Genomic DNA, 105,131 nt, shown 5'->3' with positions numbered 1-105,131 from the left:
GTGATTTTTACCATCAGACTCTCCAGCTCAGTAGCAGCATGTCTAGACATGACACATTGTTTAATCACTAAAAGATAATGAGATGGTGAGACATTTTTTTTTTTTTTTTTTTACAGAGGTCTCAAACGTGCGGCCCGGGGGCAATTTACAGCCCGCATAATGATATTATGTGGTCCACTACTGACACTAATGTTCAATGTTACTGTGGCCCCGCATCTTTTTTGCCATGTCGATGCCCTGGGCATTTTGTGTGTGTTTTTTTCTTTTTATATCATGTTAATTTAGATTAACAAGATATGTTCGTTTTAGAACTGGCGTGCTCAGTTTGGAGGTTTGACAGGGAAGGAGTTTGGCTCCCATGTACTGTTATAATTCTCTGACTTGTTTGGGACATGTTTAGCCGTGATGAGATCCGAGAGCTAATTTAAGTTTGTTTTCTGGCTCCAGGTCCCAATGCTTCATCTCTGTATCTGATCTCGTTAGTCAGCTCAGAGGTTATTCATTTTGTGTTCCGCGCTGGTGATTCAACTGTAATTCTATGTCTGAGAAAATGGATGCGAGATGGCTCCCGCTATCATGTCATCAGACAGTGCAGTCAATTCTCTTTATTTCCGATTGGATCATTTCCCTTTTATAGCAATGTAATGAGGACACCGTGCATCACCCCTGGAATATGAACACAGTGAGGGAGTAATTAGCATTCAACCTTTTTTTCTATTAGCACTGCCATGAAGCCCAATTAAAGCACAGAATATTTGATGATTACAATATGGATCAATACATTTGCTGTAGTAGTATCAAATTGTGGTGGTCAATCACTTTTTTTGGCATTCAATCATCTGCAACTTTTGACATCAGTTGTAAGGGTATCAGAAAAAATAATAATCATTTTCCTCATTTGTGTCAAGCGTTTTGGAACCTGTCATTTCAAATGATCCTTTGGACGTGTGGGCTGGACGAACAGGAATGCTAAAAATAGTGTGACACCACCGGCAGCTGACACATGTGCCTCGTGAAAGATGACTACTGGCAAGGCCACACACACAAGGGCCTTTTGAACCATTGGATCCCCCCACCCCTACATGCACATGTTGTAGTCGTGCTCGGATGCTTGCACGGACTCTATAGGTGCATAATCAGTGCTTGCGTCACTTGTGATTGATTCCCCCCAAGTGTTCAGTCCCTCTTTGTGTCTAAGGTATTGACTCTGGAGAAAACCAGAGAGAGGTTTGCTTTTGTGTTTATTATTGATCACATTGCCTCTTTCCAGCAATGTCTATCGACCTACTGTACATTATCACAATAATTTTCTTTTCCTGAGGTAGCCAACACGGTTCTATAGAGTGAAACTCTCTCTGTTGCTTTCACCTCCAGTGGTTAAAACATCTTGTGGAAAGATCAGCTCTTCGTATAATTACAGGCAAGTTACAGTAACAAGACCTTGTTTTATGACAAAAAAAAATCTTGTACTAATAATAATATTGTGTTTATTTAAAAAATCATCAATTAGTGTGTTCCCGGGAGGTCAATGCGTACTAATTCTAGTTTGCACTGGCGTAGCCAAGCCGGGGCGAGCCGGGGCGGCGCCCCGGTTAGGACTCCCTGCGCCCCGGTTGAAAAAAATCGAGCTTTTTCGATTCTTCATTTTCATGCCGTTTTTTTCTTTCGGTCTTGCGCGAATGTGCTTGCGCTATTCTATGTGCTCGATGTTATCCATTCACCGTTTGCCTCCCGGACCCGGATGTTGTTTTAGCGATCAGCGAACGGCGTGGGTGATGTTCGATTTCTTTTCCTGTGGGCGCGCGCCCCGACTGGAAAAATTCCTGGCTACGCCACTGCATGTTCCTGCCTGCGTTCGTGTTAAAAAAGCACCTATAAAAGGGTGTGCACAATTGTGTAACCACTTGGAGAAAATGAAAACAATTTGGCGGATTTTATTGGACTGCCATTTGAACAGGGATGTGCTTCTATTTCATTCTCCAACATATTCAAGAGCACAAAAACTTCCAAATAATCCACACAGTCATGCAGAGGACTCACCAGCTCATAGCGAAATTTTTGTCTTCGTTTTCCACTATTTGTTGTTCATTGAAGAGCAAAAAAAAAAAAAAAGAAGTGAATATCTGACACACTTTACTGCACAGATTTATTTAACTTTTTTTTTAATAATCGGAGATATACCATATTTTCATGGGAAAAAAATCCCGGACCCGGATGTTGTTTTAGCGATCAGCGAACGGCGTGGGTGATGTTCGATTTCTTTTCCTGTGGGCGCGCGCCCCGACTGGAAAAATTCCTAGCTACGCCACTGCATGTTCCTGCCTGCGTTCGTGTTAAAAAAGCACCTATAAAAGGGTGTGCACAATTGTGTAACCACTTGGAGAAAATGAAAACAATTTGGCGGATTTTATTGGACTGCCATTTGAACAGGGATGTGCTTCTATTTCATTCTCCAACATATTCAAGAGCACAAAAACTTCCAAATAATCCACACAGTCATGCAGAGGACTCACCAGCTCATAGCGAAATGTTTGTCTTCGTTTTCCACTATTTGTTGTTCAATGAAGAGCAAAAAAAAAAAAAAAGAAGTGAATATCTGACACACTTTACTGCACAGATTTATTTAACTTTTTTTTTAATAATCGGAGATATACCATATTTCCATGGGAAAAAAATCCCGGACCCGGATGTTGTTTTAGCGATCAGCGAACGGCGTGGGTGATGTTCGATTTTTTTTCCTGTGGGCGCGCGCCCCCACTGGAAAAATTCCTAGCTACGTCACTGCATGTTCCTGCCTGCGTTCGTGTTAAAAAAGCACCTATAAAAGGGTGTGCACAATTGTGTAACCACTTGGAGAAAATGAAAACAATTTGGCGGATTTTATTGGACTGCCATTTGAACAGGGATGTGCTTCTATTTCATTCTCCAACATATTCAAGAGCACAAAAACTTCCAAATAATCCACACAGTCATGCAGAGGACTCACCAGCTCATAGCGAAATGTTTGTCTTCGTTTTCCACTATTTGTTGTTCAATGAAGAGCAAAAAAAAAAAAAAAGAAGTGAATATCTGACACACTTTACTGCACAGATTTATTTAACTTTTTTTTTAATAATCGGAGATATACCATATTTCCATGGGAAAAAAATCCCGGACCCGGATGTTGTTTTAGCGATCAGCGAACGGCGTGGGTGATGTTCGATTTTTTTTCCTGTGGGCGCGCGCCCCCACTGGAAAAATTCCTAGCTACGTCACTGCATGTTCCTGCCTGCGTTCGTGTTAAAAAAGCACCTATAAAAGGGTGTGCACAATTGTGTAACCACTTGGAGAAAATGAAAACAATTTGGCGGATTTTATTGGACTGCCATTTGAACAGGGATGTGCTTCTATTTCATTCTCCAACATATTCAAGAGCACAAAAACTTCCAAATAATCCACACAGTCATGCAGAGGACTCACCAGCTCATAGCGAAATTTTTGTCTTCGTTTTCCACTATTTGTTGTTCATTGAAGAGCAAAAAAAAAAAAAAAGAAGTGAATATCTGACACACTTTACTGCACAGATTTATTTAACTTTTTTTTTAATAATCGGAGATATACCATATTTTCATGGGAAAAAAATCCCGGACCCGGATGTTGTTTTAGCGATCAGCGAACGGCGTGGGTGATGTTCGATTTTTTTTCCTGTGGGCGCGCGCCCCGACTGGAAAAATTCCTGGCTACGCCACTGCATGTTCCTGCCTGCGTTCGTGTTAAAAAAGCACCTATAAAAGGGTGTGCACAATTGTGTAACCACTTGGAGAAAATGAAAACAATTTGGCGGATTTTATTGGACTGCCATTTGAACAGGGATGTGCTTCTATTTCATTCTCCAACATATTCAAGAGCACAAAAACTTCCAAATAATCCACACAGTCATGCAGAGGACTCACCAGCTCATAGCGAAATTTTTGTCTTCGTTTTCCACTATTTGTTGTTCATTGAAGAGCAAAAAAAAAAAAAAAAGAAGTGAATATCTGACACACTTTACTGCACAGATTTAACTTTTTTCCCGGACCCGGATGTTGTTTTAGCGATCAGCGAACGGCGTGGGTGATGTTCGATTTTCTTTCCTGTGGGCGCGCGCCCCGACTGGAAAAATTCCTGGCTACGCCACTGCTAGTTTGTATTTGGATTTACTTTTAGAAATTCTTTTAGGATAAAGTGACACACAAATAGCATCGTACTTCTGTTGTGTGACAGAGTGGAGATCCCCTATGGCAAAATTATGTGACCTTCTTGGCAGTAACTCATACTACTCCTTACATAACTGAGGGAGGGCAATGCATGACCCAGCTATAAGTATAGCTACTGACTGGGTGGCAACTCACACTGTGTTTATAGAATTGTTTTGATATTATAAAAAATAAATAAAAATAGTAGTAATCTTTAGGAATTGGCTTTCAGATTGTCCCAACTCATTATTACGTGCTATTGTAAAAAATAGATAAATAGAGTTTTCATGTTTGCCTTTTGACCTCTTTACTTACTCGATACAGTGTTTAAGAACTATCCAACTCACCATTTTGGGTTGTTGAAATGACCGCATGCAAATGAAACACTCAATTATATTCAGGAGCCATCTGTCATGCACGCACGCACGCACACGCACAACCACAAGCAGTTGAAACCAGACTCGCTGGACAGCTGAATAGGCGTCTGGCAATAGGAGGCTAATGGGGGTTAGGAGGGACGGAAAGCACTGCAACAGCTGAGTGGCTGCAGAGGGGCGAGGAAATGTCCAGCATAGGCCTTTGGAATATGTATGTAAGCAGTCGGAAGTCTGTACAAAATCCTCCAAAATTTATTTAGCGACATGATATGAGCGAATACCAGGAGATGACGCAGTGCAGGTATGCCTAATGTTATGACTAGTGAGTGTAAGTGCTGTCAAAATTATTATGATAAAAGTTATGCAAAAGTGATTTAAAAAAAAAATGAAGGCAAGGTGGAGTCAGGTGGTAGAAAGACAAAAGAGGTAATGGGCGGACATTGAGGCGGTGCCTTGGTGACGGTGGGTGTGGCAAAGCTACAAATAGCCACGCATGCTGCAGGGGGGTTCTTCACTTGGTTCCTGTCCCATTCACCCAGCAGCTCAGTTGGGTCTTGGCTTCTCGAGCAACTCCACCAACATCAAATACGTCAAACCAGCAGCCATGAGCAAGTCCTACTCATCTTCCGCCCAGTCGGCCTCTTCGTACCGTCGCACCTTTGGTACTGGTGTCGGTTCATCTCCGATGTCTTCCCTCTTCTCCACTCATGGAGGAGGAGGTCGCAGCTCCTCGAGCCATAGTACTCGAGTGTATGAAGTCAAAAGTGGTGGTCCGTCGTATTCCAGCTTCAGGGCGTCCTCCGGGGGCGCCGGCCTCGGCCTGGGCTCCTCCACAGCCATGCGCACCTACGGCGAGAAACTTGACTTCAACCTGGCCGATGCCATGAACCAAGACTTCCTCAACACAAGGACCAACGAGAAGGCCGAGCTTCAGCATCTCAACGACCGCTTCGCCAGCTACATTGAGAAGGTTCGTTTCCTGGAGCAGCAGAACGCTGCTCTGACGGTGGAGATCGAGAAGCTCAAGGGCCGCGAGGGACCCGGGCGTGTGGCTGAGATGTACGAAGATGAAATGAGGGAGCTGAGGAGGCAAATTGAAGCTTTGTCCAACCAGCGTGCCCGTGTGGAGGTGGAAAGAGATAACCTGGCTGATGACCTTCAAAAACTGAAACTCAGGTAGGTGAGCGGGTGGTTGAGGGCAGTGATGGAAAGCTGAGGCTTCAAATTTGTTTCATGAACCAGTTGTTATATTTTTTTACTCTTCTAGATGACATTGTTGGTTTAAGAAATGGCAAGTCAGTGTGAACAGTAAGTGCCATCTCGAGAAGTAAAATAATACAACTGGTTCATGAAGCAAATTTGAAGCTTCATTTTCCCATCACTAAAAACACCTTGATTTGTGTTCTGTAATTTTTCTTCCACCCAGTGTCCATTGTGACAGTTGTGTGATAAACTTGGTGTCAAAATGCAGTTTTTTTTTTTTAAATACAAGTTTCATTGTTTCCTTTCTTCATTGCAGACTACAGGAGGAGGTTCACCAAAAGGAAGAAGCCGAGAATAATCTGTCTGCCTTCAGAGCTGTACGTCAACCCCCCCAGTTCATTAACGCTACTGCAATGTCCCCCACTAACTCAATTTAATCTTCCTATAGACAGACTATATATCTGCTCTTCCTTTTTTTTTTCTTCTAGGATGTGGACAGTGCCACTCTGGCCCGGTTGGACCTGGAGAGGCGTATCGAGAGTCTGCAAGAAGAGATTGCCTTCCTCAAGAAGATCCACGAAGAGGTTTGTTGAGCAGTCAGTTAAATATATCTTTTGTAGCTGTTGACCAATGTCCAAAATACTGTAAATAGACTCAATCGGATGCTGGCACATTGAAAAGTTCAGGGGCTGGAAAATATACACATGGGATATTTATGACACATTTCACAGTAACTCATATTCACTGAACTCCATGATTATGATCTGTTTGAAGAAGCAAATGGTGAAGTGCAGTTTTTTTACACCTCAACTTTAACCTTTGGGAAATTCTCAACTGTGGCCTGCTTGAAGAGAGCTTGTCAGCTGTTGTCTATATCAAGAACAAAAAAGAAGAGTATGCATGTGAACAGATGCAAAGCTATTTTGGTTGGTCCACAGGGCAGCTGAAAGCAACCAAGCCTTATCAGTTCAAATGTAACAGTTGTGCCTAATTCAATGAGCCTAATATAGTTGTCTGTTCTCTGCTAATATTGTACGTGCCATAAATAACACAATTAACTTTTTACTTAACATCTACGATTTCCATGTGTGTTGAAAACACGTTTTTCCTCCAGGAAATCCGTGAGCTGCAGAGCCATATTCAGGACACTCAGGTGCAGATCCAGATGGACATGTCCAAACCCGACCTGACCGCCGCTTTGAGGGACATCCGCATGCAGTACGAGACGATCGCTGCCAAGAACATCTCAGAGGCCGAGGACTGGTACAAATCTAAGGTAGGACGCGACATTCACAAACCAAATCTTGTTATGTAGATAAACGTTGGTCTGGTATTCTATCGCTCAAATGTCAACCTTCTTTCCTAAGGTCACAGATCTGAACCAGGCTGTGAGTAAGAACACTGATGCCCTGCGCTCTGCCAAACAAGAGAGCATGGAGTTCCGACACCAGATCCAGTCCTATACTTGTGAGATTGACTCACTCAAGGGCACCGTGAGTATCAAACACATATGAAGCATTTTTTATTTTTGCTCGACTTCTCCACTTCCTCACATCTCTGTTACTCCATAGAATGAGTCTCTGCTGCGTCAGATGAGAGAGATTGAAGACCGCATGGGTCGTGAGGCTTCCGGTTACCAGGATACGATCGCACGTCTGGAGGAGGACATTGCTAAAATGAAGGTCAATATTTTATATTCCATCTGTCACTTAAATAGAACATAAATGGGAACTCGAGCGCACTTGATCCTTGTCACAGATGCGTTTATTTGCAATCGTCGCAGTGCTTGAATGTTTGGAGAAGGGTGTTTATTTGACGACAGCATTTGCTTTCCAGGATGATATGGCCCGTCACCTGAGGGAGTACCAGGACCTGCTGAATGTCAAAATGGCTCTGGATATTGAGATTGCCACCTACCGCAAGCTGCTGGAGGGAGAAGAGACCAGGTGCGCTATTCTTATATAAACTTGCTCCTAACATATATGTTGCCCATCTATCAATTATGTCATTGATCAGAGCCACAAAATAAAGAAAACTTTTAATTTGTTATTTATTTATTATTTTTCCCCCCCCAATGCATTTGAATGGGCATCAATAAAACACACATTTTGGCTATTTATGGATCAGCTTGCAAACAGCCAAATTAACTGTATAGGAATTAAACAAATTGCTGTATATTATATTCTATCTTTGTGTTTTCTTATTTTCTAGGATCACCACCACAATGCCTCTCCAAACTGCCTATTCCGCCATTGGATTTAGAGGTCGGTGAAACTGTGCGGTCTTTACACAAACATGCCCATAAGATAAGCATTCGAAATTGTGGAGGAAGGGTCAAAAGACTAAGTATAACCTCTTACCAAACACGGGGGGTCACTATTTTCAGCATATTACATAACTCCAGTGACCCATACTCACCACTGTGTGGGGATTTATGACATGTAACCAACCCTTGAGGCTCGCTGGTTCAACCAACTGGTGTGTGGGCTGAGCCGAGAGTCATAAGTGTCATTAGAATTAAAATGAGCCTATGTTTGTGTATGTCTCATTCCAGAGACCAGTCCCGAGTCTCAGTCGCAGCGTTCCTCCGAGACGCACTCAAAGAAGACAGTTCTCATCAAGACCATCGAGACCCGTGATGGAGAGGTTGGCGCAAGCACAAACAAACACCCATTAGAAGTCACTTGGAAATAAACCAGTGACATCTTTTTTTTCGTATCCAGATGTAATGAAAATATTTTTAATTCATTGGGGGTGCTAAGTTGATCATGTACCATTTTCTAACTTTTTTCTACTATTTTCTAACTTCTCACAAGAGAAGTCTGCTAGTAAAAAAAAAGAAAAAAAGAAAGATTATATTAATAAACCTGCAGTCATGCCAGACTTTTTGTCACGTTCCCACTTGACTGACACAAGACACTTAACTGTGGATGGAAAATATTCTCCAGCATTATCTACAACATACTTTGATCCTTAATGTTGCACAATAAATAGATTCTTAACCAGCAGTCAAACTATTTTTTAATATCTCTCTTAGGTTGTCAGCGAGTCCACACAGCACCAGCAGGACATCATGTGAAAGGGAGGTGATGACATCAAAATCTATTACAATAAGTTGCAAAAAAATGAATAAAAATTAAAAAATATAGGCATCTTCCCACTATTGCGTATTTATGCCAAACCTCGCAAGCCACAAGGCATCAAAGCGGGTCAGAGCGAATAGTGACGGCACATTTTCCACGTTTTGTCTGTGTTGATATGCATTTGTGCGATTGAATCGAGAATGGCTTGTGTTAGTGTTAGCGCCCGGAGCAAAAAATGGGAAGATGGTGGTTAAATATGTCAAGAAGCATCTCTTGAAAAAAGGAACTAAGTCATGTGTGACATTATGATCTTGGCCTTGTGCCGAGAGCGTGTGATTGTGTGTGCATGGGCAACCATGTCAAGCTGCTTCACTCTGACTCAAATAGCACAATAAAAGACATTTGTTACTTGTTCAAAGTTGTTTTTTTTTTGGTCAGGCAATCACCAACTTTGAAATTCTTGTTGCCTGTGCGCACTCAATTTATCATCTGGAACAATTGCTTTGACACCAAGCCTACCGTTTTGCTGTGCACATTCAATTGATTCTGAGAAAACAAGATGATCAGAAACAGCCTGTGTGAACAATAGCTTGTTAATGAGCTGGGCTCAGCTTGAGCCAGATCCACAATGCAGCATGTGTCTGAAGTCATTGGACTGAAAATGTTAGCGGAGAAAACAAGCGGTGGGGGGGGTAGAAAAATCTAGAATGCAGCAAAATGGCAAAGCTGAGAGCAGCACAGGCCAAGAGAGTTGGTAAGTAATATGGCGTCCCTATTTTAATTTTATTTCAACTACGAGTCATGTGCCCACTTTTAAAAAAACACACAACAGTAATTGTAGAATTACACGTATGTCGTTTAATCATATCATAGGTCCATTTAAAGACATGCTTAATAATAACAATAATCATAATAATATTAGAAATGATGGCAATAAGGTGAATCAGTATCTCTTCACTGGCTCATGTCTGTCGCTCAAATAAAAAAAAAAAAAAATCACTTGAGCATTCAAGAACACAATTAAAAATATCTACTGCACCAGAAAAAATAATTGCAGGAAAAAAAAAAATATTTACAAGACCATGGCGTAAACGTGACGACAGCGAACGTTCATTACATTTAAGTACTTGCGTTATGATATCTACACATTTTTTACTGGAGCAATTCAATATTCAACGTGGAGTAATTCAACTGTTAGCTGTTGAGATGTGAACAGTTAATTTGCCTGCAATTGTATAACAAAAAATCATGTCAAATAACAAATATGGCAAAATTACTCAAATGCAAATTGATGACAATACATTGCGCATGGTAAGATGAAAATGCCTCATGCTTTTTCTAAGCCCTTTTTTCTGCATGGTTTAAACAAGACACTATAAAAAGAGGAGACCGGAAGAAGAAAAGACAAAGGATAAGGGAAGACAATGAATCCAACGTCACAAAAGTCGAACATCTCCGTCAATCCATTCAATGCATTTAATGCCAATACAATTAGAAAATAATAGTGACCTACTTCTAACTTGACACGAGAACACATGTCACAGACACATTGACACAATGAAAACACAAAACAGTTCGACAAGGACACACGTGCATGAAAGGGGTAACAGTGCACGTGTACCCCTTAAACAAGTGCAAGGCCTGCCAAATTTAACACAAGCACAACATTTGTTGTGGCACTTCACTATTGAAGTCATCGCAACCCTTTATTTTTTCCTATTTAAACATCTACAAGATGTACACAAAAAAATAGGTAAAAATTTGCTTTTGGTGCCATTTGAATATATATATTTATATGTAAAGTTAAGCAGTGGCTGCTTTGTTTCATGGCCCAACAATTAAAGTAACAATTATAAAACGAATACAAAGTTAAGACCGTAAAAATGCTGCTTTCAGTCCAGTCCAGTTGTAAACGGTAGAGGGCGCCCTTGCAACTGATTCCATCACAAGCACATCAAGAACCCACATTTGAATGTCTTCGCTGCCATCATGATGGGATTCGTGCAATTTATAAAAATGATAGTATTGTGTGTTTTCCTAAAAAATAAATAAATAAAAAAAATACGACGACAAAAACCATCACATGATTACATTTACATACATTGGGAGACAACCACCACCCTCACTTTTGCCAACATTTGGTACAATCCCTCACTTGCCAAAGGGCTTGTGTGTCTGCACCAAAACTGTAGCACATGATTTCATTACATGTTCACTGTTGTGTGTTGCCTGCCTTGTCAACACAACATGATTAGCACAGTCAGTTTCCTTTTGGGGCCAGTTTATATTGTAACAACTGCAGCTAGTAGTGTGCTTTTCTCTGATAACATGAGTTTTTTCTTGCATTTGTTTGCTATTGAAAACAAACAACAAGCCGATTTAACATGCCTGTAGTTCTTGTGTTCCTGCGGCTTTAATTTGATGGACACAACCTTTGGCGTGCCAAACCATGCGCAACACGTTTTTGTAATTTGGGAAGGATCTGCACATTTTGAGGCATCAGATCCGAACTGGAGCTCCAGAAGGTGCTGTGAGGGGCACTTGAGAGCCACAGTCGTAGTCAAGTTCAGCCATCCGGGAGCGGCTCATCATTCGACTGTGGGAATACGCTCGTCTGTCTGTTTGCCTGTCCCTGAAACTGCGGATGTAGCTCTGTGGACAGATACAAATAGTGGAGTGAGGACACAACAGCCAGGTAAAGATAAGATAAAATAAAATAAAACGACAGCACTCAAAGCTTTTACTCAAGGCCAAACATCAGTGTATTAATGGCTGATGTCACCTTTTATACAGACAAATTGTGTTTCACCCAAAAAATAAATAAATAAAAATCTGAGAAAATGTGAAAAGATCCCACCATGCAAAGACATTCACTCACACACACACACATGCTCAAATGCATGGTGTGTCATCTGCATAAGTGTTGAAGATGATACTGTCGCTCCTGAAGCATGTAAAGACTAAAAACTAGGAGACCCAAAATTGACCCTTGGGGCACCCCAAACTCAATTTCATTTGCTCCCGAGGAGCATTTGAAAAGCAATATGAGAATCCATTCTAAAAGGCATGTTGCTGGGTTGACTTGGGAGAAAAACACGACAGTGTTGACATTATTTTTAGTTTTTGACTTAAAAGTGAAGCCAATGTTTATTTCAGTTTCTTGTTAAAATGAACGATAAATCACAAGGTGTGGGTACAACCTAAATTCAAATTTACCACTTCACAAGCAAGGTAGCATTTCTATTTTGGTTGCCAGGCAACCTCACGACAAAAACAAACAATTACCTCACTGTTCTAAAAGTGTAAACAGATTTTTTTTCCCCCTCAACAGATGAAGTAAATAAATCTCTTACCGGTGAGAGCACATCCCCTTCAAAGCGCTTTTTGGGTTTGGGCTTGCGATGGAAGCCTGGGTCAGTCTGAGGGGGAGGGACTTTGGGGGGTTGCGTGCTTCGGGATGGGTGATGCGTTTGGGATGTCCCCGGGTGGTGGTACTGCTGGTGGTGACTGTTGGTTTTCTGTTTTGGGCCGCTCTTCTGGCTCTGTTGTTTTTTCTTCTTCTTGTTCTCATTCTCCTTTTTGAGCTTCTCCTCTCGCTGCCGGATTCGCATGAGCTGCACTCGCCTTTGTTGCCGACTCAAAACCACTAGAGAGGCAAGGGAAGATAATTAGGAACAACCATGTTATTAATTTCCTGAGAATGCAAAAACAATAACAACACACTTTAATAACATTTCATCTTTAAGATTGTTAATGATCCCATCGGAGAAAGAAAAGCAAATCTGCAACTGGCTACTTCTCCCATTGCGGTTTCACGGTTAATGATTTGCGAACGTGTCTGCATTTGTAACCCTCATTAAAACAAAACAACAAAAAAATGTCTCGAAAGTGACCTTAAAAATTTCATTTCACTGCTATCATCCTATTGTGCACTTAAATGTTGCTTAACGTTAGGTGGGGATGCGATGCAATGATGATGCAATAATGTCAAAGCAGCCTCTCAGCATGAAGATTTATAGCGTGTGCGTTCATCTTGTCCATTGTTTTGCTTTCTTTTGTGTGAGCGCCTGGATAACAAGGCACCATCTGTCAGAGAATTGCTTCATGAAACCCCCATTTTCTTTTCCTTAGCTAACTCTCTCTGGACCCCCTGGCCAAATGCCACTTATTGTGTCTCTGTGTCTTAATAGTATGTCGATGAGGGTGCCCAGATGGAGAACGAAACAAAACAAAGTGAAGAGGAAGACGAGCCAATTATGTTCAAACAGATCACTAGTGTGCTGCATGCAATTCAATAACGCCCACGTGACTTTCCTCACTGGCCCACTTGAGTGCCCCGTTTACCCAGTCTGCACCAGTTTAGACCCCTGCAACACCCCACCCCCTCCTCACACCCACCCACCCCTTTTCCTCTATTCTCTACCATTAATTGAGAGCATGAAAGGACTCCAACCAAGCAATAAGCTTTTTCAAATCACACAGAACGTTATATAATTGAGATAAACATTAAAAAGGAATACATCACTGTAAATATGATATTTGTTACTAAATATTTACCAAGATTCACAGATTTTTTTGTTTGAGTCGTCAGATTTTGGGCTTGAATACAACCGACCATAGTTGTCATAGTAACGCAAAGTCATACTTTCTTTTGCCTAATCCATCCCTGCACATGGGCAAACAAACACAAAAGCTATTTGCCTTAATAACACACAAACGGCACACATTACGTTCTCTCTCATTATAGTTATACCCCAAGCAATTAAACCGTTCAATGAACTTGTGACAAATGTAGAGCTCCTAATCATTGCAGCAGCTTGCGGTGAACTCATGTTGATACTTAACAAGATTGTCTCGAGTAATTCCATGTACAAAAATTGGTTTGTAACCATGGAACATAAAATTTGGAGGGTAAATCAAGGAGACAAAAAAAAAGTATTGCATTGCCGCTGAAAACTGTTTCATCCTTAGTAGAGTATACTAAGATTGCTACTTCATTAGCGAGTGTATTTGGTGCGTTTTACTGTAAGATGATCTCCAAAAGTATTGGAACACGGAGTTCCTTTATTTAATTTTATTTCATTTTCAACATACTGACATTTGCATGTCAATTGAAATAACAGTGATTGTGCCCTCACCCTCTGTGTGAGAAAAACCCTCTGCTGTGACTTTCCACTGAATCAGCACTCCAAGCAGTGCCAGGACAGGCCACACCCCCATGATGATCCACGTGAACCAGCACATTGGCTTCTTGGGTGCCACCTATATTGTAAACAGAGATCATGAGTGGTCCGGAAAATCAGTTGCTGTATTAAGCCTACAAAAACTGAAATCAAATTTGTTGATTTTAATTTATTAGCAAGATTAAAAGGGATAGCTTAGAGTTTAGCATCGGCAGGTGTAAATATACCCTGGAGGAGGATTTAGGCTACCTCTCTTGCGCATATGGACAGAGGGCGGTTATAACGATTTTCTGGACAAAGCCGTCTGACGGGCCTGTACAAGACGGAATGATTCATGAGGGGAAGCGTGTATGACCCCTTGGCCTTCTGGAAATGTGTCTCACTGCATCGCCAGTAAGAAAAGATGAAACGCTCGGCTGCACATTACCAATGAGTCATCAAGGAGTATGTTGTGCATGCACTGTGCAAGCGCTTGATAAATTGTTATTTTCCATATCTGGTTTGTGATCTGCTCATTGCTTGACAGATTTGGAAATGGAGTTTGCAGAGCTGCATTGCTCCAACCCCAAATAACGGCGTTATCTTTACTTCGCAGCCAAGCAATTTACTCCCATTCAGGAATGACTAAATCGCATTTCTGTCTGCGTGTGCAATTAAAAGTTCCGCCAGAAGCACAAAGAAAGTAGAAGAAGAACCTTGAGTCTCTCGTAGACGTATTGCACCATCGCAAAAAGCTCTATGAAGTAATCCACGGTGATGGTAATGATTGCAGAACCGAAAGTGGCGGTGGAGAAGGTCACGAAGCAACGCTGCCACTGAAGAGTGAGGACAGCAAACAGGGTCCCGGAACCCAGAAGAATTCCCAGAGGAACCCAAACTGTTTTGGGGTGGTAAAATTCCTCCATGACCTTGAAGAGAATGACGGTAAATTCAGAGATTCTTTGTCAGGAATGGAAAATGTTGCTTCATGGCATTTTTGATCACGGGAGGGGCGAGTACCGATACCAGGTATCGGACTGATACATGGTATTTTTTTTCTAGGTCTCGGTACTCGCGACGGTGTCCAATACCAGTACCGGTAAACCCACTTGTGTCGGGAACTAAAGTTAAAAAATTTTCTTTGAATGTGGTATCGACCATCCCTCCATAAATACTTTTGGAAATTTAAGCTAGAAAGTCAACCAAACGATTTGTTTCCTCACCACCAATGAAGCCACTCCAACCAACAGTCCCAAAAGCAGGCCCACCATGAAGAGTCCGACACTGCGGACCAACATCGTCACCAATCCGCACAAAGTCCCAATCCCGAGGCCGATGCCCACCGACGCCTCTATGCTGAGCTGAGTGTCCATCACCCTCTCCTTGTAGCACAGCATGAAGATGACCACAGAGCCAAACATGAGGCCGGTGAGGAACAGAACGGCCTTGAAGCATCTGTAGCCTGAGAGGAGGTAGAAAGCACACTCAGCATGCAAGCAAATTACCGCTCATAAATCATTTTTTATGGATGATAATATAACCATGCCACAGTGAGCATAGAGCTTTGTCGGATCGGCTCGAGAGGCCTTCACGTTTTGCTCATCAGAATATGGTGGAAAATCCGATAGCATTGTTAGCGGTTGTGTCCAAATGTGCTAATCTTTGTATCATGTCATAAGGGCAAGCACGACCTTCTAATTTCCGTTTCCTTAGTCTCTTTGCACGGCATCTTCAGTATTTCTTTTTTGCTCTACGCACGGCATCATTTCAATGTGCTGTGTTGTAATGAAAGCTATTCAGCTTTGTGTTTGTGCTTATTAAAATGGACTCCACTCGACTCAAGGGGAAGCAACATTGTATTTTCTGATATTTGTGTAGCCGGGGCATTGCGCAACTCCTTTTCCTGTCCAGACTAAAGAACAAGCTCTGGTCGCCAAAGCGCATTCATTTGATACATACTCTTTTAGCTTTCCTTATCTCCTGTCAACTTGTTCGAAAAGTGCCAACATTCTGCAGACCTAAACCCAATTTTAGATTTGACGGATTTTTAATCCGTAATTGTTCTTTCATATTGTAACGGGTATGAAGCCGGGATTTTCTTGTCTTCTCCCGGACAAATCCTTACATTGTATTTGTCTTGCAGACACTCCCTCTCATTGTTTCCTCACCTTCACTTAATATCCCTCGAGCAATCGAGGCCTCCATCCCATCTGTTCCTGTCAGCTTCTGCCCTTTTAGTTCTCCTGCTTTTGTGCTGGCCTTTTGTCTCCCTACAACATTCTGCTTTGTTGGGCTGAATTAAAGAAATGTACCATCTGATTCATTTGCATTACCTCTGTGACTGCACAGAACTGTCGTGTATTGTAAATATTTAAGCATGGATGGCAGTTAATTGCATAATGAGAAACACAATATGATCTGGGGAAAAAAAAAAGCTTTTGGCTTCACGCAAGCAATGCTCTTTCAAAGAGTTGGGAGATCTTATACGGTACATGCTCTCAACCTTTTTACCATTTTGCACAGGATTGAGGAATTACAAACCGAAATGACCTTTTTACACACAAATGTGAGTCCCTTCACTGGGTTTCTCTGAGAAGTCGGTAATTATTTTCTTGAATATGAGCAGAACCGTGTCGCATCACGTACCAAAGAAGCAGTAGATGATTCCGAAAAGGCAGCTCATGGAGCAGACCACCGACGGCACAATTTCATATCTCCTCTCTATCTCTTGGTCACATTTCAGCCCCAGCTCGGCCAGACCCAGCAGCCGGCCGGTGGAGGCCATGTCGGCAGACGTGAAGGGAGCCAGTGTTGATGGGAGGCGTCTGCGGGTCAGGTATGAAGCGGTTGTTCGGGGCTGTGGGGTGGGGACGGGGGGGTTCTAAATTAGTGGGCCTCACCCATTGAGTTATGGGAAGCTACAAAAAGAGGAAAGAGAGAGAGAGGCAAGAGATTATTGATCACATACTAAAGTGCTCAGCTGGAAAGCATAACGGCATGCTCTGATTTGAGCAAAAACATTTTAGCGCTACAATAACATTCCCAGGTGAAATGACTGCAACAAAATCATCCAGTGAAGCAAGAACAAACCTGAGCTTGAACCAAAGACCTAACTTTTCTAATGTTCTATCAACTTAGGATCAATGTTATTAAAGAATGCTAAAAAATACATTAATCAGTTATCAATGCAATATTTTACAATAAGAATGAATTATATACTGTTTCTTATGTTTTGATTGATTGTATTTATTATTTCTTGGTAACACGGAAAATGTTGATTGATTGAAATGTTATAATACTGACACAAAGTCGATGCACAATTTGTCTTCGTGGGCCAAATATAATTACATTGCGGGCCAGATTTGGCCCACGGGCCACAGTTTGACATTCTTGGTCTAAGTGAGGACACCTGTGTTAATTAAGTGGGCGTGTTATATAAAGAGCCCTCCTGCACGCTGCAGCAGCAGTAGTGGTTGCAGTGCGTGGTGTGGCAACAGTCCTCCATCTTGCTTTCTTTATTATTTTCCACTGAGTTTGGTGCAATTGCAAGGGTTTTACCAAAGCTTGATGGCAACTCTGCCAACAATGTACCAATGACTAACTTCCATTGCTTTTAAGACTCAAAATGCAAGTGCCATCACACATCGTCACTATCAAAATGGAACTAACTATATAGGTTAAGATGAAGAATATTAATGTAAGGGTGTTATCAGTAGCTTCTGTGGGCGGTGCGCATGACTCAGAGCTAAAGCCGATTAGTATTAATACAGAGTTGGCAGAAGCTCGGTCAGTGAGGCTGCACGTTGGTTTGCTTTAAGACCAGATCGTGGATTGGCCAGATCTGAAACAGTAAATGCTGGTCTACTCCTAAAGGTGCCCTTGAGCAAGGAAGAAATGGGTTACTCATTTAAGTGGCTGGTGAGCACACAATATGCATCATGAGTAGTGCTTAGCTTGCAGTCCTGTTTGATTTTGATGTCGCAACAAAGGAGTCTCTTGCGCTGAAGAACAGGAACTGAAACTCATTCAAAGTCACCAAGTCTCCAAAGGTTTTGTACCTCTTTTTTTTTTTGCGCTCCGATGAACAATTCTTGTCAAGCAGAGTATGGCCTGGTTAAAAAGAGCTTCACACTACTTAGCTTGACCTTTTCCACATATGCTGCCCAGCGTGACAACAAATGCGGTCGAGTTCTCTCGACCATTTATCGACGCGACAGCCTGATATATTCACACGCACCGTTCTCATGAAGACGAAGACACAATTAAACGAAAAGACTGCGCTTCAGGCCAGAGCCAGGGACCTGATTAAACAACACTTCATTGGATTATGTCACATCCTCCCTGTTGCCATAACAACCTGCAGCAATATAAGAAAAAAGCGGCAAGTGTTGTTTCTAAGGGAACAATCTTGTACTAGGTGCGCTTTGAGGCCCCTGGTAGCCGATGACATCTGACCTAATTTTTGATCATTTACCAAAATGTGAACATCACCCATTTGTGTTAGAATCAACCACAGCAAACAAGCTAAAGCATCCACTAAGGTGGAACCAGATTTGCTGTGGGCTCAACTCAGTATTCCTTCAGCCTCCTCATTCCTTTGGAGAGCTGCCAAAGTTATCATGGGATGTGCTTAGCCTAAAGACATGTGGGCGGAGACATCACACCATCCAGCAGGAGCAGGGAGCTTCATCAAGCTTTAACATTTGTTCCCCATAAGTTTACACATCTCTGTTAAATTTAAAAAAATAACATATGTGATATAAAATCCCCTGTTGAAATTTTTTTTCCAAAAATACTGTTGCCATCAGCAAAACAAAGCTAAATCGACCTCGTTTCAACAACATGTAAACAATCACTCACCGAGGCTACTGCAGAAAAAGAAATGGAAATGTTCTCTTTATGGCTAAACGGGTTTCCTGCTGCTTTCCTGGCCGTCCTACTCAAGAGCTCTTGTACAGAGAAACTGCGGAGAAACCAGCTTTTCAAAGGCTTTTTTTTTTTTAAACCTTGCTTTTCTTCCCAGCTGGAAGAAAGGCAAAATTGCAGTGCAGTCTGTTGGATACAAATCAGAACTGTTTCAATGCTTGCATGCCTCAGTCAGGCCAATAATGTAATCGCTGTTGTTTTGTTAACCTTTTAACACTCGCGAGTTCTGTTTTCCATTTATTTTTCTTCTCTTATCCACAACAGAAGAAATTGATATGCAAATGGTATCCCAGTTATTTTTATCTAATATGTAATAAATATATTACAGTACTATTTTTTTTTTTGCTTATTTACTGCTAGTGGCTAATTTGCATCATAATATAAATGTTTACTGTCCATCTCACACCGAGCTCTGAATGCATACTGATTGCTGTAGATATGCAAAAAAAAAAATCCTAGGTTAGTTAATAGTTTGAAAATCTGGAATCAGGTAAAAAATATTTTGAATAAATGGAAGCTAACAGCTAACCACTGTTTTTGTTAAATTTGATCGTGACCCAGAAGTCCTTGGTACAATTTCAATTTGTTGCTCTTTATTTAAATGCTCATTTTTAGAGTTCACAATATCTTAACAAGAACACCTTTGCTTATTTCCAGCTTTGTGTTTATTAGCATCAGTATTTGGACCTCTTTGTTTACACTTAGTCCAAACTCCAGGAAAGGACATCTTTAGAGGCTATAACATTGTTATACGTCCTTTAGGCTGTCAGAAATACGTGCGTTGACTGCATACATGAACACAAAGCTAATCCTCTGAGCACTCGCATTGGAACGTCCTCAACTTTAGTCATGTGTCTGTTGAGGTCATTAAGTTTAAACGCAGCAGAGTGATTTGTATGGACGCTACAACAACCATTAACTTTCTCCTCACACTCTCTCTCTGTTCTCCCTTTTTTTGTGCGACAAATTTATTGAGATTGCTAGTGACCTATGGCATCATCCACCCAACTCAAAGCACACAAACCCAAAACACAGTACAGGCAGTTTGTTGTGTAGTGTTGGTGGTCTCAACGGTGATCCCTCCATAAGCCCTGGTCATTGATAGAAGGATGAAGGTGAGCTAGCGAGGGGCTAAATACGAAGGCTTACATCAGCTTACAGTTCATTCTCTATCTTTCAACGTCATCTCTTGACGGCTGCTTTCAAGCGCTTTGTTCCTTCACACACAACAACGCCGGACCAGATTGTGTAATTTGTCTCTGGTCCAAAGCAGATCGATATTCCTCTCTCCTAAAGTCGCTAATGCACTGATTCAACACAATTAAATTGCATGGGATCTACAACTTGCACTGGCAGATAATGTTTGCATCTGACAGATTCTAATAAGGAGACGGGCCTCGTATCAAAGCATCTAGATGGCAAACAAATGTCCACACGGGCCGCAGCGCCTGAGGCTGCATGCACGCTGTGAGTCACATCTGATGCTGTCCTCATTACACTAACTGTGGTCACGTCGCCGTCGATTCCATATGGTGGGACAGACTGTGACGTTTGTGCGGGTGACTTGCGTGCGGCTGTATGCCAAAAACGTCTCAGGTGTCTATTAATGGGATTAGGAAGACTTTCTCTGCCACGGTTATCCTTTGTGTCCCTCGCCTAGTTTGCTTAATTCCCAGTGTAGCCCTCGCTTTGTCTTGCTTTCCTTTGAACTGTGCGTTACATGACACTACTGTTATTTTTTTTTTCTGTTTCATCACTCAACTATCTTCCATTGCAATTTGGAATTGAATGAGCCAACCATTTTGTGTTCTCCCTTGGACTTCTGACTCATATTTTCTTGCGTCAGTATAATTTCTGAAAACGGCTGAATCCTCTCAAGATGGCTAACACATTTTTTTTAGCGGCTGAAATGAAAAATGTCTGGTAGAGATAGAATATTTGACTTGTGGCCAAACTGTTCATCAACTCGGGGCTTGGCGCTTAGGCGAAGGTTTGAGGAAGACTGCTTGGATGTTGATTACAGTTATATAAGAGCACTGCACCATATGGGGCATCACTCAAAAGGCTTTTAAAAATAATGGATCTTTAAATACAATGTAATACGCACTATGCCTTCCAATATCTCCCGTGTTCTCATTTGAACAGCCAATTTTTTGCATACCTGCTATTCACAACCCCTTTTATTACATTACTTGAATATAAAACCTCATTCTGACACTAAGGTCTATTTAAACACTATGATTCAATCTTACTATTTTACTCTTTGTGTTCTCTACTAAGGAAAAGTATCTTGTGTTACATCTACATTTTGTATTCCCGTCGGGCTTATTTTTCAGTGTGCTTTATGCAAATAACGTACCACCCATTGTTAGGTTTAACATCTTTTCTTCTTGATGTCACAATTCAAAAGCAGCTCGAAATACGTTGTAAGAGTTTGTTTTGCCATGGTATTAAATGTAAAATAAACACCCACATACACACACACAACACACTTCACTACCTTCAACAAGTGTCTGACAAAGTATTTGAATTTTGCCTCACTGACAACAACAAATCAACATTAGCTTTCAAATGACACCCCCGGCTGGTCACCAACCAATCGTGAAGCACAGACTGTACGGATGAACAACAATTTGCACTTATTTTCACAGCTCAGGACAATCTGGGGTCTTCAAGAAGCATGTTTTGGATTGTGGCAGGAAACAGAAGGGGTGGGAAGACCCTGAGCCTGGATTTGAACCCCCAACATCAGAAATGTAAGGTGGTAACCACTCATCCATCGTGCTGTTCACCACCTAATATAACATCAATGTATTTTTGAAAAAATACATTCTGAGTATGATGCATACAAAATACAGTATATTCTTGGTCTTGTCATTATTAGACATAGTCATTTGCTTCAACCAAAAGACAAAAGAAAACATAGCTCGATAGACCTAATTATGGTTTATGTATTATTATCAAATCCTGAGTTTAGTGATTTTAATTATTATTTTCAGATAGCATCAGGAATCATATAGACGCGCGACGCTTGGCAAGAGTGGAGGTAAATATGTTTGACAAACAACCAAATATTCCCTAATGAAAACAATAGGAGACAAACAATAGCACATAGATGATCAGTGCGTTTTGTATCATTTTCAAACGCACGTTAAAAAAACATTCAATAAAGAAGGATGCTAATCAGCATGTTAATCTTTTTTTTTTTTTTTTTTAATAATTAGAAAATGCAGCCTTAGTAGGAATCTCGGTGTTGCGTGCGCCATGCTGCAGGTCAGAACAAAGAAAACTCACCTAATAAAAAACATAGTCGACTGTTTCCATGAAAAGACAACCACAAGGATCTCTTCTCCTCTTGGTCTGCTTAAAAAAAGACCACATTTCAATTTCATTGCATGGTGCCAACCTGGAGAAGAACTCCAGCAACACGCCACACGGCTCTCAACTCCTTGCTCTCATCCACGCGTGTAATAATTGAGTCTGTCCACGCAAAAACGCTGTGTCCGCCTCATGCAATATTGAGAGCCCATGATGGTCCAGGAAATGAAATAAAAAACCGCAAGTGAGCCGTTTTTCTGTGTTTACATCACACTCCCTCCCCTAAGAGCACTCTCTATGTGCTTCCTTTGTTGTCAGCGTCTCATCGTGCAGGTCGGGGCAAACCATTCCACGGCATTAGAGGGGGGAGAGATCCATTTCATTACGGCAGCAACGAATAGGCTTGGTGACTCGTGGCCAAATGTTGTTATTGTGCAGAATAAAAGGCTGGGGGAGGGTTAGTGGTGAGGGGCACAAGTGAGTGAATAGGGGGGAGGAGGCAAGAAAAACAGTGGGCTCACGCGGGGAAGATATGTGAGGATAAAAAGAGCAAGTGTTCTGTTTCAGCACCACGGAGAGTTCTAAACAACGCGGAGAAAAGCGAATATTCCCTTAAATTCGATCAATGGCAATAAATCCAATTATAGGATATTGTTTGAAAACCAGACCAATATATACGTGGCAATGCACAGTATCTTGTTCGTAATGCGATTTTTGACTCTATTTTCGTCTGTAAATTGGCAAGATAATTGACGCACTCTTACAGCCAAACGTAAATAAATAATACACAATATTGAACCCCCTTTATACACCGTTGTCTGATGGGTGAGGATGCGTTAAGGATTATGAAATAATTAAACATTTACAAGTAGTGTGCTTTTGGCGCCATCTCCAGGAGAACAATTTATCACTGTGTAAAAATGCTAATGAAATAAGCCAGAATTTATTTTCAATTTTTGAAATGTCTGGATGAGAACCATTTTCTTACAATTGTAGAGGCTTGTTTTTATAATTGCGTTGCTACTGCCCTAACTATATATCCGTTTATTTTATTATATGTAGAATACTGTTCCGTTACTTGTTATTCACATAAAATATTTTTTGAAGAGCATTGCCAGAGATCTAACTAGTGGGAGTATAAATGCCTATGTTTATTTATTTATTTATGTGTGTATGTATTAATGTATGTATGTATGTATGTATGTATGTATGTATGTATGTATGTATGTATGTATGTATGTATGTATGTATGTATATATGTATATATGTATATATGTATGTATGTATATATGTATGTATGTATGTATGTATGTATGTATGTATGTATGTATGTATGTATGTATGTATGTATGTATGTATGTATGTATTTATTTATCTAAAAGTGCTTCTAATTAAGCCTTACGTTTCTCTAATGTATTGTTGACATTTATATATCCATTTTTTTAGATGGTACTTTGTGTTCGAATTTGAGAACCACTACCGTAATATACTTCGGCTTAGCTAGTACGCAACTACACGTGACGTGTACGCGCAGCAGGTTCTGCGCCTTTAAGAGCATCTCTGTCAGCATCCTCCTCCCGTGTCGTGGACGCGCACGCTTAACAGCTCAATATTCGAGAATACCAGCCAGCCTGGCTTTGCATCATCCAACTGATACCACATCAGCTTCACGCGACACGCACATTCAACGCTTGTATTTCTCATCGGGACATTGATGCATTTTCCTACACGGTCACCCTAGCGGTCCAGCCGTTGTTTTTTGCTCTTACTTCCTACCCGTGCGCGTCCCCCAGGCTGATCCACGCGATAAGATGGCTGAGCTCAATTTGGGGAAGGGTTTGACTGCAGGGAAAGTGGCCAGCAACGTTCAGAAGAAGCTAACACGAGCCCAAGAGAAGGTAAGAGCCGCGGACTCAGCAAATGTGGGAAATGAAGAGATGCGAGGCCTGGAAAAGAAGCGAGGCACCAAGTTGCGCATCCCCCCATCGAGGGGGTAATGTCGCATCACGACAGCCTCACAGCTGGGAGCTGAGATGGTGCATTTGGGGATCGGCCGGTGCACCCCCCCTGTTTCCGTGTATTTAAGCCAATGTCATTGAAGTGGATGTTGAAGGAGAAGCTGATGGGCCCACTTTGAATCGTCAATTTGGCACTTCTTAGACAATCATGGCCATCCATGCGTGCGTCTCACAGCCTCAAATCCTGTCACATTTAAATCGTGCACAATGCTAGTATCAAGCCAAACGCTGCTGCTTCGTTTACTGTACATTTCCTATGCATAGGGAGGCCTCGGCAATTGCACGTTAGGGATGCGATGAATGAATGACAGAGGGCGCTATCTTAGTTAAAGCTATATGTGCACCGTCCGTGAGCGTCATGTGCACTCTTCGGCAATCAATACTATGTGGTACATCTGGAGGAGGCGTTCCTCATGTTTTGGTTGCCTTAATTAGCTGTGTGGGAAAGTCTTGTATAAAGATTTATTGTAGGAGTTCTTGTATTATTGCATATTGAGTGTGACTGTTATTCAAATGGTTTCTGTGACATGAATGTCAAATAATGAATTCTCATTGGTTTGATTATTTAACATTATCCTAATTATTAATTTTTCCGTTTATTGGTGATTGGTGACAGCGGAAAATTTAAATATACCATTATTGATAGCGTTGTTGCTTTTTTTGATTGGCAGGTCCTACAGAAGCTTGGAAAAGCAGATGAGACCAAAGATGTTGCTTTCGAGGAGGGAGTCATAAACTTCAACAAACAATATGTGAGAGTCCGCGTTTTGATCAGAGCCACCACAACAGAATTTTATTATTTAATAGACGACTATTGTGGTCATCTCATGCATGTGTCTTCTTAAATGTGTCATCTCTTCAGGCTGAAGGGAGCAAACTCCAGCGCGACCTGAGAGCATACCTAGAGGCCGTGAAAGGTTAGAAAGACACTGATGGTTAAATAATCGGATGCATATCATACATCAATGAACATTTTCCAGTTTTTGCAAATGTACACCATGATGTGTATGTTTCTTCAAAGCCATGCACGAGTCCTCCAAGAACGTGCAGGCATGCCTTGCTGACATGTATGAGCCCGACTGGTACGGCAAGAATGAAGTTGATTCCGTTGTGGAGGTCAGACATGTTATTCTTATAATGTTGTATAATGTGTTCTTATAATCCTAACGTTGTGGCCAGGGAGTATTTCATATTCTTAAAAATATGTTTGAGTCTTGGACTATATGACTACTATAATTTCTGAATATAAGCCGCACCATCCAAAATTCAAGGAAACTCCTGTTTTGTTCATAAATAAGCTGCACTGGACTATAAACTGCAGGTGTTTTAATGTTTCATTTCCAAATATAAGAGAATATGCACAAATTATAAAATATCATAAAAATCATGAAAAATCCTTTGATAAGCCTCACTGGGTGCAGGGTTCAAAGCTTGTATATGGAAGTAGCGGCTTATAGTCCGGAAAATACGGTACTTCATCCGTTTGATAAAATAATAATAATAATACTACTACTAATAATAATAATATTTCTTTTAACACATTTTTCCAAACATAACTCCATATTTCTTCTTAACATCTGTATGCATCTTCAAGGATTGTGATGTGCTCTGGACTGACTACCATCAAAAGTTGGTCGATCATGCCCTCATCTCCATGGATACCTACTTGGGACAGTTTCCTGATATTAAGGTTAGCCGCCGTGCTATCGTAGACCGCTTAATATGAACGGCACAAACTATATGACATTGTTACTCAGGCTCGTATTGCCAAGAGGGACAGAAAGTTGGTGGATTACGACAGTGCCAGACACAACTATTCCACCACGCATAAGACCAAGAAAAAGGACGGCGGGATTAAAATCACCAAGGTAAAGTGTAAACTCTAACCTCGATTCTATTTAAGATGAGGAGGGTATCCAAATGTGCTCTCTCCCTTTTTAGCCATCCTCTTTGTTGGAGAGGGCAACACCCGGCTGGGCTCAAGGGATTCTGTCAGCACACAATGTGGCCCAGAGTAGCTTGTCCAGAAGCCAGGTACACCACACTGCTAATGATAGACACTTAGATCTTTCCTTGGGAGTGTCAACCTGTTTATTGTCGCTATCATACAGCAAAAATAAGAAACCAACCCCAGTTGTGATTATTTTAGGCAGAGGAGGAATTGGAGAGAGCCCAGAAGGTGTTTGAGGAAATCAATATTGACTTACAGGAGGAGTTGCCTTCACTGTGGAACAGGTGAACTCTTATTGTGCATAGCTATGTGTCGCTATGTCGTGAATATTTGTCACTCTTTTTCTCCCTTTTGCAGTCGTGTTGGTTTTTATGTCAGCACCTTCCAGAGTTTGGCTGGTTTTGAGGAAAAGTTTCACAAAGAAATTAGTCGGGTGAGTGTCAAGAATTGGGACACATCACTAGGGCAACCATAAAATTGATTGTGGGCTGTTATATTTTAAATTGGGATATTAAGGATAAAGTTTAAAAAAAAAAAATCTAATGTCTTCTGCTTTTCACTCTCCCTACAGTTGGATCAAGATTTATACGATGTCTTGGTAAAACTGGAACAGACGGACACAAGCAGGTCCGTGAGCAAGTTTCATTATATCATTTTTTTAAATTCTGCCATTCATTTAAATCCCAATGATATTATAGCAAGTGAATGAATGAAGGGTTTACATATGAAGCAAAGAATAAACCTTCATTAATCTGAAGCCACCCCTGAACCTCCATTACAGAAAGACAGGTAACCGCAGCGCCTTATCGTCAGGAGCAAATAGGAGGTAATCAGCAAGGACGGTGACGCAACTGTTGCTCTGTCTGTCCACTTGTCTGTTTGTCAGCCAGTTTGCAGGTTTGAGAGAATTCACAGTGCTTGTCTGGAAAGAGCGTTGTGCTCTCAGAGCTGCAGATAGGAACGAGATGGGCAAGACATTAATGGTTTAATGTGGCACAAGTGTGTTACGTAACCAAACTAATCTTCGAGTGTTGCGAATCTTCTTTATATTGCATAGAGAATTATGGATTTTTTTTTATTTCCCATGCTGGTGTACTTAATTTTCTTTACGTCCATCTCTTTAAATATCTTCAGTTCTGAGGCTTCTGTCAGCTTCTAAAGTATACAAGTAAAAAATATATGTATGTAAATATGTATATAAGAATGATGTCACAACTACGGCTCTCTTGTGAGGTCTAACTGAGGCACGGGCACAGCCTGCGCTGCATGGGATGCAAGAGTGATGTAAAAAGAAGAGATGGAGACTCACTTTTCTTGCATGACAACTTTGCATGAATTGCAACTTTTCTTTCTCCGCTATCCTCTTATGTTATGGATACTCACTCTGAGTAATATGGATTCTTTTTTTTATTCCACCCTCTATTTCTTCTAACTGACTCAGTGGCATCGATGAGTCTAACCACACCCTCAAGCCAGGAGGACCGCCGCCAATTCCAAAATCCCCATCCAAGGTAGGTAGGTTATCTCATTATTTCAAATGCAACCAAGGTTTTTAATGGTTGGTGTCTTTGTCACAGCTCAGACCAGCAGTGCCTCCTCCACCCAAGGTGACCCCATCCAAAGAGATGAAAACGGAAAATATCATCAATCTGTTTGATTCTGCAGCAACTCCTGATATTAATGTCACCTCCCCGACAGAGGTTTGTGGATAACAGTCATTCACAAACAGTGGAATCCTTTTTTTTAAATTAACCTTTTTTATTATTTATTATTTGTAATTATTTAATTTAATTATTTTATTTTGTAGTTATTTTTTATTATTTTGATTTTCTTTCTATTAACCTGTTCTTTATTTTCTATCTTCCATGATCTTTTTCACCTCTTCTCATATTACAGCCAGCAAACTCAGACTCCTGGGTAAGATAAGCAACCCCCAGAGCTACTTTACTAATTTAATATAGAAAAACAATTATGATCATACTCGATGTTCACATCCCATTGTGTAAATGTGAACCATCGTGTCACGTAGCCATTACGAGACTTTTTTAATGGCTGCTTTGTGTATCCAAAGGCATTACTCCATAAATGTTACATCCGTCCCTTTGTGTGTTGTCTGCACTACTTTTAATTAGTGTTACATAGCAGAAAACTAAACTTCAGTCAATTCATTTTCAAAAATGTATGTTGCATTTAAATGGAATGTAACACCCTTGATTGGTTAGAAAATAACATTTGAAAGTGAATTGACCTCCATGTTTTAGTTGCTTCATGTATCCCTGTATGTTACACTGACAGAACACGTGTCCAGTCCACCTGCCATGTAACACACAGGGAAGAAACAAGTGAAGTTGCTCATCTTGAATGCGGTCTTTACCGTTGGTGAAGGCTTCTGCCAGGGGTATCAAATCAAATGGGCAACTTCACAAGGTCTTGCTTGCACAGTGTGAACTAACCTTTTGGTTCATCGCTGTAAGAGAGATGTGTCTCCAAGACAACTGCAATTACAGCTTGAGGCAAAGGGCAATACTTCAGAATGGAATGACACTTCTGCTCTTACAAAGATACCCAGCCAACCCTCTCCCTTTGCCATGTGACCATTTGCTCTGTGATTTCGAAGCCTTGCTTGCCAAGTAAACACAGAACTCACATCGATCTTCTGGTGGAAAAGGCTTCCTTGATCCCTTCGCCATCCCTCTTTAACTTCCTTTTTTTTTCAAGTTATATATATTTTTATTCCCAGCAAAGACTTATCCCCCACCATGCCTTCAGTTTCTTAAAATGATGTTGATGAAGATGCTGCAACAGTTAATATGTTGCAGTTTGATTTCAAATGTTTCATCAACTTCCTTGATTTAACCCTTTGAAACAACCTATCATTTTGCAACTCTTAGCTTTGCTGTTGAACGTATGTTGCAACCCTCACCCTAACCCCACAAAATTTACTTAATTGTCCCCCAATGATTTACAAACCCAGTCATAAGGTAAGACATGTCTTATGAACTCTGACCCCTTGAAACTTAACCCCCCTGCCCCTCAGCCAGAGGATGGCGACACCCAAGAAGAGCCCCCCAAAAGGCTGTATGACCCTGTGGCGGCTGCTGCGGAGGCCTGGGGCGATGACGATGATACGCCGCCTGCACACTATGACCCCATAGTTGCTGCCACAGAGGGTTGGGGGGACGACGATACCCAAGCGGTTCACTATGACGCAAACGACGATTGGGAGGACGATGGAACCCAGCAGGCTTATGACGAATCTGTTGTGGAAGCTGAGGAAGGTCCGGTGGAGAACGACAAGCAGCCGGACGCAGAGGACGCCACCAGTCCAACTGAGGCTCCGGTTGACGCTTGTGAAGAAGAAGCTCCTCCTAATGCTGCTAATGAAGAGGATCAGGTAACCAAGAAGATGCATCTGGATGAAAAGGGTGGATGCATCAGCTCTTAAGGAGGTTTGAAAATTGTGAATTAAGAGTCTGAAAGAAGGAGTGATGCATCATGACCAACAGAATGGATGCATCAGTGTTTTCTCAACTTGTGGAGCCTAGAAATAAATTAGTAACTGCAGTCTAGACGTACAAAAGGTGAATTAGGTGCTCACATATCTACTGCGTTTATTCAACTTTATTGCCTGTGTTGTCACAGCACTGCTTTTGTTGTCGTCTGTCTCGTAGTGTGTCACTCTCACACCCTCTCAATTATTTATGGTTTTAAATCATGTGCAGTGTCTGCTTCATCTTTTGCGTTTGTTGTCTCAGGGGGAATCTGAAACAACTCCTGAAGCAGAAGCGGTGGAAGCAGCAGAGGAAACACCAACAAATGACGTAAGTACAAACAGATAAATATTATCATTTCGAAAAAGATAATGATTGTGAAGTTAATTTGTGTTTTCCCATCTAGACATCTGCAGTAAATGAAGAACCCGTTGAAGAAAAGGCAGAGTCACCTGACATGCCTCCTGGTTTCCTGTTTAAGGTAACACCTGACTGACTGAGTGCAATATTCCTCTAACCCAGTGGTGTCCAAAGTACGGACAAACTAAATGAAGGTTCACATTTGCTTCATGAACCATCCATCCATCCATCCATTTTCTGAACCGCTTAGTCCCCACGGGGGTCGCGGGAGTGCTGGAGCCTATCCCAGCCGTCATCGGGCAGTAGGCGGGGGACACCCTGAACCGGTTGCCAGCCGATCGCAGGGCACACAGAGACAAACAACCATTTGCACTCGCACTCACACCTAGGGACAATTTGGAGTCTTCAATCGGCCTACCAAGCATGTTTTTGGGATGTGGGAGGAAACCGGAGTGCCCGGAGAAAACCCACGCGGGCCCGGGGAGAACATGCAAACTCCACACAGGGAGGGCCGGAGGTGGAATCGAACCCGCACCCTCCTAACTGTGAGGCGGACTCCTCTAGATGGCACTGTTGGTTTGAATAAAAAGGTTTACAAAATGGCAAATCGGTGAACTTTCAGCCCAATGATAAACACAAACTGATATTTAAAGGAGTTAAAGAGTACAACTGGTTCGTGAAGCAAATTTGAAGCTTCATTTTCCAATCACTACCATTTTCTAAACACGGTATTATTGCTTGCTGAACTGATTTTACCATGTGTATTAAACTGGCCCTTGCGTCGTTCTATTTTTCTGTATGCGCCCCTTGGAGGAGAAAGTTTTCATTTTCTGTTTCTGCTTGTGTGTCGAAGGTCCAAGTGATGCATGACTATGCCGCAAATGACACGGACGAACTTGAAATGAAGGCAGGTGACGTGGTGCTAGTCATGACCTTTGACAACACAGATGAACAGGTACATAGGCACCCGTTCACGAATGCTTGCGTCGCAAAGATAAAACATCATGTCATGTCTCAATTTGTATCTTTAGGATGATGGCTGGCTGATGGGAATGAAAGAGGATGACTGGAAGCAGAAAAAAGAAAATGGCACCAAAGGTGTATTCCCAGAAAACTTCACCCAGAGGCTGTAAAAAGTTTCATTGTCACGCCAACCTTTTTCTTTCACTCATTCCCGTCTATCATCCCCACTCCCTGTCCTATTCTTGCCCTGTCTAATTACTCGGACTTTGTCCATAAAAGCAGAACTGAAATTGCAGTTCCACTACTGAGGAATTCCTACAAAAAAGAAATGACAGCCATTACCAAGGGGCCAAATTTCAGACTTACAGTGCTGGACTGAAAAGAGAATCCTGACCTTATGCGGGATTAGCGCAAATGTGGCTCCCTCTGTAATGACTTAGCATAATTCAATCATTATATTTCATTACAAACCACCTCTCATTGCTAAACTCTCATAATCAGAGAACACAAAGTCAGTTTATTTCTGAAACAAATTTGTGGTTTGGTCTGTTTTGGTCACATGTAGCAAGTGATTTTTAAATATTCAGGTAGGGCGACCTGTTAAGATCAGGTGTCAAGGAGACGTTGTTTACCGATCAGAAATCAATGTCATTAGTCTTGGGCAGCTGTAACGATCGTTACATCTTAAATCCTACTTTGTTGTATTTTTTTTTCATGGTGATAAACAGTGTTGAGAGGCAAGTCATTATGCATTCAACAAATCGACACAACAAAGTTAGGCTTGCCTGAAAGCTTTCCAGCAATCTGCACCAATGAGAAGCTGCAACTGGTACTAAAATAGTTAGGCAGATTTAATCACACTGGGATCAATCATATTCTAACTGAGCCAGCTTCATCCACTTTTAAAAGACGTGCCGACGTCCTCCTACTTTCATCAACACGACTTTGCTCACAAATGCAAATGTTTCCAAATATGCACCAGAGCTACTTGTTTTATTTTTGTATGCTGCCAAGCAATGATGATATGTATAGCGGTCACCATATTTGCCAACTGAGAATGCTACAGAGTGTTTTGTACTTATGTCAGGTTCTTCGCTCTTACATAGCCCAAACACATTCGCAAACTCGACGTAGATTCATATTTGGTATTACCGTATTCAAGTGAGAGTGAGGTGTGTGTGTGTATGTGTGTTTTGGAAAAGAAATTCTTGATTTCTAGAGTAATGTTATGGGGATAAAATCCCGGAAGTAAGTGCGCCCATTTGACGAGGAGCTTTTCAAACTGGACAAACGGTATTTGCGCTGGCTATTACAGGTTCCAGATGTAATTGTGCATTTGTTGTGTATAAGTGTAATTTTGCCAAGTGATGACAGCTACATATTCTATAAAGACATTCATATGTGTATGTGAGTTAATGTGAGCATGCTGACTTCCCAGGTGTTGTTGTGTGAAAACCTTTCGTTTAATACAATGCTACTGGGATTATTTTTGAGGTATGTTTTCCCACCGAAAATTGTGTTTATTTATTCTCTTTTTTTATAAGGGGACTTTTGAGCAGATTTATTTTGGATATTCACACATCACCCCCTTCCCTTCGTGGTTTTCCATCAATCTTGCCTCAAAATGTTGTCAGTGTATTGTGGCCCAAAGAGATTCAATTGTGATAATATATGGAGGCAAGACATATAGAGACTGACTTTTTAAATTTGTATTTATTTATTTATTGCTCAGTGATTTGAGTGAGATTTGCCTCAGTTTCCAACAATGGCGTCACAGCACTGTGTTTTAATTTTTATTTATTTTTCATGACTTTGGTTCTCTATTTGTCTTAAGACAAGTCTCCTATGTTTGGGATAAACATCTTAAAAATATTCAAATATCTTCCTTACCTACCTGACCCAATATATAAAAAAAATGACTTCAAACCTCCATCAGTTTTGACTCTCTTGCCTTTTATTTGTAGAAAGCTTTGAATTGGTAGGTTTAGATTGCAGCACCCTAATATATGCAGTTATCGCTGCCACCAGCAGGATGTACTGTGTCAAAGAGTACAGAATGTAGAAGAAGATGAAAACACAATCTGAATTGCTGTCCGTGGTACTGAAAGCAAGCATCAGCCCACCCTGACACCAACTCAGTCTCATTATCACCTGCTCGTTTATTTACCCGTTGTGCTTAAAGTGTCAATACATTCTATTAACAAGCAGTTTACCTGCGGCATTACATGGAGTTACTCATAGTGATTTTCGTCATGCTTTATCACTTAAATCTCATTTTGCTTGTAAAGAAAACATATTCTTGTTTGTAATAACTTTATGTTAAATATAAAACAAATGAATGCACGATGTTACCCCCTTCCCAAAAATACATTTACATTCTTAAAAATAGATCTTTAAATAATTTCTCAGAAAATAGCTTAATATACACATTTGACAAATCTTTGCGTATCGGTAAACACTATACCGCAAAGTGTCTTCATGAAAATACTAAAAAAAAAAAATATTTTTCTCCATGAAGCATTTGCATCAAAAGCTAGTTAGAAAACGTCATTCAGTTAAAACATGGATTCGATACATGTTTGCCAGGAGTTGGTTTGGAATCTATGGATGCAATGAAAACGGTCATGCAAAGGAAAGTTATCAAGTACAAGGAACTACAAGGAAATAACGGCTATGGAGCATAATATATAAACAGCTCGAATTATACAGTAGTTTAATACAGCCTGAGTCAAATGTATTTTGGTAAGATACTACTGACCGGAAAACTGAGACTCAGAACGTGTTAATCTATGATTTGCCTTCCGACTCCCAAACCTCTTGACTGTTCTGTTTTCAAAACGGAACATTAACACGTCAGTCGTTTTAAATGCTAAGGTGCTCGAAGGTAAAACTGAATGACAGAATGAAAACTGAATTCTGACACCATATGGAGTAATGATTGATAGGATTGATAACACAAGATTTTGGAGTGCAGAGAGACCACCATTATACTGCTTTAGACTATTAGTTAGTTGCTCAAGATGTTTCCCAACACATCCACTATTTTGGTTCTTAAATACAAGCTGATGTCAACATACTATTTCTTCTGTCAGAGTCCTCGCTCAGTTCCCAAAGGGTGGAAGTATTTGGGGCCCAGTAGCGTTTCCCCAACTCTCTGTAGAAGCCAGGCGTACCAATGCACTCCATCAGTTTGTTGTTCAGCAGGGCCCATGAGGGTGCGGACGAGACGCAGCGGAGCTAGAACCCAGTGGGCCAAATGATGATTGTCCACAGCAGCGTAACAGGATGCCAAAACGCTGTTCACTACTATAGACCCGTGCTGGGTCAGTGGGGCATACAAGCCAGTGCTTTGCCTCTCCTCGACAAAAGTCACGACAGCTTGAGTCGTCTCAGTTCCTTGCGAGGTCAGAATACACTGACCCGGCTTCACCTCACTGGCAAAAGTTGTCCTTACGTCATCTTTGTTGAGTCCGTCCACACAGTCAGTGACAAAGATGAGATGCGCCGCCGTGAGCGTTATATTAAGTCCAGTGTTGGTTCCAATGAGGGTGAAGATCTTTGTGACGTTAGTCTGGAGATCCAAAAAGGAGAGTACCGGACTGTAGAGAAGTGAGCCAAAGCCGTCGGTTGTGGAGGAAGCTAAAACGCGGTCACCGGGATGAAGGTCACGCATCTGTTTGGTGACTCCGCCCTCGAGGGTAACTTGAGCATCGCCTGGGAAACAACCGCCAGTTTTGGCTGCGACAGAATGTTCTGTAAAATTGAGATGGGAGAAAAATCAAGATGTGGATGCGATCGTACGGATGCATTTACTTTGTTACTGTAAACACGACAAAACTAAAATAAAACCTTCTCAAAGGAGCCACACTTGAACTTCCTCATATGGTAATCTGATCCGTCTGTGCTCCATAAATCAAGTGAGACTTTGACACTGACTAAAGGCCAATGTTATCTCAGCGGATCAGCGACTGACTGTTTATAACGTCTTCAGCGTCTTTTTAGTCAGCATTCTTGCGGACATATATACGATCACGTCTTCATCAAAATCATCAAAAAAAAGTGGCTTGTGCTGACTTCAAATCATTCCAGTGATTCATTCATATCTAAAATGTTAAATGATAGTAGAGATGCTGATATAATACTAAAGTTAGCATAGCGCACTAACAAAAATGTTAAGTCTCACAAATAAACCGATGCATTTTCGATGCATTTTTGTTCTTGAGTGACTCGTGAAAGCTGTCATAGACGGTAAAACGGTGTTTACTTCCCTGTTGCCGAATACTTTGGAGTAAAGTGGCTCTTTAAGACACAGTGAGACGAGGTGGCAAGAGAAGGTAGTCAGCCAGAGGTAATGGATAACCAGCAGATTGTATCTAAGCATGGCCTGGGGTCAAATAGACGGGAAAGTACGTTTGGGGGGAAAAAAAAAAAAAGAAAAGCAAGTGAAAGGTTAGCACAGCTGAGGGAGAAAATTATAGAAAATAGAATAAATTAACTTTTCACACCAGTCACTGGAATCAAATAAATTTGCTTGACTGATTTAAATCCAACCCAATCTCATATTTGATTGATGCATGTGGGTGTCTTAAGTATGTCTCAAGGCGGACAAATATTTGTCAAAGGTGTGTATGTCTCTAAGTATGTGGCTTGCAGAAAAGGAGGTCTGCAACTAGGAGGTGATAAGGTTCAGATAAGAGATCTGAGAGAAACCTACCGAGGGAAAAGCAACGGCAAAACAAAGAGAGAGTTAATCATCTCACAGCCTACTAACCTCAATGGACTGCTAGAATGTAGCTTGGCATCAAATAACTGGTGGTACCAGACATGGGCCTCCAAAATGTCTTAACAGTTAGAATAGCTCACAATGGAATGTGTTCAACTATTGTTAGCGCTCAAGCCACTCCATGATTTGTGTTTCATCAAGGGACTTGCTTCAATGTTACAATCGGTACCTTATCAGATACGCTTCTAAATAACATACAACTATCAAACTAGCAATTCATTTGCAGTGACAAAAATGTACATCTTGGACTGATCACAACCATAAATAGCCATTAAGGTTAAACTCAACCCTATATACATCTTAACCCGAAACCCCAACCTGATTATTTCTGTACACACTGAAAAGACATTAAGACTTCTATTAACCTATCATGCTGTGCATGTTTTAGGCTTGTGGGAGGAAGCCAAAGTAGCCACAGACAACATGCAAGGCCCCTCCCGACTCAGATGAAAGGCAACAATTCTATTCAACTGGACCAACTCCTTTTGAATCAGATATTATTAAAAATGTAATTTTGACCTTGCAAGTATCATTACCATCATTACTGTTTCATAAAACAATGCACAATAGTTTGCTTGCTCACCTGACTTGACGCTACAATGAATATGGGCTTTGGATTCATAGTAGACCCAGTCAAATCCAGCTTCGACAGCGAGCCGAGCCAACATGGCGTACTTGTTTCGGTCTCTGTGAATATGAACATAGCATCAAACTCAAGACTTCATGTTTGAATTCACCCATTGCTTTTAATAAATTGTTCTTGTCTTGTGCAATGCACACCTGTCTGAGGTGGTGATGTCCACAGCACGTCCCTCATAGTGCAGCGAGTCCTCCGAGTGATGGCCGTCCTCATCCCAGCCTTCTGTCACTCTCAGCTTCACACCATGCCACATGTTCATCACAGAAATGGCCAGGGAGTTCAACTTGTCTTTACAGCGCTGAGGGGGAGGTGCACACAGGAGATTAGGAAAGTCATTCAAAACAGAGCAAGGCAAAGTGAAACGTTGTAGCAATCAGTTTTTGTCATCACCTTCTAATTCACAATAGAAAGCGACTTAATTTACAATGTAATATTTGGAAGGGGGATACGCCAGAAAAGTAAAATAAAATAAACAGTTTGACGGAAACTGGTCACTGAAAAGCTATTGCATGCACACATTTTAATTTATTCTCCCAATATTGTTAAAAATAATATTTGTGTGCCCGTGTTTGAGGACAACTGGGCAAATTAAAGCACAGGAGCAAGGAAAAAACTACTTCTTTCACGTCTTCCCTCTGCTCTCGCCCTACTGACGGCTGATGCGCCAATGCGGAACTGCGCGCGCTAATCGGCGCTGATTACCGCCACCTGTCACCCGCTGTTTAGGAGGTGTATATAAACGCTGTTTACAGAGATGCTCGGTTTTTTTCTGCTTCGACACACGCATGCCTGCACCCTGTTTCTGCTATGCCACTTGATTCCTGTTTCTTTTGTGCACATGCGGCGTAAACATTTAAAATAGTACGTGCCAGAAAAGCTGTTCATCATTCGGTTAAAATCCCAGCTGCCTTACTCCGGAACCAAAACACCGCGGGTGAAGCTATGAATCAAAGAAATCAATCATTTTGGTTTAAATATTTAACTGACAGCAAACATGGAGCGCATAGTTTGATGCAACTGTGAGGTTTGCGCCTTTTGAAGTGATTCATAGACACGGTTAACCATACATGACCTAAATCACTTGCATGGGACAAATGCGTGTCTCTGTCCGCACACGAGCATTGCAAAGTGTTCCCAGCGCTTCTCTTCCTCCTCGTCTTCCTCTTCACAATCTTCCTCTTTCTCACCTGGGTCATGAGCCTGTCTGCGCCCGTGTCCTCCTCATCCTTGAAGATGATATCAGTGTTGTAGTTGGGTGTCAGCTCCTTGAAGCGCTCCGAGTTGCGCGTAATTTTCCCCTCGGGGCGCCCGCTCGCCCCAAGCGTCTTCTCGGCCACATTCGGGCTGAATTGCTTATAGGCCAGCGGGATGAGCTTCTTCGGAAGCCGCCTCTTGCCGTAACCCCTCCCCGGTCCGCAGCCCTCCGAGGCAGGTGCGAGGAGGAGCACCATGGCCCACAGAGAGGCGGTAAGAAGGAGGAAAGGGGTCCGCATCGCCCCGGGAGGAGGGAGCACTCTCCCGAGGGAGATTTGCGTCTTCAGTGCGTCTCCGGTTCACCTGTCGAGTCCATGGTCCGGGACATCCGATTGCAGTTTGTCCCCCAAATCGCGCTACTCCAGCTGGCACCTCAGCATCAGGGCACCATAAAAGTCCACTTAAATGGGAATGTTCGCAGGCTCTGCCCTGGAGAATCGACGTTGAGTGCGCACTGCGCAACTGTAAAGTCCGTGGATTTAAACAAACAGGTTCAAAGTCGATGAGGTGGGTGAGAGAGAGAGCGAGAAAGAGAGAGAGAGAGAGAGAAAACAGCAGTAACTGCGCGTCCACGTTTTTAATGTGGCGGTCCCTCTGTCTCTTCTTTTGCTCCGCGGAAAGTGTCACACCATCCCCCGTGGATTGTAAGCTTTTTGATGCTCCCTGCAGTGAGAGGACTGCGCGCAACAGGCTGCAGCTTTCCACTTGAATCCACACCACTTGAGTGATCCACGACGAGCTGTTACCATTTCAGACCGCACCCTGCCAGTCCTGCCCTCCTCTCCCTCTCTCCCTCATCTGTCCCCGCTTTGCCACCCACCCCGCCCCTCGACGTGGGCACAGTGCGCACGGGAGAATCCTGTCCACACGCTCGCACTTAGACGCACGCACGCACGAACACTGCACAGCATTGCAGCCATGTAACAAATATCAGCTTTGGCCTTCAATGCCGCCACTTATCACTGTCAGCTTTGTCTTTGTCCCCTTGTTATGATCTGTCACCATTAGATTCTTGGAGGAGGAGCACGGTGCACTAGAGGTAAAACACGTCTGCTTCATAATTCCACGGTTTGGAGATTGAATCTTGCATTTATGGACCCTGCAGTGAAGTGAGTCATCCTTGGACAGAAAAGACCTTCACTTAAAAATATTTTCACTTAATGGTTGAATTGTCCAAAATGTCTTGAAAAAAATAATTACAATTTAGGGTGCACGAAGGGGGCTAATCTGACCCAAAGGGTTTGGTGCTCTTGAGCAAGGCACACCAAGAAACTGCTCCTTGATTACCCTAAATTGGCCCCTGCTCCAGTTTGTCATGAAGTACAGAGGATAGAGTTAATTGATTAAAACAATCATTAAGGACTTTATTAGAAAATACCAGAAGGTCGAATGTCAATCGTTTGAATATATACATGTATAAATGGTAGACAGTCTGAATCTGAATATTGGGTGGAATATGTCATCTGGTCACTGGCTGACTAGCCAAATACCTAACTGATCGTCTTTTCCTAAACACATTAGTTCAAGTAGCCCTGGCAATTATTCTAAGTAATAATCTCGATTAATTGAATATACACAAACACGCGTGCACACGCACACACGAGTGGCTGCACACACAAATGACACATTCTAACACACTTGTTTTTAACACCAGCAAACACAGCCCCTCTAAATTAGCTCCTCAAATATTTGCCTGCCGAAATTCAGTGGTCTCCCCCCAGTTTCTCCGGCCACCTCCTTTGAATGAGCTGAACTGTGCACAAGACTGAATGTCCACACACTTTATGTTTTATTATTTGCGAGCGTAAACACCGTAAAGTATTTTAGCAGCGCTGCTACGTTTCATGTCGCTCGATGGAAGGCAGACAACAAAGAGAGATTCACATGAACGGCAAACAGCCAAACATAACCGTGTTGACTTTTTGAGCTGAAATAGAACATCAACCGGCACTTGTGTAGAACTTTCCGAGGAAATCAAAGTTTGTCATAAAGGTGTTAGTGTTTCTTTTGAGTTGCTTCCAGCTTTGTGAGGGAAAAGGCTCCCATATATATATAAAATCTGAGAAGTAATTATTGCTTTGGAGACCCGGGGTCTAGCTGCAGAAGTCACTGCAGACAAAGAAACACTTTTGCTGCTCCGTTGCAAGAAGCACAATCATAAACTCATTCAACTCCACTCAATCAGTGATCCATGAGGACAAATTGCATTCCTGCTGTTGTTAAGATTACAGCTTGTAAATCACATTGTGGATGTTAAACTGCACCAAATGGGATTCCTATTGGGATAGTATAGAGCACTTGAAATGAATTAAATAAATGACACAATGAAATATTAAAAAGAATTTGATGATTTATGACCCCACCCAAAAAAATAATAATTACTCACTGCAGGCCTATTGAATCATGTTGAAGTAAAATACAATGTTGCTAAGTGTTATTCTTGTGTGACAGCATGAAAGAAAGTGTTTGTTTTGGATTGTGGAATTTCCGAATCTAAATTAGACCTTGAGTGTCTCAGATCTGTTTCAGTTTTGTGTAAGACTTGTAAATAAATGTAGGGGGTTAGTATTTGCTGGTAGCCAGCAGATTCCTTGGAAGTGAGACTTGGCTTTCACCGTAAGTGTGTCGTGTGTAAATGTTATTGATCAATGTGTTCCAGTGATCTGATCCGTCAGTGTACACATCAGGCTCTGACAGATAATCATAAAACTCAAATATGGTTCCTTGCCCCAAGTTGACTTTTGGTTTCTCGTGCTTTACATCCAGTAAACGTTCTTCCAACTGTGCCATTTCAAACGACATGCACAACTGCAGAGGCACGGATTCTCGAGCATTCCCGCGCTTGTGCGCTCATGCGTTCAACCGCACGCATGCAACAGCGGCAACCGTATGCAAATTTGTGAGTATCCACATTTGCTCGACCACATGTTTTCCTGCGACTATCACATTTAGTGGCTGTGCGTGAGTGTGTGTGTTTGTGTGTGTGCCATCCTTCCTTTGAAGATCATAAATACGGGCGTGGCTCCAGCCCGGCACGCTGCCTATTCGGCGTGGCTGTCGACAATGCTTCAGAAGTGGTCACATTTTCTCATCCATCCTTCCTTCCTTTCATCCGTCTGTCTCCCAGCTCGTCTTGGCCTCAAGAAAGGACGCCGTAGTCTTTCAAAGAGGAAACAATCCCATCAGACCAAACCAAAACCGTGGCCCCCTTCCTGGCTCGGTTTCCTTTTCCGTGCGCCTTTCTTGACGGACACTATTGCTATGGATGGCGTCCTTTAAGGTATGAGCTCCGGCACACACGCAGGCCCACAAACGCACGAGCGAAGCCACGCATATCCAAGGCATGTGTTCACAGCGTACATTCACATGCTCACACTCACACGCACAAGAAAAACCCAACCGGCACCACTCTGCTTTCTCATTGATGTTTGTTAAAGTTATTAATTTTCTCCGGGAAATAAGAGGCCACAGTGGCAGGACAGAGGAAGATGGGTGCCAGGCCCGTAATCTCTTTTGGCTTTTATCTACTGACACTGGAGCCCAATGAAACACCGAAGAGGGCCTTTACATGGGCACTCGGGTTACCCACGCATACCCAGGGCTGTAACCGACATAGATTTTGACTGAAGAAAAAGGCAGGAAGAGAAATGAAAGGAAATGTTGAGGAAGAAGTCAAAGCAAACAAGATGGGGTGCTCAAGAAAACTAAACCGAATTAAAACGGGCAATGTGGAACACGTCGGAAAACTGGGGTGTAAGCGAGGAGGATTCGAGGGGGGGTGAGAGTGACTACATGGCACATTATTTGGTAAACAAGTGAGTTTGTGTTGTTTTGCAGCCAGTAGTAGCTAGCGTGTTTGTGGCTTGTGGCAGATTGTCGTAATGGGGGTTAAAGGACGTTATGCTCAAGGTAACAGCAGCTGGTGGCTAAAACCGCCATCCCTCTTCCTCCTCCTCCTTCCCTTTCTGTCCCTCCACACACACACTCCAGAGCCCAACCCCTGACCACAATAAACACCTAAAACTACTTCTTTATACACAGGGCCTCAAGTATTTAGAGGGGTTCAGACCAGAGATCTGGGAAGTCTTAATCTTCCAAGACATGTGGATAAAATGTGACTGGGTGTCTGCTGGGGAAGCGCAAATCCTAACGGTGAATGAGATATTTCGGAGAAAGCCGTCGGAAGCCACAAAATCTTACTACCGACAATAAAGCGAGGAATCACCGCCATTCTTGTAAAGGCGAACTCACTGTAGTGCATTTGGGTCAAGGCAAAGTAAAAGCAGGATGATATAAAAGTAGAGTACAGGCTAAATGTGGCTCAGAGTTAGCGGGTATGGCTAGCCACCGCATTGCTAAAGCAAACAAAGAGCTGGGCCAAGGGACTGAAGTTCACTGCCGTGATACCGTGCACATGAAACACCAGCGTACGCAGGTAGACACTCTTCCGAGTTCAAGCGTTCATGTATGTCGTCACAAGATACACGCATGAATATTCCCTCGGAAATATCTGGCTGTACAGATGGACACAAGGAGTTGATGTTGGGATTGCTACAAGTACAAACACTAGCCAGCTGCACACAAATTACTACTTCTTAATGCACTTGAATCCCATATTAATAATTACATGCGAAAAGTCCCAAAATAGGGGACTTTGGGGTTGGGTCCGAGAAGAAGCTTTTGATTCTGCAAGCATATTTGACAATTAATTGGTCAAGTTTGGATGAGGTTCATTAATAACAACAACAGTTTGGTATTAGGCCAACAATAATGCAGTCAATGTTCTTTTCATGTCAACTGAGGTTTCATTCTCCCTCATTCCCTCTTGCTCTCTTTCGCTCTCCTGAGTGTGTGCCACATCTGTGGGCTCTGTGGTGATGTTTCTCCGCTCAGAATGGATTCACCAGCTCAAAAACGTCCTTATTATATTTATATTTTACTACACCGCGAGGAAAGCCTTGCCAGCTGGGCTAAGGAACCTTGGGCAGAAAACAAGGAGAGAGAAAAGTGGGGGTGGGACAATTGACAAGCAGGGGGAAGATGAGTGGAGGGATAGAAACAACAAGCAAAATAGAAAGAGTGGATAGACGGATAGGGAACGAAGGTGGAGACGACAAAAAGGCAATGGATTCTTATGAAAACTGTTGGATACTAACGCAGTTCATAATTTTCGACTCAACCAATGTTGCCCCACTCTGAAACCATGACGGACGTTAAATTGTGAATGGCGGACACGACCGACAACAAACAAGCAGAATTATTACTACGTGTAATTCTAATCGTGAATCGTACATCGGTGTTGTTTACCGAATACGATGGAACACGGCAAACATTTGAACAGTCATTGTTGTTGTTACTCATAAGACTCCAAAACACAGTTGATGTGGTTCCTTTTGAGTTAAGATTGATTTTCAAATTAGAGGGATCTACATGGTTAAGTAAAGGCTGTACACAAAAATAAATAATCCATCTGAATCTAGTTTTTATAAAACGTTTTTTATCTGGTCTTTTACTTCTGTAGTTCAGTTTGTAAGGGGCCGCACGAATCGGGCAGCTGAGACTTCCGGACTCTCTCGTACCGTTCCGTTCCATTTCCAAGGTATCAAAAAACATCTCGACATCCAGTGACAAAGCAAGGAAAAAGGTTTTGTGTTTATGAATTGAAAAAGGAGGGAGGAAATGAGGAAGAATCAAATTTCCTACTAACACAATTACGTGCTAGGAAGAAAGAAACACAGAGGAAAAGAAAACAGATAAAGACCACAAGAAAGTGGCGAGAAGGCGAGACAGAGCAAATAAGAGAGATGGCCTGCTCAAAGACTGGTACTGATCAGTGGCTCTCTCTGTGATGCCGCTGCCAGTTTCCAGCCCAGCGATTGGTCAACTGCATAACTCGGAACATGCATTGCCACAATCCCTCAACGCCACTTCAATGCCACCGCACTGGTTCACCACTCTGTGGCTCCTACAAATGCCGGCTAGCATGAGCAACATATCAATAAATTCATTACACATTGATTTGAAATTATTTCACACGAGTGTTATTTAGGGCACCGGACTCTCAGGTCATCTATGTAAAAATAAACAGAAAACAAGTGAAAAATTTAGAAGATAAAAAAAAAACATCCATAGAATTAAATGTGAAGTACGGTGAAATCACTGAGGAATAGTGCAGGGTTTTTTTTTGCTCCCAGGCTCCCTCTACAGGTGACATGGGTAAAAAGGTAACAGAAGCTAAAGCAGTAACACCATTTCTCAGTGTTATAACAGCATGTCTTAAAATAAACAATCATGTTTGTGTGTGGCAAGCACGACATACAATTCTGAGGAGTAACTTTGGCGCAGACATTTGCGCTAAAGCTACGTGAGAGCAGTCAAGGCAAAAGCATAGAAGACCACAAAGTAGGTTACCATGACAATGACAGAGACACTATTCTCCTTATTATAAGCCACTGTACCATCAAAATGACTTTGAAGCTTTTATTTTAAGAGTAAATTGCTACATATTATTGCTTTAAGTAATTGGAAGGCTACAAGTGTGCTGTGAGTCATTTCGATGAAGAACTACAGAAATAATTACCGCAGAATTACTGTAAGTCACAACAATATTGCTGCAAAAATAAACTTAAGTGACCTCCGAGGAAACACTTGGATTAAAAACAAATAAGTCTTTGGTGCCCAGATTAAGTTCAACTAATGAGAGGAGGAAACATCGATTATTTTGCTGAAACAAAGGATGAAAACAATTCTGGCATCGCTCGTGAATTTAAATCACAATTGGTTAAAAGAAAAAGACCCATTTATGTGGTGTGTCGGTGTTTGAACACAGCCCTCGGGATTTGTCGTCTTCAGTTAATGTAATTTTCAGGATATTTGAATTGTGGGAAGAAGTGTACAAACCCATATAAGCACAGGAAGAACATGCGAGTCTTTTTAAATGTGCTGAGTTGTATATCTTGAAGGAGAACTCAACCTGTTAGTCGATATTGCCAACCTAAGAGTGAGCGTGAGGAGTGGGAAGGTTACAAACGTAACGGAAACACTGAGAAAGAGCGACACACTGAGCATTAGGGGCTCCGCTAACCAGAAACGAGGTGACTCAGACAAAGTCAACATGTTCGATGACATCACTAACCATCAAGTCCAACGTTTGAGCTTGAAAAGCTTTGATTTACCCAAACAACCTTTATTTGTATAAACCCACATAAAGGCGGACGCGTCAGAAAACCAGAACAATTGGGAGGGTAGGTTCCATCAAAAACATGTTTTGATTCGAATCATCACTGCATACAAAAACATTGGGGAAACCCAAATGTTAGCTTAAAACGCTACTTTGAAACCCTAACTCTAGTTTGAAAACCTGACTTAAGTTTGAAACTCAATGAGAACCCTAACCCTAAATCGGGTTTAAAAACTAGGCTACCTAATATAATGTGTGAACTCTGTGCATCTGCAGGAATCGAATTTTGTGTTTAGTACATTCTAACATTGTGCCATACTTATTCCCCCACAATATGAGGAACATTAAGAGGGGTTTGGGGTTTGAAGCTGCGGTCGTCTGAATAAGGGGTGGGATCGGCAGCCGGGGGTGTCGGAGTGTTCAAACCGGCAGCCTCTAATCCTGACACGATGCCTCTGCCAATTATAAACGCTTCAAACACGACCGGTGGGAGGAAAAAACATGACCAGGGAGACCAGACGTGCGCCGGGGCGTATTTAGCTACATACAGGCAGACTGTAATTATATATTTGGGCAAAAGAGAGATTTTGTGACGTTGAGTGAAGGCAGGTGGACGGAAATGCAGAAACTAAGTAGCCGGCTGGCAGGAATTACTGTAAATGATTGATAGTTATTCAAACTGAAGCAAAGGCTAAACCGGTCTTCCGAGATTTGATATAATGAATAGGATATTGGGAATGCAGGAATCGGACATGCCACACCTCAGGTGAAACCAATTAGAAAAATAATGCTAACATGTAGTTTTCTTTTCAAAATGTGTGTCCTGCTTGGTGCAACCTGACACACCTTGACCTTGGAGTTCACATTTAATGGGCTCTTTTGTTACTATTTGTGTTATCTGCCCCTTTTTATCATCAGTTTTCCTTCATCACATTCCGGGAGGTCGGCTACATTATTAAATTCTGGATATGTGCAGCTGCCATCATGGGATCATCAAGCTATTTGATGCGCTTGTTGTCTTTACCTTGAATGTGATTTTCTAGAATTTTCTTTCAAATCTCTTGCGACAGCTATTTTATTTGTATCTTTCATGACCGCTATCATTATTAGCAATGAATGCCATGGCATTTATCTCTCAGCATTTATATGATGCATTTTGAGATCAACCAATCCTGGTTTTCATCACCATCACATGTCCAGTCTTCAAGTTATGAAAAAGCCAATGTTGGACGAACTTGGCAAGTCAAAACATTCCACAGTTTGACGTAAGGCTGCTTGGACCGTACATATCTGCTGCATACATTAATTCAATCGCTTGAAATAGCTTCCCCGTAAATAACACTATTCAGTATTTGTACAATTAGATGTTTCTGATCACGTGTTTACATCGATATAACGTATAGACCCGGTGTCATTTCATTTCTGCACGCTAGGACATAAATCTTGAAAGAATATAATTTAGTGTCAACCGCCAAGATGGTGTGCTTCCGACTGACCATCATTACAAGGATTGACACTGAGTCAGCGCCCGGGATCGGCTCCAGCTTGCGGATGTCTGAAGTCCTCATGACACATTTGTGGCGTGTCAACGTCTGTATGTTAAGAATATCTCCCAAATTGATCTAGTTAATGTTTTTACCTTGAATCCACAAAACACATTTCCTCAACATGTTTTCATGTCAGTCACTAGCGTGCTGTTCTTGTTTACTCCTTTGTGAAAGTCTGACATCATTACAACCGCAGAGACCAAATAATAGAGTGCGCTTTAGACATTCGCACACGCAAACAGACCTCCACGCACACACCTCATGCCATCCTTTCATCGCACACCACATTCACACTTCCTGTAAAATCCTGGCCTCCTAAACGATGGCTCGCAGACCTTCTTCTTGTGGGCTGCCACGTGATAAAGAGTCCTCGTGTCATTTAATGAGCAAGCATCCTGAGCTGTAGTTCTCATTTTGGTTTTAAAAGGCTAAATTTTGGTGAAAGTCCTAAAATATACCATTTTAGTTTTATCACCGTTACTCCTTTCCCCAAACAAGGAATTTTAGGTCAAAATACTTCCTGCTGATGTATATAATCTCCTATATTATTTCCACATCCTGTTTTTGTGATGGGATTATAATTTATCATGCAATGTTACCATAGACAAGGTTGGGACTAGCAGATTTCAGTTATGTAAACGTTATGTGAAGCAAAACGCAACACCTTAAAATGAGAAGCACAAGACATGATTCATTGTTGAATTTCTTGTTTATAATTTATTAAAGCCCAAAGGTGATCTTTTGTAATGTTCCACAATTGTCTCCATCGTAAGTAATCGTTCCATGCCCTGGCTAAATTGAAAACACTGGTGGATGATTTTAAAAACAGGATGAAGCATAAAATGAGCTTTCACCACAATAAAGTAAACTCCCCAAAGTGAAACTCCCCCGAAGTTGTATAATTTAGACTTAATAAACACTTTCTTGAGAAATATACATCAAAAGTCCAATTCTGTTTTTTTGAGTTTGGTCATGCGACATTTGCAAGATGAGCCGTGATTGGTCATTACATGAGTTCCTGACTAACAGTGATGTCATTTTCAGTCGACAGAAGTAAAAAATGGCCGCCCCAGAAATGGATAAAAATGGGTGTATTTCCTTTTTCTTTTTTTTTCTTTTAATCTGTGATGATTTGCTGTGTTGTAATATAGTCCCAAGGTGATGCAGTTTTTTTTTCTTTTTTTTTTTTGCTTACCCTCCAGAAATGACGTACTAAATGCAATGTGAAATATTTTTTCCTCACCCTGTTTTGCTATCGCCAAAACGCATCTGTCAAGCAGAACATAAGAGTGTGTTTTGGTACGTATACAATCACGCACACACAGGCACACACACACACACACACACACACACACACACACACACACACACACACACGCACACACACTTACATCTTGCTCCCAGCAGATGTTTCATCTGCCACTGCCTTCCCAGAAACCCACAAGTGAGCGCATTTTCCCGCCGCAGGGTCGGGGAGTAAAACCATTGGAGAGAAGACCGCAGTGCTCCAACAAAACTCCAGAGGGAGAAAAATGTACAGAAAAATCTTTCAAAAAGGAAAGGAGGGGAAAAAAGCAAAGGATTTTCTAATCCGTCCTTTATTGAGGTGGCTGGTTTTCGGCTGGGCAACTTTTTTTTTTTTCATGTGTGAGAAGGCTGGCCTGTAATTTGGGTAGCCACGGCGACCAGAGGGACTTGTAATAAAACGAAACTCTATTCTGGGATGCTCTGTAATAATGGACGCCACCATCCACTCCTCTTGTTAGAGATGGAATGATGAATGGAGGGATGGCGATGGATGGACGTATGCAGTAGCATGAGGAGGGCGGGGGGCAAACAATAAGATGAGCCTGATTCGGCTGACAGACTCACTTCAGATACACAAATAAACAAAAAATTGAAACGTATATAGAAAACAGCTTCGCGAATATTAAATAACCTTGATACATCACTCACTCCGGTTTACACGGATTCGGTTAGGTCATTCTTAACTTAAACTCAGATCGATCCACGTAAGGGCCCTAACGCTTTACAAGATCTTGTGGTTGGATTTCTGCGTTCAGACACCTCTCTATAATCTCCACGCCATGTTAACAGTCAGACATTACGCCAAAACCATAATTAGGAAATGACATCGGCATATATCCTGTCATTAGAAGTGTCTATTGCTATGGCATTATAATTACATTTTAGTAGGTTGTTATTACACCATTTAGAAGCTGTCCGTCTTACCCCAATCTCCTCCTTAATTGGTTAGATTGCCCCCAAGTCCGCCCACCTCTTACATGGAACATTCCAGTGGTTTCAGATTTTTAAGATGCGGAGTATTATACAAGAGACTAATAAGCCACGGAATGAACGAAACGGATGAGGGAACACCGACGGAGGGCGGAGAAAGAAAATTGGTTAAGGTTCATTTGACCACTTTTTAGACATTGAAAATGAGGGGTATGCTGTTAAAACAAAGGCCCAGGGGGCCACAAAAAAATATTCAAACCAATCTTTTCATGGATAAGGGAGCCCGACCAGCTAAACAAGAGTTAAGAAAAACATTGGATGATAAAAGATTGTTTTTAGGGTATTTTATGGCTGATTTAATACACGGGTCCAAAATGACCCGCTAACACCACAGATGGCAGCAGAAAGCTAACAAAAGAGGAAGGTGAACTTGGTAGTGCAAGAAATATTGCAACGGTGAGGAAGAGGAACTTTCCTCGCATGACAGATTCCCTCCGCGCCAAGTGAGGCTTGTCCTTTAATACCCAGAGGTCTTCATGTGGCTTCTCGACGAATGCGCATAAAGCAAAAGCTGACCACATCACTGCCGTGCTGCTTGTTAAACTGCGTTGCTCACACTCTGTGTGCATGCTCACATGTCTATGTGCGTGTGTGTTAGTGCTCGCTGGCGAGCAACATCTGTCAGGCAGAGCACTCAGTCAGCCTTGCACATCTTAATTTGTCAACACCGCTCTGATGGACAGGAGGGAGGGAATTGATTTTATACAAACATGATGATTTCAAAATAATTGGAACAATGAATATATCTAATTGATGGCATTATTAGTTAGATTTAAAAAAATAGAATTAATTTAAGGCGACAGTCTTGTTTAGATAATGCTATGTTTATATGTACGTTGCCCCAAAGTCCTTCTTCTGTCCTTTGCCAATAAAAGTTAAGAACATAAGAACAAAACAGTCGCAACTTTACAGGCTTCTTCTCACAGAAACCGATCTCAAAACTTCTCACTATCAGATTTAGCACCGGTATCTCGCTCTAGTAGCGTTGACTAAGGTGATGTCGAATTAATTTGAGCAGTAGCATCATGACACTCATTAAAATGCTCCGATACTACACACCAATACCACCAGTCTGTCTTATGCCCATACTGTAAATACTTCATCTCTTGTGCTGTGTACTCTTTTTAAGTTGTGCCCTCTAGTGTTTACACAAAGACACCACATAACTGAAATGCCTTTTAGAGGGTACATCTGTGTCCTTAAGAAGCAGTATGGATGAAGAAATAAGAAATTGATGAACATAACATTTTTAGTATCACTCCCTTAAGGAGATAAAAAAAACACAATGGTCACTTGAAGAACCAAAACAATCTCACCGGAACTGCATTTTGTAATTAATAAAATATTTTCTAAGTAGCAGGCATGACGGGCGACATGCTGTGCTGTGAACAATGAATTGTTGCTGCCCTCTGCTGTGCAGAATTCAGAAATCAAGAACAACATTTCAAAACAAACAAAAACATGATTGTTTTTGACACAATTATTTTAGGACATGCTCCTTAATCTCGTTTAATTTTTTCTTACAATTCCTAAAATTTAAAAGTGCCTTCGGGTTCATGTCACTGCTGCGGCTGTGTGTGCAAACTCCACAACCCATTTGAACAGCAGTCTCTGTGCCATGGCACACTTTCAAAGGTCTCTCTCTGTTGCACGCACACACCTATTTATGCTCATTGTCCAGAAGATGGTCACAAAAGTTCTAAAAGACTGTCTTGGACCCATTACAGTCAACTAAAAGTTCCATAATTGTGTATTGAGAGTTTTGTCGTGCGTGTGTATACACGCCTGTGTATTTGTCTGCCATGTGTCCAGACAGGAAGTGGTGGAAACTGGTTTGAGGTTAGTGGCAGGAAAGAATAGTAACTACTGCGACTGCTGTGACGATGGCCGCTCCGTCGGGTCTTTGGGTTTGCGATACCCGTGGCCACAAATTGCCATCAGTTCTTAACCGTACCTGCTCGAAGAAGGTTTACACCTAATATCGACACATCACACCAACTTTTCCTTTTGTCCCTCAGAGATACACTTAAATATAAACCGCTTTCTTTCTTTCTGCTGCTCCACCCTTCTCTTTAAACATTAAATGCTGCACAACAGTTTGACCACAGGAACTAAAAGGCCGTGTTTCTGCGCTGTTTACTGGCCTGTGGGACACCACATCCCTCTTATTCACATCTGGGCTTTCAACCATTTCCAAAGCGAAAGGGGCAGTGATGTCGCCACAAAGAGGAAATTCATCATTACAGTTCCCTTGATTCAGATTTGTCTGAAGCGCTTTTTCATGATATTACATATCTGGTGTTGCCAATGTGCTTATTGCATGGGTGTGACGTGTTTAGGTTAACATACAATAGAAAAGACTTTAGGTCAAATAGTATGTGGGTCTACCGCAAAGGACAAACATGAAAATGATTGTCGATACTCATTAATATGCTCAATGTCTCATTAATTATTCAGTATCAATATATAACTGAATACGGGATTTGAGAATTTATTTTTATTTAAAAAAATGCAGTAAACCAGTAGACCTAAATAAATAAATAAATAAATAAATAAACATAAATACGATACGATACAATACGATACGATACGATACGATACGATACAATACAATACAATACAATACAATAATAAATAATCACTCCAGACTGCATCACTAGATGGGAGGATCATAAACCTCCTTAAATCTAAAAAAACTCTTTTACAATGTATACATCTGACCTAACCATGTTCTGCCATTTAAAAACATTCCTTATACTGCCACCCATTGGTCAGCTGTTGTAAGGGCAAAAAGCAAGGTTTCAGAACCATCATGGTTGAGCACTGAACTGTACGTAGATAGACCGACCATATTGGATGTGTCAAAGTGTTGCTTGGATACTGAGCATGTTAAAGATTGCCCACTGTTATAGGCAGAATAAGTATTTATTACTGTTTCTTTTTTTTTTTCATCAATAGTAAGCATGCTAGATACATAGGTATGAAATATTTAGAGTTTTTGATGCATGCATCTTTAATCAATTAAATACTCCAACTGTCCATGGATGTGGAAGTCAGTGTTTACATTCTTTTTTGCCTTTTTAAAGATGCCCTGAAACTGACTGCAGATAACCAACTGAGGTTGTACCCCGTCTCTGGCAAAGTCAGCAGACATAAGCTACAGCTCACCCTTGACCCTGTGCAGGATGAATTGTAGGAGATGGATGGATTTTTTTATTTTTGCGACATGACCAGATGAATCCAGAAGAGGGCAGACGAGCTGCGCAAGAAAAAGCAATATTGCATCCACTTTGATCCCTGCCTAAGCAAAAAATATGTGGGGGTTCCTTTTCATATGATGTGAGGAAACTCATCGAGTCCTGCAAGCAATACGAGCTGATCTTACCCAGCAATTTTTATCCGGACACAGCCGCGGAGAAAACAATAAATTTGTCATGTTTTTGCATTGTCCTTCATTAAAGTAATGGGTTTGTTAAAGCAAATCACATTTAACTGAGTTGTTGCTCTCATGGCGGGAGAGAACAAATTGAAAAAGTTGAATTGGAGAAGAGACTCTAATTTATCGGTACCATGAAAGCAGGCCCAGACGGCTTCAACGCTTTCTGCTGTCTGGATTTATGATTGGTATGGTAACAGTCAATAGGTGAGGGTATTTCTCAAACCAACAAAATATGGTGGAGAATTCAATCAAATTTCCCTCTCAATATGCTGCCCTCCAAGCCGACAGTTTTATGACCTAGTTCACACTAAAAGTCCATAGAAGCAAGTCTATGAGGAGGTGGGCATGAGGCCAACAGGCATTAGTGTTGAAGTCTGAATCCACACTCCTTTTATATGATATGATTTACAAAGGGGGCTCGTGAATGTTATTTTCTATTTGGTCCATAAGGATGATTTCACTGAGGCATTATATCATAACATGCACACAACGTTTTATTCGACTAATAGGATTATTCATTTTAGTTAATAAATGTAGAATCACAGACATGAACAAAAAACATAATTTGTAGCGCACACATTTTTATTAATAATGTATCATCAAGGACACTTTGAGTATAATTGAGATAATGATTTGAGCCATTAACTATTTGACCTCACGTGACCTTTGGGCAATGTCTTTATTGCGTTCACCACACTTGCCTCTATTCTAATGCATTCACAATCATTAATTTTCTCAATTCTTGTTGATCGATCTCTTGGGGTAAAATGGAGGAAATTAATAAGTAGCCCCGCATCGGCGCCAAAAGTTGCAGATGGCCACCCCAGCCCTGCCCAACATTGGAGGACATATTTTCACCAAAATGAACAGCTTTAAATAAATGCATCAAAAGGAATGTTCACTCTTAAAAAACACAGCAAAAAAAGGGAGAAAGAAAAAAAGTCCCTCACATTGAGATGTACTTGAGCTGAGCCTGCTCACAATGGCCTCCCCCGCTGCTTCTCTCCCCCTTTTTCTCTTGATGTTGCCCTGTCTCTCTCACACACATAGTAGCTCCACTGTGCAGCTTTGCATCGAATCCCTTTTGTATTCACTGCAGAGGCTCCGGGTGAGGGCCTTCCTTTGGCTCAGGAACTAAACAGAGAAGATGGTGTTATCTGAACGCTGCCAGGAGCTTGTCAGCTTGTATTGGGCCGGGCTGACCGAGTGGCCGGTTAGCGGATGCTCATTGGTGCCAGGCTCCCAGCACCTCTCCTCTGCGGGCATCTGTTATGTGCGCAATGGCTGTGTAGTTTGTCTGTGGCCGCATCTTAATCCTCTCCATCTCTTCAGCTGCAGCCGTGCAAAAAGCAGCAGCTCAGCTTGCTTTGCTTGTATTAATTGCCCTTTCCTGGCATGCTGCTTGCTTCTGATTACAATCATTAATTTCAATTCCCCGGGACACCTCCATAACTGGAGCTGCTTTTAGACGCACACACACACGCGCACACACACATATATATATATATATATATAGCCATAATTGCATATTAAGACTCTCAAGTATTTATAGCATTCAGACTTTCTTTCACTCAGCATGCTTACACGCATTATGATTCCAAATAAGTGGGGTGACAGCATATTAGGCCACTTTGGTAATCTTAAATATTTTCATGGTGATTTAGATTTTCAAATAACTGCAGAAGTAGATTCATGCAAAACACAAAATTATGTAACCCAGAATCCACATGCTATTTCCTATACCAGTCAGGCAAATTAAATCCTGGTTACGCTAAGTTACAAGACAATCCGAGTTTTAACCCCAAAATAAAATAAAAAAATGTGAGTCAGCAAAGTCATCAAGCACATAGAGGACATATGCTTATTGTAATTACTTTCATGTTGACAGTTGCCCGCATACCAACACAGCATTTGGCCATTTGTAGGTCATCATCAGCTGCTAGGTGTGTTTCTCCTTTCCGCCTTGGCTGGTCTTTTCCCCTGAAGACAGAGGACAGCAGAGATTGCTGTTAGGACACCCCAGCAGGGGCGCCACATCTGGTTAGAGCCCAACATCTGGATAGGCAGGGTGGCCTCGTAATTGTAGCGACTTTGTTTGAAATTGCCGGGGAAAGTCAGTGTCAAAGTGTATTATTAGCCCTGACACAATACATTTTTAAGATCATTTGCAAACAATTTCCTAATATACTAATTAGTAGCAGATAAACTTCAGCAACTCTGGCCAAAGTTGTTTTGACTCAGCATCATCACAACTCCACGTCGTGCATTAATTCAGGCGATCTAAATTCGGATTACAATGTCTGACACTCAAACGACATTCCACATATGGTGAGGCTTGCTGCAGATGTCCTTGCACAAAATGACCGTCCATCGTCTAATTATCACCCATACTCTATCATTAGCTTTTAGTTGAAGGATCCTACTTCTCTCCAACAACCTCATCCACTCACCGTCTAAGCCTTCCAAGAGAGCTCTAAAATCCTCCCGTAATCACAGTCTGTGTGGCCTCTTACCTTCTGTCACCCCAATACCCCCAGAGTGTTGATTTTGCTGTGGAGGGGAAGGTTTCTGGATCGGCTCATAAGACAGCTGTACCTTAAAAGGCCTCACGGGGGCATCAACCTGAGGGTCACACACTTTGGTCGCTCATTTGTAGGCCAGGCACAAATAAAAACCCCTGAAGCTTGACAACTTCCTTGCTGAACCCATGTAACCCAATTAGTAGCAGGCCCCTGTTGGAGAAAATGAAAACATTCCGGAGTTATAGTCCCAAGATGCCTGTATTCGTTTATTAAATCCATTTATTGTTTCACTCCTTGCTCAGGTTTTCTAGGAGTTAATTTAATGGGTCAACGCAAAGTGTCTTGACAACTGAAGCCAGGAGGTTGCAAACATATTCCCAGCTCTGCTATCCCTAAACCAGACATGAAGGCACACATGATTATATTAATCTGCTGCTATCCTTTTTTTTTTGAAGGACGCCCACTTAATGAGTGCTTTCCACAGCTCTGTGGGTGTTACATTTCTGCGTTAGCCCATAGGGAACAAAGATGCTGGTAAGGGTAGACAAAGACGAAAGGAAGAATGATCGCTCTGGAGGTCATATTGATTTATAAAGCATCCCGTGGATTGAGCCGTGGATGGTTAACCAGCCAACCGACTGTTCGTTCGAGGATACCAGACTTTCACCCTTCAGGCCTTGAAAACAGACAGCAGGTATAGCGGTGAAATCAATGACTGCCTCATAGAGGTCCTATCCAGTCATCTGTGGGCGTTCCCTCGACGCCTGTACTTGCACTCGCTGAAAACAAAACACGATTTGCTAACAAAGCAGCGGTTCAGGGGAGGGATGGTGAGGATTGTCTGCGCTAAAGCTCTTTTGTGCCATCATAAGTTCTGACAAAACAACAAATTCCAGCCGCTGTGACAAAAGGATGGATACATTTGCCAACGGAGACTTGGAGCCTTTCGGGTTTCCTCTCCCTTGTGGACTTCTGACAGAGCCAGATAGGCCTCCCGAATGGTGACATCCAAATGGCTTCATCCTGGAGACCTGCAGGCAAGCGTCACGTTGAGGCCCCTCCCCACCAAAAAGAAATCCGTGTTTTCTGGGTGTGTCCCTGTAGAGACTGTCAATATGTCATCATCATTGTTGACAGCAACGCCTGCAGATGGGTCAGCAAAATGGTTTTCATTGTCGTGTTATATCAAACTGCATCGTCAGTGCAATGTGCGATATTATTTTCTGTTTTCAAACAATGCACCTCTCATAACTGGAGTGACACTGAGCTGTATTTGTGACACCAAATGTCACTGGATGAGTGAGGTAGAATGATTAATCCACTTTACGAACATAATTCTAACCAATTTACAAAACGATCCTTGTAATATTGTTTTAATAGAATAAAATACAAATAATAACAACACAAAAGAACAAATGAATATTAAATATAACAAGGAAATTCTAATGAGAATTGATTTAATGCTCAAAAGCTGAAAACGTTTAACACAACTCTTGCTGCTGCATGTAAAATCCAAAGGGGCATTTGAAGCTTACAATAACTGTTTTTATTCCTGCTATAAAGAAAGCCATAAAACAATATTTACTCTTTTCCAGCAGAACCCGCACTGTAAAGTAAGGCACATTGCCAAATACATGAAAAACCACAGCAATAACAGGGTCATCTTATAAAACCAGAGTCACACCCAGTGGAACGTCTCTGGACTTTATATGATTAGCCATCAGATGAAAATCGCTTTAACTGTTTAATAAACGACGTGGCGGAACTAGCAGGAGAAAAAAGGGACAACGAAATTACAGGAAATTGCGACTGTTGCATTTCAAAGGGGGAAACAAAACACGTCCCCATATGTCGTCTTGACCTGTCTCAAGTGTGAAAAAAAGCAGGATTAGCATGTGATTTCAAACTTTGAAGGTATTTTGTTTATTTTACACGTTCCATATTCACTTTGGGGTCCATGTTGGAGAGCAATATTATGGATTAATGCTCTTGTCAGCTTTAACACTCACAATTATTTACTGTATTTGTACTGAGTCCATTGTGGATAAGGAGACGAAAGAGGAAATGACAGTCCGTGCGAGTGGCTGGTATTTTGACCATGGAATGTTTTTCATAGCTGACTTGACTCACCAGACTCACCAACAGCTTCATACTCCAGGCTGTTAGGATCCTGAACTCTCTCCCCCCTTCTGCGTAGCGTCCTGTACCTTTGCGCTATATTCTGACTGTCTGCTGTATGCACACTTGCTTCATTTTTGCTCCTCTTATCTATTGTTATTTGTTTATTTATTATTTATTCATCACTCTTATTTATTCATTGTTTGTGCCTTCTTGTTTTTATTTTTTGTGTTGTTTACTTGTATGTATATTGTGTACGATGTCTTGTCACCGTGGGATAGTGGGAACGTAATTTCGATTTCTTTGTGTCTTGAAGAAATTGACAATAAAGCAGACTTTGACTTTGACTTTGGTCACCTTCATTTTCTCCTCCGGCATTACTTCACACAGCTCAAGGTGTTTGGATAGCTCCATTTCTCGAGCTCGAACCCACCCAAGATTTTTGAAACGACATCCATCCGTCACACTTTGTTTCAACAAGGGATTGGGTTAACTTCATGTTGTCATTTTCTGTAATTGATGTAAAGGTTGGAAGCTTTTGGGGAAATATTTTGACTGGGGCACCTCCCAGTCAGGTATTTTAGGAGTTACCATATTGTCCATATTATATGATATATTATATATTGTTACCATATTTTATAATACACCTGCTGTTTAGCCAAATTAATGCCTTTCCATTTAACATGATGGGTAGAAATATTCTCTCTCTCTCTCTCTCTCTCTCTCTCTCTCTCTCTCTCTCTCTCTCTCTATATATATATATATATATATGATACTGAGTTTCACCCTTCTCTTTTACCCTTTTAAGCAAGTTTTTGTATTAGCATAGGCCCTTTTAAACCGATTTTCCCGTCATATAAATGTGTTGAAATACATGCTCTGCTGTCATCTTAAGGCCCTCCTACCTAAGCTATAGGAAGAATCTCAAGAAAAAAAAAAACACAAGAGGGGAGGTGTGATAATAGGCATTTAATAAAATGAGACACCCAGTTTGAAGCCTTGAATTAAATACAAGCTGACATGTGACAGAAGCATAATCAGCCCATTTCCCAGTAAAGGCCTCCTGCAGTATATGGAGCGTGTGGTGGATAAGCTGCACTGTACAAAAATGTTGAGCAGCCTATATATGCCAAGTAGCTTATATATCATGTTCTTTGTTTGGTTTTAATTTGGACTTTGATTTATTTTTCTCATCCCTTTTGTCTCTTTCAGTTCGGCCCCTTGTGTCTTCCAATCAGCTCCCTCAGCCACTTGTGTCTTGTCCAGGTTTTGCTCATTGTCTCATCACTTTGTTTGTATTTAGTTCCCTGCTTTCCTTTGGCTCATTGTTGTCATCTGTCCTTTGACATGTGCAGTTGATGGCGCACCTTGTCTGTTTATCAGAATCAGAATCAGCTTTATTGACCAAGTTTGTGCATGCCAAACAGGGAATTTGACCCCGGATGATCTCAGCCTCTGTACAACATTTAAGTGACTGACAACATTCAGGTAACTAACAACATTTAAGTGTCATGAGAAGTATGTTATTGCACAGTGATGTCTCTGAGTTTCTGTTGATTTTGATACTTTGTTTTCACATTGTTTTGGATTCCTTGATAATATCATTAACATTATTTGCAGCTATGCAAAATGCAGCGAATGATCCTAATTACACATCATTTTGGTAAAAAACAAAAAACATAAGCACATTATTTGTAAAGTTTGGTAGAAGCTTTAATAAAATGAGACTGACCATCTGTGCTTGATGCAAATTAAATAGCTAGGTTAAACCAACACATTTAAATAAATGTCCTCAGACACTGTCAGTTTAAATGCGAAAAAATGCCATACAAACAATTAACACAATACAATTTATAATTTAACATAGTAACTAAACTGTAATGTTGGAAACATTGTTAGAGCCAATGCTGTTATCCCCGTTCCCAAACATGAGTGAAAGATTAATTCCCAAGCTCCCTCCTTGCCACTTCCAATGGCAGTCCTCTCATAAATGCCACTGGGCATGCACTTAGTCCAGACACGCGACCACACACAGCGACATTAGTGGCCCCCAGCAGACACTGCCATCTGTGTGTGTATGTGTTAGCCCGAGTGTGTGCGCAGCTGAGTCGTATGCTAAGCTCCTTACACGAAAGGAAAAGGACAATTCATGTGGCACACATTGAAACTTTGTGGCAGAAAGAAAAAGGGGCGAGAGCCACTCCCCTCTCCACAGGCAGAAGGGATCTAACGCAGCCTGCCTACCACTTCAATTACAAGCCTAATGATAAGCTTTCAAGTGAAAATCAACATATCTTCCCACATAATCGCACTGTGCTCATTAGACCCAACTGAATTGCAAACATCTGCTTTGAAAAGAAAAACATTAGCATTAATTGTTAAATGACTGTAGTTCCTGTTTGATTAATATTAGCGGGTCTCTATCGGGTTAGCTGTCGATAATTAATGAAGCACATCAACATCTGGCGTATTCATCATTCAATCTGCTTCTTAGCGATTTAGTCTCTCACAAGTCATGTGACACGAATTCCCGGTTTTGGTAATAAATTGTAAAACGTCCCGCTCCTTCCTACGGATGGGACTAAAATGCCAGTGATCATGTGACCCAAATTTAAGTCAAAGGCCAACAAATCCATAATGCATGAATCCAGATCCAGCAGGAAAGGGGAACAAAGAAAGCAAGATATGGAGACATCAAAATACAAAAGTGAACAGCGCTGAGCATAATTTAGTATCAGAACCAAAAGTACTCCTGGTGCTGGACGCAAATAAAAGAAGATATTACGGAGAGCTTTTAATTTACAAGCACACGCGTGCTCTTTAAAAAGCGCTTGAGTTACAACGGCATATAAAAGTTATTTGAAAGCATCCTTCACCCTTGTAAATGCCTTACATTGCAGATTTAACTAATGTTTTGTTACAAGAATTTATGCTTTGTTGACACGAGCCGAGAGGCGTAACTGAAGTTGCAACGAACTACTTTCGCACTTTCATTAGAGGATTTTGCTTTTCTTGCTCACAGCAGTGAGATTTACTTGCACCGTATCAATCTGGGGTCATATAAGGAGCACTCGGGGATTATTTACAAGCTCCTGAGACGCAGTCATAGACGAGCTGACAGAAAAGCGCCACCCTAGGAACTGATGTAATGCTCCTCTATGATGGGAGCCTCAAAAAGCTTGGCTGTTAAAAACGCTTTAGAGGAGCAAAAGTGATGAGAGCAGCTTGACGTCGCTGATGTAAATCCCGCCTCTGTTTGCCGAGGTCTCTCGATCAAAGGGAGCAGACAAAAATGGAGGGTGACAGGCAAAGAAAGACATAAGCGGGAAGTTGCTATAGTCAACCGACGCTCTGATGTCTCTTCATCTTATTCTTCCATACAAAATATTTTTTTTGGAGTGCAAGATGGAATGCAAGTTTGAATGTACCGTAAAACTCCAGGTTTGGTTTCTGTGTTTGCATGGTTTTAAATTCTTCTCCCCTCCATTTAACACTGTTTAGCTAGGTTTAATATGAGCCGTGACATAGATTACAGCCACAGCCCTTCACATCTGGCTCCCAACCAACAGATCACGACAGCCAATTGACTCCATGTGATCTTTTTTTCTTCCTCCAGCTGAACTGTACAGATACGATCATTGCTCGGGTTCAAATGTGAGGGCTGGGAAATGGCAGCGCTCCACTGGAGTTGAATTGTGCCCCGGAGAGTAGGAAGTGTAGCTTTCCTATCAGATGGAGAGATCAGAGGAGACAGATAATTCAGTTATCACATCTGCCGTGATTAGAGCGACAGGACATTATTTGGCGATAAGGATTTGAAGGCTTCTTGGAAGCTCAGTTTATTATTGAGGGTTTTTTTTTTTGTGCTGTGTCATCTAAATTTTGAGGACATCACCTTGACATGTCACCTTTCATTCTCATTCCACTTTTTTGTTCAATGTGATTTGTCTATCTTCATCTTATTGATACAGGGATCGTTAATGTTATTGTATAAAGTATTTTTGCGGTATTATCTTATTTCATTGTATTTATTTGAGAAGCACAATAGACTGTCTAGCCTCATCTTGTTTTGATTTTGCTTTTTGTCCCTTTTAGTCGCATTGTGTCAATTTAGGAGTGATTGTAAGGCTTTTAGGAAATGGGACCCTGACAGATAGTTGTTGTGTTCTGGTTCTTCTTTTCTAAATGGTCATATTTCATCTCGTTTAGTAGTCCCCGCCTTTTGTTTTCTATGAAGTTTTAACAAAATCTCTCTTGACAGAAACTCTATAAAGTTTAAACACAATGTTGAATCGGAAAAATGTCACGATATGAAGATCGATCGTTTCGACATGTACATTTTAAAGACTAAAGATAAATAATGGTGATTTACCTTCTTGTCCATCAGCATCAAAGATAAAGTACACGTGAAGAATCCAGTTCATTTTGTTGACCCGCTTGGCACGCGCCCATTACACTGTCAGGATGACTTTGCCAGATCAGACAGACATAAATTACTGGTGAGAGCAGATGACAATGTATGAAGGGCTTTTTAAGAAACATATACTACAGCAATCTGTCAACTGCAAATATTAACGACCGGAAGTCTGAAACTATTGAAACCAATGGTGGTAAAGGTGTCGAGTATACACATAGGAAAAAACAAAGACACGAGACAGTGACCAAACATATGTTTTGGGCCTAAATAAACACTACAGATGGAGGTGTTTGGCACAGATGGTTTACTTACACTCCAGGTGCACGTTGACAGACAAACACAAGGTGTATGGACGCAACCGCCGCTTACGGGTGACATGGAGTGGAAGAGAAGCTTGTTTGTGTGCACGGATGATTAAATTGTGCAAACGGGTTTCTCGCAAATGAACAGATTTGTAAGGTTGTCTCCTATAACTAAACCAAGCCCGTCGATGGGCTCCAGGATTATTTTTCTGAATCGTGTAAAGCCACTGATAATATCATATTACAGGTTCAATTCACAAGATTTGGAGATGTTTGACCAGAGAACAATAGCATTCAAACTGATGTCACTCGATATACCTCCATGCCTTCATAAATGTACTAATTGAAGAGCGGGAAGTTCTCAGATGGCAGTTTGATTCTGATTTTAAAATCCAGGCTTGGTTCTATAATAAGCAGGAACTGTCCTGTCTGATTAGGCAGGCTCCACAGAGCCCTCAAAGGCCTCCACCCCCTCTTCCCCAACTTGCCAGACCCCCGCTGCCCCCATCATACTTATGCAGTGCGAAGGAGAAGAGGCTCCAAAGAATCCCCAGGCTCTATGTCCCAATCCTTCTGTCTGTATGGGGGCAGGAGAGGGGCTGCCCTATAGACTAAAGCCTTTAATTGCTGCAGTCTTCTTCTCTTATCCGCTTTCTCTCTTATAGTTTTGGTTGCTGATGGACCGGGCGTACCAAAGGAGAACACCGATATCATTCTTGTTGGATATTTTCCTGGATTATGTTTTTTTTTTGGATTACTTGTTAATATATCTTTTAGGTGATGACATAGTTGGAGTGTGCTACATGGTGAGTTTAGGTAGATTCACAATGGTGGTGATTTAGTCAAAGACACTGAGTCGGCAACATTTAGACAGTTAAATATGGCAGCCACTTCCTGTTTGTGCTCTTATCTGAAGATTATTCACACCATTTCCGGTGGTCCAAACAGAGTATTAATCAGTCTGGTCAACCGGGAAATGACCCAAAAGACCCACTTTGGGCCTGGTCTTGAGACAAGTCTCTTGATCAATCGTTCAGAAAATGGGCAGGGCTCTTTTCTATTTCATCAAAACTTTGCTCTATGGCACAAAGCAAAGCCTATAAATGCATGGTTGGATGACTTGTCAGGACTTGACTGGCAGAGCCCTGACCCTAACCCCAACAAGTCACTTGGAATGAACTCGAAGCAAAACTGTAAGATGCGCCATTTCGTCTAACATCAGTGACCTCTGACCTTAAGCATATACTTCTGGATGAACTGACTCAAATATTCTCACAGAACATTTTGTAAAAAGTTATCCCAGACCAGAGGAAGCTGTTATAGCAACAAAGTTTATCCTCAGTTGATTTGCAGTCTCTGCATAACTTGTGAAATACAAACTTGTACAAATATGTCTGGCAAATAACGACGGCAGACGGTGATGTCAGAATAAATAGAACAAAGCATATTTGTTGACAGATCCAAAATAAGGCCAACTTTAATGCAGTTCACAGCATCTCTGACTAAAGGAAGCAAGATTTATGAGGAAGGTTCGTTTTGCATTTTATGTATTTTTCGTCTCACAGAAAATTGACCCCGGACTCATTTCCTGTAAATAGGACAAGTCTCACATATGCTGTCTGCACATTTTGTCTGAGAGTGTCGGTTATGCAACCCCCCTTTTCCCTGCTAATTTCATCAAAGGTTTGGGATCGCTTCTAATTGGGCATCTCTATTTTTGGTCGTCCTCCAACCCTTGTTTTGCACCGCCTTTGACAAAAAACAGTGCAGCGAATTTTAAGCTGTGCGATAACAGAGCCATTCGCCACAGTACTGAGTTTGACCCTGCAACCGGCTTCCATGACGGATGTGGGATGATTCAAGCCCCGCAGCTTAGCACGCCCTACTCAGCACAACACAAATAAACCCCGCTCAATTTCGTTCTCATTTTCCCGTGTTTCCCGTCATTTTCTTCACCTCTCGCTTTCTGTCGGAGTCTGCGAAGCTCTAAAGATAGACCCACTCTGCATGCTGTGGTGCCATCTCCACCCACTGCTGCTTTAGAAATGGTGACTCACCTAAACAGATCAACCCAAGGAGACATGCATAGTGTATACATGCATCGGAATTTGTGCTGTAATATCATGAGCTTGGGAAAGTAAGTGGGTTAGCCATCATTCCATCAATGTGTGAATTATAAGCTTTTATTTTGAAGTTAGCCTTTGTGATGGCGACGTGCTTGCGGCTTCCTGTCTAAATAATAATAATAATAACAATAATAATAATAATTCATTTCATTTATAATCGCCTTATAAAACACTCAAGGACACTGTACAAAGATAATTAATAGAAAAAATAAGACGCATTAAAAGATCAGAGTGTAAACACAAAAGAGAACAAAATAAAACAAAACGAAAAAAGTGAAAAAAATACTCACCAAATAAACAGTCACTAATAGCTAGAGGCTAAGACTTTAGCACCAGGCTAAAATTAAAAGCTGCTGGTACGTCTTGCGCTGGGTTCCGGTTCACCGTTAACTCATTCAATACTAGCCATTTTCAGACCCTTTTTAAGTCTTGAAAAAATAATTACAAATATCTATTTATGAAGAAGTACCTGAGATTGAATGTGTGGATTCTAAAATGCCATTTAAATGTCTTTAAAGGGTAATGAGTCAATTAGTAAGATAGACAGTTAGTACGCTATTTATGTTTATGTATGTGTCATGGGAATGAGCTCTTCTTAAAATAAATGCACATTATCTGTGTTTTCCTCTGTTGTTCTCAGCAAAGAAATGCACAGACTATACAGGGTGATGTAAACTCAGAGTGATGTGCAGAAGAACGCAATGAGAGCAGGAAGAAAAGCTTTGCCTGCCAATTAGAAACAATCAGGCTGATACATATGGCGTGTTGTGTATCCGCGCCGCGAGCTCCAGGCGGGCAGAGTTAGCAGTTTTTCAGCACCGCGCTTTGAGTCTCGCCTTCACTTCTCTGCATTATTAAATAATGCCTGAATAATTTACCACCTTTCATACAGCAAACAAATATTTTGCAACTTGCACCTGTAAAAGTGTCGTTATTCTATATTTACTCCGAATTCAAACTTTAATATGTCTTGTTGGAATCGAGTCATGTGCTGAACCAACCACACCCTTTTTAGACACACACTATCATCACATTGACTCAGTATGTTGCTTAAATCTGGAGTTACATCACAGAGCATGTCACTGTTTTTCAACACCAGCCTGCGGCCTGAAAACCAAAATCCTTTTACTCCTGTATTTTTTTTGGCTATTTAATTTCCTTCACAGATGAATAAAATATTCCCTGCATTTATCCATCAACCACTTTATGTGGAACATTTCACATTTGAAATTTGTATCCTGTATTTCATGTCTATTTCATTCACTTAAAAAGCTGTTAAATATTTCCCCTTTTATCTTTTTTGGGGGGAAAAAATATTTGTATTTTTTTTTCCTGCCTGCTATCTCCTGCGAGATGTTACGCTGTTACCATTCAAATTATCCGTTATATTGTTCATAGTGCTGACAGGCGACAACTAAGTCCCAGCGATGACGTTGCACGGACCAGAGCGTGCACTGACTTATTAGTCCTGCTTTGGTGCACATTTTAAAGAGGACTCCAGGAAGTTTTGGGAATGCGCATGCTCACTGCGTGCACACCATCACGCACACACTCATAAGCAACACATCACTGTTGAGTGCCTAAAAGGGAAGGAGCTGTATCATTTGCTAGTCTGACAGAACTTTGTGTGAATGTGTGGAGTAACTTTTGAATTTCTTTTTTTACACTAGTTACGAAACTAGGAAAAAACATACAAACTTCAGCAAATCAGAGCAAAAATCTATCATGCACAAACAAAACACATTTTCTCAAAATAAGTACAAATTACATTATTCAAAATGTGTATTTTATCATGAGATCAAACTGTTAAAAGTTACACTTTGTTTTTTATGTTATCAAATAAAATATACTATTTATTATAAGATCATCTTGGCACTATTGTTAGAAATACAAAACTCAAAATATTTTTTTCAATGATTCCAAACTTCTAAATAAATACAATATATATTTTATATAACCGTTTTACAATTGACTGAAAATGATCCAAACAACAGCAAAATTAATGTTGTAAAAAATTAAGTCTATACAAAGCATAAATCATATTTCAGATAGTCTATGTGGCTGGCTATTTATTAATTTTAACCTCCCATGCAAAATCATGGCAAAATAATATATAATATAAATATAAATGTAATTTTAAACACAACACTATATTTCTACAATAGAATTAATTCAAATAAATAATAATTGTGCTTTACACAACATGACACGGCACATTTAAGAAGTACAGCATTCCCTCAATTTGGTTGGCCAATGTGTATGGACACTCAAAAGGCCTAATGCCATTTTTATGTTCCAACATCACTTTACATGATCCTTGATCAAAAAAAGCTGCTGCCTCATTATTTAGCAAAAGCAAAGCAACTCCAGCAAGCGGCTCTTCTCGTGCGATAAAGTTTGCTGCCTCATGTGTGGGATCTCTCCTTTTTCAAGCAGACTTTTTTGGTCCATAATTTATACATTTACCTTACTTGCTTCTGCGTGCGTTGGCCTCCTGCATTTTTAAAGGCCGGGTATTGAGGGATTTTCTGTCATGCTCTCTTGCTTTGTTCTGATCACGCAAGCTGCTGCCATCCCACAAATGGGAACAAACATAGAGGCCTTTAACTCCCGCCACCTACATCACAGCAACCTACACATGCAGATATCGTTGGCACGTGTCACAAGAACACAAACACACGCTAAACGGAAGAGACGAAGTCTTTCAGCAAGGAGCGAGACTACGGTTGCGTGTGTATCTGACGCATCAGGCGCCCAAAATGGTGCCTGCTGTTCGCGTGGGTCTCGGCGAGTGAGGAGGCTGCAGTTGCGTGAGTGTTTTCACACAAACACTCCCAAAATTGAGTAGCTCTCGTGTGTGTGTATCAGCAAGTGAAGGAATATCGAGTCTTTCTCACACGCCCATGCATGCGGAAGGAGTCGACTTTGTTTGCTCCCCGTGGAGGACACATGGCAGGCAAAAATAGACAACCAGGTAAACATTAAGGTTAAAAAATAATTGGAGATAATTCCTAGACAAAGTTTGAAATAACTTCTTGTTTATTCTCATCTTTACTTATTTAGTTCATAGTTCAAATATTTTAAAATGTTGGTTTTGGCAAGCTAAGATGCTTTGAGAAGACTCCCACAGTGAAAATTTCTATTGATTTCACAGCAAACACAAGAAACCAATCATTTTACACTCAAACAGTAATTATGTCGGTCTCTTATGCATGAGAAAAACAATTTTAAAGACCCCAAAATATGATCACATCCACTCACATAATGTAAAGCAGATTTTGAATTCACTCTTCTAATTTTTGTCAGAAGTTGCTTTTGCTGTTTTTGTAAGTCAAGTCAATTCAATACTGTAAAATAACTAATTAAATAACCAAAATAACCCCAAAAATAACTAAATAAATAATCCCAAATCCTCAAAACACCTGTAATAGCTTGTAAATGATGTAAATGAAAAATTGTAGGTTGGAGTAAGCCATTTGGAGAAAATTACAGCTGAATAGACGTCTGAATAATAACATGTCAAGATATGAAAATGAATACCTTAAATTGACAAATAAAAAAACTCACATCATGACAAATACACTTTAGTTATGTTATTTAGCTATGTGAAGGGATTAAAATACCAGAAATACCTCGATACATTTCACTTCTACATTATTGCAAACGATGACTGCAAGACGGTGAATTTATTTACCTGAACACCTCAATAAAAATCAACATTATAATTTTTTTAAAAAAAAAATTTAAAAATACCAGCTAATCTTTTTTTTATATTGTGCAGGTGTATTCAATGGTGTGGCCAGTGAGTGTGACTGTGAAATATAATTTTCTCTGAACATAAACACAGATGATCTGTTCTTACTCTCTGTAAACAGTCTCGGATGGACACAGAGCCCCCCCCCCATCCATCCCTGGCTCTGTCTCTCTTCCTCCTCCCTGCGCTGTCATCTAGATTCCCTCCCTAACATGTAAATTTAGGTCAGGCCACAGTCTTCTCTCCAGGCTTCGCAGGAAAATGTGGAAATGGATCGCTTCACACTAGTTAATCTTATTGGGAGGGATGGAGAGAAATGTGAAAATAACAAGGACTCGTGAATGAGAGAATCAAGTAAAAAAGTTTAAAAGGAAAAAAAAGAGCATGATGGGTAATGGAGTGAAATACTTGGTACGTATGGTGTAGAAGGAGGACGGGCAGAGAAAGAGAACCTGAGAGGAATAAGAACAAGGAGAAGAAGACCAAATGAAAGAAGTTTAGGAGACAACAAAAGAGAAGAAAGAAGTATGCCATCCACGTCTCATCACAACTCTCTGCCAGCGTCACAGCTCCCAATGCTGGCAGCCGAACAGACAGGCCATATGGCTTCATTATGACAAACACACCAACACCAAAGACATGCGCACACACTTGTGTGGAAAAACTCAAGTGATGAACATGCATGTGCATTCCCATGTTAGCAATTCAAAGTCAGGTGCAAAGAAGAAAGGATGAATGATGAATGGAACAAAAGGGATGAGGAAAAGGATGCATGTATAGTCAGGGCAATGGAGGAACAAATCACACGGCACATATAGTAGTCAAACAAACAGCCAGTCACATCTAAGGGATAGGGGTTGTCAAAGTCTTCACTGAGCTGTGCGTGTTTTTGGAATATGAAAGGAAAATCCAACAAAGAACTGTGAGCCAGATGTTCCAATTGTGTTGATATGAATCTAAAGTTCCGCAGTTTAGCATTTTTGTTATTGACTTTTCTGGATGAATGATTTTATAATTCGGGGTTACAGCGCCACCTGTTGTTTTGGAATGCAAGTTGATGGATACATTCCATTGGTATATATACGTATAGATGTGAATACATCTATACGTACATATATATATGAATACATATATACTTATACATACCTGTATTTTACTAAACCTATATTTTGTACTTGTACCTTGAAGCTCACGGGCTTGACACACATGACAGTCATTTGGGTCATTGTCCACATGATGGATGAGTGTAGTCAAGGAGGCAGAGTGCAATGCTCAGGGGCCTTCTTTGGGGCTCCTGGGAATACGTACAGTATCTTCCAAGTGCAGACTGTCTGTTAAGCAACCTGCAAGAACATGTGTAGTGAGCCTACGATGCATGAACGTAGGCATTCCGAAGTATCGCCATGCTGCCGACTCAGTTACAGACGTCAGTGCATGACTATGACAGTATGAAATGAAATAGAGAGGCAAAAGAAATTTGCACATAATGTGCAATTATAAATCTTTGATAGGTACAACATTGTTTGGTCCCATTGACTATTATCTAATTGTCGCGGCAGTTTTTTTTTAGTCGTACAAGAATCTATAGATTTCATAGAGCCCACCAGGCTGCAAGCAGACATTTCTATTCGATGATGTGGTAGGTGTGGATTTTCCTATGGGCTCCCATTACAGTACACACAGCTTTATTAAATTAAACTATGCATGTAATCCAGCACAGTCGGCGACTCCTCTTCGTTTCAGACCACTTTGTTATTCGTTTGGATTTAATGGCGAACAAGTCATGTGTTGTTGTAATATAGTCCGTGAGGTGAAAACATACACTTGATGAGATGATTACAATATGTTCCGTCACATTTCTTTTTTTAATTACTGCACGTTTGCATACGTACAGTCCTCTTTAAAAGAATGTTTGAACATGTTTCAGTTTGACCAGAAGACAAACTGTTTCTGTGGATTTGTGAGCTCTTCTTGCTTCTACCATCTTGCTATTTATCAATGATGACGAACAAGATGTTTCCAGAAGAAACCATATCAACCTAAGTCAGCCAGTATGTTCTCAAACCTTTAGTCTTCCCCGCATTTTGGTAAAGGTTACTCTTCGTTTCATCCGACCATTAAACTTTCTTATAATTTCTTATTAGTATGATTCAGAACTTTTGGTGTAGCCTCTCTGCTTTTGTTCACAAAGACTTCTTCGTCCTGTAGAGGTTAGTGATGTCACTTGATGTCAGCTACTGCACTTTTCCTTCATCTGCCCATTCCACATCTGTCATTTAGCATAGTGGTGGTTTCTTTCTTCTTCAGGAAAAGAACGGTTTTATTCTTTTTGGTCAATGTTTGTGTGCTGATTGATCTTCTCTTGTCATCAGAATTCTTGGTTTTCCCAAACATACAAACTCATAGACTGTTCATACCTTTGCTCTATATGTTGGGTGAAAAGGGAAAGCCGACATTTTAAACTGGGTGTATATTTCTGTTTTAATTATAAGACACAAAACACATCATCATCATGTCAGTCATACGGAATACATTTTAATGTTGGAATAAAAGCCAGAGAAAATGGAAAACTCAAGCATTGTTATTTATTTGGTGCGTAATAAATAAACAAATATTTTTTAACTTTTAAATTACTTCTGCTTTATGAAGCGCTATAAGCAAAGTCAGTTTTAAGAAATGTGTTTATGATGGCAAAGCACACTATTGAGTAGGATCTATTTTTTCCCCGCATTCCTAGATCGTCACAGAAGGGCTATAAAATTAGATTGTGATTAGAATTGTTTGAACAGCCAAAATGGTGCAAACTGAACATCTTGTTTAATTGCTCATTGTGTGGACATTGTGAATGCTTTAGTACCCCCTGCTTCTATTGTCCAAGTTAATTCATCTGGGCCAAGTTAGAGGAACACATGAATGGAAGCTGATAAAGAGAACGGAGCCCCGTGGTCTCAATCAACACCAGCCCACTGCTCTCATGGATCCGGGCTGGAAGGGGGGGGGGTGCGTTCTCTGTTGCCAGGATACTGGCCGGATCCAGTTTTGAAGTCCCGCTGTTTTATTGGACAACACGCTTGACACTGGGTTGACCCCGAATTGGCCCTTGACCCGAATAGTCACACTGAATCAGTCCAGCCATGCAGATTCTAACTGAGGGGAAGCCTGGTGCTGCTTACCTGCTGGTCCAGACGCTGGGCACCATGCAGACCCGTGGATCAATATCATACAAAGTGACATCTGCAACCATTTTAAATCACATTTTGTATAATTATTCTTTGATATGTTGTCATCAACATGACACGTGGCATTTCAAAAATGTGTTTTAAGTGACTTCCACTCTGGGGATATTAATTAAGCGACTCAGATCTAAGCCGTTCTAACATTAGTACTTTGCTTATTTGAATTTATTTTTTAAGGTACCAGTACTTAAATTCAATTAAAATACTGTACATAAACGTTCAACTGAAAAGAATACAGAGAAATCTTTTAAAACAGTTCTGTAAGATTAATTGGAAATAATTTGTCTTATTTTTTAAAGATGTGTGTCGTTTTGATTGATCAAGTTCATTTTGTGAATGCTGTGTACTGACATGAATAAGGCACGCTTGCACGTCACCTCATTAAGAACTACGTTTGCGTGCCAGAATCTAAAAAAAAAAAAAATTCATCTGGACGTACAAAACGGCAGCTTGCGTGTTTTTATTTAAAGTCAACCTAGTGGAAACAAACTCTTAGTATTTTCTCCTAAGTCTTTCGAACTGATGCCATGATCAGTTGCTGACTTCTTAAGCACTTCATCCACGGCCTCCCTCGAAGAGATAATTCTGAGTTCTTTGTCACCAGTGACCCACAGTGAAGGTCTTTTCCAGAGGCGTGACTGAAAACAAGAGGTGTCACAACGTTTGCAGTCACAGCCCCAACCTTTGCAAATGAGCTGCCCAAGAAAATCGAATCCTCAGAGCCAGTCAATAATAAATAAAAAAAATCTATTTTTAAAACATTTTATTATTGGCAGCTTTTTAGAGCAGTTACTGATTTTATTGAATGCTTTTCATATTTACAAAACTTTTTTATTTATTTAGCTTTTAATGCATATTTGCTTTTTCATTACCTGATCTTTTACAGAGCTGTTTGTTTTCATTTTTTTTCCATTTGCTCTCTTCCTTAGAAGTGCGCATTCACAATAATATCTACATATTTTCAAAGCAAGTATTTTTACTGTTGCACCAAAAATTCCAGGTTCCACCCTCTGGTACATTTACCATGACAAAACCCAGATGTGTAAAATTGAACATATGCATCGTAAAACTACTGTGGGTACATTGCCACTGTTGACGGTGCCTGTCTTTTAATCTACCATTTGAAACATGTCCTGTTTAGACCAGCAACTTTGAGAGAACATTGTTGCTCATTCATTAAATATGAGCCATGCTGCGCAATATAACTTCAATAAATTTGAGAAGTAAGTTTGATGTGTTTTTTTTTATTTCCTGTGTGAACTGAAGGCAGGTGCAGCTTTAAAGGATAATCCCCTCGACAAGTATATGATCAAACTTGCCCATATAGGAAATAGTGAATCTCTGCTGTTCTATATTTGTGTATATTTGTGTGCTTTGAAAGTTATGCGTTGGTCTTACTCACTCTGTAATCATCTGAGCGGATAGCGGAGCTGAGGCAAGGATGGTAAAAAGCCCTTTGCAGCATCTTACATCCGGAATATGGGGAAGCACCACTTTACTTTTCGAAACACACACACATACCCGACAAAAATTATTTGGCACGAAGAAGATGGTACTTTTATGTAGAACGCTAAGTCTTTATTCTCACGGTAAATACAAAGAAAAAAAAATGTGAACAAAAAAAAAAAGATGCATCTGAATGTGGCTTCAATTTCTTTTGGTTTCCAATGTTTCCATTCAAAAATCAATTCTGCACCAAAATAGGTTTAAGGTTTCACTTCCTCCGTATCATTCACTTTCAGAGCAGACTGGAAGAATCATTTTCTGGTGCTGTGGAAGTTTTTTTTTTTTTTTTTTTGGCCTTAAGAGTCATTATGGGAGCTTTCCTAAGTTAGACGGGATAGGTTACCCCACTAAGAAGTTTCCAGTTCTTGCGGCCAAGAAGGCAAAGCATGAAACAGGAAGAGAGGAGCTGGCAGAAATTGAATCTATTTGGATAAACACAACATTGATGTCAAGAAGCCGTCCAATGGAATCCATATGCAAAAACACACATTTCAGAGGTTCTGGTCAACATCAAGCTTGCTTCATCTTGGCCATTTTGGAACAGCTGACTTCATGTTAAGGTCATGTATTTTCAAAAGGAATGTACTCCCTGTGTAAATTAATTAATTAATTATCATTGACGTTTTCTTTTTTTTTTTTTAAATAAAAATCCAATGCACACAAAATTTGGGGCTCTGCAGATGGGAATTTAGCACACACGCAGCAAATTTCCACATCTCTTTAACTTGTTTCTAATTTACATAAAAATCTACTTTTGCAGATGATTTTTGAAGGTTTGTCTTGGCTACCGAAGCTACAGCTGCAGCCCACCTTGCAAGCGAATCAGTCAACTGACCACAACACCTTCTCACATTAACCAGATGAGTACTTTTTTTTTTTTTTTAAGTAAATGAGTGCAGTTCTGTGTGCCATTTTGTGTTCATGTCTTTCTCAGCACTTAAGTTAAATATTAAATTAATTCACCAGGCCTGCGCGTCCATATTTAAGCAAAACAGACACGTAGGTTTCCTTGTGCTGTCTTAAATTCCACTCTAATAATTATCTAATTATAATTAAGCCCCAATGAAGTTCAAAAAACTGTATTTCTTTTATTCCCCCTTTCTTGCATAAATATGGGAATGAATAATATCCCCCCTGGCTGTGTAGACTTTTTAAATCTGCCGTCTAATTGGATCATTATAAAGATTGTAAAGTAATGATACTTAATTTGCTAACTGCAGTATTATTCTTTTCAAAAGGGATTCATGCTAATGCTAACTCTAATAGAAAATAAAATGAAAGCTGCATGTCAAACCTTGCATATTTTGAATCTGGATGATAAAAAACTGTCTCACGTAAAGGGCGAAGAAAACATACATCTGTCTTTTGAAAAGAATGTGTGTTTTGTATGCGGGGTCAGAAGTTGTGATGTCAAGCCAAGTTTTGCTCAGACGTGATCCAGATTTCACATTTGGCTGCAATTTATATGTAACATAGAAAAGTACATCGAAGACATTTAGACACTTTTATCTCTGTCAAATCTCATCAGATCAAGTTGTAATTTGTAATGCATATGAAGACTTTTATGACATGACGTTACTTTGCACCAAGAAGAAAATCGGTGTCAAGATTTACGCCCCACCTATTGTTATAGACACTGACTGATATGAGTGGTAGCAAATTTTTAAGACCTGGTCTAGATCTTGTATTCAGTCCAATATGATAGGAAAACATCCATATTTTGCCATAAATTGCATAATATTGCTAACTAACACACAAACTGTGATTTTTCCCTTAATAAAGGCTCTTAAAATTGAGCAAAAAATTATTTGGAAAGTTTAACAACGATCACATTAGTATTCAATCCTTAGCCAACAGAGGATCAATATTTTAATAATTTATAAAAGGCTCAGGATTGTGTTTTATTTAAGTATTCTACACAACTTGAACACAATCAAAAGTAAAATGGTGACATTATAGGGGAAAATAACAACATTCACTACAAATATAGACTTCAATTACATCCCACAAGGCCGTGCAAGACTGCATCGGATGCATTGAAGTTGACACTTCCCTAAATAAAATCAGCACACCGAGTGCAGTCAATTGTCCCCAGCGTTGGGCTCGCATTTTTTTGAGTGCTAGCTGTCCATTTATATGAAGCGGAAGCGGATTTTGCATCAGACAGCTTAGAAATAAGTGTTGCTTTGAAGTTTGTTAATCTATCCTCTACCTTCAAACAACCTTTCTTGACACACAACAGAGTCATGGTGTCAGCTAACTCCTCATCCATATATGTATAGGACGTTATGTACGTACATATGGCATTCGACAAAAGCTCACAATCACAACATGTAAAAATAAAAAAAGTAGAAACACGCCTGTGTGTGTGTATTGCATGAATGCTGGAAGCAGATGGTGCATGTTGGCTGATGCTCTCCTACTTCTCCATCTCTCTTCTTGTGCCAGTTCTCCGTCTGAATTGAATCTCAAGCTTTCAGGACTCTTTTTGTGAACTGCTAATCAAGGTTTTCCCAAATGTTTTTTTTTTTTTTTTTTTTAAACCTAAAATCATCTCCCATCTTTTCTCTACGGTCTATTGCACTTTAAAAGACACCCATGCACAGTTTCCAATGTAAATTAGGTTATTGTGAAAATATTTATTCAAAATGGCCCACTCCTTTGTTCCTCTCAGGTTTCAACTTTCCTGACGTCTTTTTACCTCCGTATATTGAACAAACTGACTCACATCATGGAAAGTTTTACTGGAGAGGCTTATCCATTGCAGTAATTCTAGTTGGGGACGACATTGTACTAACTTTATGCACCACATTGCGTGTTTCATAAATCCATCTGGTAAAGAGCTGATTGGAACAGGCCAAGAAAAAGAACGGAGTAGTAAATTGATATTGTGAAATGGACCAGTCCTTGCTCTCATTTAAAGAGAAAGTTTTCCGTCTTATTGACTTAAATCTGCCGATACGTCACCACCTACCTGGGTAGCCAATTATTGTTGAGAAGATTTCAGTTGATTCTCATTTCCAAGCCATATCTCCAGCTTACCTGTTGTCTCAGAACTTCTGCAAGAATCAAGGGTAGAATCCAATTGCATAGCCGAGACATTACCCGAAACATCCCATAAAATACGATCCATGGAAATTCCTTCAAAATACAATCGAGGAATCTCCAATACACTTCTGACGTGGGGCAGCAATGCATTTTTAAGTGGTGATGATGAAGAACAATACAGACGGGTTCGCGTGTAGGAAGAAGACACTCCCTTGACATTACCTTAATTGGAAATGATTACTTTACAGGGAATGATCCAACTTGCAGGCCAGTCAGGGTGTTCATTGTCCCATAAATGCCCTGAAATGAATTTCCATTTGTTGGCAGGTACTGAGTATGTCAACTGAGTAGAGCAGAGCAGCATCTTGATCTAACCTGTAACTAACTCCGTATATGGCGGCTGGTTCCTTTCAGTTTTTAAACAGTGAGCACTCGACTGCCTCCAGATGTGTCAGCTGATGAAGGATTTAGGCCTCTTGAAGCACTGAGCTCACTCTTTTGGTTTCCACCCAAAGTCTGCAACCGTAGCTCGATGATGAGATTGATTGCTTAATTAAGAGCCTTTTCTGGCTTGGTTTTTTTTCTTTCGACACTAGTACACTTTTACTTTACACTTTTACCCTGCATGGTACGGTTAAAAAAGTATTTCTGCTTGTTTTTAAACTGGATCATTGATTGCGTGTTCCGTTTTACTTGAAAATTTCCGGACACTGCAGAGGTGGAGATATTTTTTTTTTGTACAGACAAATATAAACTGTCAACTGTCAAGTTCTCAACACTCAACTGGATCGTAGCAAATAAAGTATGTCTCGGTAGGATGTAGCTGTCAGAGGCAATTTTCTCATCGGCTGTAATAGATGAAAGAGAATGATAAGGAAGGAAGTCAAAGTATCAGGTGAGCAATTAAACCAAAGCACCCTCTCGTCTTGCTCTTTTCCTCGCCTTCAATTCTTCTTCCTCCTTCTCTTTTGAACACTACTCGGTATTCATTAGTTCTGGTACACACAAACTCTGTTTTATCTCCAAGAAACTTTACAGTGTTGAACTCCTGATCACCCTGATAAAATCACCGGGCTAATTAAACAGAGGCTAATACAATGTGTTCCTGCATTTGTATTGGCAGATAGATGTATGTGTGTGTAATCCGTGGAGTGTGTGTCTTTATCTCGTCTGATGTTCCTCCCACTCTCTCCTTGTCTCTCAGGCTCAGGGAAATGATGCTGAATGCAGAAAATATGGCACACGCTGAAAGCAGCATTTAAATCTTGACAGTGGTTGGGATTAGCTAGGTAACGAGGAGGACAGCTTGGCAAAAACAAGCCGCCGAGGTGAACCCGAGGACAGGGAGGCGGGGGAGGACGGTTCTGGATCGCGGGAAAATGGGACAAAATTTAGCTCAAAGTTTCATAATTATCTTTTTTTTTTTTTCAAACTTTCTCTTTGAAGTTTTCTCACTTTTAATGACTGTCAAGCAGTTTGTGTCCTCTCACACAAACTTAAACTCTACTGGGCCCAGGTGACCTCTTTATGGCCTCTGTGTGTCGTCATTATCGTTGTTTCTTAGAGTGAGTCGCAAAAATACTTTTGCCGAGCTTTTTTTATATGATTAACCATTTTCCATCTTTTTTTTAATCAAGTCCCATATGATGCGCTTGCCATGGTGCGAGAACACTCAGGCTTGAGTCCACTAAATCCTAATCCTCCCTCTGATGACACGTCAGCATACGTCAATTTGACAAGCATGTGCTGAATTGAATCTGTGGACTTGCGCTTTGGTCCATCGAGAGACGAGATGGCTGAAATTAAGCTTGTCACTGTACGGGGCAGTCGTTCTGACATGACATTTGAATGTATAAGCTTAGACACGTATAACATATACGGTACAGCCTGTTTGTTGTGTTGTCAAGAAAATGGAAATTGGAAGCTTCAGTATATGTGCCTGCCTGATTGTTTGTGCTGTGCATATGCAAAACTTATGTGTTATGCATGAGCTGTTATGCAATGCAGTCTGTAGCCGGTCGTGGTTCTATGCTAAGGCCGTATACATTTCATTTTCTGCTCCACATCCAAACATTTGCTTTACGTCCGTTATCTCGCTCACAGCAGAGAAATATAGTTAGCCAAAATGTCGTTGAAGTGCAAGTTTAGGGAGTGAAAAAACACTGGTCTGTTTGTTCTCCAGTTTATGGGTGAGATCAATCTTCATACGGTAAAAGTATAATTAATGTATGGCTTTGGTGAACAGTACTACAGTGAGAACTCATTTGATTTATCTTTATTCCACATCTGTAAATGGGGGGCGCACACTACTAATGCAATTTCAATGAGACTCTGGAGAACTGACTGGCATTTTATACAAAAAGTCAAGCACAAATGACATCATTAGTCGCCCGCCCCCTCTTTTGCTACAACATTTTTGTGAGTTCCTTCCAAAGTAAGCTTCCAAAAAAAGTAATGAAGAGTCGTGTTGCAACACACTTTTCCAGACATCCTGCGGAGATGCTTCGCTAAAAATGTTGTGAAATCAAAATACATTATTTAGCCAAACTTTCCAAGCGGAGTAAGCAGTTTAGGCTAAATGTAATCTCAGTGTGATTATTTCCAACATCAATTGGAAAACAAACACCCAAAAACTATTTATTACATTGGGCTACAATATTTCTTATTGTAGACATGGATTGTGCTGTGTATAAAAGCTAAGAGAGATGGAAACAAGATGATGCAATTGATCAGCTTTCCTTTCCATTCTGAATGGAATCTTAAACTACTAGAATTGAGAAAATGATGCATGTCTCTCAAATTCAGAAAAATTACAATTATAGTATTGATGGTGAAAAACCTGTGCATCTTGTTTTCAAATTAAACCTGAATAAATGTGATGTGCGGCTCCACGCTTTGGCCTTGTCACTTCATTGTCTTGTTGGAGGGAGGCCAACAGAGACAAGTCCTCTGAACCTAACACTCACTGGCTCAAACCCTGACACATACACACACACATGCACATACACGCGAGTGACAGGCAGCTAGAGTGCACTGCTGGAATACTGACCAGTGAAAGGAGTACGCAAGGTCACTTCAATCTATTCTACATTTCAGGAATGTCAACATAGGTGCCATCAAATTGTGCATTTCATGTTATATTAGCAGGAATGAATATTAAATAAGCATCAGAAACTTTATCGTTCATTTCTCACCACGAAACGTTCAGGTTAAGACGACAATAAACTGAGGACGACCTGAAAATTGCGATGAGCAAAAACAAGAACTTACGTGGATATCCATCAAACATGGCACAGATCGCAGGCCATTTTTTTTTATACTGGTAGCTGATTTGACAATGACAAAGCAGAGATGAGGAAACGGATGGATGGCGGCTTGTGCAAGGTATGTTGAAGGACAAAAACAGATGTCGGGAGTCTCCGCTGTGAGGCAACAACAACCTAATCGACTCCGGAACATTGAACGCTCCCCGGTTGCCGTGTCCTCTTATCCTTGTGGCTCAGCGGCAGCTTTTGTTGCCACTACAATAGAGGTGTTGTGTTGGCATGTCATCCTTTCACGGTCATTGTTTCTCACCTTTAGCTTGGCGCTGAGGGAAGATGCCTCACGGGAAAAGAAACTGTATTTTTTTTTTTTTTTAATCACGTGTCTCTCATTATATATGTCAGGGTGGATAGCAGTATTCCAGGCCTTAATGACCTCGGGATGTGAGAATAGCTCGTTGGAAATTTGGACAAAAATGTCCTTGAGCAAAGTAGATCGGCTTGAGGTGCACAGAACTAATGACGGGCTGTTTGGGTATCTGATTTTTTTCGAATATAACCAAACGTCAAAGGTTAGTCGTCTACAATGCAGCATCTGGCAGCCAACTCCAGATATGGAATCCCAGCTTTAGTCAAAGAAAATGCTTGGAATCCAGCCAAATACAACTCCCAGAAAGGCCCCAAAGCGAGATGTGAACAAACGTTTTGAAGTGAGGCGACCACCTCTACCCTGTGCTATTATAAGCACAAAGCGGGTTTGGCTGGGTTAGATGCGAGACTTACATTTTGTTGAATGGAGTAGTCGTTCTCGAAATAGACTGGCAATCATCATTAAATAATCCTTAAGTGGAGTGCTGCGCGAGACTTTGTGACTTCATCATATCACAAGAGAAGAAAAGAACTCTTCATTGAAAGAATGTTGACGTGATAATATTCGTTACAACTGGAGGAACATGTTCGATAACATTATTGATCTAATGACCCGTCCTTTACTACGAGACATTTGTTCTGTCTGTGTTTGCGTCCTTTACCGTCTCCCATGCTCTCTCCTTCTCACCCACATCAAGCCTCTGGTGCCGCTGATATCTCGGAGTCAGGGGAGCAGACACGTCGGGGTTCTCGAAAGACCTCTCACACGCTCCCGCATGCACACTCATCACAGAGCAGCAGCTGGAGTCAGAGGCGGTATTAATCCTATTTCTGCTTGTTAATGGGATTATGTATTTTAATTAAAGGCAAGTGGGGAGCAATTATGAGCTGTGAGAAGATGTGGCACAGTTCACCGTCATGTCACCGTGACGGTATTTGAGGTGCAATCTAAGGGTTCGTCGATATGATGTGTGGTTTTAAATAGACAAGGCAGCTTTTAGTTCTATCACATTTTTCTTGATTTTGAACTGAGTCTGACTTTTGGACCCGTCAAAAATCTGCCAACTATATTTAATATTAGTCATGATTCTCTTTCTTCAGGCAGAATCAAACTCGGGATCTTTTTGCCATGAGGCACTTGGGCTAAGTGTTGCAGTACTATTTTGGTTTATTTTTGAGATACAGCTAACATTTGACTGCAGTAAAAATTAAATGGGAATGAAATTTTGGTTGTTTTTTTTGATTATATCTTTTATTCTCACACATTGACTTCCTCATTTAATAGGCTATTAAAGCTCTCTATTGACGAACGAGGCAGTCAATTTTTGATGAATAAACTATGACATATTTTGTGGTTGAACCTCAGCAAATATCAGGCAACCATCTTCTTCCTCCATGCTTTGTTTTCTAATCACCCTCCAGTGCTTTGTATCTGCCTTTTAAGATTAACCTCCAGGTTCAAGCAAACTCATCTGCTGCCGCCAGCTCGCTTTATCTCTCACACCCACTCCTCTTCCTCAGTCTTAATCTCCTTGCGCAAGTCAATATCATATTTGCTTGCCACAATCCCCCGACAATGACCCTCAGCATGCCGGACCCCAAACTCATTACCTCTTATTACTTTTGCACACTCCATTTGTGTGTATTTTCCTTGCACGAGCATAGAGACACAAATTCTGTGTTTGAAGAAGACAGCGTTAGGGGATAAACGATGGACTCGGGATTTAATTTTCTGGTTTGGAAGGAAAAGTCAGAGTAAGCAAAAACACGAGAAGAATAGCCAAATATGCAACTAGAACAACCAGTACGGAACTGCAATTAGCAGATTCCATGATACAGAGCATAGAAATGATAAAAAGAAGATTATGAGGCTTGTCTGGCAACACAATTGACACATTGTGTATTCTACAAATGTGTTTTTCGGAGATTAGAATTATAATCAGAGTTTAAAACGTAAAAGGGAGTTTTATGAACTTTATGTGAAATTCCCAACAGTCACTCAAATTAAAACACTTCAAAAGATGGAAGTGGAAAATCTCTCCGCATCTTGAATACCAAGGGAAATACGCTGATTCCCGTACGGACGCAAAACTTGGAGAACACAAGGGCTGCAACCATTCATCAACACTTGCCTCAAAAGGACAAAGTGAACAATGTGCACCCATAAAAAAGTACATACAGCATAAATTAGAAAGAGAATGCAGGGTTGGATTGGTCACACTCTCAAAAAAACTGCCACAAATCACCCAACAAGCCCTGAAATGGAATCTGCAATGGGAAAAGGAAATGTGATCGCTCCGGGAAGAGCTGCAAAAGAAGTATTGAGGCACAAAGGTCCAAGAGCAGCCTCTCAAAAATAAAAAATAGTCACACCACAAGCATTGAAATGGACTGCATTCGTCAAAAACTTATCTGCACCCAGGAAGAGCAAACTCAACTCAAGTGAGTCAAGTCTTTCTCACCTCTTGAACGTATCAGAAAATTCCAGCTTGGTCATGTTGGAGATGAATCTCTGACAACCTCAAGAATACAGCCATCCAAGTCCAACGGGATTGTCTGACGCCACGGTTGATTCATGTACAGATCACAAAGCGTGACCAACAACAGTGGATGTTCCAAAGTTGAACTTGTGACACAGGACACTCATTGGCATGATTCTTCACCGTCTTTCTTTCATTCTATTTATTTTTCACATCACTTCCAGGCAAACATCATGACATAAAACAAAGTCTGTCTCCCACACTGTTTGCTTATGAGAAATAGCGCTTTATAAACAATTGACTTCCTGCTTTTCAAATAAAAACGTGCACATTACTTCTTCGAACCGTTGACTCAGAGGCTGACTACATTCATGACTACATGATTCTGCTCTTCTCACAATCAAAGCTGGCAGCATGCTCGCCATCATCCCTGCCATCTGCCGGACTCTCGGCAGCTTGTTTGGAGGTTAATAGCTTCATGATGGCTCTATCAGCCCTGTCCATCTTCAAATGTTAAGTCTTCCACTTTGGTGGCGATTAGCAAGGCCCATAGTTTGGCATTCATTGCTGCTTTTTCAGCAAAAGCCGAGCCTTCGTCGGGACAACAATCCCGGGTTGTTACCGGACATGTGATATCGGAATGGATTTTATAAAGCGTGCAGCCACAACACAATGACACATCTGGAGCCACTGGAGATAGATCAATATCCCATTCTCAGAGGCACCGGGATCTCTAACAGGCCTATCCTTTTTAATAGGCCACAGATCACACATACAAAGCCGGCATATAATTGCATTTCTGTTACTGTCAGCTTGGTAGTGAGATGGGATTTTGTACAGCAGGCATGTGAAACATGTTCACTTGCATGGATTTACTTACTGTTGACATAGATCAAAACGCTGTGACTGATCATTTATCCACAGGTTTTGTGTCATCTCCACACATAGAAATGGACAGTGTTTGATATTTGTTCAGTTGGAGATTGTCTTCATATCCGACGGCCCACCACCTCATTTGTAGATTGAACTGCATTAAATTAATGAGGAGAGGTGGGCAATTCAATAAACTTTGCCGGTCTATCAATCGTCAATCTGTCAGTCCGTCATTGTTATTGTAAGCGTTTCTGACATTGCTAAATTAAAGTTCATCGCCGCTATTTTAGGACTAGTTGACAGTTCATTGCCGTTATTTTAACCGTGCTTCCGTTGTCGCTAGTTATATGGCAGGTGTGAGGTTGAATCTGGTCCAGTTCAACTAAATGCGCAGAGGTCTTCTTGTGTCAGGGCAGCAGGGACCTGTGGGCCTTCTCAAGGAGTCTGCCACTTTGACTTTTAATCAACCCGATCCATAACCGAGCGATTTTCTTGGAAAATTCTCAAACTGCCTCTTAAATTAAGTTTAAGTTTTTTTTCCATATGACTTCCGAATGACCCCCATAAATCTGCATATTACATAGCTGAGAACGGAATATTAAGCGCTTCAGCGAATTACTGTCTCTCAGTTGATATTCCCTGTGCTGTGCAGCTTGAGGTGGGGAGCAAACCAGCGGGCAGGCATTTAAACCCCTTTTGAAGATAATGTGATTTTTTTTATTCCCTCTTCGTTTTTGGCCGATAAGGACGTGTCATGGAACGTTTCATTATTTTTGGACACTAAGCATTTTTTTCTTCTCCTTCATAGTTTAGAGTGGAACAAAAAATTAATCCGGCATCATATTATTGCTGGTTCAGTTGAGGAAAGAGAAGGGGGTTACTCACTACGATTGCTGCCAGATCGTCTTCAGGGATCTGCTCTGATTCTGATGATGCTGGCAGACGTCAACACTTTTCGGCTAGAGGCCCAAAGATGACATGCTTTCACACCAGTGCCACCGTGTTTGCTCATCATCCAGAGGACTCAACAGGCGTGAACAAGCCGGTGCATGTCCCTAAGCCATTTGGGGTATACGTAAACTTTTTCAACAACCTTACAGTAGGTGCAATCGAGTATCTGGCTACGATTAATCCATCCCATGCATATTGTATTATATAAACATGAAAAGGACCGATAGCTTGAAGGGAAACGAGGATCTCTCAACACATCCCAATTAGTGATTCCAAATTACTCAGACCCAAAATGGCTGCCTTCCACCTTTTTACAACAGTTTGTGGTGTGTTTCCATCTAGACATAAGTCATGTCGTGATGTCAGGTATTGTTAATACACATCCTCATTTGGAAGATGACAATCGTTCTCAAGGCTGAGAACGATGAGCTCGGCAAGGCCACATGAGTTGACGCTGAGATTTCCACATACCCCCACAACCTCATTTTTTTCCTCTCTGGATGAAAACACTGAAATGGATTTATGGGATTTTGCTTCCAATACCTTGGCTGACATCATGGTAGTGCCTTGGCAGTTATGGCGGACAAACATTGGCAGACAGCAGACAGACAAACCCACCGCACACATCTCATACAAGCACGCAAATCAAGTCTGAATATCAAGAACAAAATAAATCATGTCTTTGTCTTGTCTGGAGAGAGAGCGTGTGCTGGAAGATTTTTGAAGCTGTCAAAATCCCAAAATGCTCCATAAGCACTTTGTCCAAAGTGTGTTATTCCTTACTCACAGCAAAAATGTCAGATTGCTGTTTATATTACTCTCATCCAGGCAAAATGTGGCTTTGGACACATCTACGCTAGCTAGATTGGTGATGAAAGCACGGTTTATATTATCATTGTGATGACTGTCATCAATATGTGGTCATTAATATTGATGGGGCTTTTAACAATTCACAAACTGTATCTATGTTGAATTTTCCTCCTGCAGATTTTTTTTGTCACACATGGCAAAAAAAAACCGACCATTTATCGTACATACAAGTAGAAACGAAAATGCCCAAAATATAACCAACATGCATTTAGAAATGTATGTGTATAATTGTGGCAAAAAAAATGTATTGCAGTGAGGAAGAAAAATAGACGGTAGGCGTCATTAGGGGAATTTAAGTAAAGAAAAGTCCACAAAAATCTGGAAAATAAAATGACTCAATTCAATTACCATGGATGTGTCCATGTCCACATTAGCTGGAGAAGTAACACCAAAACGGAAACACCTCATTTGACTCATCCATGATGTCAGCATTAGCCTTTTCACCATCTCTGGTCAATACCGCAACTCCTAAATAAAATAGACACTCTTCAACTCAGACCAGCATGTTTGAGATCAGCCGTTATCTTAAAGCTCAACTAAATATTTGGACAGCATGGAATGGGGAATCTGCGCATGAAGAGGTAACACCGAACAAATGTGAGTCGGGGAGTACGCTTATTTAACTGTCCCGGTGAAGCTGAGATCAATGTGATTGTTAGAATCCAGTCCAAACAAGGTGATAGTAGGCAAACAGTGACCCCCCCCATCCCCGTCTCATAAGTTGATCATTCTAACCACATGGAGCATGTTTGTGCACATCTGCTGGGCTCTCAACACAGGAATGCATGTCCAATTCCTCAGTTTCTATTGATTGCACTTTTGCTGTTCACTTGACAATGCCAATAACAAGCTTGATGGAAGTACATTAGAGATTAAAAGGGATATTGACAACTATTAAACTGTGATGAATTGCATTTGTCTGTGTTTGCCCGGTGGTGGCTGAAGTATGATACCACGTCAAGGTTAACCCGGAAAGGTTAAGAAGACAGCTCCGGGCTAAAATAAATGACAGGGACACAGACTGTTGACTTTGCTGACATGGACTGAATTATACTACAAGGTGATTTTAAAATGAAAAAAAAAAAATCAACTGTGTGGACTTAACTCACACTTTCCTGGTGAATGCTGAATTACTGAGTCAAAAAACACATTTATTTTAAGATTTTTCCCACATTCCAAACAAATTGGGACAAATTGGAGAACTCAGTGGAGCTACTAAGTAAGGTCCCTTTATGGGAAAGTGACAATATGGAAGGCTTAAGTCACCTTGAACTGTTTAAATGCGGACCTCCTGTTGCTCGATTTCAACGGATTATCCTTAAGGAATGTCTGAAGCTGGGATGATAAAAGAAAATAATAATACCCTTGATTAAGGATTCTGAAGGAAAGTAAGAATTGTGTTTTGTGTCAAAACTCAATCACAAAGGGCATAAAAATTGGATTATTTCCATAATTGTCTAAGTCAAGGTCACATATTTGTTTACTGTTAGTAATCTGGAACCCTTCTAAAAAATACACGTGCTTTCAGATATGTCTGAAAATAATCAAAACCCCGATGCCATATTCTTTTGTTCAGGTGAATCTACTTTTTCATGTTTTCACTTGCCATCATGCATCATGTCGATCACACAGTTTGCTTTTCAGAAGGTCTATCTTCACTCCACTGCTGATAACTGTCAATGTATCTGTCATCTTGGGAGCGTTGATCGATGGATTGTGTGTGGCATGTGTGTGTGTGTGTGTGTGATAGAGAGCGATTGTGAGTCTGAGATCAGTGGAGCCGCCCTGCTGATTTGGTTGGCTTGTAAGATATCAGAAGGTCAGGTCTGGCTGGACCAAATCAATGACTTTGGGGCCAAACTGTCTGTTCTCACTAAGACCCAGGCAAACACACACCAACCTGTCTAAGGCAGATAAAATAAAGCCTAATGTTCAGATGAACTACCGGTAGAGAAGAAGTGGAAATGTCACATCGTTTCTGTCAAATGTGTGAACCTTCAGGGACTACGGTGAGCATATGCGCAGCTGTGTAACCACTGGTGACATTACTGAGGTCATATATCTAATAAGGCTTATGCTCAGATGAGCGTTATAATCCAAATGATGATGTGGTGGAGGTCCCCCACGTTCCCATCCGTCATTTGATATAACACCTGCTACAATCGTGATTTAATGAATGCACCTCATCGAAACCAATCTGATCGTTCATGGGCAAACAAATTGACCAGTACTTGCCATTTCCATGCAAGTCTATACAGACTAGGATGACATCTGATTTTGGAAATCTTTGTATTCTTTTGTCATTGTCTCCAGAGAGAAGCTTAGTGATTCTTGTTTCTTTGTACTGGCTCACCTCCCTGGAAGTAAGAACCTGAATTGTTCCCATCTTTGCCAGCTGAGAAAATGTCAGATAGCAGAAGAGATGATTAAAAGTGAAGCTGTTTCATCTGAATACCTTGGGGAACAACTTTGACAATAAACTGTCTAAGTAAGAATATATTTATTCTTTCTATCACAAAAATAATGAAAAATATTAAAAATTGTGTTAGTTTTATTGTGTGTCTGTAGGACTCCACTATTGTTCTTTCATTTCTTGACTGCTAAGTACACACAAACACAAGAAAGATGAGGTCGACAAAATGCCACACTTTATAAACAAGGTAAATGAAGGCAGCCAAAGTGATATACAAGAAAGTGTGTGCTTATGTAAATGTGTGCAATTTTTGACAGCTCATAAATAATAAAAAAAAAAATCCCTTGCTGACCGCAACACTTTTCCCACTCCAACCACTGCGACTGGAGAATTTCATTAGTGTTCAGTTTGTTGATCATCTTTTCCTTTGCCACGTTGATCAGTGGGACCCTTCTCATGATTGGGTTGTACTTTCCACTTTCTTTTTTCCATACTTTAAAAAATGGAGTTGCTGGGAAACTCAATACAAAATCAGATGATGGCTGTCATGTCACTTTGGAACTCATTTAAACAATGCAAAGAACATTTGAGGTCGTTTCCAAGATGACCTATGACTCACTGAGTTATATTTAAACAAGGTTACTAAAAGAAGACGAGGCCAGTGCATGAATTGTAGTCTCACCTCCGTTTAGACACATTTGTGATCCTTTCAGCAGTACAAGACTAATTGTGCTGATCGTTTAGCCCACCCGCATTTTTGCAGTGTTGTAAAATGGGTGGCTTTGCTCCCTACTATCAGGAGTGATGGATAGTTACCACCTGTCACCACGACACTTGTAGTGGTCCCTTTCGAGAATGAGGGCGGGGAGGAACAAATGGAAGTCAAGAAACGGAGAAAGACAAATGCCTTTGGTTCTCTGTGTCGTGTTCTTTATATTGGCTTGAGGGGGGTGGTATGCGGGAGGCACTGTAGACATGATTCACTTTGAATTGTGTTCTACAGATGCAAATGGCTACCAACCGTTGTGTGTTTTCTGTATAAATCTTACGTTGGCCCGTCATGAATCTTTTTAGATGCCAAGGTATTCCAACAGGCCTCCATCTAGCTCAACACTTTGATGGGCTGATATCCACAATACATCCTGAGTGCGACGATGCAGTCGACACATATAGAGTTTATACGATTCTATTTCTTATGGAATTATTTGAAACGTTCCCATTCAAAAGAGCTACACAAATATAGTTGTTCTGAGTGGACCATACAAGGAGGTCAAACGTTTCCCGTCAAAGCTGAAATATCGCCTCTACCTCAAGGGTATTACGACAAGAGAGAATATTCATTTTTACCTGCTGACTACGACAGGAAATAGTCAAAAACAACTTGATTGTCCTTGTGAGGACTTGCATTTATGCTTGCGTTAGTCGAAACTCTGAATGTGTGCGTGCGTGAGCACACAATACCTTTCTGAAGGAGACAGCCAGGGGGATATGGGAGTCTGAAGTGGCTAATTGATGACTGTATGTTTAAGCTGCTCTTATAAACACAGCATATATTTTGGCAGGCAGAACAGAAGGCTGCAAAGAGACCGAACGTTTCCGCACAGCTGCCAAGTGATTCTTGAGTGGACTTCTGAAATATTGCAACACAGCATACTGCATGTCTTATCTGTTAGGATATCACACAATGGGAAATGCCCGAAGCAAACATTGCAGATAAAAAAACTATACATCAAGAGCCAAGACGGTATCAAACATTGAAATGCCGGTTCTAGTAGCAAAAGGTTTTAATTCACAAAATATTTTTTTATGACCAGTCGTTATTTTCACATTTCCTTTGGAGCTAAAATGTAAGGCTCGCACACAAATTAAAATGGAGTGGACAATAAAAGTATCATAGTTAAAATGGAACAATATGTATGAGACATGAATAAAAAAAAAAGTGATTTAAAACAGATTGTTGACATTGTTAATTGTGAGTATTTAATGTGTTTAAGTTCTACTGTATAATGGTTTATATGATTATACTTTTAACAAAAGTGAATAATTCAGCCAATTTAAATGTTGGCTTATACATTGATTAACTTTATTGTAACCTCATACAGCAGTTAAAAAAAACTAAATTACTTATGAGTAAAAACAAATACATTTGGAGACAATGATGTAATGATAATCACAATTATTAAAACAAACAATACAGCTGCAATCATCAAAATCTTTCTCTCTCACATTTTTAAACCATTTTAGAAGCTATTGGACGGTGGTCCAGTTTCCCTGTAGTGTGCGTGTGGTTTATCTGTATTGCATATGTGTGTCTAGACACTCATGCTATGTTTCAATGACTAAAGTGTGCCTTGGCTTCTTCTTTGTGTGTGGGTCTGGAAATCTGTTGCCAAACACAAAGCAAAAAGGATTGTCTTGAATCTCCCCAGTGCTGTGTTCCCCCCCTACACACACACACACGAATATCTGTTTTTGGGTACACAGAGTGAGAAGGTTTACTCGGTATTGTGGAGTTCGCTTTCCAAGTCCTTCCATCCAGATTGCCACCCACCACAGCCGTGTGCATGGCATGCTAAATAAATCGTGTTTCAAGAATGCACAAAACACCTACGCTCATTTGAGTGAGTTCAGCTTTACCCCAATGAACCCTGAAGAAGCGAGGATTGCATAACGGCTAGGTAGCTGGATTTGCAAAAATATGGGTAATTTTTTCAACGTCAAGCTGATACCTGGCCTAAGCATCAAAGAGCAAATGAAATGCATCATTTTAGGAAATGGAAGTTGCAGCTGCTCTTTGAGTTGGAACCAACAAATGCAGACACTAAAGTCCTGCGTTAGTTTCAGTTTTAACTCTTTTAAATGTAGTTATTTTATATTTCCTGTCGTTGATTGAAAATTCACACTATATGCTCAGACCATATGGCTAGTAAAAAGGTGGGCTGATTTATTTTGGGGTTGAGGGCTTCCCATATCAGAAAAGCAATTACCAGGCGATTCTGTTCTTGCACCAAACAAATATCGTCACCATTTTAATTTAATGACTCAAGTCTTTCTCAATCGGAATGAAAATATCTAGAGGAATCTAATAATGACAAACGTGGTTAAAAAATTCCAAGGCATCACCAGATTGTTGTCACAGTGTTAGGTAGCATTCAAGGATATTAAGCAAAAACAGACCCGGACGGTCTCATTAAAAGATGTCCACGTCGGACTCCCCAAAGACTGAAGTCATCCTCTCAAATTGTTTGGCAAATGTTCCAAGAATGCATCTGTGGAATCTTCTGCAAACTATACGACCTCGCCTTGGCTCTACAGCATATGGAGGTAGCTCTAAGAGATGAATACGATTTCTGATGACAAAATTACAATTGTTTCCAAGCTATAGAAATGTTTTGTCTTGTGTTGTGACCAATATACTTATATTACTTATATTCCAAGAGACAAAGAACATTACGAGCTGACTTGGGGGGGAAAAGAAGTCCCCCTTAGCATTCAAACTATAGCATTGTGGCACTAATGGGGCATTAGATTGGGGTTAAGCGGATGAATGGGGAATGGTCCGTTACCTCTAGCCTGTGGCTAAACATACAGGGCCGCCGCTGTGCATTAGCATAATTGCTGGACACCGGAGCACAGCGCGGTGATTGAGCTCAGAGGACTAGCACTGAACTCGAAGAATGGCTCTTGGATGGGAAAAGAGGATCTGGTAAAATGGTTAGAGGGGATATAAAACAGCACGGATGAAGCAACACTGTTTAGACTGCAGTGAATGATCACTGAGCTTATTCGCTAAAGGGGAGAGCAAGTGGAGGAAAGGAAAAAGAGCAGGGCAGCTGCAGAGAAAACAATCATGAGACTGCTTGTAATTAAGCAAAAAGACTTTTTTCAAAAGAAAAAAAAACAGCAGTCCTTAATGAGATAAAATGATCTTGGGAAGCAGCAACACTAATAATTTTATTATAAATGATCATAGAGATCAAGAGGTCATCCGTGGATTAGGATGAGTTTAACATCTTTGCAGGGATCCTGACCGACAGGACCCATGGCCCTTACATTACGCCTGCAAGGGTTCCCTGAACCCGAACAAGTGTTTCCCCTCCCACCTTGAGCTATCGCCTCGCTCCCCTTGCTATTCAGCTTGTTTACCATACCAGCGGGCCTATTCAAATCCGCAGTCAGCCGGTCTTACAGAGCCACTGAACTCTTCCTAACCCACTAATCAGACCTCTCCTCCCTTTCAAGCCTAAAACATAGGGCCGTATCTTGACCACCATTTTGTAGGTCAGCCACTGTGAGCATTGTGCAGTCAGTAGCCCCAACAGAGAAAGATCCTCCCTCCTATTGATGCATCGTGAGCATCTCACCCAGACGCCTCCCCTTGCAGATGGAGGCACCCAAAGACATCCAGTTTATTAAGCTGTCACCGCGCATCTAAATCTGCTCCCTATTGCAATGGTACGAGCGTTTGCGGAGAGCAAGGGAGGCCATTGTGTGACACCAAGGTATTCACAAAAGTATGTAAAAAAATCCCACACACTAACCCGAGTGCTCACACACACACACACACACACACACACACACAAACACACACACACACACACACACACACACACACACACACACACACACACAGTAAAATGAGATGCAAATCCAACGATTTGGTAGGCAGCGTGAATGTGCTTTCAGTGTGTGCGTGCTGTGTGAGTCCCTGTGTAGTGTGTGTGAGACATTGTTAAGTGCATACTCACCAAATTCCTGTTTCTCAGTATGCGTTGGTAGAACAGCACCTGAGCCATCTTAACAGTTCATTATGTTATGGGCGCATTGTGGACTGAGACAATGAGGGAACTCAGATAAAATGTTAGTCATGGCAGCAATGAGAGCAAATGTTGCCCAAAATGCATTCACAATGTTGGAGATGAGCTTGAGATGAGAACAGAAGATAAACAGCAACAAAGTGAGGGTGAAGGGGGAAGCTAGATGCTAGTTTGGACTTCCGGCTTCATTCTTTCATGTAGACAATCGACACTCACATTGGATTTGCATGGTTAATGGGAATTTGGTGGCTCTTGTACATGCAAAGTGTTTACAGAAGCTGACCTTATTTGCAGGAGCTTGCTTAAGTGTTTACAGACACAGTTAGTGTTGGAATTGGATGAAAAACAACATTTGATAATGACTAAAAAAGCAGCCTAAGGGTCTCATGCTGACCATCTCCAATTTTGTACTTTTGGTATTATTTTTGCTTAAATCGCTTGATCCACCAAATCCTGCCTCATGTGTTTGTGTCTCTTGGTGCATTATACCTTTTGAAAGTTATTCTTTTGGTTTTCATTCTTAATTGTTCCTCTTTCTGTCTGCACTGAATAGCCCATTCAAAGTACTGCAAATTACCTCATCAAATTACCTTAGACCAATAAACTTGCCTTTGCTTGCTACCATTTTCGTGCAGGTGGTTTTCTGTCAGTGTGTGTGTATGTGTGTGTGGCGGGGTGAAATTATCGGCTCAAAAAGGTAAATGCGGGCATTAGGAAGGAAAACTAACAGTAAGCCATTCAGTGACACCCTCTGTTGTTGATCCACTGGCCAGGCTCTCTTTCTCTCTTTAAAACACACAATCTGTGTAAATATATAAATAGATATAAATGATGGACAGAAATAGCGTCAAAGAATAAGCTCTCTTCATTCAAATGAAACTTTCCCACCAACTATGGCACAGATTTAAGATATATGATTTATTTTTAAATGAAGTTGTCTTGGAGCACATTTAACTACATTTAAGCTCACGTTGGTGCTTAGAGGACTAAGTTACAATCAAAACATTACACTCTTGCATGCGTTTCAATATCATTAGGTAAGCTTTGTGTGTGAGATGAAATATGACCCAATTAGCAAGGGTAGCAGTTGTGTTTTCATTTCTCCTTGAATGAATCTGCTGGAAACTGGACCGTAGTGTGGTTTGGATTGAGAGATATTTCCCAAGGTATTGCTTCTGTGAAATGGTTTACATATGTACGTTGCCCACTTAGGTCCTGATTTACTACGATCCCAACTAGCGTGTGCGTTTTTTTGCTCTAACACATTATAGCCATTGTTAGTTGGTGTGTTGTGTTTTATTTACTTATCCATTTATGTTTCACATTTCCAAGTACGGGCAGGCTTGCACCGGGTTCTTTTTCATTCTTGCTCGCTTCCCCGTGGCCAAGAAAACCAAGTGCTGCGTGAAAAGTCTTTAAAATTACAAGACTGCATTACAGACTATAATGACCTATTGTTTAGCTTCTGAAATATGTTCATGGCCATGGAATGCATATAGATGACTTTTTGCACATTTATTACGTATAATAGATGTGCAAAGGAAGTAGTCTAACGGCCCCTGAGTTGCAAATAGCAGACTCATAAGAACCCCGGAGCACTTCCAGAAGATCTTTCAATTATACCGAGTGAATTCCTCTTTGTTTTCCAGCACAAGATGGATAACTTAGAGAATGGGCTGTCAACAAAGTAAACAGCACTATGGATTTAATCACAATAACACGTCTAAGAGCTTAGAGATTGTTGAACAGGGGTACGTCTTAACGGGCAGCTCGACGGGAAATCGATAAGTTGAGCGGAAGGAAGAGCTGCTGTGTGATGGACGGACGAAGCTTGGCGAGGCGAAGGGTGATAGAGATGAAATGACCAGGAAGAGGGAGGAGTTTATTAAGTAAAGAGAACTGTCCTTATAACAAAAATAAAACACTACGACTTTAAGTGATGAATAAAAAACAGGGAGAAAAGGAAGGGTGAAGGAATAAACATGAAAAAGTACGTTCACTACACCCAATTTAATGTGAACTTTTCACCTAAAAGTCAGCTGGGACAATTTCCAGACCCCTAAATGGGATGAGCGGTAATAAATTGATGGATGAATACTACAAAGTGCTCAAAGATAAACAGGCTGTTCTAAATAAACCCAAACCAAATGTCTCTTTGAAACACTTAACATTTTTCTAATCAAGATCAGTTAGGAATGAACCCTATAAAATAAGCGCTACTTCAGCTGTGTAGTCGAATAATAATGTGGTGATGCAGTTTGGAATATGTACTTCTGTCATATGAACATCGTGTTTGCCCTCAATTCAGCTATTTATTTTAGAATCGTCCGTTTCGGAATGGGAAGGTGGACAAAATTCCCTCTCTTATCAGTTGTCCTCATAACATCCAAGATAAAGGTGTAAACAAAGCATGCTGCCCCACGCTGATAAATCCTTGCCAAATCACCTGATTGTTTATTTCCAAAGTAAAAGATTGATTTAAAAGTGGACGATGCAATCAGAAACATGGAAGTGACAAATTTGTACATGCATCCACCGACACAGACCGACAGGGTTTTACCGTATGTTGGTCTTTATCTCATTCACTGCCATTGACGGCTATAGAAGTCAAAGATCCAATTGAACTGTGGTGGCAGTGAACGAGTTATGTGGGGCCGGCAGTAGCGGTGCCACTTTTGTGAATTGCCCAATTAAATTACATTTAAAAAAGCATGAAAGCAACACCAATTGGCTGTAGCAACAGATGACCTCAACGCCTTTTGATCACTTTGACGAGTTCCCGATACTCACGTTTGCCTGGCACGCTACACCCAGGAAGTAGCATGTTTATAAAATACTCTGCTGAAATAGTCACTGACATGTTTACTTTTCTTCATTGGATGGTGGTTATATTGCCCATGTGCTTTCTATTGAGTGGGTTAGTCAAAAGCTCTGTGTCTGAATATGGGCCTCATGATAATTTCTCTTCGGAGACTATATTGTCTTTACATCTTTGCAACTTTGACCTAGCGGTGTTTGGAATGCTTTGAGTCAAATCAGGAAATGCTTCAACGGTCAATGTTGGAAACAGTCATCTGTGTAGAGAACAATATTTGCTAATCAAGCTCTTCTGTTTGCTAGCACCATTTCCCTTATTTTTGTGTTCTCTCCAAACAGCAAACAATGAGCAATAAACTTACGTCACAGCCAGTGAGCAATCACATTTGTGCATAGCTTCCCATTAAGGTCCTTTTCAACATTTATGACATTTGATAATCACATCTGTGTAATAGCAGCCTTGCTGAAATGTAGTTTGTATTCTTCCCGTCATTCCAGAATTTCCTTCTGGATCAATAAAGTATCTGCTTAACCTAATTCCAGTTACAACTGCTCCCTTTGAATGTGATGCTGTCCCTGCCAGGACACGCAGCATCCACTCAATGAAAGACCAGTCTGTCAATGCACTCTGAAGCACTTTCTTGCAGACATGTGGTTCTTATTTCCATGCCGGAGGAGCAGATTAACATAAAAGAGGGTGTGTAACAGTTTTCGTATTCAAGACCCAGCCTGGAGCAAGAGAAGGCCTCGGTGGGATTACCTCATTTAAGATCTCTTAAAACTCTGTTTACCTTGCAAAGTGCACATCTTAAATGAAGTATTGCTGTGGCAGCAAGCATATCAGGGTCACTGCCATTACCTACCTTATTTCACAGGGAACTTGGCGTACATTGACGAGGTGATGAGGTTCTCAAATCAAAATAACATAAATTCGTACATTTGAGTCATAACATTGTGCAAATTAACACTAAAACACAAGTCATGGATCTCCTGATTGTGACGTAGAATAAAAAAGTCTCTCACTACGATTTTCTTTGTCACACAAGAGGCCGCATGAATAGTCAACTGGAAAATAGCTGATACGACGAAATCCATTGTCTACGAGAAAAACTATTTAATTTGGAGCAGTTTGAATAAATCATAATACAGCTGGTAATGAATATCCACTCTTACTTTTTCATTACTCTGGCCAGTCATGTTATTAAGCTCTAAATATAACCTCATTATATATTCCATTTCTATCAGCTTAATTCGAAAACCAAATGGTTCTCTGAACATCAGGTGGGTATTTCACTTTACAATTCATGCACAGGCTGGAGCCCTTTGGTTTTTCTCTTTCTCCCTCTCACTCCATCTCTCTGAGTTATCGCCACCATTCACACCCACGGCCAACAGATAAAGGAGGTGGAATTGGAAATAGTTGAGAGAAACATGGTGAAAAAATTCTTGATGAAAGGATGAAATTATTTTACTGATTGATGCTGGGCAATGTTTCACAAATTGATTAATTTAGCTAAAGCATCTCTGTGGGGTATGGAACTGAATCACCCAGATGTGATCCTTTTCAAAAATATATTTTTGAAAAAGCTTGGCATCTCTGCATTTTGTATTATAACTTATTTATGTATTTTTGGAAATTAGAATCAAAATGCTACTTAATGACCTTGACCTTAGAGGTGGGGCAGGTGAATCTGAGTCAGTGATCTAATTCTTCTCGACAGAAGAGTCAAAGGTCACGGATGAAGCGGCGATAACAGACAGAGCTAATGAATAACAATAGATGGATTAACTGGATGCCAATCCTGGTTAGTGAGGAGATTTGACCAATGATGCCCAACAAATTTCACATTAGCGATAAATGTCAGTGTGACCAATGCACCTGAAAGTCTTATTTCAATGTGCATACAGCTGTTGTAATATATATTTAAAAAAAATCAGAGGTTCTCTGAAACAATATGAACCTTGTTTATTTTTAGTCATACTTACCTACGTATTCTACAATATTCAAGTGACTGTGTTTTGTAGCCACTAAGAGGTTACATAGAGACCCATAAATTTCTTCATCCTTAATTAAAGTCTTCCATACGCAAGCTTTGTGACCCCAACAAGCCCATTTTTCTTAATAGGCATTTTATCAATACTCTTCCTGCCGTCACTCATCCTGGCAAACCCGCCGTTTGCAGCCAAGTCTTGCCTTCGGAGTCTAAACTGATTCTTAAGCTGCTTGAAGTTGTCAACCTTTGGGTCGACTGTCAGAAAGTCGTCCTGTGATTATGTTGTGGCTTTCGATTTGACAGACCTCTTCCTGCTAGTTTCCTCCACTTTACTACACTGGACCTTTGATGGGAGAGGAAACCGTGTTCACAGACTCCTCAGTTTTCTTTGCAGGCCCTCTGAAAGGAGGGCTTACACCTGAAGGCTGTTAGTCCGTCTGCCTTCCTGTAGTGGAACAATCTGTTCCAAGTTGGAACGTCTGAAGCTTGAAATGTTATCACCAACTGTCTTGGATTCGTTTCGTTCATTTAGTTGATTTGCTTCCAAGGATCTGGGAGCTATAAAGTTTGTTTACAGAATGTTTTTCACTTTTCTGTTGGTCCTCATGTACGAAGGTTCCACTTATCAAAGCCTCAAATGCAAGGTAGATTTAAGACCCACTACCTCCCAAAAAAAGCAAGAAAATTGGCTATTTCCAACAAAAGGTGGCGCAATAAACCCACAGTCAGATATCAACTTTGTCAAAGGAAATAATGAAGTATACTAAATCCATAGTATTGTACAAAAGCTTAAACAACTAACATTTCTTGTTTCCAAAAACATACCATCAAGCAATTGGGAAACGATTTTGGCCTCCTGGCTCCAATTCATCGTGAAATGAGGTTCTTTTCACTTCATCAGAGTTTACTATTCATTGAATGAAGTACGACTGTCCATATATTTTAATATATATCATGGACGATGGAGGGGCTTGCATTTTTTATTTTAATCTGAATCATTGTGACCCAAGTAAAGACCCTTGGGGTTCTCCAACGCAAGCCCAATGTGGGGGAGGATACCTCCTTTTTTTTTTTTTTGACCCACAGGGTCACGGGACGTCTGTATGATGGAGATAGCCGAAAGAAGTGAAGATAATGGGACAGAATAACAATATGTGATGTGCTTAACATTATATTTGCACATACATTCAAACACTAAGTACACAAGTGCTGATGAGGTCTCCTGTCTGTCGGCTTGTTTGTACGGTCAGCGCTGCATTAAATCCTCAGAACTTTGCCGCTGGCCACATGCATGAGCTGGAGATAACTCTGTTTGCGTCTAAGAGTCCACAGCCCAAGTATTATTTTGTATTTTCCCTGTAGATTAAAACTGGTACTTGGCGATAACAAAGGAGCTTAGAGGGTCCATCCTGTTTACACCTTCTGTCCATCTTACACATCATTATAGATAAACCTTTTTCCTCATCTAAAATATCACCGAAATATTTATTTTTAGATTTATATTTTTTGTTGCACCTCTATATTCCAGCCAAACGTCTTTGTCTTACCTCATGGGTACCAGGCATATTGACACAAATGCTGGACTAATGTTGGTCTAATTGCAACTGTGGTACTCCCGGCCTGTTTTTCGAAAAACCTAATTGTGTGGACAGGCAGAGTGAACTAATTATCTGCATGCTGTTTTCCCAGCCAGTGCTGGTAATTTAACAGCAATTGACCTCCTGCAGTCTGCTTGCAAATGAAAACATGTAGGCCCGTTTGCTAATGAGGAGACCGGAGACCACAGGGTTCTTCAGGGCCCTGCACTCGACACAGGACACAGAACCCCCTCACTTCATTTCCAATTTAGCTCTGAAGCACCTCCTGGGAAGACATCATGGTCCTCAAACAGCGTATTAATGTGGCTTACTAACTTTAGTAGAGGAGATAGATGCCTGTCAAGAACACAATTCAATGAGTGTACAGTCAATATTGACGGGTGACAAGTTCAGATTGTAACCTGTCTCGGCAATAGGCCTCAGCTTACTTGTGACCGAGCAGATTATAAGCAGTACAAATTGAATGTCCAAAAAGGATATGACCTTCAGAATTCAGGTTCTGCCATTGTAATACTTATTTTGGAACCAGTTAGTACTTCAATGATCATATTCTGCATCAGCTTACTGAAATTGTTAATGATCTTGATAGCAAGCACAAAGGATTAGTTGATATTTCAAAAAGTTTACATCCTTGGAATTTTAGGCATCTCGGTGTATGTTCTTTGTATGTTTACTTTTTGCTGTGGTTTCTTATGCAAACATGGCTGCTTTATGAAGACTAAGTAACTTCACCACCATAGTGCGTTTCTGTGTGTGTGTGCGGTGTGATCATTCACCGCAACCAAAATGGTCGGTGGTTGTTATCATGACTGTGTCAGTACCCAGTAATTTGCAATGCCAGCGACTGGCTTTGACAGAAGACAGCTGTCGTCAATATGTCCAGATCGAAAACATGCGCGAACTTGTATGTTTTGTTGAGGCAGCTAGACAAGGACACTAAAGTTAGAGTGGAAAATAATACCAGAAGATTAGCCTTTTTTTCCTCTTGCCAAATACCGATGTGTCTAAGAACAGCTCTCCCACACCCTTTGTAAGAGTCAAAATAACTTCTGGATAGGAATGTATTAATGGCCGTGGCCAATGTACAATTGCAACTCCTCAAGAAAAGCCAAAGGGAGTCTGTCAAATTTTTGTGTGCGGAAAAACTAATTCATAGCCAGGATTTCCAAGAGTACCCGGATGAAAAATTTGTCTCGACGTTGTACCCAAATTTACGCAACACTAAATGATAGTGTGTGTATAAAATAACACATCAGCTTTCTGGCGAGGGTAGAAATCTGCAGCAAGCACATTCTTTGCTGGCAGTACAGTGTAAGCTGTTGATGCTCAGCATGTGCTGATTTTGCAGCAACAGCCTGAACTGCTGAATCACCTTCCACTCTGTGAGCAAGTCCAGCAGTTTCATGTGGACAGGTGGGCAGGAGCCACCATCCATATACCACCTGTTTTGAACTTTCTACATAGACGTACCCTCTATAGATATCACACCAGTTGTGATTTATTCAAGGTATAAGCATGCAAAAATGGACTCAAACTTGTTTTTTACACAAAACAGATGTGAATTTGATTTACTAGCAGTGCGGACGCACCCAGGATTGCTTCCAATTTTATCATATCAAACTTCATTTTACATTTGCTTTGGTGAAAACCATCACTTATCTAAAGCACATAACCCTCTTTGAAATGCGGGCCGGATCTGGACCCTGGGCCTAGAGTTTGACACCTGTACCTGATAATGAAAGCCATGAATAGTGAGTTCTACAGATGGCATGTGGTTAAACTGATTTAAATAGTTTAACTGTAATAGTTAAATTTCACAAGATCATTTGGAAATTTATCACACACAAGGAGGGTAATTATTAAAATGCTAAGGAAAACAAAATTAAAAATAAACATGTAAATATTGAGTGTTTTGATCATGTCAACTTTGACCCAACCAGAAACAAAAGATCAATTTGGTCCCCGCAGGCAGAACACCATGTGAATGTTTTCAGTGTTCATCTGTTCCCAATGAAAGTCATTGTTCATCATCCGCTTCTCACGGTAAACATTTACATCAGAGACTCAAATAAGCAGCATGTATACAGTCGTGACATAATCAGAGGATGCATCCCTGTAAACCTGTGGACATGTGACTCATGTGCGGTCAGCCGACGTTGTATTGACCTGCCATTGACTGTTAGCTGTGAATGAATTCATTTGTTCTTCAGTTTAGACATCAGTCATAACTTTCCCTAACTGAAGAACGACAGCATTCTAGTATATGTGTGCATCCATGTGTGTTTGTGTTTTTTTGTGTTTCACCCCTTGCCCTTGGTTTGACATGATCACAGACAATCAAACTGAATAAAAATGGCAGTGAAGGAGAGGGATGGGTTTCTGGTCTGGGTGGGCCGTGTGCAAAGTCAGTTTGGATTCCTGGCAGTGCATCTGTGTGCTCTGCAGACTCCGCCATCAGGGCTTCAATAAATCATGCTAAATGCACTACATTTTATGAATAACAACTCATTTGTTAGTCTCGACATATGCAATTGATGCCTTCAGCAAGCTTAATCCAAAATAAATCAGACTAGATTCCAGATGAATATCTAAAAATAGTTGCATGCATGTTATTGTATTGTGATTTAAAAAGAAAATAAATCATGGCTATTATGTAAAAGACGGATTTGAAATAGTGTTCAGATTGCTGTCAAAAACAAACAGTATCATCCTCGACTGTATGATCAGCTGTGCAATTAATTTCCTCCCTTTTCTGACATGACGGGCTGTTACAATGCAGTGTCTGGCTTGACAAAAGAGGACAACTTGGCGTGAGAGAATGGACAGCGTGAGGTTGGCAGAGAAGAAGAAAGGGAGGGATAGTGTGTCAGAGTGAGAAGTCTAACATGCGACCGAATTCTTTGACCTGGCAGGCCAAGAATGGCACCAGCGTAGTCAGAAGTGAAGGGGGGGGGGGGGTCTGTAGTAAAAAAAGAAAAAAAAAAGAAGGGGCTTTCCATCTTTATTCAAACAGACAAGTGAATGGAACATTTTTGCCCATGTATTTCAGTCAGGGTGATATTTTTGTCTTGATTAGATGGTAAAGACCAAAAGACGTGGAAAAAAAATCCTGGAGTATTTCAGCAGACAGTGTGGCACCTTTAATCACATTCAGTTTTGGTCCAAATAACGCTAACCTACAAGGCGCACCAGTCTCGCACCTTCTATCCACAGTTTATGTTTACCATTTGGCGCCTGTGACACACCATAATATTACCATCATGGATTTCACCTAAAACTATGACTAGGACAGCTGATATTGAAAATAGATGGATGTTTATGCCAGCATATGATTGTAGCTAATTAAAAAAAAAAAAACAATTTCTGAAAATATCTTCATAGTGAAGCTTTCTGCAACAGCATTACCAGCTATACATCCAAATGAGGAGAACTTGCCAATTTCACTATGTGGGGCAACCAGCAGGGGGTAAATTTAGTTTACAGCAGACATCAAAACAGAACGATAACGTGATGGCAAAAGTTTGGCGGAGGCTATTTGGGATAATATAACATAAGAATGGGAGAACTTTGCCAACGTGATACATCAATCATCAAGAGAACTTAAACACATTAGATTCACTTATAGCAATTTTCTTAACTGACTGATGATTTTGTTTCGTGCAGGCTACCAATGTCTGCTGTAGCAAAGAAGTAAATGGACAAATAAAACGGTCAGTTAGAGGTAAAGGATTGCGTGATGTTAAATATGTGTGTCAGTGAAATTGTGCCACTGGGCCTGTGTCACAACGCTTTAGAGTTTCGACAGCCTAACAAGAGTGCGTGTGTGTGTTACTTGGATATACACGCAAGCCTTCCACCTTAAGGCCAATTGAACATATTGTTTGCATTCACCTTGAATAATTATTGAATTAATTTCCTTGTCATTCATTCCAATCATTTTCTGTGTCAGATGTTTGTTACACTTTCAAATAAGTTAACTACGATCCCATCTTTTATTTTCATTCACCCCCTTGATTAATAAACATGAGTTCAAATAATGGTTACGCAATAAGTATTAGTAAGCCACACTGTAACTGGTGCACGACAAAAGAAAATACAATTAATTATTGATTGTAGAGAGGCAGCACTCTAAGTACACATGTGTATATTGACAAGCAGTGACTGGCGAATTCCAACGCCTCATTCTGACCTGAACTCTCTGAACTCAACTTCCAAAGCCGGATGCCTACGCAGGGAGCTTATCAACCACAGAAGCGCAACAAAGTCATGCAAAAATATCCCCTAATTGGGCACACTTGCTGGAATATTGTGTTTGTTTGTGCCGAGCAATTAGCCATGTTTGAAATTCCAGTTGCACAGTCTAAAAAGATTGAATGGAAAATGCTCATATTGCAATATCTTAACTTTAAAATCATTCTCAATGCAATGGTGGCTGTTCATAGTGGTTTTGATGAGAGTTGTTTCCTCTGTGTTTTCTTCACCTACGGCGTGCACGCAAGAGATAAGCAGCGTAAGAGTCAAGGTGAGGTTGACCTCTGCAATCGCGAACCAAACGTCTGCATCGCTCTATAGATTCCTTCAGTTTAAAGATATCTTAGCTTTACATCATTTTCCCACGCTGGCTCCAGCAATAAGATTGTTAGCTAATATGCTAATGAAGACTAATGCAGGTTATCTCCCTGTGGACATGATAATTCCAGAAGCAAAGACGGAGAGGAAAATAATGGGAATGTTGATTAAAGATAGTCTCAAGTTTTTTCCATGTGTTTATTTTTCGACCATCCAACAAGCATTTCCCAGCAAGCTATAATACAAAAGGCCAAAAAGCAACACAAAAGATCACAGCTTGTGATGCTCAGTCCCGATTTTGACGGCTAATCCCTCTCCATTTAATAAATCCAGGAAAAGGATGAGACAGACATTCCAGACATGAAAGATGTGATGACTGAAAAGGCTTCGAACTGCTCAGTTTCAGTTGAATGTGATGCATACGTGAGCCACTGTGTCACACATTTTGGAAAAAGAAAAAACTTTTTCCACTAAATAGGTATGGCACACCCATCGCCTTGACTTTTAACAGACATACCCAACTATTCATAGTTACCCAGGCGAAACCAGTGGGAAAGGGTTACAACTGAACAAAAAAATACATCACCTTTAAAATGTTTATTTTCGTTTCAGTTCTGTTCCCGATCCAGTTTCTTAAACAATAGTCAGTATTATTTTTTGGAACGTTTGTTTTAACACTTTCTCACTTGTTTAACATCATCTGTCTGCAGAACACATTAATCTTCATGTACTGTGTTTGCATCATACATTTCTCATTCACAAATAAATCTACTGAGAACCCCGTGTAGGTCCGCAGAGCACAATTACACGAGTAGGTGTTGAAATCATCAAATTAATAGAAGTAGTTGGGTATTCGCTCCAGAGTTTGCCGTCACTTGATGCTTTCTTTGCATGACTGCTCGACTGTATGTTGCTCAGGTAACGGCCATGATTAATGAATAAGGGACCGGCCAGTAATAGGTTGGCAACAAGTGTGTGTGCTTTTGTACAGAGCATTTCCTGACTCCACCGTGTTTCTCTGAAACAACACAATAGTCCTTATCAATGTGCCAGACCTAATTTGAGAGCAGATCTAGTTTGTGAGCATTTATGTACAACTGCATTTGATAATGGAAAGGCAATGTGGACAACAATGGTGGAGCCCATTAAACTAGAGGAAGATTCTCACACACATGCACGCAACGACACATGGCAAGTAGAGCCTTACTCTCAATCTACATAATTAAGGTGCTTTTTGCTTGAATATTTTACTTCAAAGTCTCAGCATCGGTGTAGCCAACAGAGCCGACAGAACGGCGATGAGGGAAAGCTATTTGAGCATATCTCGGCATGCAAAGCGATCTTATCGCACTGACTGATGATCCCTTAATGCTCAGATCATTTGCTGGGTATTTGCTATCAAATGTGTCCATATGTAATTATCCAATCATATTGAATTTGACTTTGACAGGTTGAGCATGCCTTTGAAGTCAAATTGAATTAAGAGGCTGGAAAGGGGAAAGCATTTGTGACTGCATGTTGGCCTTTCTAGTGCGACTCGCCGAGACGAAACCAAACCATGAAAAGACCATATGGTTTTTTTTTTCCTCCTCTCTTCAATTAAACATTCTTGTGGTTTACTTTTTTTGTTTAGTCACTTTCCACAAAATAAGCACTCTTACGACTGCTAGGTTTGGGGAAATTTCTCAAATTAATGCCTCGCCACCTCTCAAGAAAAAAAAAAAAAAAGTGTTGATTAAAATGGATTTAATTTACATTCCGAGCATCACATAACACAAATAAAATTATAAACACATACAGCCGACCATCTTTAACATAAGATTGACTTCCCGCCACTCAATATGATTGACATAACGTCAACTGAATGTCGGAAGGCAGTCAATTGTTTGTCATGTGACCATGGCCGCCTGGCACTGTTTGTGGCAGGTTAGTCCTGAAGCAAAATAAGCCACATGAAGCGTAAATCGATTAATCAGTTCTACAACCACAGGGGCTTTTGGTTCATTTGTGCAAATGACAGAAAATTAAACACACACTTCCAAGAGAAGAAAACATGTACCTCATATGACACTGAAATTCCTGAGCCCTGCGGTAACAGTTCTGACGGGAAGACTTCCGATGCTTTGACACTTCATTATATTGTGAAACCTCTCATGGGAAATAAGTTCTATTGTCTGTAATACACATGGCAGCTTCCTAATGCACTCTGATTTTTTTCCTTCCTGCTTCTATGAAAAGTTCATCACAATATTTTTTGTGAAGAAGCGATTCCACAAATATTGCCACATTTAGTATTCTGAGGAGTGGGCACTCATAATTATGTATTTCTATTTGTTTTTAAACGATACTAAGGTAATCAGGACTTGCAATCTAGATTTCCAGTGTAAGAAAATTAAAAGCGCCACTCGTGAGATGTTTAGTGTAGTGGGATTGTGTTCCATGCCAGCAGCCCGCCAGGCTCTCCTCCCTCAGTATGCTGGGAGTATGAAGGAATGTGCTGCCCGAGAACCACAGGGAGGAAGAAGGTACTGACAGCAAGCAGGAAACCCAGCCAGCCAGTCTTTGTTTGTTGGTGTGTTACTGTGTAACACTGTCAAGCCTTGGCAGCTTCAAAGTCGTCCGAAGCTCTCTACAGCCGCAGCGAGATACATCGGGATTTACATCGTGGCTCTGAATCAATGTTTGCTTCCATTTCATACCGGATTGTTCCATTGGCAGAGGTTCAGGAATGGTCAGTATTTGTGGAGAAAGGGTGGGGGAAATGAAGCTCATCGAAAAGAATGAAATGGCCGGGATGTGTGGTTGCCAAATTGGTGTGTGTCTTCGCCCTAGAAATTCACAGTTGGCCAAGAAAATGATGGAATCAGAATATCAGTTCATC

The 105,131-nt window shown here is 40.8% G+C and overlaps 4 protein-coding genes and 1 long non-coding RNA gene across 8 annotated transcripts; 2 read left to right on the top strand and 3 right to left on the bottom strand.

Annotated features, from left to right (window-relative positions):
• Positions 1-5,087: 5,087 nt before the first annotated feature.
• Positions 5,088-9,295, top strand: desma (desmin a). Its single transcript, XM_037280708.1, has 10 exons — positions 5,088-5,767; positions 6,111-6,171; positions 6,283-6,378; positions 6,909-7,070; positions 7,162-7,287; positions 7,366-7,476; positions 7,631-7,740; positions 8,006-8,058; positions 8,349-8,440; positions 8,832-9,295. Exons 1-10 carry the CDS (start codon positions 5,196-5,198, stop codon positions 8,871-8,873), a joined length of 1,425 nt encoding a protein of 474 aa, XP_037136603.1. The 5' UTR covers positions 5,088-5,195; the 3' UTR covers positions 8,874-9,295.
• Positions 9,296-9,712: 417 nt separating this feature from the next.
• Positions 9,713-22,639, bottom strand: tmem198a (transmembrane protein 198a). 2 transcript variants are annotated; one of them, XM_037280710.1, is made up of 7 exons: positions 22,260-22,639; positions 16,686-16,957; positions 15,263-15,501; positions 14,756-14,968; positions 14,016-14,139; positions 12,231-12,523; positions 11,377-11,529 (listed from the first exon to the last, which is right to left on the bottom strand). In XM_037280710.1, the coding sequence occupies exons 2-7, from the start codon at positions 16,822-16,824 to the stop codon at positions 11,377-11,379; spliced, it is 1,161 nt and encodes a 386-aa protein (XP_037136605.1). In that variant the 5' UTR covers positions 16,825-16,957; positions 22,260-22,639. The 2 variants fall into 2 exon arrangements, with proteins under 2 accessions (XP_037136606.1, XP_037136605.1); XM_037280711.1 differs by lacking the exon at positions 22,260-22,639 and having other exon boundaries at positions 9,713-11,529; positions 16,686-16,824.
• Positions 22,640-23,842: 1,203 nt separating this feature from the next.
• Positions 23,843-33,001, top strand: LOC119139760 (myc box-dependent-interacting protein 1). Of its 3 annotated transcripts, XM_037280705.1 has the most exons (19): positions 23,844-24,181; positions 24,973-25,053; positions 25,164-25,218; positions 25,323-25,417; positions 25,896-25,991; positions 26,059-26,169; positions 26,243-26,335; positions 26,451-26,536; positions 26,610-26,685; positions 26,824-26,879; positions 27,034-27,078; positions 27,694-27,763; positions 27,830-27,952; positions 28,149-28,169; positions 29,290-29,646; positions 30,008-30,073; positions 30,150-30,224; positions 30,957-31,058; positions 31,135-33,001. In XM_037280705.1, exons 1-19 carry the CDS (start codon positions 24,095-24,097, stop codon positions 31,234-31,236), a joined length of 1,797 nt encoding a protein of 598 aa, XP_037136600.1. In that variant the 5' UTR covers positions 23,844-24,094; the 3' UTR covers positions 31,237-33,001. The 3 variants fall into 3 exon arrangements, with proteins under 3 accessions (XP_037136601.1, XP_037136600.1, XP_037136602.1); XM_037280706.1 differs by lacking the exon at positions 27,034-27,078 and having other exon boundaries at positions 23,843-24,181; positions 31,135-31,276; XM_037280707.1 differs by lacking the exon at positions 29,290-29,646 and having other exon boundaries at positions 31,135-31,276.
• A 204-nt stretch (positions 33,002-33,205) lies between these two features.
• On the bottom strand, positions 33,206-38,528 carry LOC119139762 (indian hedgehog B protein-like). Its single transcript, XM_037280709.1, has 4 exons — positions 37,677-38,528; positions 36,630-36,787; positions 36,433-36,536; positions 33,206-34,819 (listed from the first exon to the last, which is right to left on the bottom strand). Exons 1-4 carry the CDS (start codon positions 37,980-37,982, stop codon positions 34,155-34,157), a joined length of 1,233 nt encoding a protein of 410 aa, XP_037136604.1. The 5' UTR covers positions 37,983-38,528; the 3' UTR covers positions 33,206-34,154.
• A 14,247-nt stretch (positions 38,529-52,775) lies between these two features.
• LOC119115266 lies at positions 52,776-54,748 on the bottom strand. The gene is made up of 3 exons (XR_005096117.1): positions 54,658-54,748; positions 54,108-54,187; positions 52,776-53,341 (listed from the first exon to the last, which is right to left on the bottom strand). It is a non-coding gene; the product is annotated as an uncharacterized LOC119115266 (long non-coding RNA).
• Between the last annotated feature and the right edge of the window lie 50,383 nt (positions 54,749-105,131).

This window comes from Syngnathus acus, chromosome 21 (genome assembly GCF_901709675.1).
Source record: "Syngnathus acus chromosome 21, fSynAcu1.2, whole genome shotgun sequence".
Taxonomy (NCBI): domain Eukaryota; kingdom Metazoa; phylum Chordata; class Actinopteri; order Syngnathiformes; family Syngnathidae; genus Syngnathus; species Syngnathus acus.
Note: the sequence above shows the minus strand (reverse complement) of the source record. Positions and strands in the feature narration are given on the sequence as shown.

What these genes read in the sequence shown, in the direction of transcription:
- LOC119139760 (XM_037280705.1), top strand. Translation starts at nt 24,095, where the DNA reads ATGGCTGAGCTCAATTTGGGGAAGGGTTTGACTGCAGGGAAAGTGGCC. An exon ending in TTGCCTTCACTGTGGAACAG is followed by an intron (nt 26,537 to 26,609) that starts GTGAACTCTTAT and finishes TCCCTTTTGCAG; the next exon opens with TCGTGTTGGTTTTTATGTCA. An exon ending in TCGTCAGGAGCAAATAGGAG is followed by an intron (nt 27,079 to 27,693) that starts GTAATCAGCAAG and finishes TAACTGACTCAG; the next exon opens with TGGCATCGATGAGTCTAACC.
- desma (XM_037280708.1), top strand. Translation starts at nt 5,196, where the DNA reads ATGAGCAAGTCCTACTCATCTTCCGCCCAGTCGGCCTCTTCGTACCGT. An exon ending in CTTCAAAAACTGAAACTCAG is followed by an intron (nt 5,768 to 6,110) that starts GTAGGTGAGCGG and finishes TCTTCATTGCAG; the next exon opens with ACTACAGGAGGAGGTTCACC. An exon ending in TCGAGACCCGTGATGGAGAG is followed by an intron (nt 8,441 to 8,831) that starts GTTGGCGCAAGC and finishes TATCTCTCTTAG; the next exon opens with GTTGTCAGCGAGTCCACACA.
- LOC119139762 (XM_037280709.1), bottom strand. Translation starts at nt 37,982, where the DNA reads ATGCGGACCCCTTTCCTCCTTCTTACCGCCTCTCTGTGGGCCATGGTG. An exon ending in CAGACAGGCTCATGACCCAG is followed by an intron (nt 36,788 to 37,676) that starts GTGAGAAAGAGG and finishes CCTCCCCCTCAG; the next exon opens with CGCTGTAAAGACAAGTTGAA. An exon ending in GACATCACCACCTCAGACAG is followed by an intron (nt 36,537 to 36,629) that starts GTGTGCATTGCA and finishes TCATATTCACAG; the next exon opens with AGACCGAAACAAGTACGCCA.
- tmem198a (XM_037280710.1), bottom strand. Translation starts at nt 16,824, where the DNA reads ATGGCCTCCACCGGCCGGCTGCTGGGTCTGGCCGAGCTGGGGCTGAAA. An exon ending in AATCATCTACTGCTTCTTTG is followed by an intron (nt 15,502 to 16,685) that starts GTACGTGATGCG and finishes ACCTCCTCTCAG; the next exon opens with GCTACAGATGCTTCAAGGCC. An exon ending in AAGGGGATGTGCTCTCACCG is followed by an intron (nt 11,530 to 12,230) that starts GTAAGAGATTTA and finishes ATCTGTCCACAG; the next exon opens with AGCTACATCCGCAGTTTCAG.